Source organism: Corapipo altera, unplaced genomic scaffold (genome assembly GCF_003945725.1).
Source record: "Corapipo altera isolate COAL_440 unplaced genomic scaffold, ASM394572v1 0, whole genome shotgun sequence".
In the NCBI taxonomy this organism is placed as follows: domain Eukaryota; kingdom Metazoa; phylum Chordata; class Aves; order Passeriformes; family Pipridae; genus Corapipo; species Corapipo altera.
The window spans coordinates 50499048-50643226 of NW_020884872.1; the positions used below are offsets into that span (position 1 = coordinate 50499048).

The 144179-nt window shown below is 39.6% G+C and overlaps 1 protein-coding gene across 6 annotated transcripts; it reads left to right on the forward strand.

Moving 5' to 3' along the window:
* Nucleotides 1-824: 824 nt before the first annotated feature.
* Nucleotides 825-101367, forward strand: TBC1D4 (TBC1 domain family member 4). Of its 6 annotated transcripts, none has more exons than XM_027646697.1 (21): nt 825-1362; nt 55484-56086; nt 57434-57523; nt 61102-61206; nt 62974-63106; nt 65167-65258; nt 66064-66174; nt 67256-67375; nt 70912-70986; nt 71979-72205; nt 73977-74126; nt 80737-80897; nt 81795-82004; nt 84565-84567; nt 86242-86400; nt 87194-87352; nt 87784-88028; nt 90844-91003; nt 93160-93329; nt 95812-95988; nt 99125-101367. In XM_027646697.1, the coding sequence occupies exons 1-21, from the start codon at nt 886-888 to the stop codon at nt 99350-99352; spliced, it is 3855 nt and encodes a 1284-aa protein (XP_027502498.1). In that variant the 5' UTR covers nt 825-885; the 3' UTR covers nt 99353-101367. The 6 variants fall into 6 exon arrangements, with proteins under 6 accessions (XP_027502498.1, XP_027502505.1, XP_027502513.1 ...); XM_027646730.1 differs by lacking the exon at nt 825-1362 and adding an exon at nt 49184-49338; XM_027646738.1 differs by lacking the exon at nt 825-1362 and adding an exon at nt 49184-49320.
* The last annotated feature ends 42812 nt before the right edge of the window (nt 101368-144179 follow it).

Consider the following 144179-nt stretch of genomic DNA (forward strand, 5'->3'; position numbering starts at 1 on the left):
GTATGACTGGCAGAGCTTTGTCCAAGTACTTTCTCAGGTAGAGGAGGCTAGTTACTAACATCTGCAGTAGGTGGCGGATTTGTCGTTGACAAGAGATGTTATCGCGATAGCGATGGCGAAACCCCCCACAACTAAAACTCAAGCAGGAAAAACAAGCCTAGAAAAAAAAAATAAAATCAGTCTTAAACGAAATTCTGACTCGGCAGTGGCTCGGCAGGAGACGCTGCTGTAGCACGGCCGCGACAAGGCCGGTTCTCCCCGCGCAGGGGAGAAGCCAGAGGAGAAGCGGCGGTGGGAGCGGAGCGCCCCGGGCGGGGGCCTTCTCCCCAGCGACCCTCCGGCTCGCCGGAATCAAAACTAACTCGGAAAAGCGCTTGGGAGCTTTTGCAAGCGGGGCGGGGGACTGCCCCGCCGGCCTCCCCACCTCCTTTCCCCCGCCGCTTGGCGACCTTCCTCCTCTTGCGGACCTCCTCCTCTTCCTCCGCCTCCCTGCGCGGCCGGTCACACTGCAAGCCCCAGGGAGAGCCCAGCACCACCCGGCAGAACGGGGAGCAGAAGACATCCCACCTTCTGTTTTGCTTTGGGGCCCGGGTTGGCGAGCCTGGCCCTCCCCTCGGCCGGGGGTGGTCGGGGCGCGGAGCTCGCTCGGGGCGTGGCCCTTGCGCTCCTCCCCGGGGCGTTGAGGAGGAGGAGGCGGAGGTTCTTCGGCCGTCCTTCCCCGCCCCGCGGGCTGACCCCGCGCGGGCAGGAGGAGAAGGCGGCGCGGCCGTGCCCGGCGGGATGCGCGCTTAGCGGCGGCCCCGGCCGAGCGCAGGCCCCGCCAGCTGCACCTGGCGCCGGGGGAAGCGGCCGCGGAGCGCCGCGTCCTCCGCCCAGGCACCCGCCATGGAGAAGCGAGGGGAGGGCGAGCCGCTCTCCCACCCCTTGGAGCCCGAGCCGGCGCCTCCGGGGGAGAAGCGCTTCAGGCTGTGGTACGTGGGCTCGTCATGCCTGGACAGGCGGACCACGCTGCCCATGCTGCCCTGGCTGGTGGCCGAGATCCGCCGGCGCGGGCAGCGGCAGGAGCCCGGCGGCGCCCCGGGCAGCGCGGTGCCGGCCCGCGAGGTGCTGCTGCTGCTGGGCTCGCCCACGCTGCGCTGCGTGCCCGCCGGCCCCGCCAGCCCCGGCCCCGCCGCCGGCCCCGGCCGCCCCGCCAGCCCCGCGCCCGCCGTCTTCATCTTCGAGCACAAGGCGCAGCACATCGCCCGCTTCATCCACAACAGCCACGACCTCACCTACTTCGCCTACCTGATCAAGGCGCAGCCCGACAACCCCGACTCCCCCATGGCCTGCCACGTCTTCCGGGCCACTGACCCCAACCAGGCGAGTGGCGGCGGGCGTAGGGGAAGGGGGCACTGCCTGGGATCCCCCCTCTTGGCTTCTCTCCCCCTCGCCGGGTGGGACCTCGGTCGCTGCACTCCGCAGCCGCGGAGCGTGTCGGTGTGCTGGGGCGGGGCAGGGTGGCGCTTGCGGGGCGCTGCGGGACCGTAACGCCCCGCACACCCACCCGCGGCGTGGGGGGAGCCCGCCCGGGGCCGGCCGTGCCCGCTGGGCTCGTCCCGCGGCTGCCTCTGCAGCTCAGGCGGCTGCAGTGCCCTCGGGAAAAAGGGGTGTGCGTGGGGCGGGCGCACAGTCCCGCGTGGCCGCGGGGCGCTGTGCCACTTCTGCCCCGAGCGCATGGAGCACCCCCTGCTAGGCCGAGGATACCCACTCTGCGAAACACGGTGCGGCGGAAGATGGAGCCCCTTTCGTTCTCCTCCGTTCCCCCTCCATGGGGAGGCGTCGCATCTCAATGGCAAAAGCACAGTTTGCTCTGGGAGCAAAACGCAGAATTTGTGTTAAACCGTCCCTGTAGTGGCGTAAGCGTCGGACAGGAATTGAGTAGTGAAGATGGTGCTTTTCTGCACACCCTGGTGGTGTAGAAACCATCGTTCGTTACCAGTGGGTTCTGTTGTCCCGGGTCACACTAAGGACACCTGCCTGTGCTCAGGCACACGCAGTAATGCTACAAACAACTCTTGGTTTGGGTGGGGACATTGTTGATAACGTGCCAACTGGAAAAAAGTCCTAACAGTAAGAGTGTATTTTCCTGACTATCTGACAGGCATTGGCTCGCATGTCAAATGTGCAGCAGACTTCTTTCTGCTCCCTGTTTAGCATATGTGAGCAATGGCAGTTTGACAAGTAGGTTTGACAATTGATTTTGCAAAATGACAGTAAGAGAAAGGCCTTTCGATAACAGTTCTTTGGTTAAGTTAGGACACCTCAGTTTTCACAAACTGGAGGAAAGACACATGCAATTAGAAGTGCTGGGATTTACTGAAATCGCTTAGCTGACTTACTAGATCTACTGAACAGTTGCTCAGATTTCTTTTGTTTGTTTTTTTAAGTGAAGAGGGTAGAAAGCATTAAGAAAACTACGGAAGAGTTGTCGGTATATTAATTTTTATTTGAGCCCAGCGTACTTCCAGAGACTATAACGTGGGAGAGATTTCGGTTGCATGCATAGCTGTGGCCTAAGCCATCATTAATGATAGGACAGGCGGTATCCCAAGTGGAGGTAATTACGCTTAACTTGCTGGCAACTGCTACAGCTGTAGTGCTCTGCCAGGAGAGAGCACGCAGAAGAAGTGTGAAGTGGAGGGGGTCATATCTGGCAAGAGAGGAGCCAAAATGTCTTTTTAGGAGACTGACCATATGGGCTGAGATTCCTACTGTTAGCAGAAGATGCTGAATCAAATTTATTTTTGGGGTAGGTCTGTGCTGGTACCATGAGATTGTTTTACAAAGTTTAGTGGATCCCTAGTACTCTAGTGAACATGCAAATTAGTATGTATGTGTATATTTGGGAGGTTGTTTCTGACTAAAGCTTTTATCCATATATCTTCTCTTCTTTCCTCATGGAGGAAAATGTCCTTATTTGCATTGAATGAAATCAAACACATTCTGTATCATTTGATTCCAACTGATATGTAGGTAAAGTCTTCTACTGAAGGAAGTTACTAGTGTGAACAAGTTCCCCTTCCTGTCTTGTTCTGACAATATAGTCTAAGTTTTACCTAGTCTAAGATTTTTTTTTTAACCTTGTTATCATTAAAAAAGAACATGTCCATCACATGACTTACTCAGCACATGATTTCAAACTACAGTGAGGGTAGTAAATGCACAGCCAGTGATGGGATTCACAAATGTCTGACTAACAGGCAAGTTTTTTTAAGATATCAAAAAGAAAAGAATTTTTTTTCCCTCCTGAGTTTTGTTACCAGTCATTGAGACTTGGTTGGCTAAGCCTGTCCAGGTCTCTAGCTAGTGGTCTGTACTTAAGCTTAGTCCTGAGTGGATGAAGTCAGGCTGCGGGTTGCTAACTCTGAAAATCTTCTTCTGAAAGTCTTGCTTCTTATAAAATTGATGCTGCTCTTGCATGCTTTCAAGATCTTTAAGTACATGCTAGTGATTGTATGAGCCCTGTGTTGTCTACTAGATTAGAAAGTATTTTTCACAGGTGTTATTTTAAGACAACCTCATTTGCCATCTTAGGCAGTAGAGACTTTCAGCCAGTGTAAGTTGGCACTGCTACTGAGAGAAGTGATCCTGCCCCCTTGAAGCCTCGACCCCTTGTTCCTTCCTCTCGGCTTTGTCCTCATGGCAGCACAACTGTTTGTGCAGCTGCACAGCAAACAGGATCAGGGTGTTAAACTTGCTTTTCCCTCACCTTTTCTGGATTATTTCCAAACTGCTTTCCTCATTTGCTTTGCTATGCAACCATAATACCATTTACGTCAAGACAAGTGGGTTGGAGGCACGCGTTATCAGTGAGTAGCCAAGAAGGGGAAGGGTCACACAGCCTTTCCAGAAGTGCTAGAGAAGTTTCTTTTTGGAGAAGTTGTGAATACCCCATCCCTGGAATTGTTCAAGGCAAGGCTGAATGGGGCTTTGAGCAACCTGGTCTAATGGAAGGTGTCCCTGCCTGTGGCAGCACAGGTGGAATTAGCTGGTCTTCAAGGTCCCTTGCAAGCCAAACCATTCTATGATTCTGTAAAGTTATACTGACTTAAAATTAGCCAGAGATGACTGCAAAGCCATGGTGTTTACCCATTTTGGCAGTATTAAGTTTAGCAGCACGCTGAGTTGCTCTGTAGTGAAGCAAGAGTGCAGGAGATGTTACGTGGTCTTTGAGTTAGAAGACAGCCATAATTTTTAATGGTGGGTGTAAATTATGAAAGTGAGAGGTTAATGATTGACTTCCAAGAGATTAATGCTACCATGATAATTCTGAAAACACAATGTAGGTGAGAACGAAAGTTTTGGCTTCAAGCCTGTTTCTTTGTCCACCAGCTGTATTATGACCACAAAAAGGGTTGTTATTCTTTAGAAAAAAGCAATACTTCTTGCCATTCCCTGCAAATTTCTTTACCAGATGACCAATAAAAAGCCAATGCAATATGTGCTCTGATGACATCAGGTGGGAAGATGACATCTTTTAATGTTATTTACTGTGATTGAAGAAAAATGAGAGAGTGAGGTAATATGAAACACATTCTAATTTTATTTGAAAGCCTACAAATTTTAGGCAGAGCTGAAAAGTATGTGGGTCGACTCCTGTTCTGGAGTAGTACTTTGGCAGTGTTTCAAACCCAAAGCTCAGCTTTGGCAGCATGGGAGTGGATGCTAAGATGCTTTTACTGGGGGGGGTGTGTGGGTGTATGTGTGTGTGTGTGTCTTGCTGTTTAATAGCAAGGGGAGACATCTGAAGCCATCTGACTGGTGGAGATGGGAAAAGAAATTTTTCCCTTCTTTTTTGTCTCCGCAGAATTATTAGTGTTTGCTGCTTCTTGTAACTTTTCAAAGCAGTAGCCAGCTGAAGTGGGTAAGGGTAGTTGTCTGTTTAGTACTGCCTAGTAGCTTCTGAATAGCAGCCAGAGATTTGTTAATTTTGTATTGATGTCATTTGAGAATTATCTAGGATGCACAGAGTCTGTCTGCAGACATCAGATGACAGTATTGTCACATTTTATATTTGACAGATTTTCTTTTCAATCCTGGGAACAGATTTACTTTTTTTTTTTTAAAATGAAAAGTTAGAGTTTATAGATACGGCAAGCATACCTTTCTTGCAGCCACCAAGAAAGCCTGTTTGTTTAGTGTTTTCAAGCTCAACTTCAACACATTTTTATCATGGAATACTGATTTTGTGTTGTAAACCGGATTTTAATTGTGTGGAACAATTCAACGCAGTTTGACAATTGCCTTGATTCCCTGTTTCTGGAGGAAAGGCTTATGGTATCTCTTTCTGGACTTTTTTTTTTTTAATTATTATGCTTATCTAAGGTTGTGTGTTTTCTTGAAACATTAATAAACCTTCTTTGGAGGGAATTTTTTTTAACCTGAACTGGCATCCTAAATCAAGTTATACTTTAATTGATTCTTATTAGTGAAGATAGTTGTTTCCTCCAGTTAAGTAGAGAACTTACTGGTTGTATTTCGTTTTTCTTTCAGAAAACCTGTGAGCAGTGATCAAAGTATGTTGTTACAGGGTTTCAAAACTAATCCAAGCTAGCCTTGAAAGAAAAATGTTCAGGTGCGCAGACCTCAGTAAGGTCTATGGGTGTAATCTGTAGCTGTGTCTTTGTGCTACACCCATGTGTTAGGCTTTCTCAAGGTGAAGCAGAAATAATGAAGCCTTTTGCTGACAATATAAAGCTGTGATAAGAACTGGAGAGATAGAAGGACAGAGACAAGAGCCTGCTTGTCAAACACACTTGTTTATTCCAGGAGTGTGTCTCCTGCTTGTTTGAAAATGTGTTTCAGTAAAGCAAGGCCGTAAGACAGTTTGTTCTGAAAAACGAGGCATCAGTACAAAGTGTAGTAAAAGGAGGCTTTTATGCTATAATAATACCATGTTGCATAAAGTTTCTTATTGAAGAATGTAAGTTAGAAATGTTTGAAGAAGGAAGTTTGCCAAGTTTACGTTCATATTTCTGTTGTCCTTTGATTTTTATGGGACATAGGAGCACGAGCTGCATGACAATAAAGTCTTGGTTATAGGAAGTACATATGTACAGCATTGTTGCCATTCATATGAAAGTGTTGCACTGGTTGAGTTGTCTGACGAGATGTGCTTTGAATAGGTATAACAGACATGACAAAATAGATGAGCTCTAGGTTTTGAAGGATTCTGCAGGAAATGGGAGAGATGATGTTTGATTGCTAGATAGATGAGCACAAGCACAGTTTGATCGCAGAGGAGAGAAGCAACACTGTTTTCCATGAGCAAGATAGGTTGTCCCAGTTTTATCAAGAAAACAAGTCTTGGAGAGACAAAAAAAAAATGTTCTGTAAGTTCTTGTGGGTCAGGATTTCATTGATGGGGTGAGAAACTGAAAAGCAATTACTCAGAACGAAGCATGGATGGTAAAGGCTTGCAATGAATGCAGAATTGTTTGGTGAGCAGCCTTATTATCTCCAGCTTACGTGGGCTATACAGCCTCTGATGAAGTCTTGCACTCCCTTTTTTGGGAACTGAAAGTCGAGAGCTGCAGGTTTCATTTTTGTTTTCCTTAATGATAGATTTGGCACTTTTTTCCTTTTTTCTTTCTTTTTTTTTTTTTTTTTTTTTTTTTTGCATATGAGAGCACTTTTCATTTTAGGCTTGTGACGCTCTCTTTAAATTCCAGTTTTGAACATCTTGTCCATATTAATTTTCTCCCGTGTTCCAAACAGAAGAAATAATAAAAACAGTGGCATTGTTAGTTGTTTCTAAATGGTGAAACAGCCTTTTTATTCCTGATTAATGTTTAGGAGAGGAAAGGCAATGGTTTTAAATACTCTTAGCTGTTATGTTTGTAGAAATAACTGATGAATTTTTCCCTTTGCATTTCATGAAAACCATCCCATTATTTGAGGAGTAGAAGCAGTGTCTCAGAGGATTGTGTTTTCAGAAAGGCAAAATGAAGCCTAGAACAGTAAATATACGTAATGATGTAAGCTCACTGAGAGTGTCTGTAGGTAAGCAGTGTACCAGATAATAAGGCTGTCTTAGTTAAAGAAAGGAGCTTGTATGGATCTGAGAATACCAAATCAAGGCTTCTTCTGATTATCTGTTTCTACATTTCTTTTTTTCCTGTCTTTCAAATGTAGAGGCAGTTCCTTGAAAAATAATTAAATAGAAAACTGACTTCAAAAAGGTTTGGCTAGCTTATATATGTCTTGGCAACAGGGAGAGTCTGATTTTTAGGGATGATAAAAAACTCGGACCAAAGTGCTTGAAGGTGGTTATTTATAAAAGTGAACACTATAAAAGATTCAATTAATAAACAGCCATCACAAAATAGTGGTGTTTGTGACTCACTCCTCTCAATCTCTGCTGTTTGCTAGAGTCTGGTACAGCATTTGATGTGCATCTTTCCTTGCATCTCTTCCATCTATCTTCCCCATTTGCTGAGAACTCTGCGACTGTGATGAGTTTCTCTGAGGTAAAGTGGTGAATACTGTGATAAATTTTGGGGACAGATCTTGGAGATTACTGTCTAGTCTGTAGGTCATGCAGACTTTCATCAGCTTTGGCATGGTCCCCTCATGGTACCAGCTGTCCTCTGCCACCTGGTTCTGTTTTCTTTGTGGTTTCAGATACTATTTCAAGTACAGAGACAAGAATAAAAAGGAAGAGTTTATTTCCAATGTGGCTTTTGTAATTTGCCCCATATGTGAACTGTGGCATCTTCTACCTTTATGTTCTGTGCTGTTCTGAGGTACCTTCAGAGACCACAAGGAGATGACTGGATAAAAAGACCTACTTATATTGCTCATTAAATAACGTGTTGTTTCAGGGCTGCTGGAAAGCAAACTTAAGCCAACAAAGTGAAGTGACTTAATTTATAAACTTTCCTGTTCTGTATAGACTGTAATATATTATCTATCGCCTTATGTTCTGACACAAATAGTTACATCAAGACCATATGCAGTTACATGGGTTCCAAAATAAAGTAGAGCATTGCTAATGGAAGATAGCGTATGATCATTTTACACACAACCATATTGCCCCTGAAGAGGTCAAACTATAAGAAGACAGTACTGAATGTCACAGGGCAGGATGAAAATGTGGAAATGATGACCCCCTGGGATGTGTGAACTTCCTATTTTGTGGTTTGTTTTGGGTACCACAGAACATGCTTCAGTGTTGGATATGCATGTTTTCATCCATGAACATGTTGGGTTTTTTTTATTCCTATTCAGGTGTATTAATCAGGTGACAACTGGTACGTCAGTGAGGTGGGCAAATAAACTTTCTTGATGATCTTTTAGATCTGAAAGTACTCTGGTAATTCAGTGTTCAGAGATAAACCTGTTTGTCCTGTACAGGATTAGTTCTGGTAGTATATTTAAGACTGCAGAGAAAAGGACATGAGAACCCCACCAATCAAACAAAACTAGGTGCATTTGACTCAAAGGGCTTGTAGTAGCCCATATTAGAGTCTAAAGTTTTAGATATTTATAAAAGTTAACTATATATCTTGAAAAATTCAGCTAGTCTTCGTTCTGAACAGTCATGCTCTACCAGCACAAAACCTACCATCGTCTGAAGCTCTCTCCCTTCCTTGCCTCTGCCTCTGTAGCAGCCACCCTGCTTGAAATGAACAGCACTGTGCCCTGCTGTTTGAGGCAAAGCCTGCTTAAAGCCATCCCTCTTAAGTGAAATGGACTGCTTAGCCCCTCCTGCCCCCTCTTCCTGCTGCAGGGAATTAGGATTTAGAGTGAGAAGTTAATTAGTTAGTCCTCTTCTGAAGAGGATGATGCTGCCAGGATTTCTGCTGCTCCTCTACCAGAATCTCTCTGGGGAAAAAAAAAAAAAAGGAAAACCATGGCAGCAGCTAGAGCTCTAGGTATAATTTTACCTTTCCAAGCTGAAATTTTGTGTCTTGGCTACAGCTGCAGCACTTAAACGTGGCTTTTCTGTCCTTGTGCATGATTTTAGTTATTTAAGTCACTTAAACAAAAACCTGCAACATGTACTTGAAAGGCTGTTGTAACATGAAGGCTGTTCAGTCTTGTTAGATGGCATATGGTAAATCCATGTATTAAATTTTATTTTCTAAAAAAGATGTAATAAACTGATAAGTTACCTAGATGCATTATAACTCCTTTCAGTTTGGGTCATTTGTAAGAGAGGCAAAATATTTCAGTCAAACCAGTGCAAAAAAGAAAAAATTACTTTTAATGGATTCCTAATGCTAATCAAACTCTGCTTAGTGCTTAGAGGAATTGTATCTACTAAACCACATTTCCTGACTTTATAAATTGTAATAGGGAGTTGTCTTCATCTCTGCTCAAATCTGATTACTTTCTCAAGGAACTCATAACTTCCTTTTTTCTAAATCATTTTATCTCTTTGGAATTAAGTAGGCTTTTAAAAATAATCTTTTCTGGAAATTTGGAATGTGGTAAGGTTTTTCTTGTTCTGCATCTCTGGAACAACTGAAGAAAGGTAGGATTCTACAGTATTGGACATGTGGCACTTTTCTGAAGGATTAAATTCATTTGCAATGCAGACCATGAGAGAGAGCCTTGTTCAAAGCCAGTGTGAAAGACTTGTAGAAGCTGTTGGGTAAGATAAAACCAATACCATAGAAGTGTGGCTTTTTTCCAGTTCTACTATCCCTAGCTCTGTGGTTTTCCCCGTCCCATTACAGCTGACTTTAAAGTATATTTCAGTCATGAAGTTCATTTTTGTATGTTGATAAACCTTAACAAGCAGCTTGCTCTGTTAAAATGACTAGGGTTATGTTTTACTTCATTACTCTTCTTGGCAGGAACATGTAGATCTGCACAGTGCTGTTTAGAGATCCTTGATGCGTGGAAAAACATATTATGGGAAGTCAGAATATTATCCTCCAGGGCATAGTAAAGACAGCTTTCCAGAGTGTTCTCAATTTTGTTTTTCTTAGCAAGATTAATATTTATTTATTTATTAGAATGCTGATGTTAAATATATTTTGTGTACTGTGTGACGCAGATATGGGTTTCCTGTTATGTTAATTAAAAAAAAAAAGACTAAAAACAGCAATGTCCCAGAAACTTTGGGAATAGTCAGTGGTCTGTGGGTTCTTGAGTATTTCTGAAATAGAGTAAATATTCAGTCACAGAGCAATGAAAGACTAGGATGTGCAATGCCAACTTGCTGAAGTATATTTTTATGTGCCTTCTCATAGTTTGTTTCCTGCTTTGGCTTGATTATTCCTAACAACTTCAGCTCAAGTTACCGTAGGATTTCTAAATAAAAATAGAGTAGGGTAGTATATATTTAACAGTGCTGTATTTGCCAGCGAGGAACCAGTTGCTTTCTTTAGGGACTGCTTGGCTAGAAGGGCAGAAACAAAGCATCACACCTCCTTCAGCTAAACTCTGCTGAAAGCTGATGTATGACCTTCAGGTGCCATGCATATGCAAAGGTCTGCAATTCCTGCCTGCCTCAGCTCTGCCATAGCGTGCAAAATTATAGCTTTGGTAGTCTGATGTGAAAAAATTCATTCCTGTTTGTGTGCAGATTAGGAGGGATCGTGTTCATGACCTCCTTGGCAGTGAAAATAAGTAGTAGACTGCCCTCAGTGTCAAGGTATTTCTGTGGCAATCTAAGCAGTTGGGATACAACTTGCCAAACAAGCTACTGTAACTATACTTTGCAAAAACAACAAAACAAGAACATAATTTAAGATGCTGAAATGCTGCTCTGATGTGCAAATCACATAACAACTTTAGGAGAGCTTTTTATGGAAAATACTGCTCTTCCTGTAACATTTGGTTTAGGCAGCACACAAGACTTGTTTTTTATGGAGAAAGATTTCAAATAAGTATCCCTTTTGTAGAAAATACTTCTGGTCTGGCTTTGTGGTCATAATAAGAGTCCCTTAATTTTCTGTGCAGCAGGATTGCAAGCTTGAGCAGTACAAAAAGAAATTTGTGAAGAGAATACACTTTTTTTGTAAATCAGCGACATTATAAATAGAGGCAAGATGTTGGCTCTTCTTCAGCAGCACTTTTTTGGGCGAACCTTGCCAAAAGAGAAAATCAAGTGAGCCTTTCAGTAGGAGCAACACATCATACTTTTATCTAAATTATTCATGAAGGAACACACCCAGATTATCCATGGCATATGTGTACATATATTCAGATTTAGCCTTGAGGAAATTTGCTGACCTAAACATGGGAGCAGAGTTGGGAGCAAGGCAGCATGATTAAAGGCAGCTCAGAAGGAGTGGGTTTACATCTTGGCACTGTGCCTTGGATTCCCTGTCTGCTTCATGCTAGGGAGAACTAAAAATAATATCTGCAGTTTAGTGGAATAGTGTGAAGTTTATAAAATGAATACATTTCCTCCATAGCGATCTTCTGTCTGCAAAAATCACCACAGAGAAAAGTATATTAAAAAAAATTATATGGAGCTATTGATCCATCTGTATGAATGCTGTGAGTGTTTTGGGGGAATTTCTTTCTCTTTGTGCAGTAAGCATGTTGTCTTTAAAATATACAGTATCACAGTTGGGAGTAAGAAATGTGGAGATTGACCCAAACTGCTAAATTGATGAGTGCTGTGATTCTTTATGTAACCAAGTATTTTTTTTCTGTATGGTCACCCACTGTTCTGCACTTCCCCCGTTTTACTTAACGTCACAGTCTTACTAGTTGTTGTTATACGGGAGTTTAAAAGGGAACTTTCTGTGTTTAGTGAAAATTACAAGTTAAAACTCATTTTCAACAGTACCATCAGTAGTAAGCTGAACAAAAGCTTGGGTGTGGTGCCATTTTGTTTCTTATCCGAATCTAGATTTTTCAGATTTAACAACCTATTTGATATGCCTCTGCTCTGAGTTCTCACAAGACCACCATAAAAAGGTCAGATTTTGAGGAGGCAATTAATACTTGGATTTCTGCAGCACAATAAAGTGGGTGCTTCAGGATTTTAAAATTCTTACTGTACTTCTGTGGAGAGTTCAAAATACTCTGTGGAGTTCCCTGGGTTGCTACTGACCTTGTAGAAACACAGCACCCAGCTCTGCTTGCCCATAAGGCTGTATACATAACAGCTAACACCCCATGAGCGTTTTACCAGCGTGTTTTTATTTTAACTCTGCTATATATTCTAGCCTTTTTCTTAGCAGTTTGAAGCATGGTTGCATCTTTATTATGGTTTTGAATGGGTTTACTGATTTCAAGTGGTAATAGGTAGGGTGTAAGTTTTAAATTTAGGATCATCTGAGGTTATTTATAGACAGCTTAAGCTCTATTTTTGTGTTATATCAGATGGAATGAAGAATATAAAGTATTTAAGTCCGTTGCCTGTGTAAAATACAGAAAATACTCCCTTTCAGCCCTGTATTGGGCTAGTGTGTTAGGAATAAAGAGTAGCTTAATGGTGTCCTGTTACAGAGGTCAATTAATTCACTTGAGCATACTGCTGCCACGTGGGCTCCCCAGCCATATTACAAGGAACAGTGTACATGTATTGTAATGGATCACTGCTCCTGGAAGGGCTGTTGTTATGCACCCATAAGAACCCTGCATGAAACTGTGCAGGGTGTGCTTCATGCTTTCACTCTGGATTTAATTGCTTTGGGTTGGTTTCAGAGCACTATTCAGTGAACAACTTAAGACTGTCTAGAAAGCCCTGGTCTGAAATAAGATCCAAGGCACACAAGTCATTCTGCCTGAATTGCAGCGTTTTCCTATAGGATCACCAGCTGCTAGAAGATCATACTGCTTTACTGCTCTGTTACAGCTTTAAGTGTCTTCCTGCTATCAAAAATAGCCATCTCTTGGTATTACTATGTCATAAAAGTAATACTCCTGAAGTTTTTTGTTTCTACCTGTACTATTCCTATTAAAATGTCAAAATATCTTTCAGCACAGTTGAATAAGCAGGTGAATAAGGATGTGATAGGTTTCAGATTCAGTGCGGGGTGCTATTGTCATTTGGAACCTTGTAGAAACCTAAGAAAACAGCAAATCTACATTCCAAAAAAAAATTTGCGTAACTTTGTTGTATGCACCAGGTGTGTTTGCCACGGGAGCATGTTTCTTGAAGGAATATTCTCTCTAGTGGATGCCTGTGAATGGTTGCAATCTCAATCAGGGTTGAGAACTGCATGAAGAAGATAATGGGGAATCTGGTACAGAAATCAGAGCTGTACACAGAACAGTAAAGAAGACACATCCCTATAAGATCCCTTACTGCTTGACAGCATTAGTTATCAAATTTGTGGGCTTTTACAGTCTTTTTACTGTCTGTGTATAGAAGGGTACTGCTTATTGTTTTCTTGTGTCATGCCTCTTGCTCTTCTCTTGTTCTCGGCTCCTTGAAATTGTCCCAGTCAGGATTACAATCTTTGCATTTTGCAAGAGTTGTTGGTACTGCATGCAGTACTGTTAACCATGAAGTCATGATTCTGACCATAGCGAAAAAAGATAATAATCCCTTTACTCCTACTGCTTCCCACAAGCTGACTGGCCCCAAAATAAAACTTTAAAGAATAAAAAACAATCATTCATTCTTTTGAGTGCTTGCTGTCAGGAGCTGAGCTTTTCAGATATAGCTATAAGGATTATGAAAAATTTAACTTTATTCCTGTTCATATTGCTAGTTCCAAGTTTCACATTCTAGAAATATCATGAAGACTAGCTCCTCTTCTCCTTTTTTTATCACTTGCCATTAACCTTTTTCTTTTTTTTTCTTTTAAAGATATGATCTGATAACAGCTCTTTATTTAACAGAAACTCAAACAAAAAATTTTATGTAAAAATAAGCATGCATTTTAATAACACTATTCTAATGTTTTTACTTGCTCAAAGTTCCTTTGTGTTTAAAGTTTAGTTTCACCTTCACATACTTCTTTTTAAAACACATGACCTGGCACAAGTTTATTTTTAAGTCATACTGCCAGTGGCCGATGAGAAGTGAAAGTGGGTTTCCTTGGTGACCAAGGCAATTGTATTGTGTTTCAGAAGGAAGGTATGAATAACAAAAAACCCTAAAACAAACAAAAAAACCCAACTTCTACTCTTTATGGAAAGGATGCTGTGTTGTATGGTAAAAGGTTGTAATATTACCAATGTATCTCCTGGGGCATGATATGAACAGCTGACTTATTTGTAGCTGGTAGTGAAACAAATTGCTGCTGAAGGATGCTTGTTATTGCATGGCTGCTGCTACAGCTGGTAGATTGCCTGGTTAAGAGCAAAGTAAACTTGAACCCGGCAAGAACTGCTGTGAAAAGTACACTCCAGATAAGCATACTTTAATCTCTGGAACATTTAATTGGTTCAACAGCATTTTCGAGTGCCTCAGGTTTTCAAATGTGCAAACATATTCATGACATTGACATAATTACCAATTTTTAATTCGTTGTTCTCTGTGAATCCGCTAGTAATAGTAGCAGAGGACACATTCTTTTTTACTGTTAATACAGTTAGGGTTCATATATCAAATTATAAAGTTAATATTTGTCCTTGAAAGTCTCCTGACTTACTTCTCAGCTTCTTAATGTAGTATCTGGCTGCTATTGTATGTCACTATGCTCGTCTTGTATCTATCTAATGAGGTTTGAGTGTGTTTATTATGAGCCCTAAAGTATGGTTTCCATGCAACTAAGTAAAATTAATCTTTTCAAAAATTTATTCACTTTGTGGACTTTGAGCATCCATCTCCATTGGAAGATTGTTTTGACAGATGAGTTGTTGATAAATGGTTTTCGAAGCATGTTTAATTCCTTATGGTAGTCATTTTGGTAACTATCAGTCAACTATTTTCATATATAAGACACTGTCTGAAAATTAATTATAAGACAAAGAGGGCTTCTACCTTCTTTAATAATGCCTTTGCCTGCCAGCTCCCAAATGCTTTCCTCCAAACAAACAGACTCAAAACTGAGAATCAAGAATAACTTCAAGCTCCTCTCCCAGTGCACTGTGGCAAAGGGTGAGCAGGTAGAGTTTTTAACAATCCTTCTGTTCTCTCACTGGTGTTAAAGAAGCTGGCAAATTCATGGGACTTGAAGCTGTATATGATAAAATTTCAGAGTGGCATTTCAGAGATAACAGCAACGTAGGTTAAAGCTAGAAGGAGAAGCAAGAGCAATTCCACCTGCTCCATGAGGGAATTGTAATGCTTCCATTGGAGTGCTTGCAGTCTGGTGGAGGAATGATTAGTGGTAGCTCGGAGGAAAGGGAAGCTTCTAGTGTCCTTTGCAAAAATCTGACAAATATATTCCTTCTATTTCTTGAATCGTGTTATTTCTAACACCAAACAGAGTTAGTTGGCAGTTTTCCTACAGATGTAGCACTACAAGTTTACAATATAAATAACTGTCTAAATACCTTCCTGGATATCATACCTCCCATTATCTATGTTAGCGCTTGCCTGCATACTTTGAATTTGATAACATGAAGGAAAAAAACATACGTATTACATCTAGGCACTCACAGATTCAAGTCCCATGGAGAGCCCACCATGTCTTTTGACCAGGGAGCTCAGAGTGCCCTGAGAGTTCTTCATGACTTGTTTCATTCAGTCGCTTCTTTCTGTCAACCTGGATGGTCTCAGCCTGTAGCAGCGACATAGATGACAGTGTATATCAGTGCATACCTCTTGCTCCAGCCCACAGAGTATAAACTAACAGATGGTGTCAGCTAAAGAAAAAGAAGATATTAACTACATCAAAAATTATATATTTTAAAGGATGCAGTTGCATGAAAGTATGGAAATTCCATTCATAAAGATATTATTTCTACCTACCAGAGAAATAATTGGGAAATAGATTTATCTAATTAGACAAGATGTAATCTTTTAGAGATGAGTAAATTAAAAAAAAGTACTGATGGAGGTGGGTTGACTTTATGTACGGAATGCTTATTAGGACTATGAACAAGATCAGATATTTTCAAGAATAGATTGAGTCACTGGCAATGTTTTTAATAGTCCAGATTAACAAAAATGCCTGTTTTGAGTCTTTGGGAAGCTCTAATACTTGTATATTTCTCCAACTTTTCAGTGAGGAATGATAGTGTCTCAGTAAAATTTCCCTGCAGCTTCTAGCATAATTATATTTTCTCAAGCATAAGTGACTTTCACTTTGCTATTTCAGATTCTGAATATCTAATGTTTTTATGTTGCATCTTTCACTGTGTACCCCAAGAATTCCCACACACAATGGTACAAAGCAGAAACATCCATGCCTCACAAAACATTATACATGGAAACATTTAGACCTTGTAAAGTAATTTGGATGTGATCAAGCATAACTGAGTTTTTTGTAGCTGGTTCTGCAGTTTCACATAAAGGAACCTGCAAATATAGTACTGATGACTGCTTTCAACAACATGAGCCCTGTTTCAACAAATGTTGACCTCCTGTCTGTGGGACTCATCTTTAAATGTCCAGCTCTCTCTCTATTAGGTAGGTAAGCTCCTTTCCTATAAGCCTTTCTTTCTGGATCCCCTGCTAAGAACATGTATCAGGAATCACATCTATAATTTCTAATAAAGTATCTTACTTCGGGTTGTTTCCCAGCTTGTAAACAACCTTTGTCTATGACCTTGCAGTCATGCTGCTGACTTGTGAGTGGCAGTTCTTGATTGAACACAACCACCCAGTGTTACAGCTGGGCTGTCACGAAAGTGCCAGTTATTGCACAGAACTACATTATTCTGCTAATATCTACATGCTTAAAACCTTAAAAGTCATGATTCTTTCCAAGCTTATTTCTAAAGGCACAGACTTTTCAGGTGTTCTTGGACAAGTCTGGCTGACTTCAGGGAGTTGGCTCGCATGTATGAACTTTCCAGAAATTGGCTGCAAGCCCAAAATTTGACTGGAAAGGTGAATCTCAAGAGTACCATAGTTAGATCTTGTTTAAAGATGTAAGCTTTTCGTAACTTTTGATTTTTACAAAGAGCTTTACAAATGTTCTTTCACTTATTCATTAGCTGGTTTGAAATGTGTTTTAATATAATATAATGTAAGATGTTACCAATCCTTTTCCAGCAGGCATGTTTCACTTTACTAGGAAGTATCAACTTCAAATAATTGCTAAATATTCTAAAAATAAGCTGCTACTTGTTTTGCCACAAACTCAGGAACTGAACAACGTGCTACTAGATCTTTCTTCGAAATACTTTTTTCAGTAGATTGCAGTTTTATGTGACCTTCTAATAACTTTTGAGTTTGTTGGGAAAAGCAGTTTTTTTATAAGTATGCCACAGACATTGAGAGTGAAGGCATCTCTCTTTCATGAAGTCCCTTTTTGTGATTGCAGGAGCCCTCGAAGATGGCAGAAGGTACAAAAACGTCTGCAGAAAATAACTTGGTGACAGTTTCTTGTATCTTTATTATTTTTATCAAATATTTTGTAATAATATTAATAATATTTACAAATATTTTTATTACACATTGTTGTCCTTATTAACCACTTCAAAGGGTTTTCTGAGGTTCTTGTTACTATTGGACCTGAATGTTTTACAAAAACAGTATTAAATTTATTTTCACATGTATGAGAGAAGGGAAGATATGTCTTATTTTGGAAAAAAAAGTCTGAGGACAGTTCTTCTGACTGGTTACAAATAGAAAGTATCTCTTGAGTGCTCAGTTTAGAGTGTTTAGAAAATATCTTGTCAAAATACTTGATATATTCAGGCTTCATATCAACTTCTGGTCCAGCTGTAATTTCCCAGCCTTCTGGCTCATCAGGCTCCAGGACCCTATAAATGAGTCACTTGGACATGGAGAAGCACACAAAGCACTGGACACTTCGGTGAAGTTTAACCACTTTGTCTAGCACCACAGGAGATCGCAGTGGTAGAAGAAGGGTGATGGCCTTCTTTGCTGTCATTTATCTTCTCTAACTCCAAAGTCATCCTCATCTTCTTATTTCTGTTTCTCGGGCCGTCTATGATGTTCTTATAACTGGAGCAGCGGTCTGCCTTCTGCTGCAGTTCTAGTTCATGCTCAGAGGATGTCCTTTTGTCCTGCAAGTGACCCAGGGGTCTTGTGAAGAAAAAACCCATCAATCCTTAGCCACAAAAATTGACAAGAACCTCACTATATCGCCTGCAAAACTCATCCTCCCAGTGCTAAAAGAAAAAAAATTTAAAATATGTTGTTGATTTTTCTCAGACATTTACTAAAAACATTTCAGATACTGGAGTGAGATTGTAGTGGGTACTAGATTCTACATTCTGCTTTTAGCTCATCTTTGTCTAATCTAATTCCTTTGCCATCGCAACTCATTCCCAGTTTGCGGATTGCTGCCGCTATGCTCATTTGCATTCACTGTGACTCTGACTTTTGGGTCTTTTTCTCATCTCTGTTTCTCTTGTCAGTCTTTTTGTATTGGCAGTCCCTAGTCTGATACAGGTCCTCATCAATCTCTCTTACTTGCTTTTACCTCATTCCCTCTGCCATGTGTTTGATTGCAGCCCTTGTTTAGTCTTTCAGTTTCCTCTGCAGTCTTCTTTCTTCTCTCAATCATTTCTGGTCCCTGTCTTTTCTTCCTTCCTTTTTCTCCCTAGCTTGTTTCTTTCAACTCAGTCTTTCCTTCCCACTGCTGAATTTGTGGACTGGACCACATTGCAAATGTGCTGTATTTTCAGGCAGAAATTGCTGAAGCTTGGATGAAAGTATTTTCAGGGTCTGGTTGGCATCCAGGGAACCTGACCACTTTCGTTTATTACAGAACGCCTGTTTGCCAACATTTTGCAGAGATTTACCATTTGGGGAGATTTTGGTGGAGACAAGAATTGCAAATTATGCACAAACTGAAGAATTTGCCCAGATGCCTTGAAAGAATTACTTGCAGTGATGTTATTTTTTAACAGAAGCCAAAATCCAAGGAAAGGTGTATTTCTTTTTTAGCAGTGGCTGGACTGTTTTGAAAGTGTCAGTCCAGAAAGCTTGGCAAAGTTGTGATCTGAAAACAGATCTTTGTCACATGAACTGATGGCTCATTTGAGCAGCCTTTCATTGTAGGAGATGTATGTAATAAAGCTATTGGTTGGGGAGAAACCAGCATCCAAGGTGGTACTCTTCCATAGAAGAATTCACCTTATTTTACATTGTTGAGAGTGTCATCAAGTTTTTTCATTTTGATTTTCTGTGCTAGATTTACTTCAGATTTAACATAGTGTTTACATTTTGTGCTTGAGGTTATAATAGAAGAGACAACATTTTGAAAGGGATTAGGAAAAAGTAATGCCCTACTGGGCATTAGGCATTTGAACTTTAGGCAAAGATTTCAGTCTCTAACACCAAAATTATGCTAATACTTATTAGTAAAGGGACCCATCTTTCCCTAACTGATGCTTACAAGTCTATATTATAGAATGATAAATCAGTATTTGAAATTCTCCTGATCAGTAAAATTAGTTGAAAGGTTGACTGTGATGTAAGGGCATCCATCCCACATATCGTCAGCTCATTCGAAAATACAAATGCTAAATGTGAGGTGGATCTCGAGGAAGAGTTGAAGAGATGAGAAGATGAGTAACTTGCCTTTTTGGCATGTCATTGGAGACCATGTTTCTAAAGCTAATTCTCTGAGAGAGATGTAGAACAGCAGTTTACCCTAATCCAAACAAAGATGAAGTGTATTTTCTCAGACATGGCAAAGAGGCATGTACTCACACTTTACTGACTGTTGTTAGATATCATAGAATCATAGAGAGGTTTGAATTGGAAGAGGCCTTAAAGATTATCTAGTTCCAGCCCCCCTCCCATGGGTAGGGACACTTTCCTCTAAATGAAGCTCAGAGTGTCATCCAACCTGACCTTGAACAAATGCTTCCAGGGATGGAGCATCCACAACTTCTCTGGACAGCCAAGGCCGGTGTCTCACCACCCTCATAAGTGAAGTCCTAATATCCAAACTAAACCTGCCCTCTTTCAGTTTAGAGCCGTTCTTCCTATCACTACATACTCCTGTAAAAAGTCCCTCTCCAGCTTTCTTATAGGCACCCTTTAGATACCCCCTTTAGGGGGGCTGCTGGCACAGTTACTTCCCTGTGTGTGAAAACAAGAAAGGTGGGAAAGCCCCCCCACCCTGCTATTTTTTTTTTCACTTTAAAGACAATTTTTTAATCTGGAAATCCACAGATGCCTTTTGTATTTTGAAAACACAAAACATACAAATTATTCTGAAAGGCAGTGTAGAGAGGGCATTTTCCTATAAACTCAGCTGGTCACGGGACCTTCATGACCTAAGAGCCACAAATTTGGTGGGCAGCTGGTTTTGTTACAGGAGTGTTAATGCCTGACTTCTCAAACATTCAGTTTTCTGCAAGCAGCACAGTTCTACTGCTGTTGAAATTAACCAGTTCAGACGTGTTGCTTCCATTCATGTATTCAACAAAAGCGTTGTGTTTTCCGTTGTGTTTTAAGCACTGGAGCACTGTAGTCTCCCTCCAGATGGACTGACAGACCAGCAAGAGGAAATAGAGAAGAACCTTACCTAGGCTTTGGGAGTTGGAGGGGCTGTAGAGATTTCTTTTTAAAAGCATTTTCATGAAGGATGGAAGATATTGGTGCAGTTAGCTGATCCTTTGCCCATGGTCTCCTATTCTTGTTTGTGAAGAAACACTTGGGGACAGAGCATCTTGCTGGCACAGCAGCATTAGGGTTATGAAGAAGTGAACCTCAGCAGAGCTGTTGGTCCTCCCTTGTACCTTAAGAGTAGACAGTAAAGACAGAATAGTTGGACTGTATATTGTATGCAGTCTGAATAGCTGGTGAAACCCCAGCTATGTGTGTGAGGTCCAATGCTAAGCCTGCTTCTGCGAGAAGAAAACCCTAAAGAAACTCTTCTCAGGTCAGAGTAAAACTAGGAGGTAGTTGCATAACTTAGCCATAAGCATCTGGAGCCAGGAGTGCGATAGATGTTCTCCTGATGTTATAGAAAAGGTAGACAAAAATCTATTTCCATAATATTTCAAAACAGCAAAACTGGTAAATTAGAGATGTTAAGAAATGAATTCCTTGTGCGGTTCAATACAAGTAATTTCATTTTAAGGAGAATGACCTTCCAATAGCATTAGAAGTAATTTCACAGCTTAAATGAATTCAGTCACGCCTCTGTAGTAAAGAATGCACTACCCTTTTCATTACCATCTGTGAAAAATGTCTTGGCTGCCTTTGAATTCGAGACACAGTGGTTTGACTGGTATATGCATAGTTGAAAGTGACTTATCTCGTTTTTGAGAAGGTATTTCATGATAAATACATCTGTTTATCAAATAGAGTTTCAGAAGGGAAATGATTACTCATTTACTGAAGTCAAAGGAGAGGTTCTTATAGCCTAAATTTTAGTAATTGCTCTAAATATACAGTAACTCCTTTTTAGAATGATAACATGTATTAAGGGCAGATATGACTGTCTTTGAGAGAAAAAGTCTGTCACCTCTTGAAAGATCTCCGTTGAGATCTTGAAAGGTACCCGTTGAGACACACATGGAATATTTTGAAACAATTTTTTGTCATTTCTTCAGATTTCATCAAGTTTTCAGTGATTAACACCTAGATTACCTGTAAGGATGGGTAATCTGTCCACACACACTTCAGTTTCCTTTTTGAAGTTTCCAGCTCTATCTATTGATAGTGGCTGCTTGGTCTCTTTTCATCATAGAGTAGAGAAAGTGCAGCAGTTTTTAATCACTTTCAGATATTCCTGAAGTCCAAACAATCGGCTTGGAGAGACTGAATTTGAAACGAAGCAAATTTGGTGCCCTGTATCCATTCAGTATTACAAACTTATTAAACAGGTTTAAAATAAACAGATCTTACTTGCAAGTATGAGCTAAGATGTGAAGACCTAAATTCTTTGCCAACTATGGGCTGAAGCAAATGGGCCTAACAGGGACAGAGTCTGTTAAAATCCATAACTCTTTAAGAGACAGTATTTTTGACCATATACTTTATTTTAGAGAATTAGGCTTCACAGAAACAGCCGATTTTAGTTAATTTCAGTTGTTAACATACTGTTTTTATCAAGTGGAGTTTATCATGTGCTTTTACAGGTCCAGCTAAATTGCACTTAAAAAGAATTTTAAAAAAACCCCTAACTAGATGCAAACATTAAAAATTCAGAAATAAGCTGAAATATAACTGTCTTACAGAGAGAACATCGTAGAGTCTGGCTTCTTTTTGACATAATGCTGCAAAGAGTGGGCATTGTATAAAGAAACCCAAAACACCACAACAAAATACAAACTAGATGGAAAATAGTCCTTTAGTCTTCCTGAGTTTTGAAGAAGATTGAAATTGTGCTGTGGAGCATGTCTCTTTATGTCAAAATGGCATGGCAGATTAAATCTTACATCCAGCCAGCATCCAAATCACCATATCCTCACACTTTCAGTAAGAATCTTGCCATTGACTGGGAACAAAAATTGTCATGACTCTCGTTTTTAGATTTATATATATTTATATACACACATGCCCCAAATGTGATATATAAAGAGACATCTAATTCATTAAGACTCTTTCACAATTTTTTTTTTTAAGACCATTAATGATCTGATGAGGTTTAGAAACCTTTGGAACAAACTGTATAGTGAGAGCAGTTGAGTCTTCAACAGTTATTTACTAGCATATCATTTGAATTAGGATTGCAGCAGTAAGGAAATTTCCATGTGAGATTGCCTCATGTACCGATCAAAATACCAGTCTCTTTTAGTTGTTCAGTGCAAGCTTTATATAGCTTTAATGCAGGTTGAGCAAAATTCCTCTGTTTTGCACAAGTAAGCTGTACAAATTGCACTGTTATAGTTTTCAGATCAAAGGGAGGTGACAGATTTGTCTTTACAAGCAGAAATCTGTAGGGATTGTTTCTTAGTGTCAGAAAATAAGCTATGTCCTTAGTTGGTACTTGTAGTAGGGGAGAAGCCAGGAATGTTTTTCAGCTCATGATTCTGCTTTGCTCTGTCCATAGCGTATGGTCCAGGTTCACACCACCTCCTACAAGTTTTTTTTTTTTCATTAGACATAGAGCCCCCAGAGCCAGAAGAGCCCCTCTGCTGTGCTGCACCTCAGAAGACTCCTTAGTCTGAAGGGCAGCTCTGCCTCATTGTTCAGAGGGCATCGTGGAATGGCCCCACCTTGCAGTGGTGATATTGCCATATCAGAGCCATTTGGCATGAGTTGCAGAAGGGGGTCAGAATCTGCCTCTGGAAACCAGGCATACCAAAATAAATCCCTTTTCTTCGGAAATTGGAATTGCTTTCTTATCAGATTTTTTTCTTCTACTTTCTGCCTTTTTGAAAGCAGATGTTTGGCAGCTGACTGCTCCAATTCCCAGTGTGGAAAGATTCAAGCTACATCCTAGGTCTGTTGATTAGCTGGAACTGAGGCCAGTCCCCAGAGCACTGGTCCTGTTCTCTGAGCAGTGAGTCAGAACATGAGAATTCCTGACTTACATTTCCTTAGTCCATCACTCAGATTTTAAAATTATTTAAAAAAAAAAAAGTTACATACATTCTCACTTTACAGTGGTTCAAGGTCAACCATGTAGAACCTTTTGGTTTAGGGTTCCTAATCTGAACACAGTCCTTCAAACCTTTATTGGAAACACTGAAATACTTCCATGGAACATCATCTCCAGGCACCATGGGCAAATATTGTGTTATGCAAGAGCCATTTTTAATGTATTAAAGATTAACATCTATGTAGAAAGTTAATCAGGAATAAACATCCTGTACTGATAAGGTAAAAATCACTCTCCATTTGATAATCACTCCTATTTTTAAAAGTTCCCAAATTAGGTCTAAAGCTTGTTTTTTTATAGCCAGACATTGGTCCATGGAGTAGTCAGTGAGGAATATAATTTTTTAAAGAAATACATTGTTTACAGTGACTGGCCTTTTTTCCTTCGAATTTTCATATTCATTATTAAATAAAAAAGGTAAATCCGTTCCTTTACCACTGTTGTAGATTTAAGTACAGGTAAATTTGGGCCACTGAAAGTATGGATTAATCTCAGAAATGCGAAGTTGATCAAACTTAGAGATACTTATTAAAGAAAGCATAAATTTGCCTCAGATCTGTTTGTAAAAAACCCACTGTTAACTGATGCTTTTAGTTTTGAAGTCAATGCTTTTTAAGTAGGATCTGTGCACTCATGGGTTTTTTTTAGTGCATTTAACACACTTAAAATATTTTACGTTAAACATATATTTAAAGTTAAAGCATGGGTTTGAATAGTAAATTTCAGTACAGACACAGGTAATTCACTGTGATAGTAACTGTAACTGTAGTATTAAAGTTCTAGAATTAGAAAACCAACATAAAATTACTTATACAGAATAGCTTGTTCCACCAGCAACATGTCAAAAAAAGATCACGTTTACTGTGTGGACTGTGAACATTTGAAGGACATTTTTTCAAAAATTAAAAAAATATTAAATGTGGAAAATTTGGACTACAAAAAAAATGTGGTATATTCCTAGGGGTGAATTGAGACATGCAATTCTTGGGTAGAAAAGAACCTAAAATCTAAGGAAGCACTGACAGTAATAGATATTCTTTGACATCCAGCACGTGTATAGGCTGAGAAACAAAGTCATTAATTTTGGAATGTTAATTTGCATTTTGTGGTTCCCGTGAATTTGGCTTCCCAATCTAAATTTGACATAAAATACCATAAAAGCACATGAACCAATAAGGAAATGGTGAGCAGTAGAAGTGCATTCTGAATGGTTTTCTCTAAACACAACTTGAAAGCACAACCGTAACATTTCCAAATACTTTTCAGTAATTTTGCAAGTAGTAAAGCTCAGACTTCACATGGTTTGTAACTGAAAGAAAAAGATCCTATATGATTGGGGGAAGCATGGTGCAGGACTGCTGGATTCTGCTGAACCTCTTCTTGGCTTTGTCTGTCATCTGACGGTCAAGAAGTCATGGTTATGCTTATTTCTGGAGTTTACTCAAGATCTCAGCGTCTTTGCTTTATGACTAGATGCTACAAGTTCTCTTGTAGTCAAAATAAGATCTTAACTCTCAGAAATGGAATAGGAGATTGTAATTTGTACTCAAGAGATTTCTTGGAAGAGCTTAAATGTAATCGTGCTCCTTAGCGTACATTTGAGAGGCTTTAGCATTGGCCCAGAATGGTAGGACTCGCATTCTCTCATGTGCAGCCTCCCTTAAATACTGGAAAGTTTTTATTGCTTCTGTGATTTTTTTATCCTCCTGGACACACAATTCCAGGCCCTCCAAGGGTTTTCAGAAATCAAATATGCTATAATAGAGATGTTAATTGCACCAGCAAAACATTTGCATCTCAGCAAAAGCCATAGCTATCTGTTTTGGATATAGTTCTTAACTTTCATTTCACTTGTTCAAAGGATGTCACAAAAGTTACAAAACTGGTTGATATCACATCAGCTAGCTAAATTGGAAGGTGGCTTGAAATTTTTGAACGCAAAATGCTGTAAAATACAGATAAACAGTGAAGATGTTTCTGCTGCAGTCATTCAGATGAAGTTATTTATACTTCATCTGCTTTATATTTAATTATGTTGCAATTTAAGTTCCAGTTGGAAGATGACATGATGCTTTTAACCAATGACATTGTGGTGTTCTTTCGTGAAGAAATTAGTGTATCGGATAAAATATGCCAGGCAGGATTAATTTTGACAGTAAGCTTTGAAGTGATGTGGTTGGGAAAAAAATTTATCAGATGTGGATATTTGCTTAAAAATCTGGATTTGCAGATTATTACATGTGGTATGAATTGCAAATTAAGGCTACTTGAAAGCTTCTTCACCTTCTGTGCCTACAACTGTGTTCTTAGAATTCATGATTTGAAAAGGTTTTTTTTGTCCTAGATTAGAAAGTGCTAAAAGAGTACCTCTCACTTTTGTTAGCTAGTTTTTCCGTAATGCAGTTCAGTAGCCATAAAGCTACAAAAGCAAGCTACAAAAGCATGGATTTTTCTAGTTGCCATTAAAAAAAAAGGCAAAACCCCATTTCTTTGAGAAAAGAAGAAAATTGTGAGTTTTTAGGATTTCTATTACAATGCTTTTATTTTGAATATGTCTGTTATAATGTTTTTATTTTAAAATAAACCTGGATGTTTCTTAGGGGGAGACTGAACTGTAGGAAGGAAGCACGTCCTGCAGAAGAGCTGAGCAAGAAGCACCAGGAACTGCTAGAACCAACTTGGGAACAGCTAAAGAAGGGAAAACAGTTCAAGAGCTGTTCACATTTGAGTATCTAGTGGTCAAGTCACTGTGGCTTTCCACAAGAAAGCTACAGACTAAGAGAAATCCAGACTTTTATTTAAAAGAGATGCTGGTACTCCACAGCTTTAACCATAAGTTTTTAGGGTGGTTTGTTGTTTGCTGTATTTTAATGCATTATTTCACACGTTCTTGTATTTTGTAGGCTGTGTCCCATACTCCTTTTTAAAAAAAAAACTGCTGAATGGTTAAGCACCTTCCATCCAAGCTTATTTTTCTGAATGGGACATCATCTTATAACAGATCTGTAGTCTTACGTTTTTTGTTGTAACTGAAGAGTGCTTTGTCTCACCCTAAGTCGAAAAGCTCATATCAGACAGGTCTTGAAAGGCAGGTGCAAAACGAAGATAATCAGTGTAATTTAAATTAACTAAGAGCTTCAATTCACCAGTTGCTGAATATTTGAAAAGGCTGATTAGCATTTACTTTAGATAATGGAAACTTTGGCTAGGTTTTTCCTTGGGACCCAGTGACTGAGAAAATCAACACCTTCATTAGCTGCCCTGTTCCTCATGCACAGTAAAAGTCCTTGTATGTTTTATCTTTAGCCAGGAATGTTTACATGGTTCTAACTGAGTTGTCAGTGCATAGCAGGTGTCCCGTGGACCTGTTCTGCCTCCCAGTCCAGCAAGGTTAGCTGCATTCAATATGCAAGCTCTGCCTTCAGTTATCCTGATGAAACTCCAGGCAAAATTTGCAGCTGTAGAAAAATGTAGTGGAATTGAAGGCAGAAGTTTATTGTTACATTATATTTGTCACCAAAAAAATACAACACCCCCCACCTCCCAAAACAATACTGCTTGGTTTTTTAATTTTAGGCTGAATTAGCAGAACTACTAATAAACTAAAAACAATATTTGAATTATAAAAGACAGGTTGTCATTGAAGTACCAGAAAGTAAATTCTCTCTGCTATTTTTATGCATGCTTTATCTGTATTATCTGAGTGTTTTATTTCTACTTGAGAAGTCAGTACAGACACCTACTACTGTAAATATGGAACAGTTGTGGTATACAGATCCTACACATAGCTGATACTGTGACTGAAAAGCAGTGGAATCCTTGCAAAGTAAATATCTATAAGCTCAATGGTCATAGTTAAACATTAGAAGTCCAGAGAATATTTGGGATAGCTTTGGGGTTTTATAGAAACAGGTCCTGTGGAGTCATCATTTGTCAGTGCATACCTGTCAAATAAAAATACACTAGTTGTGTTTTAAAACTAATCATCTTTTCCAAGTTAGAGTTTTCTGTACACTGTATCTGTGAAATTATGAACAAGTATGTAGTAGCTCAGCGTGAAAGTGTTTTCCATGTCTGCTATACCTAAATGAGGATATTATAATATCTATCAAATAGTAGCACAGATCAGTGGTCACAAAGTTGAGAAATAAATAATGGGATGAGAAATAAAGAATGAGACAATCCTGTTGATACAAGATTGTATAGTGCTTAGTGGGAATCACCATGTAAGAGTGACTGATGACAGCATTGTCTTTCAGGTGTTTTTCAGTTCCTCCCAAAATAATCTTCTCCATAACTTTACCAGGCACTGAAGAGAGACTGATGGGCCTGTAGTTTCCAGAGTCCTCCTTCTTGCTGCTCTTGAAAACTGGGACAATGTTCACCAGCTTCCAGTCAGCTGGGACCTCTCCAGATTCTCAAGACCACTCAAAAATCATCAAGAGAGGTTTTGTGATGACATCAGCCAGCTCTTTGAGGATTCTGGGATGAATCCCATCAGCCCCTGTAGATTTGTAGGGATCCAGCTGGAGCAGCAGATCCTGCACAATTTCAGGGTGAACTGAGAATTGATCATTCTCACGATCATGGTCCTCCAGCTCAGGGTGCTGAGACCCCCTTGGTACGTCACCATGTTGAAGACAGAGGCAAAGAAAGCATTAAACACCTCTGCCTTGTCTCTGTCCCTGTTTGTGAGGTGACCATCCTCATCCTGTAATGGGCCAATGATGTTTGTACACTGTGTGTTGCCATTAATGTGTTTGAAAAAACTCTTTACTGCGTTCCACATTTCTGGCCAGCTTCAACTCAGTTGAGCTTTTTGGCCACAGTCATTCTCGGAGAAGAGGCTGCTCAAACTGTGAATGTTAAACATATTGATACTAAGAAGCATATGAAGGCATCACTAGTTGTAACCTTCTTGGAGGATAATGACATCATGAATAGCTTGTGCTGGATGTTGTAGTGGTTTTTGTGAAGTACAGTTTTGAGTGGCAGATTTAATCTAATTACCATGGAGCTGATAGCATTAACAGTCATGGTCTCTCTTGCTCAGCTGAACAGCTAGAGTCAGCTCTGCATTGCAGTGGGAACTGTGCAAGCATAAATAAAGACATGATCTTGTCCTTGAAGAGCTTTCTATTTGAGCTGACATATATCCTGCTAAAGGCCTCTGCTCTGGGAAGTGTTTTTTGACTCCAGCATCAAAGAGATAGGAATCTTGTGTTTGAACATGCCCAGCTAGCTCCCTCCAGAGCGTACTGGCTGTGTCCACACTGACCAGCATCTGCTTGCAGTTTTGTCCAGGTCTGTTGTGGTCACAGGACCTCTAAGGATAGATGGACTCTTTGCATAGTTCAAAGAGCTAAAAACATGAGGTTCAGGTTGGCAGTCACATGAGTGACACAATGGCATGGTGTTGAAGTGATTGTATCATGTCCTGGGAGTTGGCTGATGCACAGAATCACTGAATATCTGGAGTTGGAAGGGACCCAGAAGGATCATAAATTCCACTCCTGGCCAGAATCACACCGTGTGCCTGAGAGCATTGTCCCAATGCTTCTTGAACTCCAGGAGGCTTAATGCCATGACCAATTCCCTGGGGAGCCTGTTCCAGTGCTCAAACCACCCTGTGGGCGAAGAACCTTTTCCTTATACGAAGAGAGAGTACGGGATGAGTGAGGGTGGAAAGCAGCACTTGCATGAAATGTTGGAGGTACAAGGGGAGAAAGGGTCAAATCTGATGCAGTCTTGCTGTTTTCTGTTGTTGTAAGGGTGCCCTGCAATCAAGTACTACTTGGCTTAATGCTTAGAGCAAGCCTGCTGGGTGAGATGATGAGAACCAACAGGGTACTTGGGAGGAGTGAGTTTGTATGTGCAGTGTGGGTGAGCAGGGATGAGGCTTTGGACTGAAAATGGAAGTAAGTGGCAAGCTGAAAGGTATCAAGCAGTATTTTCAAGGGTTTTTATTTTGGTGGCCTTAAGAACACCAGTGAAAATATTTGGCCAGCTACTTATCCACAGTTAAAAGAGAAAGCTGCTAAATGACTTGATATGAAGAAGTAAACTGCTGAGGATGTGGGGTTTTTTTTAAAGGAACGCAGGTGTGAGGAGGTCTTTTTTAACTGACTGCTGCATTTGTCTAGAGGAGCTTACAGGCAGCTGTAGCCACTCAGACTGATAGTATAAGAAGCAAATGATTGAATTAATCACAGCAAAGTTTCTAGGTGTGTGGGGAGAGTTAGTTGTTGGGAAGCTGGTCACATCTGACAGCAACTGTGTCTACTTACCCATGTTAATGAACTAGTCTTAACTGATGGAGAGGCAATTTCCTTCTCTTTGAAGAAGGAGCTTCTGCAGAGAACAAGTGGGTGATGCTGGACTATCTTCCTCATTCTGATGAATGTATGAGTTCCAATATCTGTATTTATGGCTCATTTCCTTTTCGTTTACATGTTAAGTAGGACATTAGAAAATTGTTCTTTTTATGGAATGTTCTGAATTGTATATGTTTAGTAGAGTGCATCTTAAAGTAAATGAATTAGCTATTCCTAAAGAAAATTTGTCCTTTTATAAGGTTTTAACTTATTTCTGATATTATGCTGGAGTATGAAAAAAGTGCTTTAAATTACTTGGATTATTCTTTTTGTCAAATAAGGAGTTTGCCAATGCTTCTCGTAATTCATGATTGAATGCTTACATGACACTTGGATTTCACTGCCTTTGTATTTAATTAATGGGAAAAAACTAGACTCTGAATTGCAGTGCCAGAAGTATTTCCCTAATAGTATCAGGAAATGTTTCCACAAATTTCTTGCTGATTAGAAGTGTCATGACGAAAAAAACATGGTAATCTTTTCTGCTAGGATCCATGAAATTTCACATTGCAGTTTAATATCGCTAATGAAATCACTTCTGTGCCAAACTAAAAAGAAGTCTCAAACTATAGAGTCAGAACATATGCTTGGCTATTGATATGGTTTGAAGCTGGCTCCCTGCCAAGTCTCCAAACCTTACCACCAGAAGTGCCCCCCCCCTTCCCCCCCAAACCTCAGGGAGAAGAGGGAGATATACAACCAACTAAGAAAACCCGAAACGAGAGAGACAGCTAAAGTGATATATATAAATATATTTACACTTATGTTACAATTGAAATATATATACAATTTAAAATATATACAATTTCACAAGGGAAGGGGGAAGGGAAAGGGAACAAAAACAAAATAATATATATATATCTCTCCCAATCAGTAGCCCGAGATCTAATAACTAAAGAGTTAGCAAAGAAATATCCCACCACTCTCCTTGGGACAACCGAGAGTCGCTCCGGGACGATCGCCGGCAACCTCCGCCTCTCAAGGTCGACAAGGCCTCACCAGGCCTCGCTCCCCAACACGGCAGACTCAACAGCAGGGAACCTGCACCTCCAAGCCGCTGGAAGGAAAGAGAGCAAAGGCCTCTCCTCCTTTCTTCTTACAATCTGGCTTATGTAAAAATCGTAGAGAATGCTGGGTAAATCTGGACCCTTCCTTGGTTACAAACTGGTCACCAAGGAAGGCCTAGCCCAAACCACCACAGCTATGATTATGGAATTTGGCTGCTGACAGTGCTTGTGTTCTCTTGTTCTGTGTGGTTGCTGACTGAGTATGTAGCAAAGCTTTCTTTTTTTTTTTTTTTTTAATACTAGTATCAGACTAAAAAAAATGGTTGTCCAGCAGTAGCAAGCACAGCCATGTGCTGTGGTTCCGCCAGACATTTGTATCCTGGGTTCTCTGATGCATGTTTCTCGTAGCCTGCAAGAAGGAATGCATGCATCACTGATCATGAAATTACAGTAATTGCAAAGTACTGATTTAAGATCTTCAGATCTTTGGAACTAAATTGTTCCAATTGTAAACCTAAGTGGTACTTACTATGGTTTTAAGATATTTTTTGCTGTGTTGTGTTGATACTATGACTTCTATGACTTTTTAAAGCAGATAAGTAAGTGAGGCTCAAATATTTTGCAGGAATAACAGGGTTAGTTATTGAAACCAAGCTGTGACTAAAGAATCTGTTATGCAAATACTGGTGTAAACTGCACTTGGCTAGGAGCTACAGAGATAGATTAAGAAAATGGAGTAGTAATGGGAATGGGGGAAGAATCAGATAAAACTTGCATTATTTTTTACAAAATTTATGTTTATTTTTGTATCCTTTGCCTTGTTACGCTTACAAATTATGTATCTTGCCTTGCTGTTTATTCCTCCACTTCATTGCTCCCACCAGCAAAGGTGGTTCATGCTGTTTTGGTGGTGAAGAGTGCACGTAACATTTGCACAAACACGAATTTCCTGGACACATTCTTCTGCTGTCCATAATCTGGTACACTACAACTGCAGCCACCAGCTTTCTAAGGAGTGTGTATTTTAAACTAAGGTCTTTCTGTCTCATTTACCCGACTGATCAACTCTTTTCACTCTTCAAGCAATTTCCATTAAAGAAATGTAAATAGGAGTATTCCATTCATAAATTTAGAGTTTAAGAGGTCCAACAGTGAACTTCGTGATAAGGTGCTTGCACTACATGTACTAGAGCAATGCTAAAGGAGATAAGAGGGACAGAAGGATTGTTATCACAGGAAGAGTTAAAATAGTCTGAGGGGAAAAATGGTCTGTATCAATGTGTTAAAAGGATGATCTTGGCATTCTTTTACATAATTTCTATGGTCTTAAAGCTCTGTTATAAAACTTACCAAAAAACCCCCAAATTCCCTCCTTATAATCTTGTATCAATTCATTATGGTTTCCCATTAAGCTGGGAGGTTACATTTTTTAAAAAAAATTATGTCTGTTGCTTTGTAATTTTCGGAGTTCCTTAAGCTGTGTGCATATGAAATATGTGCCAAGCTTCCACATGTTCCCCTTTTTTAAACTTCAGCACTAAAAAACCGAAATTGTGTGAAGTCATATGCAAACAAATGACTTAGATCTAACTTGACTACTATAACACATTTTACAGAATGGTAAAAACTGATGGGTTTTGGCCCCCAGTTATGCTGTTTCATTTATCAAAAATTGTAAGAGCCTAACCGGAAGACATTTTACACTTGTGCACCTCATACTTTCTGTATCCACTTTTTAGAAGTTGCATGTATTTAGTATTTAACTACTCAAGTGCTTGCATTTATCATCAATGCAATAAACAATCACACAGCTGTATATCACTTACATAGAAAAATGTTAGCTCTTTCCTGCTTTCTGACCTCTCCAACCTTGCTCCTGAGCATGCTCTTCTAAATAGAGCTCTGATCCTGTGTCCACTCCTGCTGCAACATCCTTGTGCCACTGCTCCTTAACATGTATCCTCTCCTGTCTGTCCATGTCTAGATCTGGATGCATGAGGCCTGGCCTCACAAAGACATCTCTTTTGCTGGATGAAAGAGGTGCCTGAAGCCACTGCTCACAGGGGTGAGCTGTGGTTGAGCATGTGCTGCTTTCAAAAAGGGAAGCTTTGAAGTGCTTCAAAGAACCCAGTGGTATGTGTACCTTTTGATTAAAAGGATGTTCAGTACAAATAGGAAAATATACTGAAATATTAAGATAAGCAGATTTTGTGGTCATGAACAATAAATCCTAGGGGAGAGCTGATGCTGACCAAAGTGTACCCAAGGAAAACTGTACTTTTACAGTTCATAAGGGCTGAATAAACAAACAAACAACCTTGATTAAAGGGAAAGTGAACAGAAACACAGTAGTGACTGTTGGTGTTACTGCCCTGTACTAGAAGAGACAAGTTATGGGTAAAGCAAAGGTCTTCATGCTACTAAGTTTTTTCAACATCAGATCAAATGTGTTAGGGTTTAATTTTATATATTTTACTGCCAATACTTAACAAATAATGAGACTGACTATATCTTTTTAAGTGGGTAGCCTTAAATATTTTTATTTATGTTGAGTTGGGTTTTTTTTATCTCTAGAAAAATGAGGTTAGGGTTTTGGCAGAGGAGAGCTGTCTGTAGTGTAACAGAACTTTAGTTTGTCTCATGCCAAACACCAACACTTGATATCAATAATTGTTGACTCAAATATTGCTCTTGAGAATGAGAATAATCATTCTCATTGTTCCATAACACAGCAGGGAAAACAGCCTTTAACAATTGCTACCAGGAAAAATCGCACAGTGGGAGCTGAGGCAGTTCTTGCAGTTGTGTAACAAAACTCCAGAATGTTGGCAATGCTCTGGACCTGGAAGGCAATTCTTGTTGGTGAATGTTAGCAGGGGTTTCAAACTGGTGTGCAACATTCTTTTCACTCTGTGTGTGGTATTGACTTGCACTGCACATGCAAAAATGCAATTCTTAAAGGATGTGTCTTTTTCTGCTCACTGCTCCAAAGAAAGTAACTTGTAGGGAACATATGACTGGTAAATTGTGACAGTATGAATTTGAATTTCCCTGTCGAATGACTGTCAGTATACATTTGATTTGTAATACATTTGTACTGTGTAGTCAGATCAGGCTTTTCTAGCATTCAGTAGTGCTAGCCTCTGCTTTGGAGCATTTTAAGAGAAGAGAAGACACAGGTTATTTCTCTTCAGTTTTTTCCTAGTAGGAGTAACTAAAACACAGAATATTTTTTTCCTTCCTGTACCCCTCTTCACACCGTTTTAACCACAAACCATGCTTAGAAACAGTAACATCACTTCCTAAGACAATTAGTTTTAATTAAACTTCAGGTGAAGACCTTTCTGACTCAAAGAATATTTCTCAGGAAAGAACAGGATCATGACCCCGCTGCTCCCAGCTAAAGCAACGTAGTTCTTTACATTTGGGCAGGTAATTTGCAACTCTTGGAGGCTTAGGTACATTGTTGTCTTGATGCTTTATGAAGTAGAAGAGGATGAGACTTTCATATCCTAGGAAGATAGATTTCCACCCTTATTTCCTCAGGCCTCGTAAATTGGGTCAGTGTGCCTTTGAGTACATTTCTGCTGAACCCAAGCTCTCATCCTTTAGGCTGAGGCACTGGTGTGGAAAGCCTTCAGACCAGCCGTGAGACTGTTGGAGGAGCAGGTCAGAGCACGAGACACGTTCCAGCTCTTGTCAAAACCTGTCTGCTTTGCAACTAAGATGCAGGGAAAAGAGCTCAAGTGCTGACAGCTCCGTGGTAGCTTTGCCGTAGCTGTGCTTTACTGGTGATAGTAACAGAGCAGGAGAACAGCACCTCCCTCCCACCCTTAGCAAGGATAAGGTGTGTCAGCACTGACAACCGTGGGAGATGCTGTACAGAGTGTGTGAGCACATTGGGGAGCTTTGCTTGGGTAGGTTGCCCAAAGTTAACAATTTGGACATAGCAGGACCACCTTTCATACAGAAGATAGTCTGTATCTCAGAGTGATTTTAAAATGTGTAGTTGCTTTCTGTGGGAAGGGTCATCAGGAAAACATTGATTAACGTCTAAAGCTTGAGCAAGGATTTTTTTGGAAGCCAGAGAATTCCTGCTATAAGGGAAGGGCTGGAAGAGCTTTCTGCAGCTGCCAGAGCTGTCAAAGTGTGTGTGATAAATTGTTCAGTAAATGCACACCAGCTGATCCTGTAGCAACTCACTTGAGCTTTGTGATGGGACTCCCTGAGGATCCCAGGCTTGCTCACAAATCAGCACAAGCCTCCTTAGGATCTGTCCTGCTAACCATAAACTTTGCACAAAAAGGATCCAAAGCTGGTAGCAAGGTGATTGCTTCCTCTGAAATCAGTGGCTCTTTTCAGGCTTATGGGTTAAGAAGGGAAACAAATCTTAATGGCCTCATGAGAGTGTGGTAGAGGTGATAGGGCACAAAGTTGTTATAGTTACTGCAGTCCAGATGTGCAGCCTTTTTTTCTGTTAGAGGGTACTTCTTGCCAGAGACTGGAGTGGAAGCCTTTGAAATGCATCTCTCAGGTAACGCTGAATGTCGTAGGAAATGCCCTGCCTTCCTGGATACTTATGCTGTGGATGACAACAAGCAGTAGTCCTGGTCAATAAGCTCAACTGGCAGTTGGTCATTTAGCCAGGCTAGAGGGTTAAAGAACCCTTAGGATAACAGTGGAATATAGAAGGAAGATATGATGGATTTTCTTACCTTCTTTTTTCTTTTTTTTTTTTCCTTTTTTATCTTTAATGCAAATTACTGTCTTCTCTGGAAAAGAAGGATAAATCTGGGATAGAATTGAAGTACAAAAGTTCTCATAATTAAGTAGTTGGATATTAGGAAATACCCCTGTTGCCTCAATTCATTTTTAAATGGTGTCACTGAGGAGTTTATGAAGGATTTGCTTTAGGAGGAGTAAGTTTCTTAAGAGCAGGCATTAATTTTTGACTTTCACAAGGCAGCGAGAAAAGGTAATAGGAAATAACTAGGAAGAGAATGGTAAGTAAATGAAAAGTTTGAATCTGTTCAATATAATTTGAAATGTCAGATCAGGTTCGGTAAACTTTGTTCTGATGTGGTGCTCATAAAAAAAAAAAGTATTTCCAATTAGTTCAGTGGAAGCCAGACTGGATTTTTTTTTCCTTATTGTTCGATAGTTAAATTAACTGGAAAATGGAAGGCTGTGTTTATTTGTCTTCAAAAGTAACTCTTGCCAGTTTGGGTTACTTAGATAATATGGGGTTTGTATATGAAGATACGATAAAAAAATTGAGCTCCTTGTAAGTGGATTCTCATTTACTTGCTGTTTCATGGTCTTGCATTTATTCATCCATAGGCACCTGCACCTGGACTTAACAGAGATGTTCACATTGTCATTATAGTTGGTGATGGTCTACCAAATTCAGTCTGTGGAGTCTGGAGTGCTAGTACCTGGCCACATGTCAGCAAGATGCAAGGCACTCTGTGATCTAAGTGTGATTTCTGCTGTCCAAATTCAGAATCTTCACTCAAACTCATTTGAGGGGGGAAAAACAGAAAGCTGTTTGGGGATGGGACAGGGCAGGATGGGATTCAGCTGGAGGTTTAAATTCCATGTCATACATGAGATGGCTATTGTACCTCATTCATGTGTACTAATAAAATTCCTCTGCATTTTATTAAATAACCACTAAATATTAATCTGGTCTGTTCACTCATAATAAGTAGTCTTACCTAAAGCATGAGAAAGTTGTGTTTTAATTGACAGTAACAGAAATACTGTATGCATGAATTGCTGTAGCTCATTTCATAAAATACAATTCTCATAAGACCCAGCCTAAGTAGTTAAATATTGCATAGCTGCCTAGGATTTGAAGATTCCGGACTAGTCAAACATAATACTTCTACATCAGGATCTTATGTGCTATTTAGAGTCCATCTTTCTGTTGAAAACAAGTATACTAAAAAGTCAACTTTACAGATTTTTTTTTATTTATTTTTTTTTAATATTGAACTTGATTGTAGCTTAGGTAGCTGTGGCATTATCTTTCAAGATAGCAAAGTCCTTGCTGTTTCTATCAAGGTTAAAGAATTGCTGTGCATGAGGGTTGTGTAACACTCCTTGAATTCAAACACCTAATCATTTCAGTCGTTGAAGGCACACAACAGATATTCCAACTTGGTAATATAATACCTTTGAAAAGAGTTTGCGGAAGGAGGAGAGGGATAGTTCTTATGTATTTCGAAAATCTGAAGTGTTAACGTCTAGGAGTTGTGGACATGCACTGTGAGACAAGCTAATGGAGATGTGTTAGGTGTCCTGCTGGGGATACAGCTCCATCTTGTTGCTCTTGTAAAGTTCAGCTGTGAAGTCAGCAATTTGGCTTCAGAGGCAGTATCTAAGCTAGGGAAATGTTGTCTGGTGTTGTCAGTGTTCTTAAATAGCAGATGGTGTTCAATGACATGCTGCAAAGTGTAAATAGGAACAGGTTGAACTTAAACACAGTAAATTGGTATAGCATTGGTGATAATAATGTAGTATTAATGTGAAACATTTGGCTTAATGCTCTAGTGACTGTAACTGATGAAATGCTGCAGTGTGTGTATGGCTAAGAGGGAGCAGAAAGAAGGGATTGAACTTGTGAAGCAAAGTGCTCTTCACCATGTCTGAAATAATACTGTGTTAGCATTCACATAATACAGCTTCTCATTCAGAAATGGGAAAAGTCCAGATTGCTGCTGAACAAACAGTCCTGCTGCTTGTTTTGACCCATTTCCTTCTGTTTAAAAGAGATAAGAAAGATGTATTATAGTATGCTGGATAACTCAAAAGATTCGTCTAGGCCTTCAGCATTTCCTGAAAAATGAACATGAAATTGTCCAGTGAGATGGAGCAGAAGTAAGAGGGAATGGAAAAACACACAAATAAAATGCACAATAGGAATTTATTTAATACAATGCAGTTTATTGAGTTCTTTGTTTTAAACAGTCTTATAGTTTTCTGGCTTATTCTATGTCCTCAGGTGGTTGCTGAGCAAGAAACAGTGTGTTATGCCAGCTGTAGCTGTTTACACCTTCATGTGTGTATTGGCCAGCTGAGCAGAACAGATGCCCTCAGTACATGCTTGTCAGTTCTGCTCTGTGTGAGTGTCTGTGCTTTACACATCCACTTGCTCACTTTCTCTTCTCTACTCTCCACTTGTCTTTCCCCAAGAAAGGTTGGCCTTAAGGTAGATAGTAGTCAAATTTGGTGGAAGACATGGGCCTTAGGTGCTTATGAGAATGGAGAAGACAAGAAGGAACTGATGATATAATTTCAAAAGCCTTTTCTTTTAGCCAGGAGATGAGGCTCAGAAGGTTCCTTTAGCTGGTCCTTGGTATTTCACAAGGGACCTGTGATTATTCCGTCCAGTCTCATGGCCTGGGCATGCAACTCTTTCGTTGTGAGAAGCCTGCCAGCACACTGTGATCCCATACAAAGGCAGATTGGGCAGAACAGGGAAGTTCTGTTTTGCCCTGAGAGGTTTAAATATCTGAAGAGAGGAATGAAGTTTAAGTGCTGCACATTAGGTAGCTTCTAGCGAAAGAAGACCACTGAATGTGCGTTTGCTCTATCTGTGCTTGAGGGTGTAATTTCTCAGTATTATCCTCCCATTCCTCATGATGCTGGGGATGAAATACAACTGCCTGTGCATGGGCAGCGTTCTGTATATGCCTGACTGTCCCCCCAAAAATGACTTTAACTACCTGTTAGCAGTAACTGGGACAAACACTTACCTCTGTGATTGACTAGACTTGTCTAAGACCAAAACTAAGACAGGCAATGTGGAATTCCAATCTGAGTTCTGTTTCCAAAGATGAGTTTTGTGCAAAAAGGAAAAAAGTTGAGCATTGTTACATTCTGTTACACTGCACCTTTATTTTGATGGTTTCATTCTGTGAAATGATAAATTATAATGCTTTGTAAGCAGAAATCAGCCCTGCTTCCTATGCTGGAATTTAATAGTAATTGAAGGGTATATGGAAAGTATTACAGTTGAGAAAATTCAATTCTTCAGGAGAAAACATGAAGAATTTGCATTCATTCTGCAAATTTCATTCAGAAAAGGGGAAAACCAACCCCAAAGAAACATCAAGCAAGTACTGGATCCCTCATTTCTCCTTAGGCTGTCTCTGCCATTGTCATGTCTTTTTAGGCGTCCTTTGTCATCTTAGGCTTTCAAAGTAAATGCAAGGCTTAAATACAGGCTATAATTTGATTGATTTTGTATACACTATGCAAGCAGCAACCATCCAAAAATGTTTGACCCCTCAGCCAGTGCTCATTCAGACTTGTGGGTGTGCAGAGGCTTTACTGAGCAGCTGCTGATTAAATCCAAGCTGAGTACATAAAACCTGAAATAGTCTGTTTCTGTGCTGCTTGTAGTAGGGCTCAGGACACATGTTCATGTCCCAGTGGAAAGGTACAGCTACCTCAGCACACGGTGTTTTATCAGGAAAGTGCAGTATGTATTTTGTTAGATAGCACAGAGTATTGTTCAGATAAGCAGTGAAAGGATATAAATACAGCTTTGTTCTTTATGTGATGAAGGGACCTGTTGTATTATAAAGAGCATCTTCCCCACCTCTGTTCGGTTAATTAAATATTTTTAAATTATCTGGGAGCTTAAGAGTTCTGAAACTCCAGTTTAGCTAGTTTATGAGCAACATGTGCTGGGTAGAGTCTCATAGCCTCATAAAGTCTCATTTCCTCTTTGTATTCAAGGAAAGTGCTCATAAAGCCTGTGAAAGTGCTGGGTAAAGCTGGGGTGGCAAAATGTGATGGTTTTTATAAATGAGTGTTTGGAAATACATTCTTATCTTCTGTGGGTGTAAGTATCCAGCCAAGCCTTATAGAAATATAATGATGTCTGCAGACCTATTTGTGTGCAGCTATAAGGATAAATCATAGAATCATTAAGGTTGGAAAAGACCTCTAAGGTCATTGAGTCCAACTATTAACTTAACACTGCCAGGTTTTGGTGTGGTATCTTAAGAGAATACTGAGGAGGTGCTACCAGGGAAGCTTTTCAGCATCTCAATTCTGAGATGAATCTCTTCCTTCCCAGCTGCACGTATGAACCCTTCTAAGAACCAGCTGTTGAGGGAGGTTCCCCTTCCAGTAGAAGTTTCTTTTGTCCTCTTGTCACCTCTTAGGTAATTCTTATTGTAAATTTGAGGCTTTCTAACCATGCTGCATATAATAATGGATATCCATGAGAAGGGATATCCACTATAGTTTTGATAAATGCTTGGGATTTTCAGGGTTGACAACTAGTGTGTTTGTTTTTAGCAGCTTACTCTTTCATCTCTTCCCTCAACCAATTTCATGCCTTAAACTACTAGGCCTTGCTCTAAAGGGAAAAATCTGCTTGGTTTGAGAGGGCCAATACTATTTCAGCAAGTATGTGCTTTTTCTGCTTAGACTTGTGTTACTGAGCTGTTAACTGCATGAACCAGGATTTCAGCTTCCAGGTAGGTTTCTTCTGAGAACCACAGAATCCAAAGAGCTGTATTCTTACACATTTTTACATCATAAGTGATCTGTAAAAGTTTAATTGTCATATACTCCATTCTTACTGGAATATTAGGTCCCAGGGTTTGACACCTCCTATAGCAGCAGTCTATTTTTCTCACCCTAAAAGGCATGGTAAATGAAAACTGTGGAAAAAAAAACCACTCAAAAGAACATGAGTCAAAAACAGGGGACTATTGCTTCCTCCATCAAGGATCTACTTTTGTTGTTCACAGCTTTTTTTTCATGCAAAGAATCTCGGTAGTTCTGAAGTGGGTACTCTTTTTAAATCCTTCCAAGTACATAAATATTATTCCGAATACCTGCATGACTTTCTTGCAGGATGAAACTGTAGAGTATTCCATAAGCTGAGCAAAATGATGCAATTTTTTTTCCTTAGAAGAAGAAATGACAGCTATTGGACTGTAAATTTATAGACTGTAAAGTAAGATGTAATATAAAGTTTGGGGGGAATCATAATTTCTGAGTGGCAGGTGTGCATCCCCCAGGTTTTATTGAGGTGGGACTATTTGTGAAGCCCGTGCATCGTAAACGGTTCTTATCTGCTTGGGAATTCACAGCAAGCAGTCAGTGTAGCTGTATATTAACAATACAGGATTATTGACAAAAGTTGCCTGCAAAGATGACCCTGCCTTGTGTATTTCTGGTAAAATGCTTTTTATGGTCAAATATATCTTATAGACACGTGACCTCAGTTTGATCTTAATTTCCTGCATCTGTTCTTAGATACAGAAAAAAACTAATAAAATATTAACATTGCCAGTTATTCTTCACCAGCGTCCATATCTTACACTGTGTGGATACTTGCCATTGGAAATAAACCCTTTGTGTCTTAAACCTTGTATTTCACTTTCATGTCACTTAAGAACACAGTGTAATACCAGGATGTTACTACATGCCGTGTATCTGTTCTTACCTAACATGTCTCTTTGAAGTGCTGCCTTAAGATTATCCTCCTACTTACCAATTTATCCACTTAAACCAGTGACTGATTTCTAGAAGTGACAACTTTTTGACACTTCGGATATTTTTTTTTTCTCAAAAAACTATTACTCTTTGGTTGTACCTAAAATTTTCAGACTTGTCAATCCAGCAACTTATAACAGGCTTTGTTCTGTGTCCCCATAATGAACTGAATTTATATGTAAGTCTGTTTTGTTTTTTCTTTTTCTCCTTTGGTTAAGTCTTATTTTGTTACGTCCCTAACACTGATTGATTTCTAATTGGTGCTAGAAGTGCTTTCCTCTTGTATTCTTAATACAAAAAAAGGGCACAGATTTCAAATTTGCCGTTCGGTAGCAATTTTTTACCATATGCTATTGAGGCTTACAAATTCCTTGCAGCAACTCCACTTCATGTGTACTCCTAGAACCTCTGTCTGCTATGGTCAGCCTGAGAGCAGGCATCATCTAAATAAATTGGGCTAACAATGGTCATGAAGCTGCTACTAATGGAAACAAATACAGTTTCTCAAGTGTTACATGCTGGTAGCAGTTCCAGATTGTTTAATTGCAAGTGTGATGCATCTTTGAAGGAGTCAAACAGACTGAACTAGGATTGTGACGAGCCTAAGGACCTTGGCATAAAATGGGTCCTTTCATACTTTGTCTTACTGGGGAGAGGAGGCACGTTGAAAAACTAAGATCAAACTCACAAAAATGGAAATCTCTACTCCCCACAGCACGAAACAGAGGTAAACTCTCTTACATAGTAGAGGCAGTAGAAGCCCATATCTCCTCATAGACTTTTCAGAAGTGGAGTACTTTTTAGTATGATATTAAATTGAACATCTAAGTCTGAGATAGTCATTCCCAGTGTTCCAGTGAGGGAAAACAGGATGTAAAAAGCTTTTTACAGGATGTAGGTTCAAGCATCTCTGGAGGGCAGCCTCAGTTAGGCAAGTTGCAACACTGCAGAAGGCTGCTCTCAGTTACCACTTGGAAATTATGTACATGTCAAGTACGGATTTGGGAGCAAACATGACTGTTGTTACGTTTTTCTATTACTTAAAATTTTGTCATTGTTTGCTCCAGTGCTTAATAAGCCTGTCACAGAGGTCTCTCCTACTTAAAAAAATAAACAAAACCCCAAACAAAAAAAGATTTATACCCTGGTCGACATGGCTTCTGTTTATGAAAAAATACGGACATGTTAATATATTCAGTTTTATTTCTGTTTATGTAAATCACTATGAACTAAACTCCATTTTGGTCTATGAATTCCATTTGTTTTCTCAAATGGATTGTGTGTTTTTCAGATTGTGCTGATTTTAGCTGACTGTCCATATTAATTTCTGAATAAGTTTTAATAAAATTCACTTGATAAAGTATGAATCTGCTAAACCTGCTTCATTGTATCATAATTCTGTTTTGAAGTTACCTGATTTATACAAGATGTTTTTATAAGAGCAAAAACACAACAATGAACCAATTTGTGCCCTATGCTAGATTCAAGTCCCTGAGAGCTCTTGAACAAACAGAAACCACAGCATTTGGGACTATGCTAGATGGTTTAAAAATTCCTTAGAAGAATAATAAATCTAACTAGTGTTGTATATTTCTGTCACATTTGGGATAACCCTTGAATTTGAGATTTCTGTTGTTCCTCCTTGAAGTTTACCAGTATCTACCGTATAGAAACATATGGAATTGTTTTGGAAGCCCTTGTGGGTGTCACAGCTGAAAGGGGAAGGCATACTTGTAAATCCCACCACAGAAGGGTCTGAGGCTTGGTGAGTTAGACATAGCTTGCCTTCTAAGATATGATGCTGGAAAGCACAGAAGAGCTAGATTATCAAATATGCTTGCTTTTATGATACAACATTTCCTCACTGGCTTTGCAAAACAAGTTTCAGCCTTGACTTCAGTGAGAACAGGACATCCAGACATGACCAAGAATAAATTCCGAACATAGATAATTCCCAGATCAACTAAGCCACCCCAGGGGAGGGAGAGTTGATGGGCAGGAGGAATGAAGTCCACTCCTCAGGGGAGCTTATTTTCCTATTTCCTTTAATAGTTACATATTCACTGCTAACTCTCATCAGCAAACTAATCTTCAGTTGCAAGGAGAAGTATTTCGTAATCAGAGGTATTGGAAGTAAAGATAACTTCAGCTGTAGAATGACAAAATTATGGGTAAACTGAGTTTTAAGTTCCTTAGTCCAGAGAAGTCTGTCATATTTTATGAAGAAGAACAACTCACATACTTCTGGAACTTGAAGTTACTTGAAGCTGTCTCTTTCTTTGATTGCAGCTAAGCATGACTAGTAATACCTTAGGTGAAAGTATTTAGGAAACTCCTGTGGTAAGCTGAAGTGAATGAGATTTATATTATCCTTTCAAATAACTTATTTAACTGTGATGAGAACACTGTTGTGTTAGTGGCAAAATCACTCTTCCCTTCTCATCCCTAACCCTTACCCATCAGTCCATAAATGGGAATTTAATTTCCATGCCAGACAGGAGCCACATGATGGGATTTGCCATGTTATATCTAAGCATACTTTTGCCAAGCCCTAGACATTAGGACTCTGCTGCCCTTCTCCTTTATATACCCCTCTGCAGCTGGACAGGCGTGAGAAAATATAACAAAAGGTTCATGAACTGAGGTAAGGACAGGGAGAGGTCACTCGGCAATTATCATCATGGGGCAAAACAGACTTGACTTGGGAAAATCAGTTTAATTTATTACCAATCAAATCAAAATAGGATAATGAGAAATAACCCCAAATCTGAAAATACTTTCTCCTCCACTCCCCTTCTTCTTGGACTTAATTTACTCCCAATTTTCTCTACCTCCTTCCCCCTCAGCAGCGCAGGGGGACAGGGAGTGGGGGTTGTGGTCAGTTCATCGCACATTACGTATGCCACTCCTTCCACCTCAGGGGCAGGACTTCTCACACTCTTCTGGTCCAGTGTGAGGTCCCTTACACAGGACACAGCCCTCCATAAACATTTTCTACGTGAGCCCTTTCCACAGGCTGTGGTTCTTCACAAACTGCTCCAATGTGGGCCCCTGCCGCAGGGTGCAGTCCTTCAGGAGCTGACTGCTCCAGCATGGGTCCTTTGCCGAAGTCCTGCCAGCAAACCTGCTCCAGCATGGGCTCTGTTCTCCATGGGTCTATAGATCTTGCCAGGAACCTGCTCTACTGCGGGCTTCCCACAGGGTCACAGCCTCTTTTGGGCGTTCACCTGCTCCAAGTGCATACCTGATATATGAAAATGTTGCCTAAAAAAATGAGCAGAGCCTCCCCATGTACTCTCAGAAACAACTCCTTCCCATGCATCTTGACTCTGTATTCATCATCTATGTGTTTGCTTACTTACACAGTAATTAAGTGCTTATATGCTCCCTTTCCCCTACAGTTCTATAAGACCCGTATTCATAACCAAAACAAAATACTCTCACAGGCTTTTTGGGAATATGTGTAAATAGTCTCATGGGTCTTTATCAAGAACTCTTAGTTTACTCTTCATATATGGTGTCACTTCACTATTGGTGTCACTGTTGGTGTTGTCTTATGAAGCTGTATCTCTGAGAAGAACTTACTGTCTGTTTACTTCATTGACTCATTTATCTCAAAGCTTTCTGGGAAAGCATTTCTGTTTTTGTTGCCCCTAGGTCTTGTGGGTTGGGGTTTTTTTTGTTTTATTAGTAGTAGTAGTTACAGCAACTCTGTAGCTCTTTTGGAATTTCTCTGTGTGAAAAAGAGGACCATGCACTTAATTACTTTCAGCTATTAAATTTGAAATACTTGCCCATTCAGCTGTGTCTATGTGGATTTACTTTTGAACACCATAGCTATCTAATTATTAATTCTTTTCACAGCTACCATGAGCAGCCAATGAAATTGCAGCATTTTAAACAGTTAGAGATTCACAAGATTAGACTTATGTGACTCCCAGTGAGAGTAGTGCTTGGTGTTTTGAACTGTGCTAACTCTGCCTTCAGACATGATATTCATTATTCCTCTGACTCCCAGGCAAAGTGGTGATTCAAGACTTCGGTGCTGGTGGAAGTCTAGTTAAGTGGAAGTTCCCTGCTCTGCCCAGCACCTCATTTCAAAGCAGTTGGGAATTCAGCACATGAATGAGTATGGCTTTGAAATCCTCTCTTGCCATGTTTTTGCTAGGGTATTTTGCTGACTGGTAAAAGTTAATTGTATTACTAATTGTTTAGGCCTTTGATACAGTTGCAAGTTGCTCCTGTGAACTGTGAGATTACCAGACCAGCTGGAACATGTACAAGTGTGTATTTACGAAGTGCTAGAAAACTAGTGAACATTACTTGGCAGGTATGGAGAAGCTGTTAAAATGCTATTAGGTTGCAGTCCATTTTCTTTGTACTCCGTACACACTGTCTGATAAATCATGTGCATTTGTCTTTTGAGAGAAGGAGCCTTGAACTCAGTAGTAACATTTTTTCTGTCTCTGCTGCAGTATCACCTGCTGTTCAACACTGGTTTTGGTATCCACCTCTCTGTAAGCAGAGCCTTTTTTTAAGGACAGTTTGTAGTCTGAAACTTCTCAATACTGCAATTGAGAGTTTATGGGAACACATCAAATAGGAAAAGACCTAACTCAGTTGCATGTCATTGAGGAACTTCTAATCTCATTAAGGGGGTTAGAAGTTATTTCAGTGACTGACTTTTTTTGGACCAAGTATATAGTCACCTGCTAGATCTCTTAGACTGAACAGAGTCTGTAATTTTTCCCATCTCCTGGTGACAGTGCTGAATTACTAAACACTTACCGTCTTCTCCTTCAGTAATAGCAGAAGAAGGTGGTTATTGTTGCAAATGAGTTCTAAAAGTGGTGTCATCCATGGATATCATGGTGTATTTCAACCAAACCTGGGCTGATACTCACTTTAGGAGTTGTCATGATCTGCCATATAGGAGTCTTGAAACCTTGATCTCTTGACTGGGGAAAAACAGACTTTCCAAAGTGTGTTCATTTCATAGTAAATCAAAATGTTAGTTAATATTTTTAAATTAAAATCTTGAGAACTTCTACCTGAAACTACTGAATAAAAAATTGCCACTTTCTTAAATATGGTGCATAGAGCATTTATTTCAGTCTTAACATTTTAAATCTGTTAAAATGAAGTTCATGGTCTTCTGATCTGTATTTCAGAAGTGGATAGTGGCCATAAATGGGCAAAATACTTCAATGAGCTCTCCCAACTTTTTTTTTTCCCCCTAAAAGGAAATGAATGCAGAGAATGTATTAATTGTTTGGGACTGTCCACGTGACAGCCTTATCTTCTCAGGCAAGCCCTTTTAAAAATAGGGTATGTGTTAAATGTGATAGAGTTCTTAAAAACATCTTTAACAAACCTCTTACTAGAAAATTACTGCGAAATTAAGTTAAAATGCAGTTTTCAGGAGAAAATTCCTAGTTTAGATCTGAATTTGTGCTTTTATTGTTTGGAAAAACTGAGATTAAAGCAGTTTGAAAGAAGAAATGATGTTATAAGCAAGCTGTACTTTGCTAAATCTTTTAGTGAGAGTTGGAAACAAACTTGCATATGCTCTAAGTATAAAACTGGTAGGTGAATTGAGGTTTACTAATCTACATATTCAAAGAGCATAAGGATCTTCATGAGACCTCTGTACTGACACTTCTGTGGGTTGCAAAGTATTCAAGCAGAGTGAATAGGAGCTGTATCTGAAAGGTGGAAAAGCGTCAACCTGATGGCTGGCCTAAACATAGGAGCAAAATATTGAATGCAAGAACCTTCCTTACTTAAAGCAATTCTCCTCTTGGGCTGTGCTGTCACTCCATCATTGAAGTTTTTTGATACCCCACTGTAGAGTGCTTGCATAGAAGTATTAAAAAAGGGATCGATTGTCTGCTCAGGCATCTAAAACAGTCTTGTAACTCTTAGACATTCTTTCCTCTTAAGTAACTTGATCCACTTTCTATCATTATACTACTTATTTGAATTTGGATACTTGACAAAGCAGTATCTTGTGTGCATGTGTAGCACACGGAACGTGTTAGGTGATCCACAAACTTCCAGTAGCAAATTAGGTAATGTGATGGTTTGCTAAGCATAAGCCATGCAACTGTGGTACTTTTTGCTTGTTTGTTGACTATGAAAACTAAATAGTGTAAGTAAGTCTTACGGTGATCTTGAGTAAGAATTACTTTGAAAAGTGAATTTTATTGTACTTTAGCTTACCTATCTAAAAAATATATCTCTCTTTAGGGTGGTTTAGTGGTGGTCTTCAGCTTTGCCTTCAGCAGGAGTGTGTGATCTCACCAATCTATGGTCTGAGGTTGAATGTCAGAGTAAAATACATGCATTGCCCTGAAGCAGTTCTTCAGAAACAAACCTAACTGGGTCCTGACCAGTCACCTGGAAAAAAAATAGGCCAGGCAAATAGGAGGAAGACTCTGTCTCCCGAAAACTGAACTTCACTATATTCAGTCCTTTAATGGATGTTCCCCATGTGTTTTCTGATGCTGTAAGCTTTGGCTACACTCATGAACCTGTAGGGAACAGCAGAAATGTGAAAGCACTAGCTGCCAGGGGTGACAGTCAGCTTGAAGCTCCAAAATCTGCTTTCACTGAATCTTTCTTTACCAGCCCCTGTGTTCCAGCTTTTCTGCTACTGGGCTTGTGTTGTGTTAGCCCAGACACACAGCAGAATGAATTGGAGTTGGTGGCAGATGCTTATTACTGCCTGCTGATAACCTGACTTTGTGTTTTCTAAACTGTATTTTTAGACTCTACACTAAGTGCAGATGGATTATAGAAGTGCTTAGTAATTTGGCTGTTATTCTTTTCCTTTTGTGATAGCATTTCTCTTGGCTATGAATCCTCCTTATTGTTGTAAAACAGAAGATGGTATTCCTTCAGCAAAGTCAGCTGATGGAGACAAATTCTTCTGTTCTAGTTTCTAAATGTCTCTAGCATAAACAAAGTCAACAAATTTGTTGTGTGACTGCATAAGTTGAGTCATTCTGAGCTGGTCTTTTATCGCTTTATTGGAAAGATGCATTTTTAATGGTGAAAAGTATCCAGTGGACAGCTATCAGCAGAGTGGGAAGCAGCAGAATGCAGTAGTTTTAGCAGTATAAAAGGTATGAATTATCAGCACTGTACTAACTGCATGGCAGTAAAAACATTTATAGCAGTTAAAGAAAAACAATTTTTTCTCTCTCCCACCCTTCTTTCTAGTTGAGAATAGTTACTGGTATCTGTACTTTGGCTGACACTGGACTGTGTTTTTATGTAAGATAAGAACTTTGCCTTGATATCGAATACCTGGTACATAGCAGGATGTGATGTGTGGCTTATTTTGTTGGTGTTCATGTGTCTGCTGTGGCTGGGTTCTCCTATCTTGTGGATATACAAGTTAACACTAACTGAAAGGATACTCATGTCCAATTGCTCCTAATTTTTTCTCACATTGTGCTGGTTTCTAATTGATAGATGTCAGACTCTCAGTAATTACCCCCGGGGTGTTGATTTCTGGATGGTATCCTGTTTCGCTTTTGTTTGTTTTTAAGTATACATAGCTTGATCATGAGTGGGAAGCATTATTCAAATCCAAGGCATTGCGGGTGCTTCCAGCCCCAAGTCAGGAAATACTTGGCTTTTGAAAAATAACGGCTGCTCTGGCTGAGCTGTGATATCATGAAACGAGCCTGAGGAAATGCTGTTACAGCACTGCCAACCCTTTGTGAGAGGAGGGATCTTTCTGCGCTCACTTGTCCCAGGAATCTGTTCCTGAGTCCTTGTGTTCATGACGCTAACGTTCAGTGACAGTTCTGCTTGGACATGCCTCTGCTCCTGAACTGGATCTCACAGCAGAAGGTACTGACTACTGCTAAGGTGCGTGTGTGAAGTTCATTCATCTTGCGTCTCTCTGTACGATGGAACAGGTCTGACAATGCACCTTGTGTGGTGATGGAGTGAGAAAATAATTGCCTTGCTAGAACTGCTATCATTAAGTAGCCAGATTTGTTAGGCATGTTTGTTAGATTAGAACTTCACAGACATACTAATGTTTACAAGCCTTGTGGTATGAAGAGGGGCTTTGCTTTGTTAATAAATTCCAGACTGAAATTTTCCATGTGGAAGCTAGAAATAAATTAGGAAAAGCTGCAACTTCTCTGCACAGTGAAATTCAGTCCAGCTGTGGAAATAATGTTATACAGCTAGTGAATTTTGTTCTTCTTCTCAATATTCGTGGTATTCAAGTTCTAAGTTTGGATTAAAATTGAAAGTACTGATCAGTAATTACTGAAGGGTGCACTGGAAAGTTATCCCTCCAGAAAAAAGAGGATTTCCACCTTTGTTCATTGGAGGCTCTTGTAAATTGAAAGGGAATGTTTTTGTGGGTTTTTTTTGAATGCTTCAACTTCTGTCACTGCTATTCAAGAAAGCATGAAGTGTCACCATGGAGATGCTCTGCCTATTCTAGAGTTGTGACAAATTGTTCTAGTGTTATGCTGCAGCATGCATGAGTAGGTTCAATAGCCTCTTTGTTTTGCAACTTCAAGATATTGATGATAAACATCTTTTAACTGAAGATTTTTTTTGGATTTTAGAGGCTGAAGTTGGAATTAATTTTAACAAAATCCTATTAAAATGTCATGAGAAGAATTTGGTGTTATTTTTCCGTAGTCCTCTCTTTTGTTTTAATCCTCACTTTGGTCAGATGAAAGAGCTTGCATTAGTTACATCAGTTAAAATGATGTTTCCAGTGTGAAAATAATATTCTGCTTAGAACACAGTGAAGTGTCTTGACATGTAGTAGAATAGTTCTTGGCAGTACTAATCACATGCCCTTTGGGCAACGTACTACTAATGCACGAGGAAGGTGTTTGCACTCCTTTATGTAGTGACCCTGTTACAGGTCTGTCACAAGGGATAGAACAAGATGTAGCCCATGAACTGCAGAGCTGAAATTAGCATGTCTAGAGTACTAATATATCTGTCTTCTAACCAGGATTGGGTGCTGTGACCTTATTCTACACTAGCTGGCCAAATGGATGATGTGCTGCAGTAAGGTCTCAAACCAAAGTCTCAGGGGGAGGTGTGTGGTGCAAATAGAAGAGACTGGGGACTATCTGGCTAGAATTGATGCTCTCATTAGTTTCAGTTTACCAAAACTCTACTGCCTATAGTAAACAGAGTTTGTGACAGTGTAACACCAGTCATACTTTACTTTTTACATTGTTTATTCAGAGCTGTGATTATAATTGTAGGTGATGCAGAACTTGCCCAGTGCCATCTGTTCTTAGTACAGCTAACTTTTACTTGTTGAATTACCATGTATTGAATCAGATCTAATTGGATGAAGAGTGATTCATACAGTCTTAGGCTACTCAAATATGAATAACAAATTTAATTTGCATTCTTAAGTGTGGGGATTTTTTCTTTAATTAGTCTTATTAGATTGATTGTATTTCCCTGGAGTGAAATATTGCCTTTTAAGTGACATTATGGAGCTCTTATTACTTACCTCTTTTTTTTTTTTGGTAGAAGGGTTTTTTGTTTGTTTGTTTGTTTTTTCTCCTCAACCAAGTTTTAGAGTGTTCTTTACACTGAGGAGCTGAACTAGTATCACAGGTCTAGTTTTGTATTTATGGTACCCACTGTCTGTCCTTGTGTTTTTGACCTCTAGCATTTGGGGGAGTTATTTGGTACAGGCCCTGAAGAAGGATCTCGACTCCTCTGAGTTCTCTTGGCTCTATTCACAGATTGAGTTGTTACTTATGAGCACTGTTTCAAGGGTCTTAAAGTACACGTGCTGCTACTTTCTTCTGACAGGCATGTATGCTCTTGACAACATCCTGGAGGGGAAGAAAGCTCATCTGAAGCTCTAATCCATTTTGTTTGGTTTCAATTTATTAATACCTGAGAAGGTTTAGTGTGCCTGTTACTGTTTAAGCATGAGGTCGCTATTATATTAGAGAAAGCTTTGTGTGCTGTTCCAACATATTTGAGTAAGCATGTTGGGTGGGGGGTAAATACTTTGTTCTGCTTCTTATAATAGCCTGCTACTCCTCAGTAGCTTAGGGAAACTTCATTAATAAAACCTATAGTAATGACCTACATTATGTTTCTGCTTTTGAGAACTCCTGTCCCAGCACTGCCCTATCAGCTCCTACCTTTTGGGTCTGGGAAGCCCTCTGCAACTGCCTTTGGGACGTAGTCATTTTCTCTTCTGTCCAGCAACATTTGGAAAAAGGTGATAGGCCCCTAGACCATGGGATCTGGGAGAAGCAAAGCAGGGGAGAATTAAGTCTTCTTGCATTGTTCCAGCAGTAGCACCACTGGGTTTGTTCAGGCTGAAATTGTGCCTCTCTCACCCAGAAAATACACTACTTAACCCCCTCTAACCTAGTCTTCCTTCTTGATATAACAAAAAAATTCTGTGTGTTCAATAGATTAATTGCTAAAATATTTTAAGGATTTAATTTCTTTATGTTCAGGTGAATGCTGAAAACCTATGCAATGGCTCATTTAACCTTTTTATTTTGTTCTACTAAAAAAGGTGGTAGTAGGTGTCCAAAAAGATCTGCAATGGCCCTGTGTGTGTCAGGAGTAAGAGTCCCATTTCTCTTCTTTGGCTGCTTAATTTCATGAGACTGCTGCAGGGACATACTAGAATTTGGAAACACATTAATAAGTTTTGACTGTTTCAGGAGTCTGTCTTCTTAATATTCCTAAACTGATTTATAAACGTAGTTAAGCATTTTCATTAATTTAGTATTTTGAAAGCTCTGTTCTGCTTATGATGTTGTCTAACTTTGCCCTGCAATTTTACCATTAACAAATAAGCTAATATCTAAATCCAAAAAAGTTACAAAACTTCGATGGTGAAACTTTTCTGACTAGGGCTTCTTGATACACAGAGGAACAAAATGTCAAAACCCAAAGATACATGCCAAAGAAATATGTAAAAAGTCATATTGGGATGATTACTATGCTGATAGTAGTGTAACTTTTCCTGTATCTTGCATTTCAGGAAAATACAGGTGAAAACTCTTTGTTAGACTCCACTTGATTGCAGTTATGGGTTTTGCTCAAAGTCAAAATTTTAAATGAAAATATTGTCATGTGATCAGGTGTATCTCAGATAGCTGTAATTCTTTGTTCTTGATAAGGAAGTGTCACTCTGGAAGTGAAGAGAGTCAGGTCTAACAGTAGAAGCTGGCACATTGTCAGTCCTTGGGTACATCGTCATCAGTATACAGTTACTCCTGTACACTAAAGACCAGCAAAATCCATGTGTATGACTAATAGCCAGGCGGTGTTAGTATCTGTCTTGCATGTTATACTTGAAGCTGTTTTTCACACCATACTATCTAGAGTATCCATGAAAGAACCAACAAGCAACTGGAACTGGTTCTGGGCTGTCTGGCAGATATTAGTTATCCATTGTGAAATCCCTGTATTAGCTTATTTTCCTCTTCAGCTGTATATAGAAGTATTCATAACTACAGAGATTAAATGGGTCTCAAAATTTTCTCCTTGATTTTTCACTTTAGTTCTGTGTATAGGTCAAAAAATAGAAAAAAGTGAATACTGATGAGGGAGCACTCTAAATAGCCTGTAAAAAAATTCAGTTAAACAAAGCAGGGAATAAGGATTGTTTGGACTGTATGAGCTGAAACCCCTGCTCTAATGCTAGGATCCATATATGCATAAGTGAAAATACTATATGATGCAAAAGCTATACAAGGAGCAGGGATTCTGAAGAAATAATTGTGACTTAAATATGAATGTCTGAAGAGTGCACACAATCTGGAAAAGACAGAAGTAAAACCAAGTGATAAACAGCAGGACGAGTGGTGTCCTTTTCTGAATAGAAATGCAGTCACTTAAAACTGTGCATGTATTTGTGGTGGAGATCTCTGACAGAGGAGGAAATGGATGAGTATTTCTGTTGTGGTACAATTGGTAGTGTCTTATCCCCAGCTATTTGGAGATTTGCTGGAGGAGGAGAGAAAGGGAAGGATGTGTTAGGAGGCTAGTGGGTATTTTTAGAAAGACTTAAGAATTTCCAGTCTTTTTTCTTAGAAGTGATGAGCAAGAGGCTCAGTACACTTTTTAAAAAATTCAAATTACCAGTTAAACAGCTGACAATGTTTAGTTGATCGTATGTAGAATTTATGCATTTTTAATAGAATTATCATTTTTCACTGTACTTTGAATAGAAATATATGTGGAATGCCCTGTAACAGGTTCTGGATTCTTAAAAGGGAAATGTTAGACAGCTAGTTCACGAATGTCGTTGTAATAGAAAACTAAGGAATTTAAACTCTAGAGCTTCTCTGAGCACTGGCCACAGAAAGAATAAGAGACCCATCAGTGGAAAAAGAGCCGCATCTTGGAATACGAACAGGCATGTATAAAGTGAGAATTGTTCATGTCCAGCTGAGCTGGCCTGGCTGGGAGGAAGCACACCTTCCTCTGGTTAAGCAGCCTGTAGTGAGAATGAGTGAAGAATAGTTACCCTCTAGTGTCTGTGTCATATCAAGACTTAACTTTTAGGCTTACTGAAAACTGAGATGATGATGACATCTATAGGGATAAAAGCCAAACAGTCAGTAGACCTTAGGGTAATTGAACTTCATTTTGCAATAAATGAACTGGAAGCAGATTTGAGCTGAATGCCCAAGGGGTGAGGGGTGTGTAATAGGAGATGGGGATTAAGACGAGGTAATTTTCCACTGTGACTTGCAAAAGTGCTGGTATCAAGGCTTCAACTGGTATCATGTGACTGAAAGAAAGAGATACTGTTGGGAGCATGAATTATTTATTAAGGTGTGACTTCAACGTTATCTTTTTTTAATAGAAAAATTCTTTGAAAGATATCAAATATTATCGATATGGTAGGAAGCTGTATAGAATACAAAAGCTGTTGATTGATTATATTGGACTAGGTGAATGTTGAGAACCGATTTCTCTTGGAAAGAAAATGTATAGATATTCTCTCTTTATCTCATTGTCACTAGTAGTTTCCCCAGCGCATGTAACATGATGCCTTTCATTATCCTTCCAGAGAAAACGAGACATGGTGGAGAGAGGTTTGGGTAAGAGGAATAGGTACTGTCAAAAGTGCAACTAGTATCACTCTGATCTGCAGTCAGTAGAGTTAGATAAGTCCTAAGTCCTTGTTTTCTTTATTGAAGTTTAAACAAAAAAAAGAGCTTTTGTATTAAATATGTTGATATTGAAAGCAGACTCCTCCCAAGGTGATAGGGATAAAATGGAGGAAGAACCATGTGTCTTTGAGAGTGGGTGATACAGGGCTGAAATTGAGAGTTTCTACTGGACATGCACAATTTGTCTATACAGGATGTAGCAGGAATCTGTGGGTGAGAATGACAGAGGAGAAGGGAGATTTGGGTGTGCTGCTTAACTGCATGACTGAGACAGCAGGGAAGTATGACCTTAAAGTGAACTATGTCATAAGGTGGATGGGGTGAGGTTTTTGTAGTAGATAATAAATGATAACTAATGCAACTGTACATGGTATTTCAGTAAAATTTCCATATTCTTGTTACCTGTATTCCAAAGCTGTCAGTTGAAACTGATGGATATTGTTGGTCTCTTTTTCCCAAAACTGTTTCCACAACAGGAACAGTGATGACCCTATCCAAAATACATCAGTAAAACATGCCAATGTGGGCAGAGGACCACAGAAAAGAAAAGGCAATCTCAGTAAAAATAAACAAACAAAAAAAAAGATGTGAACATTTGTCAGTAGGCCTTCTGGTAATTTAAAACCTTATGTTCTGAAACAAGTTCCAGAAAAAAATTATTTGCTTTGCTTCCACTGCATAAATTATCTACACAGAATTTAAACTTTACTGATTTTATATTGTTAACCAAGAAGATAGGGGCACTCTGCTGAAGAAATAGCTAATGTAAATACTTACTGTAATAAATGTCTGACATATCACTGGCTGTGCTCTCTCATTTGCGGTTGCTAAACAGGCCTTTCACACTGTCCACTTAGGTTCCTGATGTCATCAGCAGCATAAGACAAGTCTCGAAAGCCGCACTAAAAGAAGATGCCAAACCGAGTAAGGATAGTGAAGATGCCTTCTATGACTCTCAAAAATTTGAGGTCCTTTACTGTGGAAAGGTGACAGTGGCTCACAAGAAAGCTCCTTCCACGCTAATTGATGAATGCATAGAGAAATTCAGCCTTCATGAGCGCCAGCGCCTGAAAGTATTAAACGAGCAACGCAATAATGAGTCAAGTTTGGACTTGCCTCTGTGTGAAGAAAGCATGCCAGCTTCTTCATTGGATAGCCCATTTGAGGAGCTGGACAGCCCAAATAACACTTCAGGGCATGCTCCAATGTTTACAGTCGGCAGCCAGACCAACTTGACCAACCTGGCCAGCACTCGTAGCTTCTTTCCAGAGAGTATTTTAGAGGACTCTGGCTTTGATGAGCAGCAAGAGTTTCGCTCCCGGTGCAGCAGCGTCACTGCAGTTACACAAAAAAGGGTTCATGACGCAAACCTGAAAATACAGTCGCGCAGAAGACACGCAAGTGCACCCAGTCATGTTCAGCCCTCTGATTCTGAGAAGAACAGGACAATGTTGTTCCAGGTGTGTACTAGGAGGAGCAATTTCTTGTTGGTTTTGTACCGTATCTTTTTCCCCTGTGCAGTTTGAAGCTGAGACAAGTTTTGCCTTATAAGTAATATAGGTCCAGTATGGTTTCATGATTTCTCATAAATATTTATATGTATCTGTTCATAAATGACTGCAACACAAGTAGCTGAACTTTCTTAAGGAAGTCACCTCAAGTCATGAGCTTGGGCAGATTTTAAAGAAAAGTAATTACTTATAGAGTAATCACTTAAAGGAGCAGCGTTTTTAGAGAAATAATTATTTTATATGCAGTTCTGGATTACCTGTATAGATGACATGTAGAACCTGGCTGGAGAAGTCAGTATTCTTTCGAAAAGAGAGTCAATGCAAACCAAACATCTTTTTTTGTGCACTTAAAAAGAAACTCACAACTTCACATAATATTTTTGCAGCCTTATGTTTTGCCCAGCCCCTTTGTGTTGATTTGTCTTATCTTTCCCAGATGAGTACTCAAACATCTCTGCACTGAAGGCTTCTTCCTTCAGACCTCAATGGTTATTTCTTCTCTTACCTGAAGTGTATTTCACATCTTTGGAGCTTATTTTGAGAAAACAAAAGGATGTGTAAAAGAGATGACCCATAAAAGGAAAAGTCCTTGGACCTTAAAGTAACAGGGGACTAAGTGCCTGGATTTTGTCTTTCCATTTGTTTTAAAGATCATTCTTGCCTTTTATTCTCTTGGGGGAATGATAACTGAAGTGAGAATTGCCCTTCAGAAAGCCACAGCTATCCCTTATAATGCATTTAGCTGAAAAATTTTCTGAAATCTGTGGAATAAGTTCCATAGGCTTGAGAAACAGTTTGGGAAAACTGAAAGATAGTTTGCTGCAGAACCTACTCTTTCTCATCTGGAATTAGTACAAACCAAGAAGTATCACCTTAGTTTCTCAGGTAACCTATGGTATAATTTGAAAAACAAACATCATTGTAGCTTTTAATTTAGCCACATTGTTTGCTAAAGGTTTTAGTATTGTCTGTCAATGTGATCTTTGGACCAAAATCTGATCTCGATCAATCCCAGCTTGAAGGGAAAAGGGGTGGGAGGGGGAGAAGAAAAGCTGTTTTCTTTCAAATTCAACTTCTTCTTTTCAATTCTTTCCTGTTCAACTGAGTGTATTGTGCTTGCTGAAATATTCTTAGTCAATATAGGCAGAATTATGGCACCCTTGTAAAAGCTGAGTAAGCTGATGTGCCAAAGAAAGGCTGTGTGAACAAGAAAGGGCTAGATTCTGACATTTTTGTTGCTGTCAGTGCTGTGCCTCCAAGATAGTCATAAACTAGACTTATTCTTCTCCCTCTCAGGTTGGACGGTTTGAAGTTAACCTCATCAGTCCAGACACCAAATCTGTTGTGTTTGAAAAGAATTTTAAAGATATCTCCTCATGCTCTCAGGTAAGCATTATTAAAAAGCAACATGTAGATCAGCAGAAGAAAAAGATTTTATTTGTTCTTTGGTTGGCTTGCCTTGCTAGTCTATAGGCATGAGAAAAAAAGAAATGTAGAATTCTTTATCAATGTTCTGTGCTATTTTCCCTTGTTGAGTCTCAAAGGCCATTTAAAAACAGTTTATCATATCTCACTTACCCTTAATAGGAGTAAATTGTTGTTTTATGCCATTGGCTCCTTAATTTAAAAAAAAGGGAGGGGTTATTGTGTCTAATGTATACCCAAATACTGCATGAAGTTTGATGCATCAGCTTATTTGGGGAGTATGACTAAAAAAAATAAATATTAAACTACCATTGCCTCACAAACAGTTGCAGCAGACTGGAATTACTATTTGCCTTTACAAGAGTGAGAGCTGTTATTCAAATTGTGGGTTTCACTCGTCTGGTAGCAGTTTCAACTAGAATGTAATGTCATTTCCAAAAAGCTTAAGTACAGAAACGATGAGTACAAAATAGCAGTAGTGGCAACTTTGATTATTGGTCAGCAAACAAAGTATAAAGTGTTCTACTTTGGGAGAGCATTGGATATGTTTTTGGAATTAGCTTAATCTCCATTTAGGATACTCTGAGTGTGCTGTTCCTGAGCAGGTAAGTTCCTGAAAGCCTTCAGAATGAAAGGAAGAGAGCATCAGATCAGCCCTCCAGAAAAACAGCAGTTTACCTGCATCACTTCTACTGGAGAATATGGCAATAGGTGTACCTAGCTATGTCCAGTAATAAAGAAATATTTCTTATAAAGTTAAATGCCAGGGCTGAGGGATTCACGTTTCCATCTTGCTGTTGTTCAGTACCTCTTACTTCAGACACTTTCTGTTTGATGTTTTACTTTATTACCTCCTTTCATTTGCCATGCCACATGCATCACTTCAGGCCTCCTTAAACATTATTATTCTAGTTTAAAGTACACGTCTGGCATTCTCTAAACCTATATTTCACTCCCAAGTGCTTTCATTTTAATGCTATTAACAAATCTGCTCTTGCATGACTGGTCTACCAATGCTAATACAAATTAAGAACTGGTCAATACTTGTAACTCAAGTGGAGTCTTGAGCTACTAACTAAAGGTTCAGATCCTTAAGCTGACTCTACTGTTAAACTACAGTTTGTATTGCTTTTCATAGAGAAAAAAGGCTAGCGCAAATATAGAATGAGACAGTATAATCAAACAATGATGTAGTAATAGCTTTATAATAAATGCAGATCAAAGAGATTCTTAAGGGGTAAGGAAAGCAGAATTTGCAGACAGCTTTGGTCTTCTGCTTTTTGGGTGTACTGAACTGAGTGAATATGACACTTCGGCTTTAGGTACTGGACTCCTAGGTTGTATATACATACTGATAATAGTCAAACAAAACAGTCCTAAGCAGGAACAACCTTTGTTCTACTGACTTTAAAGTGTGGTGACCAGCAAAACCATGGCAGACTTCCAAAGCACAGCTTTCCTTCAGGAAAATGGTTGTGTAGAGTAAATAGTGCAAAGTAATGCTGTGTGTTGGACTTTGGAGATGGAGTTTTTCACACTGCCTCTTCACTTTCATTTGGAGCAAAGCTTCTGTTATTTTGCATTCTTGAATATCTCAAAGAGGCACTAACAATACTCTAGGGGGATTTGTTTGATTTCTTTTTTTAATGCAAAACAGCTACTTTAGAGAAGTTGAGGGGGTTCTGTGTTCAATAGAAATGGAACATTAATTTGTTGAAGACTAAGTATTGGTTGCATAAACCTCTTCTTTTAAGAACTTGATGTTAGCCACAGGGCTTCTCTGTTATGAATTTACAGGGCAGTGATTTACTGTGTATTGTGGACTGAAGCTTAGGAGTATTTGTTCTTTAAAGCTTTACAAACAATGAAAAGGAGATGTTCTGGTCAGTTTGCCTTCTGGATTCTCTTAGTCTGGTCTAATAAAGGTACTTTTTATTAGATTAAGTGTGGTTGATCTGCTGCATTCAATTAATTATCCACACTCCATATACTTGTCAAAGCAGCAAATATAATTGATGATAAACCTCTGTGTGTGTGCTGTCTAAACTCAGGTATCAGGCAGCTGTAGAAGTTTTCTTGTTGCAGCCTTGCTGAGCTTGAGGGAACCCAGAACAACAAAAAACTTTGTTCATTTGTCATGACAGGTTCAGCCACACTCTTTGAGAAATGTGATGAAAGTAGTGTTGATTGAGGAACATACTGTGGTGTTTATGCCTCAGTAGTGCAAGTGTCACATCTGTCTCTCCTTTCAAATGTTCTCCTGTTGAGACTGAGAAGTCAGAGAGCAGTAGACCTGTTCAGGAACTGTCAGCAGTGAGGGAACTGGAATCTCCCCAAACCACCTTTAGTAAACATGTTTTCTTCACAAAACAGCCTGCAACACTTCACTGATCTATCTATAGATTAACATGTGTATACATCTGACCTTTTTTATTTTATGCTTTGGAAGACTTCGTGTGTCATGAGAAAATAAGTCTAGTTAAGTCAAGATTACTGTGGACCATCGTTAAACTAATGCCATTAGTGTCCTTTTAGACACCCTCTGCACCTCTGTTAAGTTTTAAGTGGCACAAATGTAACTTTTGCAATTTTGTTTTTAAAAACGACAGCATGTAGTAACGCTATGTTCAGTCTGTCACGTACTTCATTTCCAATTTTGTTGAGAGTGTTTTCTGTAGTGACAGGCAAGTTGCTTTGCCTCCTCCTCTCTTTTATGATATAGGTGTTTTCTTTGGAGATGGATCCAAGCAAACAAGTTCTGCTTTCTGTTGTATTTGAACTTGAGAGATTAGCCTTTCATTTGGAGAAAATCTACTATTACTATACTGAGATGATAAAAACATTGGCAAAAGCTTTAACAATAGCGAGTCATGTTCCATGAATTGAGACTGGAAATATAGTGTTTCTTAGGAAGCTGCTCTCTTTGATCTTCTTAGTGCTGTTTTTAGCAAGGCAATGTTCCCTGTCAAGTCGTTAGACTAAGATCTTAAAAGAAAACATCAGTAGTAATATATAGTAAGTCTTGAAACTTCTGGTATGTAAATCAGTCTCAAAGAATTTATTTCAGAATTTGGTTGGAATTCTGTATGTCACCACTCATTCTCTACCTTTTTTTCTTCTGGTATAATTGTAACATGTATTACAGAAAAGCAAAGGTCTGTTGCTACTCTGTTGCTTCTTCAAACCTGTGTTTTAGCGTGGGCTTATTACATCAAGTTTTCACTGTGGAGGCAATTCCAAATATAACCTAGAAATCTTTAGTTCACTTCCCTGAAAATCCAGTCAAGGTCAAGGTCTATCGCTTTATAACTTCTGTTTTGATTGTGTAAAGATCTTTATGTAACTTTTAAAAACAGAAAGCAATTTATAAGGTAACGATAGTAGTTGTAAAATAGATCATTAGGAGCATACATTTATAGTTTCTCAAATTTTTGCATGGGCAAGAAAGTGTTGGAGTCTGACAACTATTTTTAGGATCACTTTGGAAACTAAACCTCTTTATAAAATAGTCCACTAATGTTGTTTTTGAACTCTTGTAGGGTATAAAACACGTTGATCACTTTGGTTTCATTTGCCGGGAATCTGTGGAAGCTGGGTTAAGCCAGTATGTTTGCTATGTGTTCCAGTGTGCAAGTGAGTCTCTGGTGAGTATTTATTAATGATCCTGACCTTTTCATCAGAGGATTTCTAAGGTATTTCCTAAACTATGTGAGTCTCTGTTATTCTGCTGTGTCAGTTGAGCCTCAGTGGTCACATCTTCCCAGGTGCAAGACTGTGCATATGCAAATATGCAGTAGGAAGGGCTACATTCCATTCCTACATAACCATATCCTGCTATTTGGCTGATGCATATATCAGTAACAAATAGAAAAAAATCCATATGGGTGTGTTCATGTATGCAGAACATGAGCATATTTGGGCTCTGTATTTGATTGTAACTCTTCAGTTTCTAACTGTTGAGAGACGTGGTTCTGCATTAAACATGTAGAAACATGTATTGAATTAGTAACAAACCTGATGATAAAACCCAAACATACACTGGTGTGGTTTAAACTACTGGCTGATCCTGCATCCGTCTTTACCATGCGTATGTATGGCTTTAGGATTTTTCCTGTAGTCTGTTTTGTTCCTCAGTAGAAGAAAATAGCAGTATCTGATCACAGAAGAAAACCATAGTATGTATGGATGTATGTAATTATGAAAAAGTCCATTGGACATTTGATAAAGTATGTATCAATTAATTGAAGTTCCAGGTGCCACTGATTTTAACCGATAACAGGTAACTTAATAATGTGAGAGTACACAGGAAATAATTTTGACTACTTTTTTTTTTTAGAGTTCTGACACCTTAAAAGAATTTGTTTTCTGCTCTGAACTGTGTTTGTCCCTGATGGCTGTGGTAACAGCTGCTAACTCTTTTTCAACTAAACTTAAAAATCTCTTTTCCAGTTAGCTGAAAATGTAAGTTTTCCATTGACTAGCTTCAGAGTGAATAGATTTACATCAGTAAAACTACAAACAGATAACAGCCCTAGATGTACAATGGCAGCTGAGGCTGCACTTTTATCAAAATGGGAGCTTATTATGGAATCAACTCTATCATTGTACTAACAGAAAATGTTACATCTGACCTACTGATAAATCTGACCATACATAATTCAAAGGCTTAAGTGGTATATAAAACCTCCATGTATTTATGAACCTCTTTACGTATTCTGGTGCTTTGTATACAAGGTCTAGGAGCATATTTGAATGAATATGGAGAGGTGCTGTCCCCTCAACCTTTCTTAGATAAAAGTTTGAGCTTTTCCAGTGCTGTATTTGTGGTAGCAGCAGAGGAAATAGCAGGGCAGAATGCAAGGCAGGCCAGAAGTACTTAAAGATAAATTGTGATTGTAATGAAGCTGGTAGCTAGTCTAGTAGCCTAGAGAAAAGTGAAGTACTGTGGAGAAGCTCCTGTCTGGCAGCAGGGATGAGTCTGTAGGGGTTTATGCTAAAATGGTATAGTGGTGGGAGGAAAGTTGTTGAATGGAACACATGCAGTTTACAGGAAAAACTTGAAGCTAAAGAGATTAATGCTTTTTATTTAGGCAGCATATATTCAAGCCAAAAATTACCACTTGCAGCTTCTTAAAACAGTGAGTGCTTCCCAGTAAGCTTGAGTAGCTGCAGTCACATACTCAAAATTACAATGTCTGGCTGAACTTAAAGATGGTAAGTATCTACAGAACAGGTAGAAAGCTGGGAACACAACCTTGATCTCTTTAGAAGACAGTAAAAGGGTTTTGTCTGGTTTTGTGTTTGTTTTTTTAAATTCTGAAGTACCTGTCTATGACATGATTTATAAATCTAATTTCACGTATATGGCATGCATTTTTGTTTAAATACTCTTTTCTCTCCCTCCCATACAGGTTGATGAGATAATGCTGACCCTGAAACAAGCCTTTAGCACTGCTGCTGCACTGCAAAATGCCAAGACACAGATTAAACTGTGTGAGGCCTGCCCTATGCATTCATTGCACAAACTTTGTGAAAGAATTGAAGGTAGAAGCTGAATTTATTTTCTAATTGTGTTTTGCTGATTATTGTAGAAGAATAACTTCATGTAAGAACAGAGAGAAAAATATCCCAATAAGCAACTCTTACCATCACTTTGCACTCTCTGTGTTTAGGTGGAGGTGTTAGCAGTAATGATACTGCAACCGAATATAGTATAGCTTCTGTTATAAATACATACTCTTTCATCATCATACCTTTCTTGAACGTTAAGCAGAGCAGCAAAACCCACCAGTTCACCTTCCATTTGTTTGTTTTTTTGTCTCAAGTTGCATGCTTTCGAAATGAGTCATAAAAAGACAGTGGTGATCCAAAAGGATCTTGCTTTTCTGTGTGTTCCTTCTTTCCTGTGTGGGGTTATTTTTTTCCTTCTTTGTGTTTATTCTCTCATGCACTTCAAAACTTAGTTATCCTATGGGGAAATAAATGATTAAGTTAGGAAACTACAAAGAATCACAGAATATGATGAATCCAACCCTTAACCCTACACAGGACCATCCCCAAGAGTCAAACCATGTGCCTGAGGGAATCATCCAAATGCTTCTTGAACTCTGTCAGGCTTAGTGCTGTGACCACTTCCCTGGGAGCCTGTTCCAGCATGCAACCAGCATCTGGGTGAAGAACTTTTTTCTAATATCCAACCTAAACCTCCCTAACACAACTTCAGGCCATATCTAATAAATAAAGTTAAGGCAACTACCTGACTTCAAATATGAATAGACAAATCTTTGTAGTTTCTCTGAAAATGAAGAATACCAAAACACATGTAAAAACTCTTACAAGATAGAATTTAAAACAAAAAAGTTAGGATCCTGTTTTTATAGTCACTCTGCTATGTGTCCTTGCAAAGTATTGTATGCAAAAAAAAAGGCAAGTGTGTTATAAAAAGCAAATAGTCTTGTATCTTCTGGTCTGGTGATGATGGTGCTCGATATTACCTGTTCTCCCATTCACTGAAAGTCACTGTTGCAACTTGCTTCCCTCTGGTGGATGACAAGCGAAGTATAAAATCCTAGTGGAGTGAAATTTTGTTAGGTTGTGACTGGTATTTTCTGGGTTTAACAACACATATTTGGAAGTGATAAAGTTTAACTGGGAAAGCCTTCTGTAAATGAAAGACTGTAGAGGCTGCTGTATAAGGCAGTTAAGTATACTGAACACAGGTACTTACAGGATAAGTATCCAGTATTAAAATAAAATCTCTCCTAGGACAACAACTAGAGTACCATAATAGTAGTTTCATAAACTTCGTACTTACTGACTGAAAGGCTTTAGTGTCCCTTTGTTTTTATCCATCTGCTTTGTTTTGAGTCTGAAGTTTGTCAAAATCAAACCTAAAGCTTCATGACTTTGGAAAAGTCTTTTATCTGTTCTGGTTGCAGTTTTCTATGAACAGTTTGTGCCTTGGATGGAAAAAACATATCTTCATCTGGGATTTGTTTTCACCCACATTTTTTGTAGCTTCCTAGAATGAGCTCTGTGAGAAAATTTGCACTTTTTATTGAATATCAGAAATTCTTCCCTTTATTCCACAGCTTTTATGCAGCTCTTGCTTTTTAAAGTGTCTTCAGTTCTCTGTTATGACCTCTACCTTATCATTTCCTTGTGCAGAAATGCATCTAAGTCTTTCAGTTAGAAGCATCTGAAAACTTCCAAGTATCCTGTGCATGGATTATCTCTCAGTTATAACCCTGATCTGTTCCTCTCTTCCTCCTCTCCCATACAGTTGTCAGATTTCGAGCTGTCAGTGATCTTTTGGTACTAGGACAGAAACCATCAGTGGGGTAGGGAGCACAACCTTTTACATAGGAACCAGCCACTAAGCTGCTGCTACTTGTATTTTTACTGCTAAAGAAAGAAGACAAAACCATGTGGTTAGCAAAATCTGAATTAATTTTTATCATGTATACTGTGGATATACAACTGTCATACATTAAACTTGTAGGAACTCAAATGCAGGTTTATATTTTCTGCTGTCATTTTTCTCAAAAGTTTTTTGAGAGATCATTTGAGAATCTAGAAGCTTTAATGGTCCTTTCTTTTCCCAGGACTCTATCCACCAAGAGCCAAACTTGTAATTCAGAGACATCTGTCATCACTAACTGATAATGAGCAAGCAGACATTTTTGAACGTGTTCAGGTAATACCTTAGAAGCTGTTCTTCCAAATTTGAAAAAGACCATGATAAAATTAACTAGATTTTCTTGCTTTTGATTACATTTATTTACTACATTTGTTATGTAGTTGATTTAGAATTTACTGCTTTTCCACCAAACATTTCATACTGAAATATCATGCTCCAACTTAACCCATGTATGATACACTGCTATTGGAAAAGTTTTGTTTCCCAAGTTTGCTGAGATGCTCTGTGTTCTTACCCAGAGTGTATTTTTTTTTCTGAGCTTAGTTTTTCATCTGTAAACACATTTTCGCACCTGAAAATGATGTGGGAGTGGGTTGAAAGCAGGTGAGACATGCAGGTATCAGGAACATGTCTGGCATTTTTAGATTTTGTCTTTTTTTACTTATTTGTACACAACATTCTTGTGTAAGCAGATGTACTTAAGTGGATGAAGTATACAATGATTTAGGCTTCCAAAGGCTCTGCTCCTCTCTAGTTACCTGAAGAATAGAATGGCTGTTTGGTTTTCCTGGGTTCCTTATGCCACTTATGAGACTATACACTGGCAAACAATTTTAGAAAACAAAATGTATGGGCGTAAGGCTCCCTTTTCTCCACAACCTGTAAGGTGTTTCCATTTTAGTTCTGTTTTGCTCAGGAGAATGACAGCACACAGACAGTATTGCAATTTGACACAATAGTAGCGCACTCTGGGATTTGATGTAGTAGTATATTAATTTCAAAGAATATATACATATGGAAGAAAAAATAATCAAATCATGAATTGAAAGACAAATTTTCCTTTCTTTGCTGTTACTGACAGAAAATGAAGCCTGACAATGACCAGGAAGAAAATGAACTTGTGATCTTACATCTCCGTCAACTCTGTGAAACTAAGCAGAAAACGCACATTCACATTGGTGAAGCACCATCGGTAAAGCTTATTTTTGTATTATCCCTCTCCCTCTTCCCACTCTATTAAAATCAGTATTAATGTGTATGGTCCTAGCAGGACCACTACTTTACTTGGTCAGGAGTAACTGAAGCTGGATATTGCAATTAAGAGAGGATTGTGAGAGAAGAATTTGATTTAATTTATAGTGACATGTTTGGGTTTTATAAGCTGAGGGGGGAAGAAAAGAAGGGAAGAAAGATAACCAAATACTTTTAGATCTATATTTCTTTACAGTGTGAGTATACCTCTTCTTTTTCTTTCTTCCTTGATTCCCCCTCCCAAGCGGTTATATTCAGGGAGAATAGAAACGAAGAGAGCATTGGTTTCTGTCGCAGGGTATCTATCGTAGTAGTTAGGTTTGGCCAACAGAAAAGCACACACACATACACACGCTGCACAAGGAGTTGAGACAAGAGCTGTCTGCCACGTCAGCGCAGCAGCATCCTTTATTAGGACAGCTAGCCCACGTTTTCTCACACACTTTCTGTAAATAGCATAATTTCTACAAAACATCATCACTATGCGCCTGCACCAACATTCTTGTCCTTGTACATTTTATCCTCCCTAAACCTACTTATCACCTTTCCAATTAACTTCCAGCTTCTCGAGGCTGCTCTGTTCATGGGAATGGTTAATTAGCTTCTCTGCTCTCACGGGAACCGTCTTATGCCATCCAATATGTTATGTTTGTCTATGGGTTCAACTTCTAGGGGCTTAACAGGCCTGCCACTTCCCCGCACAGGTTTCATTTTAAACTATGAACTCCTCTTGCAAAGGAAACATGTAACAGTATTGTTAAATTGATATACTTTTACAATATAGCCTTTAGGGATGGAATGTGCATTTAACTATGGATTTGGTTTTTTGGGAGTGTGTTCTGGCTTTTTGTTTGGGTTTGTTTTTTTGGAGAGGGGTGATGGGTTTATGGTGTTCTTTTAATAAGAGCCAACAGTATATTCTTTATTATGTAACTTGGTTTCAGCTCTAGTCGTTGGAAATAGTCTTTGTGATTAAAAAAAGAATTGCCAAAGCTGAGTTGTGTCCTTGCTCATTTCAACAGGTCATTTCTAACAGTTCGATTCCAGAAAGCACCACCAGTGGTGGCAGGTTTAAACTTGACATTCTGAAAAACAAGGCCAAGAAATCCTTGACTAGCTCTCTGGAAAATATCTTCTCGAGGGTAAGATTAACAACTCATTGTCATCAGCTCTCCCAGATACCCTTGACAGTAAAGACCTATCAGATTTTTTTGTTGTTTTGGCCTCAGTCTGATAAATGCTTAATGAAGTAATAACCCTATTGTGAAATCTGAGAGTTACAGCTGGGTTGATTGTGACTTAACTGCACTAGAAAGTTTATGGTAAGGCCACATGTACAGGGTGGAAAAAGGACAAATTTCTGAATAATGAACATTCATTGTAGGTGGCCAGTTAGTTGAGCATTATCAGATGTGTTGCTTCAGAATAAAACTTAATTTTATCTCTTATGATCCCATAAAGAGACATCATTTTTTGAATGTGTGAATAAGTGTACCTGCATACAGTGGAAATCTTTCCTTTCTGAGAAGTAATGCTTTAGGTCTCATAGCTAAAAGTGCTTCTAGTAGGCACCAAGAATCTTCAGAAGGTAGTTACAAAGTTCCTTTTGCAGGGAATAAATAAGCAATAGTCTTAGAAAGCGAGTTGTTCTTCATTTTAATGTTCCTAGCCAGATAATTACTGAAACTCTCTTATATGAAATAGCCTTTTAATAAAGAAGTCTGAATTGCAAATTTTGCTTAGTGTCCCCTTGCTTAGTAGGTTGAGTCAGAGGAGAGGCATATAGAGGAGTAACTGAAGAAGGCTGGGTGCCTGGAATCCAAAGTGTCATTACAGAGAAAGTGTGATGAGCTGTGAGTACTGGATGGTGAGGTCTAAATATAACTTGGAGTAGTGAAATTAAGTTCCTTCTGCTAGTAATTTTAAAAGTACCATGCTAAATCAAGCACTAAGTTGCACTTGTCCTGCAGCTTCCTAGGCATGTCATAACGTAACCTACAAACGTAGAATGCCACAGATGTTCCCTATAAAGGAAACAAAATAGTGTTTGCCAGAGAGAACCCTTAGAACTTACAGTTAGGTGTCAATTTGGTCTTCTGCTGAAACTAGCATTAGTACTCTCCTGGTCAAATATGACCTCTGCTGTGTAGCAAGTTTAACAAGCTAGGAATTTGGTCTGAATATGGAGAAAGAGAAAGAGAGGGATAGAGCATGCACAAAAGAGAGTGATGACAGTCAGAAGACTGGGTAATTTTGGCAGTTTGGAATATCGTCAAATGGTCACAGCTACAGTTGGGCCTTTGCTGAGTCTGATTTCTTTTCCACATCCAAAGGACATGTGACTGGAAAGTAATCTAGCTCTGATGGTGGGTCACGAACCACAGTGGTTATGGAACAAGTGTACATCACTGAAATAACTCGGTAAAGCATATACAGGCATACTGGCACTCTGGTCATGTCAAGGAAAAATCATTTGGACAAAGTACACTGCTTAAATTGAAAAGTCTCTAAAGGGAAATTTCTTAAAAATAGTTGTTGAGGGTTTTTTATGTAGTATCTTTCTTCTCACCAGGGCCACTTTGACATGCTGCATATTATAATGTAAGGATGTACACAGTCCATGATTGAGTTCAAGAGAAGGGGACACCTGAATTTGGATTAAGGCAGTTTCAAGTTTGCTATTTATGAAGTGGACTTGCTGTTGTGAGGAATGTTGTTTCATCTTTAACCTCACAGTGCAATAGATCAGAAACAGCAGTATGTTGCAGGAAATATGGTACATGTAGGGGTTCATTCTTGCTGATCCACTTAAAGGTTACACAATGCAAGACCAAGAAAAATTATTTGCAGTGCAGCTCAACCACTAATTATTTGATTAAAGCAAGTATATACAAGTATCTCTCTGCATTTGGCACTGTGTTATGTGCATACATGTTATACACAATAACTGTTTCAATGGTTCATATTCTTCATCAGGCTATTACAACAAACTTAATGGGTAATGGTTAATTCCTAAAGGTATTTAAGCACTAAATACCTATTGCTGTGGTGAGTTTTTCCTCCTTAAGCCAGGTGCAAATGGTATTGATCTTGTAATGGATGCTAATTATGCATGTTACCATCTTTATGTAAACGTACATTTAGGAATGAAGAGACCAAGAAAAAACTTAAGTTGGTTTTGGGCTTTTTTTTTTTTTTTAAGTTGGCATTCAGCATCTTTTTGTAGATAAAAAGGTTTATATAAAAAGTAAAAGTCAGTATATGTTGGGGAGAGACTTAGACAGCCTCAGTCTTAGCAAAGTTAAAAAGAAGTATGTAGTAACCAGATATTTAGGAACACTTTAAGTGGATGGCTTCTTAACTAGGTAAATAGCATCAAGTGACATTTTAAGCTGCTTGAAGGAGTGGCTACTCACTACTTACCATAGGGAAACATGCTGGTTTCTGGCTTTGCTTAGTCCCAGAGGAATGTCACTTTTTCACTTCTTTGTATTTCTGGACTGATCTTATTTTTGTGAGGTTTGAACTGAAAACAGGCCATGACTTCCTAATGAGGTACCTCAGGAAAATAAGTATAACCTTTCTTTGATCTCATGAACAGATTTCTTCCAGCCCATGCTGCGCTAACCTCTTCTGTTGTTGTTCTTTCTTAACCAAAAAGCCCTTATTACAATGCCAAAAGCGTGTGCTTTCAAAGGTAGTGAGTTATTCTTTCCTCTTGTTTTATTGTGAGGGTCAGTGAAGAGATGCTTCAGGCAGAGTATTTATTGGTAATGTGCTTAAATGGAATAAGGTACTTAAAGGGCACTCTGAGTCTAGAAAATAACCCTTACTAGGGAAAAGTAGGCTAAATAAATACTGCTGATGTTAACAAAACTTCCTCTGGAGTTGCAAGCATACCAAGAGGAGTTCTGTCCACAGTTTTCCTAAAACCTAGGCTATTTTTCTCCTGATAAAGTACTGAAAGCAACTTACTTCAGCAGTCAGAAGTGTCCAACAGCATACATCACCAGGGAGTTAAAGTTAGGAGTGAAAGGTATTCAAAAGTATTGCTGATCTATCACCTCTTCTTGTGAAACCAAAGGACCATTACAAGTTCAGCAAAGGTCCTCTAACATTAATTTCTGGCAAATTCTTGTCAGGTTTATCTGAACTATAAATGAAAAGTCTTGTTTGTGTCTTGTGCTATTTGGATGGATTTGCAGCCAAAGAACGTTTTTTCCCAGTTTTAGTACTTTAACTACTTTTGCGCAGGTGGACTGAATTGGTCTGAAATGTCTAGATATGGAACAAATTGTGTTGATATTACAGTGTGTCACATGCATCCATTAGCAGCAGTGCGTGCACAGTACTGAAGTCTGGAGTTTTTTGAACTCAGCTTTTTAAGCCAACTCAGCTATTTTGCCTGAGATGTATCAGGAAATATTCAGTTGATTCAGACAATAGAGTTGCAGGTTTAAAGCTCCTGGTAGCAATATGGGAGAAGGTACAGTTTGACCAGCTAAAGATGTCACTGCTTGTAAAATCCTGTGCTTGCTCCATCAGCTGTGGTCTTATGTCAAACTTGTCTTGTGCCTGAACAGTCCTGTGTTTACTTGCACAGCTGTTGCCATCTTTGCTTAACCTTCAGAAAAAGAGGAAAAAGACCAGGTTAGGTTACTTGCCCTTTTTTTTGCAGGGAGCCAACAGAATGCGAGGCCGCCTGGGAAGTGTGGACAGCTTTGAGCGCTACAACAGCCTTGCTTCTGACAAAGTACGTAAGGAGCTTAGTTTAAATTGGCACGTTTTCATGTACGGGTGTTAATGAAGTGTGAATATGGCACTCTGGAAGGAAGTAGCACAAAGCACACCAATTTACAAAACTCAAAGAAGAATTTCCACTGGGAGTCAGGGGGTGTAAGAAAGCTGGGGTTTATGTTGACTTGAATCTTCAGCTTTAATCTGGTTGTCAGTCGGGTTTTTTTCTACATTTCTTTTGCTTTACAAAAACAAGGAGTTTCTGTTAAGTTTCTGCCTTGTTTTACTGAAGTAATTTAAAAAGGTCATGTCTCAACAGAAGGAAGTGCTCTGAAGGTGAAGAATCCTTTCTTTAGTAATAGTTGATTTAGGGAAGTAAGAATTTTTGACCTAAACCCAGCTGTTGGGCATGCTGTATGGTAGCAAGAGGGCGGAACTCTGTTCACGTTCTTTTTATTTCCTGTTTTTAATGTTTTACCTCACATGAGAGTTGGTTGCTGATTTTCCCAGGAGTGAAGATTCTGTTAAGGTTTTCCTGCTACAGTTACTCATAAACTGGCTGTGTAATAACAGTCTCTCTTCCAGGATGTTGCTGTGACGGTACAGGAAGTATGCTCGCGATATGTCGAGGAAACTAGCTAAAAGCAGTTTCCCTAGTCTTTTCCATTCCCCTGTTTTCCCGAAAGAGACAAAAGTCTGGTAACTGGAATGCCAATCCCTGTGAGAGTATGCCTGCTGTAATTAATACATTGTTTGCCTTGCATATACATTTTTATTCCTCCCTCTGCTTTCTCTTTTTTTTTTTTTTTTTTAAGAAGGATGCTGCTGGTTTCGAGTGAATTATCAAAGGATGTCTGGTTTGGGTGATAATTAGCATACAATAGGCCATGACCCAGAAGGGGGAGAGGCTTTGGTGCCCTGATGCTGCGGCGCATGGCCCGTGGGTTAGATGAGAGCTCTCGTAGGGCACAGAGCGTCAGGCCTTACTCCGCCAGCACTTCCTTTCAGGACACTTCGCCGGGCGATTCCCCGCCAGCTACTCCTCCAGCGTCCCCCGTGTCCTCGGCCTGGCAGACATTTCCTGAGGAAGACTCAGAATCCCCCCAGTTCAGGAGGCGTGCACACACCTTCAGCCACCCCCCCTCCAGCGCCAAGCGGAGGATAACCTTCCAGAACGGGAGGTCCCAGAGTGTCCGGTCCCCGCTGCTGCGGCAGAACTGTGTGGAGACAACAAGGTGAGTCAGAGAATGCTGTGCCAAGCTCCTGCTCTCCCCTGCGTTGCCATACGCAAGCCTCACTCCTTATGGACACTGTTTCTGCACTTCTCCAGAGCTGGTTTGCCCCTTCATATATTTTCAGCCTGTCTTCTCTGCCTCCAAGTAGTTTGGTGCTTTGCAGTAACTCATTAATCCCTGAAAGTCATTCAGAGGAGGCATCAATAGATCAAATTGATAATTTGGCTGGATGCTGGCACCAATCTGTTTATTTATTTATTTATTTGTCAACTCTGAGCTGAGCCTCTGGCAGTATGGGTAGTCATGCCCTTTGGAGAAGAGGTCCTCAGTGCTTTACATGGCAGAGATGGTAGCCTGATGCTTTTTGCCAGGTTGAAAAAGCTACAAGTGTCTGTCACTGTGTTCGTAAAAGCTCACAGAGAGTACATCCAATTTAAACTGGTTAGGAGTCTTCCATAAGATCGTAAGGATTAAACACCTCCACTGAACTCTGAGGCTTGTAATTTCCCTGTTTGCTTTTCTCCGAAGCTTCCTCTATGATTTCTTTCCCCTTTGGAGACTATCCAGCTATAAACATGTGGAGGAACACTGTTCCTTCAGGAGTTCCGTCACTCAGTAGAAGAGGTCTCCACAGTTCATTGTGGGTCTCTTTGGCGGTACTTACTTTCTTTGCCTCCATCCTGGATATCTGCAGTAAATGAGTGTACAAACTCCAAAACCTTTACAAAATTGAGGCCCAGATGAGCTGAGTTTTTTCCTGTTGGAGGATCACTTTCTCCAATCTACTTGTCTGTTTCAGTGCTTAGCTGCAATTATACTTTTTGTGGGCTTTTTCTAAAAATGGTTTAAATAATAATTTCTCACCTGTTTTATATATCAGTGTGAATGCTGCACCAGCTTGTAGAGGAAGGAAAAAAAATCTGTTTAAGAGAATGAAAGGGGATGAGGGGTAAGAAGCTAGCCTTGAGGTAGCTTTGTTACATTGTGTTTCTGAAGACATAAATAATGTGTTTTTTACTGAGATAAACTTCGGTTGTTTTTTTTTTCCCCACTCATCATGTTGTATGGAAACAGGAAACCCTGTGACAGTTCCAGCCGAAGGACTTGCTGACTACATTTCTTTGTAATAACTTTTAAGCAGTCTCTGATTAAGTGACATCATCATCAGATTTTCAGTCAAGAGTTTGTAACGGTGGTGGTTCTAGACTGAGATATTCTGCATTCTTTCTTATTGAGGATTAGTCATAAATGTTAAGTAAAAGAAAGTGAATTAATTCGTATGTCCCCCCAACACTTGTTACTACTATTAAGTAATGTTTAGCTGACTATCTTTCTTGATTTAAACACTTCACAAAAATTTATTCAAAAATACTGCCTTTAAATGATGTCTAATTTCTAATGTCTTATTTACAAAAGCAAGAGAAAAGTGAAGGGAAGAAACAAGGCGGTTCATATTATTGGAAGAAGGTTTCTAAGGATATTTTCTGAACGTTTAAGAGATTATTTTTTCTGAATTTGCTTTGAAAGTAAATAAAGCTAAAGAAATAAGGTGGTCTCCCTGTTCTGCAGTGTCACTGAAAAGTTTCTTAAAAGAAATCAGCTGTAACAAGAAAATGAGTATCACCAGGGAAACTGCCCTGTAGCGCACTTGGTACATTTTATCTTCTTGGAAACAAAGATAGAGTACTTGGCCAGTATCTTTAATCTGGATGTTTTGTTGTTTCCAAATCTGTGCTGACCCATTTGCTATGTTCTCTTGTTGCCTGCACAGTCCTAAGGTCGGGGTTCGGCGCGCTCTCAGTGAGAGTGAATCTGCGTCACCTGGTCTCCCCTCCTCTGTCTCTGCCCCTTCTTTCCTGAAAAGCTTTTACCAGGGCTCAGGAAGGTTGCTCCAGCGCTCAGAAAGTGACCTCTCCAAGAGGTGAGAGCGTTGTCTTCTGCCTAGTTCTTCAGTGCCACCAGCTTAACAAAAGGATTCCTAGTGAAATGCAGCACATAGCATCTCTCCCACTGCCTTGTGCTCCTGCATTTCTAACAGACTTCTGTGATGCAAATAGGTGAACAGGCTTTTGGATAAAAAAACCTGTTAAAAATAGAGGCTTCTATGCTGACATCTAGTAGCTATCACCTATTTCTGTTCTAGTGTTGCAAATCTACTGCATTGGTTTGTCATGTGAAATGCAGTGGATTTTAGGAGTGTCACACCAGTTTAATGCTTCCTCTGCTGAATGTAAACCAGCATGCTGTGATCATTGGCATGTTAAAATAAGAAAAGAGCAATGTGAAGAGTGCACAGTACTAGTGTGGGTTGCCTGTGCATGAGAAGGGGAAACACCAAGTTAACTGGGTGATACTAACTGTGAGATGCTTAGGGAGAATTAACAAATAATTTCCAGTTGAAGAGATATGGGGAAGAAGAAAAGATATGAGAAGTGGCAAAAAAAATAACCTGTCTCTTATAGACTGCCTCTAATTTGTGTTCCAGTGCAGCTTTCTTTCTGTGTTCCCTTTAGTTAGCAGTCTTGATCCAAACTGAACCTATGCCCAAGTCAGTTTGTACCAGCAGCTGGATCCCATCAAACCTAGCTTTCTAGATTTGGGGAATGTAGGGATTGACTATTTTATGAAAACTGTACTTTAATCCCAGGTAATTCCAGACTGTCCTAAGATATTACTCTTTTTTAAAATTGGTTATGCAGACAGGTCAAGATACTGTGTTTCATTGTAATGGAGTTTTGAACTCTAAGTGGGGAGATCTTCAAATCAGGAACCATTCCCAGAAGACCATCATGTTTCTATGTAGGTTTTACAGTTTACACGTCTGATATCATTTCATCTTGAATTTGTATGAAAAGACACATTCTCTTGAGAAAATGGGTTCTCATTAGCTGCAGGTCTTGCTGGGAGCAACTGGGCCTGAACTGTCATGGTAACAAAATTGCAGAAGCAAGAATGAACTGTTAGCATCTAGCTGAGTTTGTGAAGTAAAGACAAGAAATATAGTCAAAAAGAAGTACCGAATTAATAATGCTGATGTGATAAGTCACTGAACACTGAAGTAATCCATTGCTTGAGCTTGAAATATATTGTCCAACTGACGGTGGCCAAAATTTGCAAATGTGTGTTGTGCCATCAGGTTATTAGTGAGAGGAAGTTCTAATTTTTACAGTGTATTTTTTCTTGTGCATTTGTTCGTTTGGCTGTTTTTCCAGAGAAGGACCATCGTCTATCCAGTAGGCTTAATGTGAGGTATTCTTAGCATTCTTGTGTAAATGAGTGTATGATAGGTTGGAATTGAGCTTAGTATGCCAGTCCTTTACAGTCTGCAGACTTTAAGCAGTTTAACTGTTAGGGGCCCTAATTAAAACTTCAGTGCATTTTCCAGAATAATCATGGTTACTACACATTCATGAAGTGTTTCCTAGTCCTATTACACTGGAGAACAATTCTGTATAGTCTGACTTCCATATTATGTAACTTTGAGATTACACATGATGAAGCAGACAGCTTTTCTTGGTGTCCTGGTGAACTTTGATGTGCAGGAGCAGAGACAGTTTCACTTGGAGTTCAGTTTGGAAAGATTTTTGATTTGTAGCAGTCAGATGGGCCTATACAAATATAAACAAATGGTGGTTGGTGGAGACTGGGAATGTTGTTGGTTTGGGTTTGGGTTTTGGGGTTTTTTTTATAGAATCACAGAATGGTTTGAGTTGGAAGGGGACTTTAAAGATCATTTAGTTCCAATCCTCCTACACCTATAAGTTTTCTACTTTAAGGAATGAGCAGTATAGTAAAGTTGTGCAACAACACAATATTTATAGGTGCCTTCAGAATGTTTTTACAGCATTGTCAATACATTTGTCTGGAGACAGGTCTGGCGTGGAAGTGGTCTCCACATAATCTTGATTTTTGACAAGTGTGTTGTGCAGCATTCAGTATTGAGCAGAAGCACACATAAGCGTTAAAAAAAAAGTCTGGTTAATACAGAGGTAAAAAAGTTTGTTTAATATAAAAATAAAAGCAGCACTTTTAAAAATGGAACAACCTTAAGTGTAGATTTGACTAGCTCAGACTCTCTATTCATTGCATCATTGTGCAAGGATAATTTAAGATGAATTATCACCACCTGAATTTGAATGGATTGCTTTTTTTAAAACAGCTTCACATGTCATGAACAAAGTAAAATACTTGGGAATATTCTTTAAACAAAATAGCAGAAAGTAATTATTCAGAATAAAAATATATGACAGGAGTGAAAACCAATAGAGGGGTGTAAACTGATAGAAACTAGTTTTTCTTCCACCCAGAGGAGAGGAATACTTAATGTATTAGTCTTACATATAGATTTCTGCAGCTTAAGCACTGGGAAGTTGAATTCTGTACTTGATCTGGGGGATTTTGTACCATCAGCTTCCAAACTGCGAAGTAGGTTGCATTGATTCAATTGCTAGTTACAGCAATCAAGAAAAGTTTAAATGAAGGTGAAATGGGGAAAAATGCAAATCTTGGCACGAGCTGCAACAGTATTTGTTCAAAAGTCAGTTGGCTTTCATGAACTCAAGCGCAAAATAATTCAGGTAAGTATTATGTAAAGAGTTTACAAGAAATGAGGTAGCTTTGTGGTTTTTTGAATATCAGTCTTAGGGAGCGTTTTAAAGAACAGTTCTGGGAAGATATTTGGATAATTAAAACCAAGCAGTAAGCATGTTTGTAATCTGACCAAGTTTCTGAGATTTCTTCTTTCCTTATTTTTTTTCCTTCCCCTGAAGTAGTTGTCTCATCTTCATACTATGCATTATCTGATAGAATAGTGAATTAGATGATGCTTCAGGGAAACTGAGTTGCAATTACCTGAGATAAAAAACTGAGATAATCAGTACACTATACTCTTGACTTACTTGGGTTTTTGCTTGTAACAGCTTAAGGATAAAAGTAGAGACTGAAATATTTGAGGCATTACATTGAAATTGTAGCTTTTCACTTTTTATTGCATATAAGCTGATAAATGCATTTTGGTTTCTGTATTAATTCAGAAGCAGAGACTTAGTAGCCTTACAGAGAACCATTATTCTCCAAAATGAGTTGTGATGCGTTTATCTTAAATATAGAGTATTACACTGTTTTATTTTTCCAGAGCTACATGGGAGGTATATTAAGTGATTAAAACAGAAACAGTTAAGTTAAACCCCAAACAAATGGAAATCCTCCATTTTGTGGAATTTCTCTGTTGAAGTATTTGACTCTTTCGTATGTCTGTTCTACCAAACAGGAACTTGTAGAAAGTAGTTATGATTTTTTTGTTCTTGGTGACTATGTTACTGTATAACCCAGGAAGTACTCATCCTCTGCCTTGCCCCAGTGCCTAGGGTCTATAATTCATAGTCTACAGAGAGTTATAAATTTCTTTAGTTTGACATAGAAACATTTTTTTAAAAGTGGAAAACATTATTAAAAACTGGAATTAGTGATTGGACTACTTCTGCTAGGTGACCGTGCAGCATGTTTCCCATGTGGATGTTTCACCTGTGGTGTTGTCAGAACAGGGTCTTTTCTTAAGAATTCTTAAGAATTTTTTTCTGTGAGTGAGGTTCAGTATTGGTGCCCTGACAGGAAAGTTGTGAAAGTCTTTTTCCCCAAGTTGGGAGGTAGCGAAAGCTCTTCTCTGCTTCTCAGTAGCAATGACTGAACTCTATTTAAGAAGTTTTGGAGTTGCTTTGGCTCTTAGTCTCTCCACTCACATTAATAAACCTCATCATTTTGTAGGGAGCTGATATCTAGTGGTCACATACACTTTTTTTGTTACCCTCACCCTGTTTAGGAAACTGTCTTTTGCACCAATCTCCTGAACCTTTTCATTAGGATAGGAGACACTACCATTTTACTCTGACTTCTTCGTACTTTTGCTCTGTAGGATATTGTTTCACCCCTTCAGATCTGATACTAAGCTAGGACTTGTTTTTCTTGAAATGAGAAAACTTTCTTTGCTCCCTTTCTAGCCTCCTTTTCCTAAATCTTGGTGTTTTCCTGGGTGAATATGGTAAAGTGTGTTCCTGAGACTTTCAAAAGGTTTCCTCTAATCACTCATCAGACAGCACTTTGAAAGAGGAGGTGATTAATGTTAGTCATTTAAAATAGCAGGGGATTTTTGGAGGGAGGTTTTAACAACAGAAGTACAGGTCCTCAGAACTGTATGATTTGCATACTTCATGAGGTAGCATATGTAATTAGTTCATCCCAATGTCAACTCCATGACTCAAATGGTATAAACAGCTTAGTTTCTTATCCTGTAATAGCTATCTTCTTATTTTGACTTTCCTGCTAATTTTACTACTGTAAATTGAACACTAACCCTGAGATTAGCTTAGTTGGTCGGAGAATGGTGCACCAGGGTCCAGGTTCAATCCCTATATGTGCCATTCACTTGAGAGTTGGACCTGGTGATCCTTGTGAATTCCTTCCAGCTCAAAATAGGACTGTCTGCACGTTTAGAGGCATAGTAGCTGAACACAGATTTTTGTACACAGCAGTAGAAAGAATGTTTTCATTCCCTTGTTGTGTGGCTTCTATTTAGTAAGCCCTGGAATGACTCAGTTTTTGTGTTCTAACATGAGATATGTAAGACTTGAAATAGTGAGAAGTAGTTCCATTACAGATATTTACAGAACAGATTATATATTCATTAGAATGATTATATATCCAAACTCAATATCTCATTTCCAAGAGTTGTTGGACTGAAATACCTTTGGAAAACAATACCTGTGGATTCAGAATTAGTGTTGTAGTCTGTGCTTAGCTACCACGAGCAGTGGTTAGCCCATCACTAAAGACTCTTACAGAGTTAGACAAAGAAGATTGTCACAGTTGCTGTCTTGGTTAATGCAACATGGGGATCTACCGAAACCACCTACTACTAGTATGATGCATAGGGAACTGAGACACAATGGAAACTAAATCAGGAGTAGAGAATAATGCAGACTGTCTGATATTCAGGGCTTCCAGCCTGTAGTGCTGTTCTTAGAGGAGGGCAAGGGTGGTGCCTACTGCTGGGTAGTTGAATTTGAAGACATAGTTATTTCTCTGCCAGGGTATGGAAGCAAGGTCTGATACCTTGGTACGATGGTGAGTCCACTTCGCTCGCTGAGACTTACAAATGTCAGGGAGCTATTGTAGATCATTAGCATAATGACAGCTTTGGTCACCAAAAAGGCTGGTTCTAACTTGGTGAATTCAGCACGTTCATTTAGCACAGAGTATGAGATATGAAGTGCTGATTGAGATGGTGTAGTCCTTCCTTGCAGATGTCTCCTTTTCTGCAAGCCAGATGTGGGGGACAGACTGCAACTGACAAACTGCAATCACCTGCAACTGCCTTGCCACTAAAAACATAGTGAATATGCTGGGCTTTCCTTTCATCTGTCTTTTTAGGATTCTTGCACTGTAGTATGGAAATTCGTCGCAGGATGGAGGTTTAAGTGTAGCTACTGTGTTGATATAGCAGTTTTCCCTGTGATGAAAGTGAAACTGTGGACATAGCCCCCTGGGTTTGATGCTCTCTTCCTAAAAGCCTGTAGTTGTGTCTCATGCTGTTGACATTACATGGAAGGATTTGTGGCAGATAATCAGCGTACCCATTGCTATATGAGATTTGTGCACCTACTTTACTACCAGAAATACAAAACGCTGAAATATTTCTGAAAGTGGCTCAAGTACTTATGAAAGCTGAAGGTCTTCTGGCAGAAGTCAGTAGAAAGGTATGCTTGGTGTGTCCTCTTAGAATAACCTCCCAGCAAAGCTTTCCTGTATCCTCTCCTTGCTTCTTCCAGCAACATAAGCTACTGTTAAAATTACTGTGTAAATATATTTTTACATGGTAACTGGGGAGATCAGCCCCTTTCAGGTCATTGTGTAGGAGCTGAGTGTACCCTCTGTTTGCAGAGGCTCTGTTCCTTCAGCTGGAGATGTTGATGAAACATGAAGACATTTGGCATCATTTCTGCAAGTAAAACATCCACTTCTTGAAGCATAAGAAAGAGACTATATGAGAAGACAGAATGTTACCTCCAATAAAATATTCACCTGTGAGCTCATCATGACATTTAAAATGGCACTAAATGGAGTGTTGTGCTCCACTAGAGCAGCATCTAGTGTTACGTCAGTTTGCTCCCATAAGACTAATGTATGGCAAAATAAAACCCATTGCTGTCTATTTTAGAGACTAAGTATTACCGTGTTTCTCTCTTAGCTGCTCCAAAAGTTTAGCTTTTATTCTGAGCTTCCAACTGAGCCCTGTGTGAATGCTTCCTGATGGTATATAGTGCCAACTTCACAGCAGTGTGTTACAAGAAAACAATTGGGCACTTCTGTATTCAAGGTGAAGCTCACACACAGCACGCTTTGCCCTTCTTAAGCTTCCCAGCAAAGGCTCCTGCAGATTTGGTTGTACATTAGACAGACTTAATAAAGATTTATTTTTTTTTCCCCTCCAAAGATGACTGACTTTAAACACCCCATATGCTTTTTCTTTCCTTCAGTGATGGGGAGGGAAAGAAAAGAACATCAACTTTCTGCAGCAGTGAGTCTCTAAATGCTGTGGGGGCCACGCTCACACCTCGCCGCATCTCCTGGCGGCGGAGAATATTCCTGCAGGTAGCTTCACCTATGAATAAATCTCCTTCCAAGATGCAGCATCCAGGTCTGTGTGTGCTTTTAAAGAAAATAAACAAGCAGTTGTTATTTAATACTATAGTGAACCGCGACATGTGCAAATACAAAAGGGAGAAGGGAGTCAGCTTGATACAATATTAATGCTAGAACCTTGCTAGAGATCAGTTGTGTTCAACTGGCTTTAGACTACTTAGGTCTTTGTTGCTTTGAACAGAGGATTCTGTCATCAAAATAAAATGAATTGCAACCTCTAGCCTCGTGCTGACAAAGATACCCTCTTTAAGAGTTAGGAAATTTTTACCCTAGCCTGTGTACATAATAGGAGTGTTTGCAGAAAATGGTAAATTTTCTGCCTTGTCCTTGTAGTGCACATAGCACCTGTTGAGTGTGTTAATAATTCTTACAGCTTTAAGTCATTTAAGGTAGAAGCCTCTGACATATCTAAAATTGTGCTATATTGATGAAGTCCCATTTGGCGGAATTCAAAACCATAGGTAAATGACAAACTCTGTATTTAGTGACCATAAAGTGCTACATCACTGCCTGTAGTGCAGCTTAGGAGATGAAAAAAGTTGCTTTTAGTATAGAGCCTGTGGTAAATCACAGCAGTAAACAAGCTCAGCTGTAAAGGAGACTTCATGGATAAATGCCTCATTGTAACTCTGTAAAGAGCTAGCAGGGGACAGAGTTGAAATACTGGGTGACCTCTTATTTAGCTGCATTTAATTTAAATATAATTTTAATGTAAACAAAACACTGTGTTTAAAAATAATTCTCTACTGTTGAACTTCATTTTCTCTGTCTTTGGAATAAGCACATCTCTGCTGAATGTGGAAGACAGCTATTTTTGTTCTGTTGTGACATAGTTTTTCATGATATGTTAAACAATCTGATTTTCCTGTAATAGCTTTATGATTCTTTGCAGATGGTCATGATGGAAGTGAATTGTTACCCTTATCCCCTCTTGCTCCACCCCTGGAGGAGGACCCTCTTGTTCTAGTATTGCAAAATGAGGATGGTCCAGATAAAACTGGAGAGAGGAAAAATTCAGAAGAACTACAAAGCCTGTGGAGAAAAGCCATCCATCAACAAATTCTGTTACTTCGGATGGAAAAAGAAAACCAGAAGCTGGAAGGTTAGCTATTTAGAAAATACCCCTAAAAGCTGTTGCAGATTCTGCTGCCTTAAAATTAAAACTCTTGTGGTGCTGGGCACCTCAGAGATGTGGTTCTGTAACTTTTTGGTTAACAGTGCTAGAAAAAAAATATGTTCGCTTAGTCCTATCTCACACTCTACCAGGTTCTCTATCTGCCTGACTTTAAGTGAGTCACCTTAGTTACAGAAGAACGTAATAACTTTTCCTTTTTTAATGCATTTTAGGCAAAAGTTGCTACAGTCTGTGTTCTAAGTGTAGGAGTTCTATGTGAAGTGAAAACAGGTGCTCTGTGAACACTTAGGTATAGTAAACCTTACCCTCTCTATCTCGTTTCAGTCCTTTGCAACTCATGGTATTTCTCTCCAGGCTTTTTGTCCTTCATTAACCATATCACAGTGGTAATTTATTAATACTTGAATCCAAATATGATTTTTGAGCAACTGGCTCTTGATGTATGTCAGAAAGTTCTGTTTTTTGGAACATGAGCACCTGTAGACTGGAAATTGAGTGCTGTTAGCGAGGGATCTGAAATTAACCATTCTGATCGTCAGCTACCTGAGCAACAGTTAAGATATTTTATTATGAATGATCAAGACTCACGCAAATAAAAGATAAGGTGCAATGTCTGTCCTAGCATATAGAAATTCTTCAGTATAATAGACGTAACAAGCTTTCAGTGCAAGCTGAAAATTTCAAGTGTCCTCTCTGGAATTGCTGCCCTCATCTTTTTCTGTATGCTGTTGTAACATCCCAGTCTTGGTTCATGAGCTCATTGGAGGGGTTTTATGTTAAAAAAGGTACAAGGCTCCCAAAACCCACATGAGGTAGTTATTAAAGGAGGCCTTCTCGGTTCTTTTAGACCTCAAGACCACCCACAAGAGAAACACTATGACACTTCTCAGGGGGTGAAAATAACACATAAACTTTGGAAAATAAGCTAACTTGGCAAAAGTTTAAAACAAGCATTCAATCAACATATTGCATTTCACAAAGCTTGACTTAGCAAATTCCAGCCTATCTATGGTTAAATTACCCAAATATCAAGGAAAGGAATTAGGAGAAGAGGAAGAAGTGAGAGAGAGAGAGGGGCACATGGGAGCTCTGTCAGCCATGTGGAGCTGGGTTAGGGGCTTCAGGCAGTGTGGTGTAGGGTTTCAGGTGTGCCAATGTCTAATAGTCATTCTGGGCTGGACTAAAGGGACAGGATGGTGGTGGGGATGGGGCAGTGCTCCTTATGTGCCAGTGACTGACAGCTGCACCAGTGGCTCTCAAGGAGGCAGGTTATGGGGGAGCAAAGCACCATTCCCCCTGGGCAGAACCCAATCAGTCCTCTTACCCCCACCCCCCCCAAGTTGTTTCAAACCAGTAATAACTTTTTAATAACTTTTTTCAGTCCCTCACAGCTATATAATGTTATTGTATGGTAATATGATTCTTCTGACAAAACATAATTATCTTTTTAAGGTCAGTTAACTCTTTTTCCTTGTTTAGTCTTGCTTACTGAGAAGGCAAGGAGAGGAAAAAAAAATAGGACAGAAGTCTTTCCATGTCCCAACAAGAGTGCATCCTTGAATGTATTTCCCACATGTGTAGTGTATTTCTCTGTGCAGTTTCTCCATACAGTTTTTCTCCCTGTTGACACACACTTCTGTGGAAACTCCTAGGTTCAGAGGGAACATTAGAGAGAAGTCTGTTTTAACTTCAGCCAAAATCTTCATTTCATAAACCGTTTTAACACACAGTCAGTTGTGGGGTGAGGAATCTGAACATCTGCTGTAGTTACTGATTTCATGTTATTCCCTCTGTTATTTTGAGCTGCTGAGGGACAAACTCTCTGCCGTACTTGCCCTGTATGGAGATACTGAAAACTGTTGAATCAATCCAGTTCCTTAAGACTCAGTGACAAGTTATTTTCATTCTGTAATGGATGTGTAGAAAGCAAGTTCTTCCTACCTGATCGTTTGTGGTGCAAACAGGAGTGTTGGCAGTAGGGCCTCCAAACTGGTGCTCATTTGCCAGCCCCATTCTTGATTTGTGCTGCAAGGAGCTTGTCTCATGCCTGTAATTCAGGTTCGTAAATACTGCTGGTGAAACCGGTGCTCTGGCCAGCTAAAATTCAACATCTTATTTTCAAAGGGTGAAAAGTAAACTGTCTGAACTCCTAGCTGTAGGTTTCCTTCCTGTGAGTTGTTAGAACATGGGCCATTTTATGGACAGGACATGCACAGAACTGATACATTCCAAACAAGTGTTGGTTTGGGTAGTTCTTGGCATCCTAGCATATAATTAAATGCAGATCTCAGGAAAGGGAGATGTAGTAACAGAAATGCAGAAATTTCTTTACTTGAAGCCAGGTTCCTAGCTGTGAATTTATTACCTCTGTACAACTGGCTTAAGACCAAAATTGCTATGGAATTGTTTCTACTGGTTTTCTGTTAGTCTTTTATTGGCTTTAATTTACAAAATATTAATAGAACCTCTTTTCCTATTCCTTTTGCTGTCGAGGAGACTCGAATACTATTAGCTCTTTGTTTTACAGAAGGTAAGTTCTGTCAATTGCACAAACTTGCTTTTTTTTTTCCCTAAGAATCTAGAAGCTGCTTCTTCCTGTAGATCACCTAGAAATATAAGAGCTGCAAAAAATGCTGGACCACTTAGCAATGATTTGGAAGAATGTTAACAAGGATGGTTGAAAGCAACCAAGGGTAGAATAGTAGGTAGAACAAGTATGACCAACAGTCAAGCTTGCTGACTTTCACTAGGGTTAACTGCATAGTTAATCTTGGAGTTCATTGTCACACTGAAATATGTTAGTGCTGTCTTGAATCTGTTGCATACTGCTTACAAGAGTGAGCATTCTTGAGTGAAATGGTACAACAATAGACTTGCATTTAAAATCACCCCAACTGAACTGCAAAATCCTGTGGTAAGATCACATTCCCATTTTTATGGCAGTGTACCACACCTTGTATAATGCTTGCTTCTACAAGGCCTCCTGTATTATTGAACAGGTAAGTTCTCAGAGGTGTAACATAAAGCTTCTGGAAATAATTTGTCATTTTTGAAGAGGGCTAGGCAATGATTCTATGGATTCATCCAATATTGACTCTCTTTCAAGTGAGATCAGTAGGCAAAGGAACAGATTGTCTTGTTTTGCAGGTTGAGCAAGAGTTTGCTTTTACCTAGAGGTGATGATGGGAAAAGGGTGTATGTTTGTAAGAGGAAGGAGGCTCCTGCAAGGGGCAAGTACTGCACACAGATCAAGGCAAATTTGGGATAAACTGGACTGCAGCTTTCTGAGGTCATACTGTGGAATGTACAATTCAGTCCAATGATGATTAAATATACCTCTCTAAATTAAGACACATTCAAGTCTAGATTGCAGTTTTTTACACTAGTAGTAAGAGGAATTGGAGTGCTTTCCTGCACATGTATTATGTATGATAAAATACCCACACTTAATTTCTCGGTAATGGAAATGAAAGCTCTTCCTCCATGAAATACCAATGCCACTTTATTTCAGAAATAGTGAGTCCTCTGGAATAAAGTTTTTGCACCACAGGTAGTCCTATGCAGCAAACCTTTTATGTTTATAGCAACAGGAGTTCTGTGCTTCAGCACAAATGTACTTTTCTGAATATGGTTTACATTGGTTTCATTCTGTTTACTCTAGTCAGCCTGATGATGCCAGTTAGTGCTGCCAAGAGCTCTTATCACTCTCTTAAGGGACACGTAAGAACTGGAACCAGTGTGACTGACTTCATTCAGAAGATTTGCCTAGCTTGCTTGCCTAAACCTCTAATACGTTCATATGTTTGGGACTTTCCATACTAAAACAATTGTAATGTTTAATATAAATAAGAGTAAAATGATCAAAGGTGTTTTTGCTGTTGAAAGAAGCAGCAGGTGTTGTGAAGTTGTGTTGAGTGGGTTTTTCTTCCCGCCCCAGGCCTAAAAAAGTGGGTTTTGTTTGCTCCATGAATTACTCATGTTCATGACCCAATAACAGAAGTTACACTGTTACCTGCAGGATCTTATTACAAAACGCTGGCCCCATCTGAGCTATAAACTAGTGAATTGTAGAAGGAGCATTTATCCCTAGTCAGATTATCAAAGAACTATTCTAAATTGAATGGGGTTTGTGTATTTGTTGTGTCTTGTAATTTTCTGATATTCTGGTTTTCCATGTGCTCTTCTTTTGTATTCTGTGCTCTAGCAAGCAGAGATGAGCTTCAATCAAGAAAAGTAAAACTGGACTATGATGAAGTTGGTACATGTCAGAAAGATGCCATAAATGTTTGGGATAAGAAGTTACTAAACTGCAGAGCCAAAATCCGATGTGACATGGAAGATATTCATTCCACTTTAAAAGAAGGTATTTATGTAGGAGGGCTTTTAGCTATGAAGTCTGAAGATTGTATTTTTTTGTTCCTTTTTGATACCAGAAGAAATCTACCATCAATACACGTTTTACAGTAGCAAAAAATTACCTTCACAGGTGCACTTTCTGCTGCCAAACAGAAAATTAGTTCCACTGTGTTTGCAGCTTACAACGTCAGCAATGTAGAAGCATGTATAGTCATACTCCTGGAAGTAGCTTCTTGTTCCTACATATTGCTACATTCAAGATTGAACTTGGAGCCTCTGTGTCTAACACTGTAACCTTCTGGTTTCTGATCAGTGGATCCAATGGACTCTGAGTTTCAGATGATCTAATTTTACTTACTTACCCAGAAGGCTGGACCACAATGTCTCCTGTGGACTGTGCCCAAAACCTAGGGGAATCACAGCCAAGCTTTGGAGAGTCAGAACGACCACATCTTGTAGATTTGGAATATGGTTATTTAGTATTCCATTTTCTGGAGTGAAAGACTGGGGATTTTGGCTTGAAGTATGTGGATAGCCATAGGCCAAGAGGGTATCCTAAGGGCCTTGTTAGTATAATGCAGATATTGGGTCTGACTATACTGCTTTTTCCTCTTCCATAGAGTCTTATATCTGTGTTACAGATGCTGAAAATAATTCAGTGTAATCTGGCTGTGGTACAGAAGGGAAGTTTAAATTGCTACCAGAGTGGTTCAGCCAAGATTATGACAAAGCAAATTCTTGTGTTGTAGCACTAAAAATATCCCCTCACTTGGGCCTCTTGCTTTTTGACTTACCTGCAGGTGTACCAAAAAGTCGTCGGGGAGAAATATGGCAGTTTTTGGCTGTGCAACATCGAGTCAGACACAGGCTACCAAACAAGCAACAGCCTCCTGACATCTCTTACAAAGAACTTCTGAAACAACTGACCGCTCAACAGCACGCCATCCTTGTAGATCTAGGTATGTCTGTTTTTTCTGACTTGTTCTGTGGGTCTTTGAGTGAAAACACACCAGTCTTAACAGAAGATGTTGCTGTAGATAGATGCTATATGAGCACCACCACAGGATACATTCTGTGTATGCCACTTAGTGTCCTCTAAGCAGATGATTTCTGAGTTTATGCCATTTGTATTTATGCTCTTCTACATCTGTTTGAAAAGAGAACTCAGTCACTTCTGCAAGTTCTATGCAGAGGAGAGTAGTAAATGAGCTCAATGGATAAAGTTGAAAATCAGTGACAAAATACAGATTGGCCTGACTAAAGGGAACCTGCATATGAAAAACAAAGAGAAATGATCTGTGGGAGGAAAAGTGCTGGTTGTCAGATGAATTGGATTGGGGTTTTTTTTCAAAAGAATTGAATATCAACAACTCTTCTCTTTTTGCATCAGGACGCACATTCCCTACACATCCTTACTTTTCTGCCCACCTGGGAGCAGGACAGCTATCACTCTTTAATCTCCTGAAAGCATACTCTTTGCTGGACAAAGAAGTGGGTTATTGTCAAGGAATAAGCTTTGTAGCTGGAGTGCTGCTTTTACATATGAGTGAAGAACAGGCCTTTGAAATGCTGAAATTCCTCATGTATGACCTTGGATTCCGTAAACAGTACAGGCCAGACATGATGTCACTACAGGTAAGTCAGTCCTTCCAGAGCAAACTAGAGTTTTAAATTACTTTTGAGCTCTAAGGGGTTGCTTATGTTCTTCAGGGCCTTATGAAGTTCTTATGCTGTTTGGGATATTGTGAAGTGCATGTGTATTCTATTGTCGACCCCCCTCTCTGCCTCTCAATTTGAAAACAGAGAAGTTCAGGAGTTGCAGACTTTTACTGTCACACATCCCCATCATGTCCTGTTTGGAAATTCTGCTTTCTCTGCTAATTTGCTCTTCCTTTCATTTTTCTTACTTCTCTCCTATCCTTATGCCAAAAAAAATCCCAAACCCGATATGCTTGCATCTGTATGGATGGAGTTTAGAAATTAATTAGATTTTTTTAAATTTTTTTTAATTTATCAGTCCATGAGCACTTGGATGTAGATTTTTCTCTTGTAGCCCCAAGTCAAGCCAATAGTGACACACAGTGGCCAATCAGTGTACTTCACAGGCATTTGTACTTTGGGCAGCTCTGCCTTGACGCATAGTTTCATCTTTTTCTCTCATTGTTCTCTAGTCCACCACACCCCTCAGTTCAGAGAGAAAACAGAAGAATTTTTAATCATTTGATTTTCCTATGCAATGGTGCATGCTTTGCAATATTATTTAACAGCTAGCTACTCAAGACTGTTTAGAGGTCTTTCAGATCTATATAAACTCCAGGTTTAAGGTTTGAGAAATCTTTCACCTTGACATGCGGCTATCCACTGACTAGAATAACTTACATGCTATAAACCCCTAATATTATAAATGGGTATACCACTGCTGAGTTAAAGCTTGTAGTCCACAGTGGAGAAAACTAAGAGGCAGATACAAAAGTCTACTGGTGTTTTTCACGTTACCTGCTTAGCAAACGCTTAAAATTAAGTAGGAATTTAAAGGAGAGTTTGAATCCACTTTTCATGACCAACCACTTCAGGTGCTTATTTGACAAATGTCCAGAGCAATGGAATAGATTGTAATTAAAGAAATTGTATGTGCTTATTATAGAGGAGTGTTTTTCTGTGGATGTAAGTATGCTATAACAAGTTTTTTATTGATGAATTAAGGGTGAACAGCCATAAGTAGCATCATTTTACCTCCTCCATGTTCCATTCCACCCCACAAATGTGTTTTAAACCTGTGGGGATCAAAGTGTGATAAATACATGTTTGTGGGTTTTCCCCTAGATGATACTCTCTTAGTGTTTGTGTGTTATACTGCATTTGTAGATTTCCAATAACATCTGATGATTTGAGAGTATTCATATGTCCAGGATTTCACATTTTGGTTTAAATGAGTATTACTCTTTCATTGCCAGAAGCTTTTAGTAAGAACACTTTTAAATTTGAGAAAGTTTACCACTTGTAGTACTGTTTGCCCTTTAAATTAAATGACCTTACTTTCCCCACAGTTTGCTTCTAGGCCAGTCTTCTGTAATACACAAAAGTAGAGTTTTGTCTGCTCAAGACAAACTAGACAAGACTTAGAGCATCTTACTAAATTTGGTTTGTTTTCTAATAGGACTAGAACATTTGCATTTCCAGTATTGAAACACAAGTAAGCTTATAGGCAGAATTAGCTTCAGTCCTGTAGAAGAAAAATGTTGTATGGTTCTTTAGGATAATGAAAACTTATTTGACCTAATTTTTTTAATTGTTGTCTGGAAAAAGTAGTAATCTAGATCCTTAGTTCATAGTTAACTAACTCGGTTAGTGGTACAATTCTAACTTCACATGTAAATGTGTTTTGTATTGATACTGTACAAACTGTACTTAATTGGTATCTTTGGCAATTAAAGCAAGGGCTCAAATGCATGCACAAATTTAGCTGATTTGCCTAAATGAGATGTGATCTCTCTGCCTGTGGACACTGCTGACTAACCAGGTAGTTAGTGCAATCAGCTTTTGGTAGAGAAGGATCATGAACTCTAGAAGTAGGAAAGTAGCTGGATGAGTCATTTTCTTATTAAGGAATGGATTCACCTTAAGCAAAAGCACTGTTGACAACAAAATTGTACCTGACAACTAATCAATGTCTGCTTCTCATCTTCTGCTTTCTGAAAGAAGCATTGCTCTGTGCTGTGACTTACCATGTCATATAAACTATCAAAATTGCAAGGAAATAGTTTGCCACAGGTGGTATTTTTAGCAATGAAAAGCACCTTTTAATTGTTTTGCCTTGCAACCTTTTATGGGTTGTATAGCAACACTTTTTGCATCAGTATCTTAAATTCCTCAGGACCATTGGAAGATGTGCTGAGAAACATGTATATTGGACACTTCTGTACATAATGTATTCTGTGGGTACAAAAGCTATCTAAAGTGATATCCTCAGTAGCATAGGAGTTTTAAATGCAGCAAAAATATGGCAAAAATTCAAAGTCCGAAAGCTGCAATATGTAAATTTACTCATAAATAGTTCAACTCTGTAATGGAGAGTTTTGACATCTTGGAAGAGGTGCCTTTACTTTCATTGCTGCAAGACTGAAAGTTCTGGTTTGTTGATAAAGTTAGAGCAATATTTTCTTTTGTTACATTAAGCCTGTGAATCTGAAATGATACTTTGTTAATAATTAGGTTCAAACTGTTCTTTGTTATTGGATGCTGTGTTAGTTTTAATTCATTAGAGGCGGGTTGTTTATCTGTGAGTAGATATCACTCAAAGCCCCAGGCAACAATTAAGCTTCATTTTACAGTGCTATGTGTACTGGAGGTAATTTCCCTCAAATTAAATGTGAATGATTTGGAAAGCTGAGTAAAGCTGAACTTTTCTTTCTTTATTTCCCTCCCCCCCCAATCCCCTCATGCACTGTAGATTCAGATGTATCAGCTTTCAAGGCTTCTACATGATTATCACAGAGACCTGTATAATCATCTTGAAGAAAATGAAATCAGTCCCAGTCTTTATGCTGCACCGTGGTTTCTTACACTGTTCGCATCTCAGTTTCCATTAGGATTTGTAGCCAGAGTATTTGGTAAGAAAGTTTATTCTATTGCAGTAATAAAAAGAACAATGTCCATTGTGTTTTGAAACTCTCGGGAAGTAGTTTTCTACATACTGGGGACATTTGGGGTGACCATTGTGGGTGGCAAGTAGCAGTGCTTTTCATGGTGGGATGTCAGCTCCTTTTTAAAGAGGAAAACTGAAAGGTATTATTTGAAACATCAGACTTGAGCAGTTAATTTTGTCTTTTCATATTAGCCAAGAGACTTCTGAAGTGTAAACAGCAGAAAGTTTATTGTTGCATTTTATGCATCAAGCATGCAGTTTATGTCCACAGAAAAGTTTAATTTGCAAATTGAAAAAAGAGAATGCATTTGTTTTGGAATTCTGATTCTAAAGTGCTTCCTAAAAATTTCCAGCAAATTTGAACTTAAAGGCTGTTTCAGGTGTTCATGTATGTATTGAACAGTTTCTAAGTCTTTGTATTACTCTTACTCCATTTAGATAGTCTTTTAATGATACATTCCTCTTCAGGTAACATGTACTACAGAAGCTTTAATATTTTTTGTGCCTTGTAGTGTTTACTGTATCAGGATGTCAAGTAATTAGTTTTGTCTTCTTTTCTTATCAGTAAGAACTGCCACCTTAACCAAATCTTTAGTAATGCAGCTTTTTTTTTTCAAATTTATTTATTAATATAAAACTCACTGTGCTCAAATATACCCCAAGAATCTAGGAGCATATGTTATGTACTTCCTCTTAAATCAGATTTTTTTTCCTTCAATTTTTCTCTTTTCACGTGGTACCCTTTGTCTTTTCTTAAGAAATTCTACATGACTTTGTTTCATGTTTTATTACTGGAGTGTGTCAGGTTCTCAATTTGTTGGGTGTGGTGATTTTGGGGGGAAAGGGGTTTGGCTGGATGGTTGGTTTTGATTTTAATTTTTAAATTTTTTTTTTTTACCTAATCATTTTTCCATTACAGAGGTTTTTTTCCTTTTACAACGAACTTTTTTTGGCTGCTGTTATTGTGATCAAATGACTGGTCTAACTCTTTTTCAATAGTGTACCAATTGCATGAATATCTCTTTCCCAGTGAGATTATTGGATTCCAGGACACTCAAGTGTGGTGAAAGGGATCCAGACTCAAGCATTTTTTGTTTTTATTTTTTGTTGGGTTTTGAGTTTTTTTGGAAATGAATTTTTTAGGGGTGGAGAGGGAGGGAGGAAAAGAGAGTCATTGTTGTTTCTCTGTAAATGAGTTGAAAAGGGCATGTTCCTGGTGCTTTGGATTCTCCGCATTTTCAGTGTCATTTGGGCTATTGTCCTATACCAGGGACAAATGTCTCTACCATTCACAAATTATGTTTATGCTGTTTGAATGTGCATCATAGACTTGAGAAGGGAGACTTTTACGAACTGCATTTGAGGGAGATGGCAGCCTCACTGGTGTCCTGGTTTCATCCTGTGATACTGGATTAGGCCAGGGATGACCTCTCAGCATCAGGATCAGAAGTTGGGTTTGTTCAGTTGCATAGCCCCAGACAAACTCTTTGTGGTGTGACAGAGCCAGCAGCTCAGGAGGTTTATTTGAACTACTCATGTTCTATGTTCATCTCAGTAATGCTTCTGAGGCAGAATTTCTATGTACTGTCACCAGGACTCTCATTTCTGTAGTCTTTGTCTACTGACCTGCAGAGCCCAGGCTTTCCCTTCAACATCCATATAATTACACCTCAAAGTAAGGGTTTGGGGCTTAGGTTATGACTAGTAAGATCACTACATGTTATTGAAAGTAATGTGATTGGTTATGGAATCTACATGATTGTTTAAGGACTAGCTTCTGTCAGTATGTTGTGTTATGATCTGCTTCCCAGTTGCTTTTCAGTCACAGATGCACTTAAAACCAACCAGCTAGCAGTTCATTACTAGTCTGTAGCAGACAGTGATGAAGTGCTTATTGCAGGTAACTGTTACAGACATAAAAGGTGCAATATTTTCTCTCACATCTGTAAGATGAAAGAAGATTTTTATATGCTTTAGCCTCATGTTGAAATAAGACAGATTGCTCTTCTGAACTGAATACATCTTCAATATGAGTCATTATGAAGAAAAACATCCCATCAGATATATGTGTTTGTCCAATGACTCTCCCATTGTCATGATACTCTAATTATTTTTTTTTAGACATTATTTTTCTTCAAGGAACAGAAGTCATATTTAAAGTAGCACTGAGCCTACTTAGCAGTCAAGAAACAGCTATAATGGGATGTGAGAATTTTGAGAACATTGTTGATTTTCTTAAAACCACTATTCCAGATATGACTCAGCCTCAAATGGAAAAAATTATTACTCAGGTAAGGATGTTTTTCTCTTTACTTTTTTCCCTCCATTTAGTTTACTTTAAAAGAATCATGCCTAAACTATATGTAAAAGTCTTCTCAGTATGTTCCTTTTGGTTTGAAATGCAAAGGAGTTGTTTTCTCAGTAACTTGTATACAAATAGGATGTGATTGGATTTCAATGGGTTTTTAACTGCAATTTTAGCAGGTCTTTAGTTGCTACCTCGAGGTTCAGTAGAAAGTTCTTTTGTGTCCCAGCTACTGAAAAAACATGACTTTGCTATAAATTTCCCCTCACCATCAGAAGGGTAGAAGTAGCCTGTTTTCCAAACCTAAACCCAGCTGTTGCTTCCTGTTGGTGATTGAGCAGTCTAACAGTTTGTGATGGGAAGCACAACTTGCCATGGTGGGAAGAGGCAGCATCACAGCAACTTCCCCTGCTTGTCCTTCAAACTTCCAGCTGTACAGTGCCAAGTACCCATAAGAACTTTTCTGACACCTCCAACTTAAAACCCTATAACTTAGGAGGCTGATGAGGCACTGCTTTCATGGTCTGTATTAAAATCAAGGTCATGCAAACTTTCTGTTGTTCTGTGGATGTCTCTTCTGTCCTCCTGGGGATCACTTTTAGGATGTCCCCATGCAACTTCTCACCTCAGTCCTCTCCTTGGAGGAATCAGATTTGGCAGGTGCCAGAGGTAAAAGTCCCTCAGGACTGATCTCTGCCTTTCCTGGGTATGGGCAAGGAGGACTTGGAGTAGTGTTATTTCATCAGAATTATTTCAGCTTCATGGCAAAGGGCTAGAATAGGAAAGAAACAAAGAATTACTGCTGCTTATATATGAAAAGCTTCTTGAGAAATACTGTCAGTGGCTGGAATCTTCATTTCTGCATCATCTTCCTCTGCACTGAAGCTGAAAATTGAGAATGAGCCTCACTCTAGTACCTTAACTATGAACCTGTGAACAGTTTCCCCCCTTCAGATGGTAGCTCGGAGATAACAGAAGGGCTCTAAAAAACTATGTCCATATGCAGGAGTGCAGTTAACACTGATGCATTCCTGTGGCTTGTTAATGTTTGAATGTTTCAGATGCTGTTAGTTAAGAATTCATTTTTACACAACGTGTAGATCTTCATTTCCTCTTTGCATTGACTGTGATTGCCATGCTAAACCTGTGTCACACACTTTCGTGTCTCTTCAGAAGTCATTGATTCTAGCAATGATAGAGGTGGTAGTTTGATATTTTTAATACTATTAGAAATCAAATCTCTACTCTGTGCTCTGCATGGGTTGCAGAGCAATCATGCTGTGATGAGCATGGTAGAAATCTGTGGCTTTGTGCAAAGCCAGGTCTGATTGAGTAAAGAATGGGTTATGTTGCCTGAGCAGAAGTGAATGTGGTTATAAGCAGGTCAGCTCAGCTCTGAGAGTAAGGTCGCCTGCTTGCCTGTGCTGTGGTCTGATGTTGAGCAGCCTTCCGGATCTGCATTCGTGTGTAGACTGCCTATATCCTATTGTTCCCACCTAGGCTGGCTGCAGGGGGAGTTATTTGGCTGTCTCAGTGTTGTAATTCCCAGAATCATCCTCTTAAAATGGATAATGAAAGAAAAATATAGACATTATGCAGATCTGTAATACAGATTAAGAATTGACCAGGTAGCTACGTAGAGGAAAATGGCACTGGAACACTATATATAATTTTAAGTTTTACCTCATTTGAATTACCTGAAGAACAGCGAAAGTAATGCAGAATTTGTCTTTTTAAGTGATCCATGTGTGTCTTCTGTTGATGGAATATTTGTGATCTCTGGGACAAGGAACAATCCTAGTCTAAAATATCTGGTAGTTTTCAAAAGCTGAGAGGCTATGACTAGATAAGGGTCATGTGGTCCCATCAATATTAGAGGCTCAGTTCCATAGTCTTAACAATACTTTATCACCAAAGTATCCCAATAAGAAAATAGTGTGTCTTCATGCAGAGAAAGAACACAGGGAAACTGTAATCATGAAGAATGCTTTTATAGAAGTCTGTAAATGAGCACTTAGAAATCCAGTTTTGAAGGTAGAGTTGTAATAAATCCTGGATTATTCTTCCTCATATGATGCTGCTCCAATCACAATCTGGTGAGACTTAAATTTAAAAATTTTGTCTTGAACTTCTTCATATTCCTGAGCAAGAGTGGATAAAACTTTGTCATATTATAGAATTCTTAGACTAAATTAGACTTTTCTGCTGATACATCTTGCTATAAGAGATGGTATTTGGTAATAGTAAAAGGCATGATCCAATTTATTCTAAAGACTGTGATTTATTATGGCTGCAATCAGAACTCTAGATGTTAAAATGCTCCTACTGTAGACTTCCCCTTAAAATACTTTCTTGAAGGGAGCAGGAAAAGCATTAATTTAATCAAGGAGAGTTGACTCTTAGTCAAGCATTCATGTGGAATAAGTGCTCCCTATTGTAGTTAAAAATTGTCTTTTCTCTCATGGCAGGTGTTTGAGATGGATATTTCAAAACAGCTCCATGCCTACGAAGTAGAGTACCACGTTCTTCAGGATGAACTGCAGGAAAATGTGAGTCCCTGTGAGGAAGGTGAACCCCTGGAGAAACTGGAAAGGGCAAACAATCACCTGAAGAGACAAAACATGGATTTGTTGGAGAAGCTACAGGTAAATGATTTAAGACTACAAAATCATAGAGTAGTCATTTCTATGATTTGACCATTAGAGTTGAAAGTGGTTTTTTAAATGTATTTGGGAAGTCTTCTAACTGCAAGACCTTATTCAGTTAACCAGTTCTCTCAACAGTGATTTACTTCTGTTAGACATACTTTAAACTCCATTGTTATTCCTGGGAACTTTCTTTCTTGATATAGATTTCTCTTTTCCCAAAATCTCTCTACTCTTATCTCCCATAAAATCCATTGGCAAAACTTGTGTATCTTACAAAAATAAGTTCTCTGTCCCTTCATCTGTTTGCTTTCCTATTGGAAAGTTTTAAGAAATAATCCATAGTGCAGTAGACTTGCTCTCTCCAGGCCTTTCTAGGCAGTATCATTTTGTTTCCTTCTGCTGAAACTCATAGTCCTACTTTTGGTAGGTGGTCTCTCCTAACAAGACTTGCCTTCATCTGAATGCCCACCAGATAAAGTTATGTTTTAAAAAATTCCTGCTTCCCTTCACTATTCACCCTTTGTCCCCTAGCCTGGCTAAGACTTGTTTCAGATTTCGGTATGTATTGTCTTGCATTTTCTTGAAAGACAAGTTCTTGTTTTTTCATTACCAGGCTATTTCTTGATATATTGGTTAATTTGAACAAGCACTTGAAAGAGCTCAAAGAGCACTTTCAGCTTCTGAGACCTGAAAATAGAAGAAAGCAAAAAAGGAAAAATCAGGTCCTCATTATTTTTGTGTTTATGGGCTAAGGTTGCTGTGCTGTGCTCTTTTGATATTGAAAACAGGAATCGCTTTTTCCCTTTTGTTGGTTTTACTTAGTTATTTCTCTTTACTTATTTACTGCAGCCTAGGCTTTTACCTCTGTTATAAAATTGCACCAACAACATAGAATAATTGAGAGTGACTGATTTGAAAGGCTCTATTGAAGCTCTTCTGTTCTTCCAGAGTGCCATATTATAGTGCATCTTTCTCAGTTCCTTAACTTCCTCACCTTTTTGTTTGTATAGTGTCTTCATTCCTCTGCTTGGGCCCTTTCCTAGGAACAATCAGAATTTCCCCACTTCTGCAGAGGGACATTTGCTATTGCTGAGATCCAGGGTTTCTGTCGACTAGCCAGAGGAAGCTGTAGGTCTTTTATTGGAGACTAGGGAACACTATCTGCTTCTAGACTTAATGTTGAGGTTCTCTTTCCCTCTAACCTCTCTATCCTGCTAATTTACTTTATTACGAAGGTTTCCCATTGATTCATCACTATCAGGCAGGTCATCTCTTCCAGTGCTACTCCAGCTGCTGATTTCCTTTTTATCCCTGCACCTCCAGTTCCTTGTTACTCTCATCTGTTTCTTGCTTGCTGCAACTTGTTTGTCTCCTTCCTTCTGTAAAGCTTTCAGAAATTCTTCAGGTTGATCTAGTGACTGTGTGATACACAGTAGGCAATCCTTGTATTGTCTACCTACTCAGATGTCTTTTAGAAATAGCTATGTTATTCTTTCTTTAACAAATACTATCATCATCATCCTGGCTAGGCTTCGCGAACAAAGATTTGGGAAGGACATTTGCTACAATCACACTGGTGGCTAAAAAGGCCAATGCGAGATAGACAAGTCCGGTTGCAAAAGGCACAGCAGAAAGACTCCTTAGGTGGTATCAACAAGACACGGTTCTTTCTGCATTGTCTTTTCTCCTCGAGAGTGATCCTGCGTGCATTCTCAAAAGAAGCAGCAGCGTTATAGATGGTGTGTCTCCAGACCTCCTGATTGGAGGCCAGAGTAGACCAGTTATGTTGATCAATAAGGCCAAGGCTGAGATGTTGTTTCAGGGAGTCCTTGTATCTTCTCTTTGGGGCTCCTGTCTTGGTGCAGCGAGTGGCAAGTTCACCATAGAGCACGATCTTGGGGAGGCGGTGGTCCTTCATCCTGGAGACGTGCCTTGCCCATCGCAGCTGTGTTCTCAGTAACATGGCCTCAATACTCGTACCTGCTGCCTGTTCTAGAACAGACGTATTAGTCACGTAATCTGACCAGTGGATGTTTAGGATTGTACGGAGACAGTGTTGCATAAAGCACCTCCCGGACAAGATGGTTTAGGGTCTTGGTGTGGGCCTTCAGTCGCCTTAGATTGAGTAGGCTTCCATCAGTACGGTATCAGATGTAGATACCGTCCTGATCCTTGAGGTCTGCCGTGGCCCTTTGGAGCATCATGCTGAAAAAGACTGTGAATAGGGTTGGTGGGAGAACACAACCTTGTTTCACACCATTCGTTATTAGAAAGGGCTCAGAAAGTGCATCACCATATCTGACTTCGCCGTGCTGATCCTCATGGAGTGAGATTATCATTTTAAGGAACTTGGGGGGACATCCTAAACGTTCCAAAATCTGCCACAGACCTTTTCTGCTCACAGTATTGAAAGCCTTGGTGAGATCAACAAAGGTTACATAGAGACCTTTGTTCTGTTCCCTACACTTCTCTTGCAGTTGTCTGAGAACAAATACCATGTCTGTGGTGCTCCTGTTGGCTCTGAAACCACACTGGCTCTCAGGTAGAATTCCTTCTGCTATAGCGGGTATTAGTCTGTTCAAAAGTATTCTTGCCAGGATTTTACCAGTAATGGAGAGCAGAGTGATACCTCGGTAATTTGAACAGTCTGATTTAACTCCTTTCTTCTTATACAAAGTGATGATGACTGCATCACGAAGGTCTGATGGTAGTTCGCCTAGTTCCTAACAGCGCACTGCAAACTCGTGAAATTTAGCATGGAGTGCAAGGCCCCCATGTTTCCAGATTTCAGGTGGAATTTCATCAACCCCAGCTGCCTTCCCAGTTTTCACCTGCTGTATGGCCTTAAGGGTTTCTCCCATAGCAGGGGCAATATCCAATTAATTCTTCACTGGTTGTTGTGTGATGGACTGAATTGCTGAGTCTTGAACTACACGGTTGGTACTGAAAAGAGTCTGAAAGTGTTCAGACCATCGATTCAGAATGGAGGTTTTATCTGTCAGAAACATTTGACCATCTGCACTAAGTAGAGGGCTTTGGACCTGGTATGTAGGCTCGTATGCTGTTTTCAATACCGTATCATAATACTAAAAAAAAAGCTATTCAGAATGTATCAATTTATTATTGTTTACAGGTTGCTCATGCTAAAATTCAGAGTCTGGAAGCCAGCCTGGAGACTATTTTGACTCGAGAGAACAGAATGAAGACTGCAATTCAGTCATTGGAACAGGAGAAGATAATGTATCAAAAGACTCTTGAGCAGATAGTGAAGTATTTGCCAGCAGAAGCATTGTCTGACTGTGAACTGCTCCTGAAGGAAGTAAACTACAACCCAAATAATAAAATAAGGAGTAAGCCATAAACCAGGGCTCTCTAGGCAGCACCACTTCAGAAAAGGGAATGAAAAGATGAGTATGCTGCTTTCAATAGCTACTTAGCAATAGGCAATGGTATTATCCAAAACTAGTGCTGGGACACTCATAGCTACAAATGGGCCTTCAAATGTCTATATGCAAATTCAGGCTATTAATTTTTTTATGATTATGTAAATAAATCACAAGGGAGAAATAAAGGATTCTCATATGTAATATTGCTGAGTAGATGTATATTTAGACTTCACCTAAAGGAAAAGAGAAATTTCAGTAGACAAAACCAAGATAATGGTGATCAACAAATTCAGTCTGGATGTGCTTCTTCTGTAGTGAAGTGAGGATAGCGTGTCTTTATATATATGTATATTGAATATGTTGAATAATACTTGAAGAAAAAAAAAGGAGAATGTAATTTTCCCTCCAAAGGGCAGCATGTTTCACATATTCTGTGGAAAATCTGTGTGAACTCATGCGTGCCTCTCTTTTAATTCTACTGACATTGTGAGCACAGACCAATAAGCAGAACAAGTATCATGACTTGATTCATACAGAAAAAGCTCTAGTGCCATCAGCTGCCTGGGCTGCACCAGTCAGCAATGTAATTCCACATGCATGTTAGAACTGGAAACAAGAAGCATTGCATCATAGCTCCACCTCCGTAACTCCGAGCTAAGAAATAGGTATCTGTTCGCACTCGCAGAACTTGCAAAGCCAAGAGCTAACGGTGACTACTCCTTTCTTTCTGGCCTGTTTGCTTCCACCTGTCCTGGGGTTGGTCATGACGACAGGAGGAAGGAAGCACAGCTGTGGGCTCTATTTATTCTGATGTTAATTTTCCACTGGAGACTTGCTGTCATAAGAGTTAAGCATGTAAGGGATTCTCATTTAACCAAAGAAATACTGCAAGAAGCCTTGTCTTATTGTAGTGGGAGGCAGAAAGTGGTTCTTAAATTCTATTTGAGCAGAAAATTGAGGTAGGTTGCAGGAAGTTGAGCGTAAGTGCATAAGAAAGGACCAAGCAAGTTTCAAATATTATATACCTTTCAGTTTTCACATATACAGTGGATATACATGTCAAAGGGGATTCTGGAGTACAGGCACAGTTTTAATAACTCTTTCCAGACTATTTCTGTTTAGTACTGCTTTGTGGTCTTCTTTTTAAAACAATAGTCATGTATTTCTGCGTTCTGGGCAGGTTAGATAAACTCTGATTGTTTCAAGGGAGAAAATATGTTTATAAAGGTATGAAAAGTTACATATAGATTTGAAAATGTTTTTGAGAGGAATTTTTGAGAAGGCTTAGACAAATGTGTAATAGACAAGTATTTTGGAGTGCATGTCTGAACTGTTAATTGAGTGTTACGGTAGCTCATGTTTGTCACTGTATTTCAGAAAACACTTATTCTTTTTAGTAAGAAAAACAATTAAGCAAAGTGCCAAATCCAGCAGTGTCTTTTTGCGTAAGATTGTCCAATTTAGAAAGCAAGGACTGAATATCACTGCTTTCTAAGTTATATGCTTTACGTTAACATAAAAGTGAGAAGCAACAATGCTGATTGGCTGCACGCTGCTGTGGAATTTAGAGGCTTGGGCTTTCCTGGGTTTTTTTGTTGGTTTTTTTACTTCCATGATGTTTTATTTGATTAAAGATAATTGATTTATGTAACAGACTTTCTTTTTACATTTGGGGTGAAAGGTCTCAACACTGTGTATGAAATTATGTGGAATCTGTCTAGATATTTCAAGAATGTTGTATTGTACTAAGTGGGAAAATGCCAATTGAAAAGGCAGTTTTTTGCAGTTTTGTTCAGAGTAAGTTTTAGCTGATGTGTACATAAAAAAACAATCCCAGGAACTGCAGCAGCGTTTATTACAAGGAATCAAGGTTATTCAGATACATCTTTTTTTTAAAGATGCACTGAATGTGCTTTATCCTTTGTTTCACTTATAAAATTTTTCATGTAATGCCTGGAGAAATTCTAATAAATGTCATTGCTGCATTTCCCATGGCCTCTGGCTAGTTTTATTTTTCTACACTTCAGGTGCCAATCTCATTTTCAATATTACTGTTCACATGAAATATGAAAAGGATCTGGTTTAAGTTTCTAGTTGTGGGGAAAAAAAACCTGCAGGATTTGTCAAAAAACCCAGAGTACAAGGACAGAAATTGTCAGGGAAAATAGTTTTTTCCATTCTTCTTAACTGAAGATGAAATTGTTAAAAGGTATTTTTGTTCTGTAGCAGTTCAGTTAGTACATATGCCATGCTGTGCATCTAGCTTGGGAGGAGGAAGAGGACAGCATAGCAACACAGAGGAATAAACTACAGAAGTAAAGTTGCAATGAGGTAAGTGCCTCATGGTTTTAGGACATTTATGATAACATTTGTATGCTGAATCTCGGTGTGCCTGGCCACTGGGTTTAGGATGTGTATCTTTAAGTCTGCACTCAAGCAAGCATCCTCCAGATTATCTTCAGAAGAATAATCATCAAGATTATCTAGAAGACTGAGCTCTTGAGGAAAGAGTATCTGCTGTTTTCAGAAACGGGTAACTTAGACTGCTTTCTGCTGGCAGAGGGCTTTTTTAAAAGTCTGGGAAGACGTATGTCCTTGTAGCTAGCAAACTAGCTGGGAAGTCAGGAGTACCGCTTGCCAGGAGTAGAGCTGAAGTTAATCAGTCTGGTAAGAAGGGCTAATGTAGGAAACTCTGGTATTCGCATCTGTTACAGATGGAAAACCCGTCCATAGAGTTAGTTGTTTATTGGGTTTTTTTCTTTTCCTAAAACAGAGAGCATTTCTCTCCACAAAATTTATTTATTTAAGGTTCCTTAGAGTTGCTTTTTTTTTCACTTTTCTCTAAAAAAACCATTAGATTTTACTGAAAATAGACCAGACTTTAAATCACAAATCTAGATAATTTCAAGCGGTTTGATTGTGCCCTCTTCACATTTCTTTGCTTAATATCAATACAAGAAAGCTGAACAATTTGTAACATACAAAAGAATTTCAGCAGTTTGATCCAAGAATTTGATATTAGTAGTGTGATCCAGAGAGTCTACCTTTGGACGCTTATTCTAAACCTCAAACTGTATAGGTATTAATTGGAGTAGCCTTTTGTGTATTGAGGTGAATAACCCCAGGTACTGTTAATAGTGATTATCCACTCAGTCTTTGTAGTCAAAGATGAGTTTTGACAGGCACGTGCAGGCTGTAGCATGTCAAGCTTTATACCAGGCTATACCATCCTTTAGAAGAATTGTAATTGATTCTGTATTTCTATGGTTCAGTTTTTACTGTCAGTGTTAGCTATTGAATGCATTTGATGTATGCTTTTTCTTCCTCAGTCTTTCCAGGGACTAGAAAGAACAAAATTTAACTTTCTTTTCCAAAAAAACATATAAAATGTTTAGCTATATCCTTCCTCCAGACATCTAGTGTGAAAGGGATAGAATTTATATGCTTAAAGTTTAACATGTTAACTCTCTCTATCTGAAAGCATATGAAACTCTGCAGTGACAGTAAAAAGCTGGGCAGTGAAGCAAAGATGACTGTACCTTCAGCACCTAATGGGTTGTATGCTGACTGGCTTGCAGTGAAGTAGAACCTGCATGGATTGGCAGTTGGTGTTCTGCTTGGGTTTATTTTAATGTTGACCTTAGTTGTGGACCAAAGGAAGGGGGCTGCTGGCAGTGCTTCTTTACTGAAATGTTCTATTGGCATTTGCTTTGAGTTGAGACGTTTTCCAGTCCATTACTGTTCTCTTTAGAAGTCTTGCTCAGCAGCCACTTTTTAAGAAGGGATTTGAGAATTTTGCTTGTAGGTTTACCATTAAAAACCTTCTGGAGCTTATCCAAACTATTTCTGTACTCAGATTGCAACTTACACAAGTCTTCATTGTTATAAAAGAAGTAAGAAGGTTTTAATATATAGGTTTTATTTTTGATGAGAGCGTGTGCTGAGAGATGACATAAATGCCATACATCTTGTCGTGCTGGAACTTACATGGGAACAAGTATGCTGTGTCTGATGCATCCCTGGGCACAGTTGTCCCTTTTGCTGCCACGGCCACCGTTGGCTCGTATATTGGCTCATACTCAACTTGCCATCAACCCAGACCCCTAGATCACTTTCTGCAGGGCTCCTCTCCAGCCTCTCATCCCCCAATTTGTACGTATGACCAAGATTATCACATCCCAGGTAGAGAATACAGCACTTGCACCTGTTAAATGTCATACAGTTGGTGATTGCCCAGCTCTGTAGTCTATCTAGATCTCCTCATAAGGCCTCTCTACCCATGAGGGAGTCCACAACTCCTCCTAATTTGTTATCATCAGCAGACATGGGGACTAGAGATACTCTGGGGCACACTGTGAGGTGCAGATCCAAGTTAGCTGAAGCCTGGGAGCAGCCATAATGTCACTGTGCAAAGCTGGCTTGCTGAACACCCAGGAACCAGTTTATATTTGTCTCTGGGAGTGCTGGCCATCACCTCCATGCTGCATTTTGGGGTTCCTTGCTGCAGATGAGGTCAAGCCTGGCCTGTGGACTGAGCGCCCATTTGTCCTGTGCAGTTTGTGCTCCTGCAAGTTGTCTTCCAATTTAGTGCTACATGCTGGGACAGCATTATGATGCAAACCAAATCAGAGAAAGTAGGGATGAGTGGGAGGTTTCCTTCAAAGTGCACACTCAATTCTAACCAAAAGGGCCCAGTGCCAGTCAGCATCCCATTGGTACTTCTGAAGGATACAAGACTAGTTTTGTAAGAATCTGCCAGGCTGTCTGCACTGTCCTCTCCATCACTCAGTAAAGCATGATACTTTTTTTCCAGAGCTACAAAAGAACATTTGCCTTCATTTTTTAGTGATCAATCTGATAAAATTGATGCTTCAGAAGAAATTGTAATTACTAAATCTGTGCTTGAATACTGCCCACAAGGTGTCAGTGTTTGTTTTGAACATGCAGCTCGTGTGTATGGTGGTTGCTGTGGCTCTTACTTTAAAGAAGAGAATTGACTTAGTGTCCTGCTTGATGAACCACGATTCTTTATTTGCATGCTATTTGTAATGTGATGTTTGTGGTCTAAGACTTTATTATAATTGAGAGGACTTACTAAGTGGCGTATAGGGCCTACTCAGAAAAAGATGCCTTAGTTGCAGTATTTTATGTCTGGTCTTGTGTGAAAGAATTATGGAAGCACTTCTACACCCTACAACAGCGATATTGTCCCCAGGAATTGGATCCTAGGTGTCTCCTTTTGTACTGTTCTGATTGAGCAGAATTTATGTTTCTTGAAAGCAGCATTGTTGATCTGGTCTCACTGTAGTCTGATTCCACACTTGCTCTTTTAATTTTTTTTAAATAAGGCTTCCTTGCAATAATCTTCCCCATACCCACTGAGTCTCAAATAACCAGTTCTTCTTCCCTGGTTTTCTTTTAATTAATCTTACTGGGTTTCAGTGATAGAAGAAAAATTAAGGATTTGCTCCTAATTTTCCCAGAGCTACAGAGAATGATTTGCTACTTCCATTTTCCAGTTAACACATATTCCTCCTACAGCATTGCTTCCAGAATGAGCATTGCACTCACTCTGAAACGTGGGGAACACATTCAAGTTAACATGTTGTTCCAGCCACCCAGACACAGCTGTTCTCAAATACGTCTGAACAACAAGCGCAAAGCTCCCAACCAGAGCCTAATGTTCAAACCATACTCAGGTAATTATGGCATCAGCAACTCCCTGGGGACCTTTGGGTATAAGCAAAGAGACCACAGCTCTTTCACAATGCGTTTGCATTTGTAAAAGCACCAAATTATAGATGGGCCTAATGGGTTGAAGGTGCTTAAAGCAGGGCCAATGCACTTCATGTGCAATACACCATCATTTGAAAAGCTATCACGTTGTGGAAACATCATTCAAGTGCTAATTTAAATAATACTAACATCTGAAATGAAGGCATGTTCTGACATTTATAGGTTTAATGTCTATTTCTGCACTCTACCAAAATAGATGGGCTGTGGGTGGATCTATGATTATTGCTATGCATAGCAAGACCAAATCTGTGTAGGCAGCTGTTATTGTGCCTGGGTAAATATAGATGAGGGAGAATCTAGAGTAATTTTTTGATGTCACATGTTTATTTAAGAAATAATTAGAAACAATGTTAACTTCAGCAGTGCTTAAGGCTTTGGAGAAGGAGGGAGTGTCTTAAAAATTCAGTGACCAAATATGCCTCCATACTGCATAGCCTGCAGTCCCAGTAGCAGGGATGGAGTTGTGTGGTCCTGGGAGCAGTGATTCCCTGCAGCCCTTTGTCTGCTGAGCAATCACAGCTGTTGAGGCTGGATGCACTGTCAAGCCATCATCCTAACCAAAATTTGTGATGTTTGTCTCCTCTCCCCTTGTGATGATCCTGAAAAATTCAGACAGTTTTATAGGCTGAAATGGGCATTTTTTTTTCCTAACTCCTGGCATTGCATGTTGTGGAAGGAGCAAAGCAGCCCTTTTGGAAGAACATAATTTGTCACTTTTTGCCTTAGACAAGTAAAAGATACATGATGCTTCCTACTCTTAAGGGACCAGTGAAGGCAAAGGAGGTATACTGAACCACTAAATGGTTCACAGTGGCATAACTGCCTTTAATACATGTACTTTAATACATGTGCATAACTACAATAATATGTCCATTGGAGGCCAACTTCTAGCAGTTTTCTGATGGAGACCAATAGATAAAATTCTCCATTAAGATTTTTTTTCTTCTTTCTGTGTATGAATAAACTTGACATAGTGCTGCAGCAAACTTCGGCTTTGTAGGAGAGGGATCAGTGTTTTGGTGGGTGGGAGGAGGAGGGATAGGAATGCAGTGGAGGGTAGCCCAGGTCTGACACTTGACACCATCTCTTTCTGCAGCCTGACCTGCACAGGTGCCCACTGACTTTCTCCTCAAAATGTGCAAACTAGTGTTAAACTCTGTGTGTTTCTTTTTCTCATATTTTTCCAACTTTGTATTCTCTGCAGGAGGACAGGATCCTGCTGCATATCTTTTTTCCCTTCATGCCAGCTGGGTCTCACATGTGCAGTCATTTCCCTCCTGTTTGCATTCTTCACAAAGATCTTCACTGACCATTTCCTTGGCTTGTGGGTGATGACCAAGCCTGCTGGAGAGACATAGCATCAAAGCTCTTGTGTTTTTCTAAGAAATGCATTTCCATCAGCCCGATGGGCAGCAGCGTTGCTTCCCAACTCTCGTGGAAAGGCAGAGAGTCTTGTGTGACATTTCCTTGGGGTTAGTTCACATGCTCCTGCAGAGGTTATGCACAAGCAATGCCAGAGGATGCTTCATGTGCCTGCTACAGCTGGCTCCTCATTAAAGGTCCAGGTTTTGGATATCTGTAACACCCATGTCTGTACATAAAGATGTTGAGACTTTTTTTATCTGTCTCTCAGTGGAAGTGAACCTGATGCAGCTAAACAGTGCTGGAGGAAACATCAGTTGAGGGGACTGGAGATGTGTAAAGTGGTTGTAATGTGGGAGGGCAGGAAAAAGTGGAATAAAGGTAGGAAATTGTAAAGTAGATGTGACAAACACTTCTGCTCTTACAGCAGCTTATTTATACCAGAGCACATGATAGCATGCCAGTTTTTGAGGATTTCTGATTTCTTGACATTTGTCCTACTTACCTCTTACAAAAAGTATGTATTTTTCTTAGCACCACCTGAAGTGCTCATAGCATTCTAGAGAGCCAAAGCACTGAAATGACACAAAGTTGCTAAGTGGAGAGTCCTGCATTTGGAAATGATATTTATTTTGTGATGTAACAGAGCCTAGAGAGATGCCACAACATAAATCTGCTAAGACAGCAAAATACGTACACTGTCCCAAGAAATTTACCATTAAATCAAACAGGTGGGCAGAAGGACAGGAGTGAGTTGATAAGAAGAACAGCTTAGGCCCAGGACAATTATGATCAGTTTAGGCAGATGTACAACTATATTGTAGATGCCTGTTTTTAGAAGTGGGAAGACTTAATTTAGCCTTGATCAAGCTTTTTGGTTCAACACTGACTTTGTAGAGACATCTCCAAACAGTAAATCTTATTAATCTAATTTTGACACCTACCTTTTTCTGGCTGTGGTGGGTCCTAAAACATTTGCTCAGTCCTTTCTTCTCTCCCATCTACCCCATAATATCAGCAAGAAAATTTCCTCTATATAATAACTTAATGCTTAGCACAATTGTTAAGGAAGTGAAAAACCTGATTTCTAGTCAAAAATGCATCCTGGAAAAAAAATGCCAGGGAAAATATGTAACATGGACAGCCTCCACAGCCTGTTTATTCTTATACTTAGAGATTCAAATAATGAGCATGACTGAACTCTCTTCCCCATTTATGGCATGCTTTGAGGGAAATTATAATGAACATGCTATTAAACAAAACATGAATCCTCAGGCTATCTGGGCTATGGCAGATCCTCTGCTCCTTCAAGTGTGCATAAGTTTCTCTTCCTGCTCCCCTGTGTGAACTGCAATCCTGATAGGACTTTCCAGCCCATCCTTGCTCCTAGACACCAGTCAGGATCTCCAGCCGCCATGTTAGGGAGGGCAGGAAAAGAAGAGGGGAGTGTGGTGCTCTCACTGTCCCTCCACACATGCCAAGACCTGAGGCACTGCTGTTCTGCAACTGCAGTGTCATCTGAGCTAGTAGTTTTGGGGTTTTTTATTATTGTTTTTATTTCTTCCTTTTATTTCCCCTCATCCCAGGGGAATCCAAGACGAGAGTCTCAGTGTAAACCTCTGAACACAGAATAAACTGTAGTCTGTCCTGTGTTTGATTAGGAAAATGAATAGCAGTAAAACTTTGCCTGGAGCTGCAGGGAAAAGTGAAAGGGAAGGATTTGCTGCTGCCTGGAGCTGCACAGAAAGGTGAAGGAGAAGGATTTGTTGCTGCAGATGCCTTAAGTAGATTGAGCATGCTGGAGTTTGGGGCCTAGTTTAATATACCTGTCGTAAAATAAATGTGTGGTCTATCACCCTCTGTAGTATGTGCACAGCAGCAAACCACTTCAGACACAGCTAAAAGTGTAATGGGCCAGAGGCAGGGAAGAAAAGAAGAAACAGAAGGGAAGGAGGGAACATGGACTGCAGGAGAGAACAAAGACTGAGGTTGCATTAGGTATGTGGGGAAAAACATGTGCCACTTTTCTTTGCATGCTAGATGTGCCTCTCACCATGAGGTCTGAAGCCACAAATCAGGTTCACAATCTCTCTCTTGGGCTCTTCCAGCAACTCTCTCCAGGCTGTAAACATTTCAATGGGTACTGCCCTTTCACAATAGAGCAGAAAGCAGGGAGCAGAAAGCACCTACCAACAAAATCTTTGATAGACGTAAAACACACCGATGGCACCCACAATCACTGCTCCCCACAAACAGGGTTCCTTTTCCCACAGGAAACAAGTCTTATGTTAAGTTTTGCCACAGACCCAAAGTCACTTTAGCACTGAAGTGGGTAAAACCTTTCCGCCTTCCCAAAGAGCAAGTTCAGCACCATTTAAACTTCAAAATAACAAAAAAGAAGAGGTGAGCTTTTGAGTGAAGATCCAGTGCACAAAATCCCTGGATCTGTTTGGCTTGGCCTCTGAACTGCAGTGAAGAGGAACTCTTGTTTTCAGAACAATCCAAATGCCAGGCCAGGCAGTTAGAGCATGTGACCTCTTTGGTGTTAGCTTTTTTGTAACCCTCCAAATGCAAGAGCATCCATCTGGTCCAATTTATGCTTTTTTTTTTTCTTCTTTAATGTCAAAATATACATTACTCTGTGCATGTAAATGATAAATATAATTTCAGTACAGAGAGCTCAAGGATGTCTAGCATATTTCTTTGATTTTGCAGGGCCAATTAAACTTGTATACTGAGGCTTCCTTTAGTCATCCTTTTACAAAAGCTTTTAATATTTCCTTTCTCTCCACATGAAAAGCCACATATAGTCATGGCTATTATACCATGTAGGATTAACTTAAAGTACAGCTGTGAGCTTGCAAAAGGTTTGGAGTGTTGAGCTTTCTGCAAAGTCAGCTACCTAAGTATTTAAGCACTCTTCTCATTTACATAATCTATTTGTTACATTTGTTAACAGATATTCTCTCTTCCAAATCCTACATCTGATCTCCACTAGGCAAATGTCAGGGCATTTAGATAGAAATGCATTAGATGTAGAGGAGAGGAAGAAGATCACCAATTTCTCAGTAGGGATCACACTTCTTTAACTGCAGTGCAGAGCTGATGTGTCACCAATACTATCCCCTTATTCAGTTTTGCCCCTAACAGCCATGGAAATAAAGAAATCTCAGCAAAAGTAACTGTTTCACTCAATTCCTTTCTGATCGTAGCCTGCACTAAAAGCTTTGTTATTTTCTCTGCACTCTCAATGCTGGAGGCAGAGGTAGCTCACAGAGGGCAATGTTTACCGCAGCTGTGGCAGGGAAAGATAGAGGAGCAGGGTACCAGGCTCAGATGGTTGTGACACAGGCAATTCAGAAGTGATGTAATCTCCAGGCCAAACAAGACCATCTCGATGTGCCCTCCCTGTTTGCCTCCTAACCCCTGCTCCTTATGCTGCAGCCCAAAATCCTGAAGTGTAGGGGCAGGTGTAGGTGCAGGTGGTGGAGCAGCAGCAGAGATGTGGGCAGCAAAGGCAAGGTGGATTCTTTAGAGGTTGAGGAGCAGTCCTCAACTTTTCTCTGCTTTCACCAACCTCTTTGCAACCTTCTGATGAAAGCTGAGATAGGGCTGTGAAGCAGGAGCAAGTGGCCTTAAGCAAGAAGAGCTTAGGGACTGTGGGGGTGGAGGGAAAACAGGCAGGAGGCAGTTGGGGACATTAAGCTTTGAGAAAGGAGAACAACTTTTCTTTAAGAAAATGGGTGGAGAAGGCAAAAACCAGAATTGAAGTGTACATGTGGGTTGTAGAAGAGATATTAAACGGGATATTAGTGTTTCCCAGGTGATGGCTGTGCAATTCCCTGACTGGAGTGTGAGGTTCAACAGGCTGTACTACTAATAAAAATAAATAAATAGGAAAAAAAGTGATATCTGACTTGAAGGTGGTTATAAAGGGTTCTACTCTTTTTGCAGAACTTTGAGGGAATTTGGTAAGAAACAGTCAAAACTGTTAGTGGTTCCTTATTTTGTTTCTATCACCCAAATAGAAAAATAGCACTGACAAAAAAAAATTAAATCTCCAGAATTTTATTCATTCCTCTAACAGAGTTCTGGGTACTTGCTGTTAGGTTTTGGGAGGCTGAAAAGACTACTGAATCTGAAACTCAGGCTTTGTGTAAATTTTCAAAATATACACAATGATAAACTTTTACAGAATGTTTTGATTAATCTATGAAGGTTAATTTAACCACAGCACTGTTTGCTTTAGTGTCTAATCATTATTGTCTTGATTTCCGGATTCTTTACAGAGATTCCCACTGAATGGAGTTACACACACAAACCTGGGTTTGCCCTGCATAGTCATGAGCTGTCATCTCTATAGTGGCTCTGAGGTTGTTCCTTAGAAACTGAAGACTGGGAGCTAAGATTAATGAGAATCATTTTAGGCTATTGAGCCATGACTCAACTTTTTTAAATCCAAAGGAGATTGAGCGTATGTGGAGAATGACAGCTGCTCGCAGTAGGATTGAAAAGGAAGTACTATATTAAATATATACTTAAATGCTTCATAAAATACTTAATAGAATATATACTTATTAAAGTATATAGTGGAAGAGGATAGTCTCACCAGGAAGAGTTAGGTAGGGCTAGAAATTTTGGCTGTGTCCTTCAAACCACTGCAAAACAGAAAGTCTCATCTCAAAGGAGGTGGGCTAGAGGAGAGCTATTGTCCAGATTTAGCCCACATTGTGAAGCACTTGAGTGTTTCTATGCACTCTCTGCAAGAGGGGAAGTGTGGGAGTAATTCCAGTCTTAGACTATACTACTTGAAAGTTAACATAAGGTCTGGATTATCCTCTGGAGGACCTCTCTTGTTTCACTGACTTTTGAAGAAGTGTTAAATTAATTGGATGTGCCTAACTTAGTTGGGTAAATCTAGGCCTAAATGATGGGATTTCTCTTTTGTTGAAATAGTGCAATCAATGCATGGTATGTTGTGGCTACTGAACAGTTTCTGGTTTTACAAGTCCCTCTCAGAACCTTGACTCTGCATGATGCCTCTTTGTCGGAAGCCTTCTAGAATCATAGAATCATAGAATCAACTGGGTTGGAAGATCATCAAGTCCAACCCTTGATCCACTACCACTGCGGTTAGTAGACCATGGCACTAAGTGCCACATCCAGTCTCATCTTGGCTTCCCTCAGTTTTCCTTGCTGATGAGTGGTTTTACCCCAGGGGAAATCAACAATTCTCACCAAAATTCTTCTTACCTTTTTAAATGAAAGGATATTAGTGTGAGAAGTGTTAGCAAAATCCCACTCACCAGGGTTAAATCTCTGCTGCTGTCACAGAATTCCTCTGAATAGGAGCACTTGTGCTGTTCAACACAGCTGGAAACAACAGGGTAAATATTGCATAAGGATGAATGCCAATATGTTATAGAGGCATTTTTAAGGATATCTGTGTATAAGTGATTTTAAAAAATGCTCTTCCTCTGCAGCCTGAAAACACCATAACAAAATGTTAATTATTTTAATTTTTGTTTACTTTTTTTTTTTTTTTGGTATGTGTGTAACTCCAGTCATGTTTCTGGTTTCTAGGGCTGGAATGTAATCATAAAAGTTAACACAGCTCTTCAGATTGTTCTTCTTTCTGTAAGCATGGCTTCATAATGGAGATTTAGTGGGCTGTAAACAGGATGTCGTATGGTGCTCTCTGTCAAAAATTAATGATGGCAATGAAGATTAAATTATTCTTCCGTGAAAATACAGCACATACGCAGAGAGATGTTTGCAAGCAGGCTTAAAATAGTCCATTCCCTGAGGACAGCCTGGGAGTTTACTGGCTGCTCCCTGTTCCTGGTGAGAGTCTGGGTCTGCCACAAAGGGGAGCTGTGTTTAATTCCTGCAAAACCCTGGGACACAAAGGGAGGCTTTTGTTTCCCTGCCTTCCAGGTGAAAGCTGTAGGCTGTGGTGCCTGGATAAGCTGATATTTGGCTACCTGCGGCGTGCTCCCATCGCTCCAATTTGCACTGCTGGCCTCCATTCACTGCCCTTTGTTGTCGGAGCTCAGAGCGTTTCGGTCTGTGAGGATTCATTGTGAATCTGACTGTGCATGTTGAGGGGGGTGGAGGGAGAGGGAGAAGGGATTTTCCACAAACGGAAACCAAAAACCTCCAACATGTCTGTATGGAAAAGGCTTTCACTCCATCATCTGCTCCTGATTTTTTCCCCCCAGATGCAGCACGAACATGTCAGTGGGAGAAGAAAATATTATGTTTCCTGAGACAGGTTTGTCTTGATGCTGGCTAGTATGGATAGCCTGATGTGCCAAGCAAAGCTGTTTCCTGTGAGGCATGGTTTTCTGCAATACAGCTCTCAGGAATCATGTGGGGCTGCTTTCTGTTTCATTTTTTGGCAGTAGATGGCTGTCTGCCTCTGCAGAGCCTCAACCCAGGCCAGAAAATTCCCCAGGCTGCCTGCTTCTACACTACCCAAACCTGTTTTCCATATTACCGCTCAGTAAAGATGTAAATATTAAGCAGAAGATTTCACACCTTCCACAAGGGCACAGCTTTCTCAGTGAATTCATTCCTGGTGCTGGGGAGAAAATTGGAAACTACATCTTGGAGAGAAGATGTCATTGTGATCTTTCATTCCCTTGTGGAAGAACTACTAATAATATTTCAACTCAATGATCTTTGTATTCTCACAGCTTCAGCAGTTACGGGTTAGGATCCTGAAAAACATCAGGTTTGGGGATTTTTACATTTTTGAATGTCTTCTTTTTTTCTTAGTCTTGTGAACTGCCTTGATTTTATTGTTTTTATTCCCCCCATCATATCCTGTATGTCTTCTCATGTGAATCTCTTGTGAGTAGATCTTTGTAGCCGTATAATCCTTTGAGCTGCCTAGTCCTGGGAAAACACATCTTCCCCCCTTGTTTTTAAAGCCTGTTGTCTAAGAAGACAATGTGTTTGTGTATGCTGTATTAGGGAGGGTTCGGACCATACTGAATCTTGAAACCATGACACCATTGAAAGCTCAACAAAACCCAATATTTATTAACAAGAGGTGGCCAACAAAACGAACAAACCCAAAAGGGAGGAAGGAGGAGAGAAACGAGCCCCCAGCACGACCTCCCCAGTCACCCAGCTGCCCATAAAGTTATCACACTGACCTAGCATGCCTATAATTACCCATAGCAGAAGCTGCATCCTTGGAGAGTCAGTAAGTTCACGAACTGGCAGGCGTCCCGCCAAAGGCAACGTTGTCCTTGGTGTGAAGCTTGCTCCCCTCCAAGAAAGCACTATCTGCTTTTAGACAATTAACTGAGTGACCTCAACCTAGGCAGGAGTGGTCATCACTGCCCAGCCAGAGGCTCTTCATCCCACCCCTTAGTCGTGTAAGTGCATCTCTTCTGCGCACGCGTGGCTTTCCCTGCACCTTGCACTCGGGGGGTCTTTTCCAAATGAGTCTGGGGGTGCTACTTCATCATTATAGTCTTTACTTTCTCCTTCAAGTGACCTTGGAGGACAATTAGCCAATCACAGAACACTAATTAAAACAGTTTATACAAGAAACTCTCTTTCCAAGGACAAGGTACCCGTTTATCAGTGCTTGTTGTCTTATAACTTGGCAGGGAAAGAATAAAACTTTTACAGATGTCTGGGCCAAACACAGACCAAAAGTATCAGCATAAATTCACCCTGATACAGTATGCCTAGAATGTATGAGCTGATAGAAGTGAAAGGGGGAAAAATAAGGTGACTACAGTACTGACTCCATGCCCCCACACAGGGATCACAGTCCTTTGTGACAGAAAGCAGCTCATTTCAAACAGGTACTGTGCTGGACCCTTGACACACATGGATATGTAAACTGAGTCACACCCGATATTTTAACTCTCCTTTGAAGCTTCCTCACAATAGCAAAGTGAAAATGTATCTGCTATGTAAAAATCGACTATTCCTGTTTCTTCGCAAAGATCTCTGCTCCTTCAATTGCTTGCGTATTTCATGGGGAAACCCTGATAGAATTAGTCTTTTAGTGAGCAATGAATATTGTTGCTGCTGCTCAGGAATTAGCTGAAGAATATAAATTACTCTGTGAACTTTAACTCAACCAGTGTGCAAACACATGCTTTCTGTTTTGGCCTATCAGTTAGAGATTGTCAGCCCTGGCTCCTGTTTTGGGGGCAGAGATGACTTTTTCTTCTGTAGGCGAGGGAACTTGACAGGGCTTCTCAGGTTTGTCCTTCAAATATGCACTCTATACCTGGGTAGATATGTGGCATTTTTTGTGTTGCTTTTCTTTGATATAGGGAATGGTGTCTTTAATGAGATCTTTTATTCTTGGAAAAGTAGCAGATTTTACCTTATATGCTAACACATGATCTTTGGGTTTTCCAGCTGTACTGGGGAAAAAGGGTAACTGGAGCATGGATCGTCTAGAAGACAGAGTGAGAACAGAATAACACCCTGTGCCTCTGTGACCATTGGCCAATACACTGTGTACTCCCGTGCTGTGTGATTAGCAGCTGCCTGCACCCATTTTCATCCTCCACCACATATACACTTCCACATTTTTCTATTCTGGACACTCTACTGAGATCTCTGCCAGGGTTCCAAAATATGCATTTTGTATCTCTGGATTCAGCATGGCAGGTTTGATTATATCCTGTAAGCTGTGTAACCATTTCTGTCTCTGTGAATGCAGGTAAGGTCTAAACCACCTTTACAATGAAATCCTCTCAGCCCTGGCATGGATCAGGGATTTGCCACCTGCTCTGTATATCCAAGCAATTTGCAGCTGCTTTCATAGCCCAGGGATGAGTATCTGTGGGCCTGGAACAGAGATGAGACTTGTGGGCAGCCTGTGGAGAGAGAATGGCAACGTGCTCCAAATGGGTAGAGCGAGGTGGAGAAGTCTGCTGTGGTTTTCTGCAAGGCTGCCTCTGAATGTTGCTTTGATCTGGTGTGGGAAAAGAAAAGAGGTGATCAAAGCTGTCATTTGTGGATCACACCTACTATCCAGGCCCTCTGTTTACATCTGTGGCATATCTTACTTAAAAAAAAAGCTTCTATAGAGTGATGCCTGTGTGACTGTGGGAGGTCCTTCTGCTTTAAATTCCATTCAATGTTAAGTGCTTGTCCAAGCATCCCTTTACCATAGCTGCCTACTTCCCAGTAGGATGAACTGTTTGGCACTTCTTGTAATGTCTGTCACTATCTACACTTAATACAAGTGGCCTCAGATTTTCAAATAAACTGTATTTTTCTTGGACATGGTTATCAGTGAAATAGAATCTTAACTGCTGCTTCAAACCTGACCTGAAATTAGTTGCTCGTAACATAACAACTGTGATTGCAACAGAAGCAGCTCTGGAGAGACCACTGTCCTTCACCTACATGAGGTAAAACAGAGCTAAGAACAGTCAAGAGTGAAAGGCCTTCATTAAATTTCTGTTAAACTAACTAGCCAACCAACCAACTAAACAGAGTGCTCTGTAGTGGTAGCAATGAACATAAATAAGGAATAAGGTTGTCTCACTGTAAAGAGTCTGCCCACATATAACAAGCATGAGTCTTGAAACTACTGAGGGGAGTTGTGCATATTTTGGGAATTTTTCAGCTACTATCCTGTGTATTTCAAACATGGAAGAAAAAATACGGATGGTTATCTGAATAAAGCATTCGACTTTTGTCTTCTATTTGATCCTTCTAGCCATATGAGTAAGCTAGTCAACATCAGAAGCCATGTCAAGCCTAGGAGAAAGTAGCTGAGAGGAGATATTATCTTTCTCCACTGACTTAGCAGAAAAGACCATGAATAATTTCACAAGTTTCTAATATACTGGACTGCAAAGTCATGTACAGTGGAAAATATCTTGTTGCTGTTATATATTTTCAAATATTTTTTTTTCCCAAGTTGTTACTTGAATAAAAATCAAAATATCTTTTGCCTTAGCCCACTCTCTTTTCCCACATTCACTGAAGGAATCTTTTTCTGGATTCCCGTGTTCAGTGATGTAAATCTAGTCAATAAATTCAACTCCATATATTCAGCTGCAGTGTTGAAAGGCTAATACAGCTGGGACATCAGACTTAATAACCTCTGCTCTTTGTATCTGTGGTGGTCTCAGAGAAGTACAAAGGGAGATAAATATATCTCTTCTCATCAGTACAAGCTATATTTGGAAGATTTCATGTGATGTAAATTTCCATTGTTAAATCATTCCAGAAAAAAACAACTGAACAAAACCAACAAAAACCCTTACAAGTTCTCAATCCCTGGAACGCTGATGGAAAATCATGGTGTCTCACAGTGGTCTGGGGGTCAATGTGTCCTTCAGGAAATTAGAGATACATTTGTGCAGCATTTGCAAGACTACTGTGAAACTAAATGAGGGCTCTCTTTTACATTTGAGTTGCTCTTGAACCTCAACAAACCTGATATAATAAGCAGGTCTATGTATAGGGCAGCACAGGCTGTCAAACGAACTAGCAGTATGTGCTGTTGTAACAGAAAGTGGGTAGCAGAAAATGTCAAAGGGAAATGGACCATAAGAATGGTGTCTTGAACATAACCAGCTAGTCTTGCTTGGTTCATTTCTCAGATTTTATGGAAGAAATGAAAGCTGTGAATTTTTTATTTTTTTTAATAAAGCTTACTCATAAAAGGGGCATCTCTCTGTAATGGACACTGTCTAAAATCTTCTCTTTATTCTGGAGCTGGCAGGCGGCATGGCTGGTGTATCTGTGTCCTTTTTCTTTTCAATGCTGCAGTTTCATTCACCAGCTCTTCCCCTGGAAAGACGTAGATAAAATGTGACTGATTACCTGCTTGGATCTACAGCAATTTATCTCATTCAAAATGTTAATTTGGACCTATTCATGCTCAGGTGAGAGAGTACAATCTAAATGGCTTATTTAAAAGCCTCTATTGGTTCTTAAGTTCTTTATTAACACTGAGGGACTTCATTAAACTTGAGTTTTTTCCCCAAGCATCATAGTGTCACACCATGTCAGGTGCATAAGACACATCATGGGTGTTGTGACAAGGATAGTCATACTTGTATAAGGTCCAGTGAGGACATAGTGCTGTAGTTCACCATAGACCTTGTCCAAGTCCGCAGACTTCTATGTCACTGTTAGTCCTGAATCTGAATTTTTTGTTGAAGTTCAACTCAGAGAAGAAAAACAAAGTGACAAAAAATATCTCCCTAGAGAAACAGGCATCACCCTAACAGCTATATGCTTTTTATTTATTTAGGAATATGACTTCTCTATATTACTAAGTCATTGGTATACAGAAAATAAGCCTGGAAAATCTAGTTCCATTATATATTTCTTTGAGGAACCAGAGTGTTTAACACCATAGGTTAGGATTTCAATTCCTGAGTGTTCAGAATTTCCTTCAAAAGGTGAGTCAAATTGTAGTTTATATTCAGGACTGCATTTATGTTTGGTGATTGGATTGAGTTGCATAAATATTATGCACAAACACTAAAGAGAATGTTAACTTCTAAACTGACTGTAAGAATGATCTTATGGGTTGGTATGAAAGAGTTAAAAATACTTTAAACATTTGAATTTGAACAAATTAATCCCACTCTCATGATGTGATTGCCAATCATTATAATAACATCCAGATTTTTGTGGACTGGGAAGCTCTTTATAGAGAAGGTCGGTATTGTTAGCCCTGATTAAGCTGAGGAACCCGGGGTAGAGCAAAGGAACACTCAACCAGTGATGGAAGTGACAAGAACAAAGTCCAGATCCCCTTCATCTCAACCCAATGAACTTTACATAGGCCATTAAATATCATCATCCTCATTTTGTGAAGGGTAAAAATTGACCCTAGGCAGAATGGAAAGGCATGTGACCTATGTCCTAGCTGTCATTCCAAACCTGGGTCTCTCACCTGGGGCATCACCTTCCCAGCTCAGAAACTCTGGGCATTCTTCCGTTCCTCCTATTGCTATTCCTCCTGATTTCTACATTGTCTGTTCTGGCATCTGTGGGGGGGAAAAAACAAAAGGGAAAAAACCACAACCCTTGGTTTTCTTTTCTGAATTCCAACCAGACCATTATGCTGAGCTGAACATTTCTGAATTGAAGCAAATCCAACTGCAGCGGCCTTGCCATAGGCACACCCTAATTAGAAGCAAAAATTTCCATATGTTCCACCCTTCACACAGGCATGACTGTTCTGTGACCCAAATGCTCTCATTTGTCTTGTGTAGGAGAGTTTTCACACTGGAGGCAACTTTGACTTGTGTCATTGCCTACATCTGTTTACCTTTCAGGTGCTTTATCTTCTCTTTCTGTCAAGCCTCTCTGGCTACTTTAAAAGGCATTTGCTTTCTTCACAAAGTATTTTTAACTCCACCACGTGTCTTCTCTTTCTTTATCTCACAGTTAAGTTATGATGCAGAATTGTGATGACTTCACTTAATAATGAAGCAGCAGCAGCCAGGTTCTGGGTAGAGAAAGTTCTCTTTTAAGAAAACATGAATATCTTCAAAACAATAGGAGTAAAATTGTTAAAGTCAAATTGCTAGTTGCATAAACAAGCCTTATTATCTTTGTTCTAGTGAGCAAAGCCTGCCAGTGATGCACAGTAGATCTTGAGAAACATTCAAATCCCAAAAGCTCCTATAGTGCTGATTTGTAGTTTACTCTTATGTGTTTGGATTTATTTTTTTTTTTAACTGGGTAGGAATGGGTCTTGAAGTCTCATGTGAGCTTTCCATTGCTACCATTATAAATATTAGTGTTCTACTGTATATATATGTGGCAAGAGGTGTGCATGGGACTTTCTAAAACAGCAGGAGAAATGAACCCAACTCAGGAGAGATTACAAGTCAGAGTTACAGTTTACTTTAAAAAAATTACAATAAATGCAGTGACATCATATTACAATGATACAGAGAAAAAACTGGTTTTAACCCAGCATCCTGGGACCAGAACAGAACAGTGTTCATTAGCCCCTGTGCTGGGAATCACGTGGTCTTCCCGGGGGCAAAGTAAAAGGAAAAGAAAACCCATTGGTCCTGATGATGGTCGCAGTTCTGTCAAAGTAATGATCACAGCCTTACTGAGAGCGGCAGTTGCAGTCCTGTTGAAGTTCTGGTCCTCCCCTCGGTCTGACGAGTGATAGTAGAAGCCCAGAGTGGTAGAAGTCCTGTGGAGTGAGGGAAGAAGACCTTTGATCTGCCAAATGAAGTCCTAGTGTGGTCTTTTATTGGGCTCAGGGTAGGTGCCTCCCCTGAGGCAGGCAGTTCTTCACTGGATGATTAATACTGGATCGCAGGACATTTCAAGAGTCTTTGACACCTTCTAAGCATAGGTAGATCCATTATGGCTGTGTGTGTGAATTGTCCTGATGTCTGCACAAGGGGACTTATCAGCCATGAGTCATTTCTGTAAGGACAAAGAAACAATATCCAGCCCACAGCCTGAGGTGGGAGGTGTGCATGCACTCTGAGTCATCAGCATTCCAGTCTTTTCACACTGGTGGATACATTCTTCTCCCAGGATAATAGAGTACCACCCTTATCTTGAGTCCCTCCGCACAGTCTAAATTAGTAGGCATATTTGGAGAAAACAGAAAAGGTGGATGCTAGAGTCATTGTGTAACCCAGGACACCATGATTTTTGAATCCTACTCTTACCAGAACTGATTACTTCATTTTTTCTGCATTTCTTCCCAGAAGTCATCTCTAGGCAGTTATTATGGCTTCATCAGGGCAATCAGTGTATGCAGATGGGTCAAGACGTGTGCTCCAGAGCACTGGAGATAAGACCGCAAGCACAGGCAGGAGCAAGCAGTGGAACCAATGCAGGTGATGGAGACCCAAAACAGAACAAAGCAATCAGGCTAAATAAGGGAAGTTTTGAAAGTTTGTAAGGTAATTAATTCAGCAGAAACCTTCTTTTGACCAAAGCATCACATACCTCACCTTTAGGGTGGGAACAGGCTGGGACACGTGTGGTAGGAGCTTGGCAAAAGTCCTTCTGCCCCTTTTTTTCATGCAGGCATTGTACACTGGGACAGCCTCTGAGGTAACCGGACTTATGTCAAGATATGGCCTCTATGATATCATAAAGATATAACCAACAGGAAAGAATAAGATATGATAATACTGTTTTTGTAAACGTACGAACAAGCAGTAAACAAATCACACCAAAGCAGGGGATTCTTGTAAGCGGACTTCTACTGTAGAAATTCATCACTTCTACAGCCCTTGTACTCCAGACCAATCATAGCTGTTCCTGCCTTGGAGAAAATTGCTATGATATATTTGTCTCCCCTTCCAAGTTCTAGTGATAGCTGTGTCTTGTGTATTTTGAGGGGTGGTATTTGTTGACACTGCATTGTGTCTTTTTGGAGTCAGTTAGAAATGCTGCAGACATCCAAGCCAGACTGCTCTTTTTTAATAGGGGTATTTTGTCTGTATGAAGGATCTACCTTAGCGGTGGAGCCATCAGGATTTAATGGGGTGTTTCATGGGACTCAAGCCAGCCCTCTGCAACAGGGATGAATTTCACTTTGATGCTGTTTTTGTTAAACCCTATGCAAATACGACATTCAACATTTCTCTCCACCTGGCTCTGTACCACCTATCTTTATTTTTCATTAACTCCCCAAAGCCCTAATTTGCAGTGCTAGTATGAAAAATCTGACAGGAACATATGACAAGTCTGGCCAATCTCTCCCCTTAGATGCAAGAAAGATAGTTAATAACCTTTTTAGAGGGATGAGACAGAAAACCTGTATATATCATCTCTCTGTATTAATAGGCTACATATGTGGCCTGTCCACTGCATCTGTCTATAGAGAACACAGGTTTCTGATGTAGCTATGGGTTGCTATTTTCATGGTGCAGCTGAAGAAGATGTTGAGGCCATCTTAGCCAGTTAGGTCAGTCAGTCACCTGAAATATATCTGTGCCCCAAGCCATTCAGGCATCCCAGCTAACAGGAACACACCTTCTAAAATAATTAGAATTTGTATTTTAGAAAGGGGGTATAAAGAGGTTTTTCATATTGCAGTTGCTCTTACTTTTCTGTGTGTTTGGGGGGAAAATCAATTTTTAGTATTTAAAATAGTTATGGATTACAGGTTTTTTTCTTAAAAGTTATATTTACCACAGGTGTTTCATAGGTATATCCTAAGGCATTTTAATGGACTATGTATTCAGTGACTCATCCTGAAAGACCTTTGTAAGGCTGCAGAGCTGTACAGGGGTTTGTGTGCATTGGCCAAAGAAAAGGCAGATTCTTGCTAATGTAGATCCAGAGACATCTGGCACTGGTCTCTCCATGATAAAAATAAGGTAAGATGTCTGTCTCTCAGCCTCCCTTTAGGGTAATTCAGCAGTCAGAGACAACTTGGACACAGCACAGAGGTTTAGTATCAGATTCTGAACTAGTGCAGCTGAGGTGGGACAGGACTATGTGCTATGTTCCCATCGAATTCCTCTGTCTTTTTTCCTTCCAAGGATCTGGCAAGAAGTTCCACAGAGTGAAAAAAAAAAAATGTTTCATTTGAAGAACAGAAAGCCAAACTTCAAGTCAAATTTATCTGGATATCCAAAAATACTACTTCACAGATGAGGATGGAAACACTCCCCAAACAGAGTTCAAAATTCTTTGGCAGCCTGGCTTGGTCCAGGGCTGTCGATACCTCTGATCAACAGAAATTGGTGCTAAGGATTCTATCTGCATGTGCTTGCCGTCTGCGGACTGAACAGTCCAAAGCCGACAGGTTTGCTGCAAATTTACAGAGGGCTCAGCTGTCATGCCAGGGGGCCACGGCATGCAAATCAGTTCCTGGGTCTCCACTGCAAGGAGAAAGAAAACGATGTGCAGTCTGTTATCCTGTCTAAATATCTGTGGCATCAACAAATGCTTTAAAACAATAACAGTTACTTGGTCCCCCAATTTAATTGTGTTAAAAGAATCTGTTTATTATGCGGCTGCCTGGTTTCTGAGGGCAGCACAACAAAAGCCTTGGCATGGCCAGAGGCTCTGTGTTTGTCAGTAATTTGCGGGGCTCGCCTACTGAGTGCTAATTTTGGTAGGGTGTGAGAGAACCGCCAGCCGACAGCATCTTTATTAAGTGAGCAGTGTCAGCGATGCGAGGGTGTCCATGGTGAGTGTGCCATTGATGGCTGGAAAGAAGGAAACAAAGGGAGGCAGAAATGCACACCCTAATCTGAGGGAGCAGGGAAACTGCTAGCCTGCCCATTCGTTGCACGCAACGGAGGCAGGCACAGAAGGGAGATTTTCAATCCAACTCAGCTGTCTCCTCCTGGTGCTGGAGACCGGTTGCCATGGATATCTGCTGATTGGAGGGCACCAGCAGTGCCATGGCCAGGGGGACTGTCTGGGGTGAAGGATGAAGTAGAGGATGCCCATGGGTGGTGTGGGCAGGAACAGGGATGTTAACAGTGGCAGAGAAGCCACAGTAATTTTGGAATGGGATGAGGCCTTTCCAAGAGTGTGGCATTCCCCCCACGGCAGCACCAATGGGGTGACTCTCAGTGTACTGAGCCTTGGGATGAATTAGGTGTGCCTCAAGAGGTCAGAGGATTATTCCTGAGCCATACCTTTATAATTTATCTGTGTATGTGTGTGTGTGTGTGTGTGTGTGTGCGCGCGCGCAAAATTTGGCTTTGAAGTCCCTGGGTCTGTTCTCTAGCCATGAGGCAGGTGCAGAGCTGGCATTGTCAATAAAATTGGCATTGCGGGACTGTGTGTCTGCATGTGTGTGTATGTGCAGTGCCATACTGGAGGTTATGGTGTGTGTGATTTTTCTGTTGTTCATTCTGTTAGCTTTTTTCTCTCTTAAATAAAGAACCCAGTCATACAACTTTATTTTTGTGACCCCAGCTGCTGATTTCAACAGCATATTTGGGTAGACAGAAGTATTTCTTGTACAAGTGAAAATGCTGTGATTGTCTGAACCTGTGTATTTCTTGCTCTGCTGCTCACGTGCTGCAGTCCCAATCCTCTTCTGTTTTACTGTTGCTCAGAAATAGTAAATGCCTGTGCGAAAAATAACAAACTGCAGTTATTCTTCTGTTTTGCTGAATTAGCAAGAATGAACTCTAGGTATGCACTTCTGCAACACTCTTTAATAATGAAATGTGACTGATATTTTTTTTACAGCCTTGGTCCTTTCAAGCCTTGTACTCGTTGGGTCAGCCACTGCCACAGTAGTTAATTCAAACCTCTCTGATGGAGATCCATGCCATCATGAACCTATAAAAATAGGAAGAAATTTGTCTGAAATATATAAAACACATAGATTTGAACTTGTAATCATGTCCTCCACTAAATAAGTTCTGATTAAGTGGTGTTAAAGGCTGTATTTTCTTTGGGTAGAAACCAGCATGGGATGCAGAGGTGAGGTCTAAGGAGGCAGAACTGGCCTTAGCTGACTTGTGACTCATTTGGCTGTGATGTACTGGTGATAAACTAATCTCGCTGAGGACACAGGATGGATTTATTTTCATTAAATTAAAAGAAATACATACATCATTGATTCTTTATACACTCTGCATGGAAGCACATCAATGAAAATTTATTCCCAGGGGTATGCTCATCTCTAGGCAATGTTCGTGCTTCAAGATGCTTAGGAGCTAAGGAGTGATCCAGTGGACATGAATATGCTTAACCTTAGAAACATGAGTAATAGCCACATTCAAGTGTCATCGAAGTCAAGCATTTGCAGGATCAAGGCTTTAAAGGATGCAGTCTTTTAGAAACACTCCACACATTCTGCTTTGATGAATAAAAGTATTTGAAAATAGCAATATTTTATTCCTAAGGACACTTTATGATATAAAACACTATGGCAGCTATTATGTAAAATACCGAAGGCATCAACTTCCCAGAGAATATTTTTATGATTGTTTTCTGCACAGATGATTACGAGTACTAATGGATTTTCACTGAAAGACTTTGAGCTAATCACAGAATGATTATCAAGTTACATTAAGGTGTACCTGCAACTTGGTAAGTGCAACATGTGTCCTAAATGTCACAAGACAAATTAATCCCTGGTGGAATATTGTTAGTTGGTAGGGTTGTGTGAATGATTAGTCTGTTATGAATCATTATAAATCTGTTCTAGCCACTGGACAGATTTTCTTGTTTATAGGAAAAAAAAAGGAGGCAGCAATCGTGTTTCCAATCTGCTTTCATGGTCTAAGTAATAAGGTTAGTATGAATCCTGATTTCCTGTATTTAATAGGAAAGGATTCTATACAAAGGCCAAAAAAGGGGAAGATAACCTATCTTATATTCTAATTTTCTAAAACTAAGGACAACAAAGCTATCAAAAATTCAAACCCAGAAGTAACTAAAAACAGATTCAAGGAATGTTGAGTGGGAAACTACATATTTTGAAAGAACGACATATTTATATTGATGTAACTGAACTTACTTCAGGTTATTAAATTCTGTCAAAAGGGGAATGAATACACAGCTAGTCTAATTGCTAAAAAAAAAATACATTGCAGCTATTAGAAGCAAGGAGTTCTGGGTGACAGATAAAATTAAGGGAATGTAAAAGTAAAACATGACTCCTTGGTAGGCATCATCCAAATATAACTCCATAGGATGGAAGGGGGCCTGGCTTTGAGAAGAAAAGGAGGTCCACAACTAGGACTTGCTGAACACTGGAACTTACCTTATATGTGGAATTTCTTTCATGTGTTATTATTCTATCTTTCATTGTGCATGGAAAAGCAGATAATAGATGCAAGAAAACTGACTCACACCATAATTTACTAAAATAAGCTTATCACTGTTTCGGAAAGTGTCCTTAATGTGGTTCTCAGACACTTGTCTGCAGGAAAATGACATATTCATCAAGACTTTTTACTTCCCTTTATTTTACTTTCCAAATTGATCCACAGCCTCTTGTCCTGCTGCTTTGCTCATCACTCTGTCATTATCCTGCCTATCTTTGCCATGTTTTAGCTCTTTGTTTGCAGTATTACTTCTTACCATCCACAGGCCAGGACACACAAAACAGTTCTGCAGTGATTTAAGCATTTTACATGATTCTTAATCTGCAATCAAATTTATTATGAAGTGTGGACAAAATGGAGATAAAGCCATGCTAATCTCTTTGGCATTCATCATCAGCCAAAATGGATGTTTAACTCATAAGCAGTACTGCCCTTTCTCAAGTGCAAGGACAAGCTAATGAGCCAAAAAGCAAGTCATTTAGGTCTTCTTTGCAGAAACATAGTTTAAGAAGCATAAAATTCCTTGTCCGACAGAATAGACTTATCTAATACAGAAATCAAAGGAGACAGTGCTAGCTAACAAATAATCCTTCAATCTACAAAAGTCATAGGACAATCAAAACTCTGAAATCATATAACTCTTTCTTTATCTCTTGACTAGATAATGTTGAAAACTGTAGAGAGCAATTGAACAGAAAGACTCAGTCTCTCCTCACAGTATCTAGAGAACAGACTCTGGCAGTGCACTGTCCTGCCACATCCATAGAGCCAACTTTTGGAGTAAAGGGAGTATTCAATCATTAGCTGCCTGCTGAAACAACCAAGAGCGTCATCTGGGGTGATTTTTGGTATGAAGGTCAGTCAACATCAGTCTGGACTCAGAGTGCTGGGTCATTGCACTGGAGAAGTAACTCTTCTTGACCTCGATGAAGGGGAAAATTTTCCCTCTATCCCAGTGCCATTGCATAGGTGTCACATTGAAGGCAGCAAAGGAGCCGTCAAACAACGATAGTTGTCTAATGGTTGGAAATGTCCACAAGGGCTCTTTCTTCAATTCTGGTCTCCACGGTGAGACTAGTTTTGAGAGGGTAAGTCCTGTGCTTTGTTGAGGAACTGCTAACAAATTTTACAGTAGACAATGTCAGCTTGACGTAATAGCAGTATTCTCCTATTTTCTCATTGCATTTCATGGTGGCATGCTGTTGCATTCTATGATGTGAATGATGTGACACTATGGTGCGGGCATCTGCAAAATCATGCAGGGATGTATCTCACAAAACAACTACATAGAAGTCATTGCCTTACTAGAGACTCGCACACGAAAGCTGTGGTTTTGACAAAATGAACATTCACATGCATAATTAAGCAGCTACATGGTGTTGTGTGTCACACCAGTTTGATGACCAAGATGAAGTGCAACAATTTTCAAAAGTACTAAGGAAAACATAAGCAGCAATAATATAACAATGGACCAAGACAGAACTGGCATTAATCTTTGTCAGAATAAGGGAATGTCTTTGTAGATCCACAAACAATATAATCTCAATAATTTCTGAACTTGGAAACAGATGTACAGTATATTCTCTCCAGCAGTAAGATTTTGATTTTCAGCTCATCTGCCAGAGAAATTACAAACAATGAGAAAGCGTGTAGGAGGGGAAAGAAACAAGGAAAATGTCCTATCTGCAAGTGTCTTGCTGTGGCGTTATGTTTTCAAAAGCCACATTACTAGCCACTCAGAATGCTGAGACATTCTCAATTAAAATGAAACAAACTAAAAATCATTCCTTGTAGCATAACAGCTTTAATACCACAGGCTGCATAGAATATATAAGAAATTTAAGCAGAAAGAGGAATTTGGAACTTATTATATGTCCAGCTTTAGAGAATCCTTTATCATAAGCAATAAGCCAGGGCTCTACTTGCCAAGGCAAACTTGCACCTCGTTATGGGGTAGCTTTTCAGGACTTACTATCACTACTGAGTACATTAAATGCCTGACCCATGGTAGGCTTTAAACTGGTGAAGAACATCATGCCAAGTGCACGGGTGGTGTAGAGCAGTGTATTATTTGTGTCACTGAAGTGACAGAAGAGATGGAGAAAGAGAAAGAAAGACATGACAGTAGACTGGGCTCCAGCATATCTGTGGTAGTACAACCACACACCCTCTCCACCCTCCTTGGGCCACACTGCAATCTCAGAAAACCTGAAGGATGGAAAGTTGGGAGGCGTTTGTTTGGAAATATCTTGCATACATAGAGACACAGATGGCGCAGTTTGAACTGACCAACAGTGCTCAGGAGAAGGAGTGAATATAATGAGGACATTTTACCTAAGAACAAATCCTAATTTTTACTTGCTCAGAAGCTTGTGAGGAGAAGTAGGCAAAGGTGTGCTTTAGTTTGTAAAGAGGATGTTAACAAACAGCACAGGCATTCACCCTTCTGAGTCTGAGAATTAATTTCCCATGGGTTAGCATCAACTTCCTTGTGGATCAAGATATTGCTGGATTCCTGATTCTCTTCTCTTTGCCTGCCAATGCAGCACACCAAGTAATGACAGTGAGCTATATCAATGCTGATATTCAGTGGATAAGCCCTGAAAGCTGGCCAGAAGTGTTTCGGCCATGTGTGCCTCCCTTTCCATAGCTTCTTTCTCAATATTGTTTTAAAGCAGCTCTGTGTCTGATTGAGAGAGATGTCCATCCACATGCTCACATGACTTAGACTATTAGCATTTATTAGCACACTCTAACACAGGTCTAGCCTATCAAACATCATAATTCAACACTTGATGGGCTAGTCTAAGGCTACATTTCATGTCTAGCAACCTTTTCTTTTTTTTCTCTGTCTCATTTCAGTTTTGTTTATTTTGTTTTTATATCAGTTTGGTTTTAATATCAGTCAGGGAACATGAGGCAATGGAAAAGCACTTGGAGCTTTACGATTTTGTCCAGCATTTTTCTTTAAATAATGCTGTCCTGTGTCCAAGGAATGGATAGATGTGTAGGGCTGTAAAAATGAAAAACTTGATTACCTAGTATTTATAGCCTTTCGCTTCTCTATATAATAGTGTGTTAAGCTTTCCTCCTCTGTGTGTCTGTGCCCCTGACAGGCACTTTGGCAAAACTTTTATTTGCCTCAACTTCCCAGTCTTCAGCTATTACAAAGAGGAACATTCTCCTTCACTCCATCACCCTGAAGGTGACATCCATGTAAGGAATTGTAAAGTAATTTATATCAGAGTTAAAAGAATACCTCTTACCTTATCTGGTCTGTCATGTTAGCTAAGTATTTTTCCAAAGAATTTCCTGTTCGATTTTAAACAGTAGGAACTTCAAGTATAATTTCTGGAACAACTAGCCCTAACTATACAGAAATAATTATTTACCTGCTTTTGATGGTGACCAGCTTTAATATAAATAGCCTCATTGTCATCAGCATAAGGAATAGCAAGTATTGCTGTCTTACCAGGAGACCCGTACCTGTGAAGTTCTCAGCTGTGTTTAAGACATATGGAGAGTGCTAATAACAATGAAGGATTTTCTTCTATGAATGCCAAGCCAGCATAAGGGATTTTACTTCAGAATCATATTATTACAGTGGTAGATGATCTATTGCCAACTACCTAACTACAAAGAAAACTTGCCGCAGCTCAGAAGTGCCCACTAGAGACCGACACTTCCCTGCAGCACTTCATCTCTTTTAAACAAGGGATAAATACGTTTCTTTAAGTTCTCGCTTATGGATCCTTTTCTTTTCTTAATTCTCCCAGTGGGGAGTGGCTCCTGCTAGAAATATTGTCTGGGGATTCAGGTCCCAGAATACTTGTATTCTCAGAGATGTGGTGAAGGTTGTAGACAGCCCTGCAGGGGCTCTGGTACGTCCAAACTGTAGCTCATGCTCCTTCTGCTCTCTTCACTGGCAGTTGCTTCCAGCATAGCTCACCCTGGCTCCAGGGGAAACAGAACACAGAGACACTACCTACTGCTAATTCAGAGCCAGAGATGCATAGGAAAAAATTTCTCTGAAAGAGAACCTGTGAGGCTTTTCCAAGCCTTAATCAGGATGAAAAGGTGAAAACCTGTGGAGAAGAAGGATGAACTTAAAAGAAAAAGAAATTAAAAATTGGATTTGGACATTTGAAAATTTTTGTTAAGATTTTTAGGCTTTGTTACCATAAATGAACTACTTTAAAGAACAGTTATTTGATCTTTAAAAGCAGCTATATCTCCTGTAAAAAATCAGAACAAACCTGCATATATTAATAATTAAAACCTCATAATTTCAAATCATAGAGAACAGTTCAGTACTCAGCAACATAACACTTTCCAAGAAAAAAAAGAAAATCAGAGAAAATTTCTGGATTAGGAAAACTCAGTAGAGCTGCACAAAAATTTCATACCCCACTGTTTCACAAACACATCTACAGGTGCAACCAGAAGAGCTTTTCAGAGACTCAGTCCCTCCCTCCTTTCCATCCCCACCTGCTCACTTCTGCACTGCACACGTCCTTTCCACAGGGGCCATGTAGCAAAGACAAGAAGGAGGATATGCTCCAGAGTAGGGTAAAGGAGTGTGTGTGATGGCTGGACACAGGGTGCAGTTACGAGTGTGCTGATGATCTGTACTGTCAGCTGCTGCCACAGGGAGACATCCTGCTTTTCCCCACCTATTCATCCCACTCAGACAGAACCAATGCTCTTGTGGCATTCCAGTTCAGGGAGTTCATCGGGCAGCAAAGTAACTACTACAGTAACAAGATGAATATTTTCCTGATAGTTTAGGTCCCTTCGCCTAGAGACATGCCAGGCCAGTGAAGGAGGATAGACTGTGTGCCTTGGATGGGAAGAATCAAGACTAGCTGTGCAGCAGCCACTTGGGTCAGCTCAGCAGTATCCCAAAATGACACTGTGAATTTGCTCTGGATCAGTTTCCCTGTCTGATTCATTGCTAGGCCACACAGATGTTTGTACTGGGCTAAGGGGAGCCAGTGTGGCTGTGGGAATTAGGGACTCAGGGCATGAAGAGGACAGAAAGGAGATGGTGATTGTCCTAGCAATGCTGGTGGTCACAGCTTGTGAAAATGCAGCCAGCTCAGCTGCTGGAGAAACACTGAGCTCACAGGTGCACCAGAGCTTTAACTTGCTTATTTAAATCATCATTAGGGCTTAAATGAGGTGAAAATAGCTCCCACGGCTTTGGCTGCACCCAAATCTTGCCCCTGCCAGCACATCCCCCCTCTCAGAACCAGCAGTGTCTCTGCTGAGCACTTCCATCTAGGGACACAAAGGCAGCACTGTGGTGGGAATAGGTAGAGGATATAATCCTTGGATGGATGTGGGCAGGGAGCTGAGGAAATTGCTTGAAGAGCATAAATATGAGGAGGTGGGGCTGATGGTCAAGTGTTTCGGCTCATTGTGAATGAGTTTTCTAGGGGCAGTAGAAATAAAGGGACAGAGGCATTTCTCCTGGAAAAGAGAGAAATGGGAAGACCTCTCTATTATGCCAGCTTACCACTTTTCCTCCCACTGCTAGAACCTGCCAGCTCTCAGGTCCCCAGGTGCTGGGGTGTGCATCCCTGCTGGGAGCCCTGCACCCTCCTGCAGAAGTCCAGCCTGGCTGGGTCCTGGTCCAGCACCAGCACTGACCCACGAGCTCTGTCCTGGCCAGATGCAAGTTTGTACCTCAAATGCTCCAATACATGAGCAAACCCTTGAAGGGCCATTTGTGAGATGATGGAGAGGAAGGGGAACCCTGAAGTTGAGCAGCTGTGTCAGCTGGATGGAGTCTGGAAGATGAAAGTGCAGAGGTTTTCTTAAAGTCTTCATGGCCTAAGGTCCAGCTAGAAATGTGTTTTCACTCACCTCCACTGAAGTGAGAAATCAGAGCTGATGATAAATATAGGCAAAACAAAGGACACAGCAGAGAACAACAGTACATTTTTTCAGTTTCCTGAACGAAGGTGTGTGATAGCATCTTGTACTGCTCTGTGTATTCATATAATATTTGGGGGTTTCCTGCCTATCGTAACATGTATAATATACTGTGTCCTATGGCCCAATATATGTTTTTGCTGTGAGAACCAATAGTATGAATAGCACTAGAGTGATCCAGGGTTTGGTCTCATTAATTTTCAAGTTTCATTTCAAAACAAATGTGTTTGCTTGGGTTTCCCAGCTGCCAAACTCTCAGCTGAGATTCAAAAGATAGACTGTACTTTTTTATTTGTGTATCAGCACTCATCTTTTTTCTTCAAATGTATGACAGGCAAATTTTTCAAGCAGTGACAGTTATTCAACCTGATTTTCTTAAGGGAATTCTCACAGTAAAGACGAAATGGAGGAATTTCATCGATGGATTTTCAAACATTTTACAAATTAGGCTACTGAGGAAACTAAGGAATGAAGAGATAATATGACTTGTTTCATAGGAAGACAGCAGATGAGTAGAAGAGGTCTTTCTTGTGTCCTAACTTGGTACTGTCTCAGCTAGACAATACTACCAAAAGTTATTTTTTGAAAAAAAAAAAAAAAAAAAAAGATTTTTTTGATAGAAAATAAAAACCAGGTTTTTATCTTTTGCCTTCTGATAAATTCACTACAGAATAAAAAAAATGCAGTTTTCACTAGAAGAAAAAAACTGTTTCTACAGTCAGCAGATTTACTAACACCTTTTTTTTACTATGACACCTTTGTAAAATGGAGCCCAAATTCATCAAAGCAAAAATAAAAGAAAAAATGAAACACCAGAAGATACATTTAGCAGTTTCTTGCTTACTTCATGTTCTAGTTGGTTTTGTATCTGTCTGCCTTGTTTCATCTAATTAAAAAAAAAAATCTAACAGTGTGCACATAAGAGTTGACCCTAGTTTATATTGGTTTAGAAACAGTTTAGTTTAAGTGATACAATCCTGAACTGCTGAACAACCTGAGAAATAATCACTTTCACTGTTTCTTGAAAGGAAAAAATGACCCATTTTCTTGTATTTTTTCATGTCCTCTTTGTTCCCCTCCCTTCTGTTAAATGTGTATCCCCAAGCATGAAAAAAACTATCTTTGGCAAGAATTGTAATAGCTGTCGGTACCAGTTCTGGCATTAACTTACAATTTCAAAGGCTTCTCTGTTTCCCTGTCAGTGTCTGAATAAGGAATCGAAGCAGCTGCCTCCTTCTTCAGCACCACTGGAGAAAGACCATGCAGCATTCCTGGACTGAGTCTACATGGACCAGAACAGAAATATATTGGCTTATTCTATCCAAATTTAGGCACAGCCCCACCTCCAGTCCAGGAGCTGTATGTCCCATGGTGTAAAACACTACCCTGTATCCTCCCATATGCAGTACTAAGCCATCTGCAGTGCTTTGGGATCACAGCCAGTACTTTCTGTGTGTTGATGTTGCATTGCAACAGAATAGCTATACCATTAAATTTATTAATGCAGTGAGGAAAAAGGAGATACTGAGACTAGCTGTACCTATGCTGCTTCTCCAAAAGCCAGGGCCGGGCAGTGAGCTAAAGCCTGGGTTTTTTTCCCCTTTTCCATTCCCTGACTTTTTCATGTCTACACGCTTTGCCACTCACCAGGTTCTGGTGTTCCTGTTTGAGCTAGTGCAAAGATGTAGCCCAAGTCTTCATTTTCTCATGTGAACGCAGGATTTGATGGGAAATCTGAACTGGCCTTGGACCTTTGTTTTAAATACACTGCAAATGTAGCTACTGAGACAAAAAATGTCAGTCACTGTGACCTAAACCCAACTGCCCAGTGGAAAATTGAGAAAAATGGTTGCTAGAAAGTTGTGCTAAAGAGTGTAAGCTTATAACTTATGCTAAACACACTGGGTATCTTCTAATGTATAGATTTTTTGTCTGTCAAAAGGCATAACTTACTAGGAAGAATTTGATGAATGAAAAATGCAATGCAATGTTCTGCCTTAGTATGGATTCAGTCTTAAACCAGGAGCACTATCCCTCTGGTATATATTTCATGGAGACATATTTTAGGTTTGACACATTTGGCAAAACCATTTTGCTCTGTAGGATCCTGTGATCAACTGTTTGTGGCTTTAACATTACTCATGACAACAGGAGGAAAATGATACTGTAGCCTTTTATTCTGAGGCCTTAGGAAACAAAACCTTAGCAAAGTACAGTGATTATAACGGTGATGCTAAGAATTAATTTATTTCAACTGAAAATCTATTATACAAATAATATTTGAGTCAAATTCAATTGGCCTTCTTTTCCTTCCCTATTCCTACAGTTTTTCCAACATTAGGCTTTCTGTTATCTTATTACACCATGCTTAAAACTTAGTCAACCTCCTGTGTAAGCTAAAAAGGTAACCATTCATATAGAATGATATGAAAACAGTTTTCTGTATAAAACATTTAAAATACAGTGCTTTTTATTATTTTAAGCTAGTTTGGATCAAAGAAGTCCTAATCCAATATTTTAATGTGCCTGTATATATGATAGATTTTAATTTATTAAATGAGACGTAAATTGCCTCTTTTCTGTGTTCTCTGTTATCTCTGAACTTTTGTGTAATAATATTAAACGTAGTGTCCCAAAACTGAAACAAGAGATGTACATATTTAGGCACACATACTTATATACAACTTGAGAACCTACAGATACATATACTATACCACTCTTCACTACTTTACCTCACTTTAGACAATGTCAATACATTTGTCTTCAGTATTTGTAGACTGACTAGTCCTATGTCTCACTCAGGTAGAGGAAATAGATACTTCCAGGTTTACCAGTCTCAGCTATACATCACTCATGAAATCCTCACCACTGGCACTTCCTCTAAACTTCTGAGTAGCTTCAGCCTGTAATCTGCCATTACAACTAAAACAAAATTAATGGATCTACTGCAAGTATGTTTTGTTCATCCATCTAAATATAGACATACATTGACTCAGACTGGACAAAATTCAGCTTTTGATCAGTAGTCTATTTCTCTTTGCACTCTCTCAGTAAAGCTAAAATAAGAGGTTTATCCCACTGGAAAGGGTAATTACCCAGCCCTCCTGTGGATTTTAGGAGCTACAGCAATGTTACATAAAATAAAGCTCTGCAAATATAAAACTGTTTTTGTGCAGAAAACTAAAGAGTAAAATTTCACTAAAGTTATTTAAATTACTAAAATCAAGAACCTGAAATTTAGGAAAAAACAATTATCTTGCTCATATTTGATTACTCTCCATTACAAAGTTTTCTGCAGGACAAGTAGAGGCTATCCATGTAATGTGTGTTTTGTACTTAGTTGTACTTCAGTATTTATGGTTTCTCTCAGCTCACTCCAGACTTGGGGCAGAGGGTGATCAAATGGACAGGAATTATGAGTGTGACTTGGGGTTGTATCAGCTCAAGTCAATGAGACAAGTGAGGTGTGGTATAACAAGTTATTTGTCTGAGATGGTTGCTGAACCAATGATTCATCAATCTTCATCACATGATCTAGCCACTGAATTAGCCATTAGATTAACCATTAATCTATTAATCCAATATTTCATTAGACCTACAAGTGCAAATACCAACACGCTTAACAGAAAGGTAAATTTTAAGTACTTTGATATAAAGGAAAATTCTTCTAAGCCATAAGGTAGAGACATGAACTTTTGACTGAGTACCGACACTTTAGCCCTTCGTCATTATGATTCAACTTGTTACATATTGATATAAATTGAGAGAAACTTTGCTAGTGCTAAAAAACCTGTGTTACGATAAACTTCTCTAAGATTAGACCTGAACCTTGCGGGACTGTGATGGTTGGTGAGTGCTTATGACAGACAATTCAGTAGGTTGCCCAGGTCATCTGAGATATATATGGACAATTGGTTGAATCTGGATGTGAGAAGTAAACTTCACAGATTTCAGCTCCGTTTGCGTAGGTTGAAAGCAATTCTCTAGGGTGAATGCACTACTTATAACTGCTCAGCTGTAAGTCTGAATGAAGGCTGGAGGAACAAAAAGCTGCCTATGTAGACTAACCACTTGGCTGCATGCCCTCTTCAGTGTTTACCCAGGCTGCAGTCTGTTTTAGCAAAAGAAATCAAAGAATAAATATGTTCCAAGGTTTAAAGATTCTCTTAACTATGTAAAATCCAAAACAGGGGCTGAGAAGGGCAGCTGCTCATTTGCATTCCTGGCATCCATTGCTAAGGACTGGAATAAACTGCAAGAAATGCTGATTTTGAGATGCATTAATGTTTAAAGGAAAACCACAGCTAACAGAACAGCACTCCTTTTTTTCTTCATTTTTGCACTTTCTGTGCTCTTCAGACACATAGTTGAGATGCCCTCATACCTGAAATTCTTTATACAGCATGTCTGTTTGTTTTTGTTACTATGCTGAGCTCTCCAGGGACTCTTTTCTAGGTAGAGCTCTGGTTCCCCACTTGGCCCACCCCAGCTTCCTTGAGATGTTTTTCCTGCAAGGGTGGATCTTCCTTTGGCCCAGGTTTTTCCTCTCTCAAACACAGGTGACTTGCCCTGGATGTTGCTTTCTCATTTTATTTCCCCATTTATGATGACAATTCCTCTCTCCTTCCTTCAAATTGGATAAAGAAATGTAAATGACGAATGTTTCCCTGCGGTAAAATATACCTGTTGAGCCTTATACCACAGCAATTTTCCTTTTCAGATTTGCAACACCTCCAAACAAATCTGGGCTGTAAGCAGCACTTGGAGACTATTTGTTTTTACTATACGAAGTTTGGTCTGAGGAACTAAGTACAGAACTGGAAGCATGAGTTGCTAAGATTTCCCCATCTCTGCCTGTGATGATTTCTAGGCATATTTTCCCTAACATAACTTTCTAATGTTTATAGTACCTTGCTAATATTTATCATAACTTCCAGCATTCAGATGGCTAGAAGAAAATGACACACAGCTCATTTTTTAGACTGGTCCCCTGTTAGATCACTGAAAAAAATGGAAAGATGAACAGTGTTTTTTCTGTGTTGGCAAAAGAGAGCCCATGCCACACTTATACCAGTATTTTTTCTCTAACAACTGGTCCACGTGACAAAGCACAAAGCTGCCTGTATGTCTCAGTAGGCCAATAAAACGGAAATTCCTATTCCCTGCTACTTCAGCAGAAAGTGGGAGCCTCTGGTCTTGTATTAAGAAAATTTTAGTCCTGTTTCCTATACTGAGGTGTTATTGAGACCTAATGAAAATTTCAGAGCAAAACTGTGCTTTTATTTTCCCTGACATTTGTGCACTTGTTGTCAGCACCTAAACCTATGTAGACTAGGTGTTTGAGTTATTACCTGATGCAATTCTGCTTATGTATCACTCTCCTGTATTGTTCTTTTGGTGGCATTTTTTGGCCCTATTTTTTCCAGCAAACTTCTGTCTCCAGTAGGAAGGCCAAGAAGATGAAATCTCAGCTCACTTGAAGTTAATGGCAAAACAATCATTGACTTTAACATGGTCATAATTTCAGCACCTAACACCATAAAGCAGCTTTTGGTACAATTGATTTTCTGAATTGCATTTGCTGAATATATGGTTTAGTCTAAGGTTTCCCACTGTTTTTTGTTCAGAAATTACCCACAGTGGCTTCTGAGTTCTTTTTTCTTTCCTCTACAAGAAAAGAATTTACTGTTGTAATTTAACAAATTAATTTAAAGGTTCAACCGAATAAATGATGTGATGATGATCTGTCTAAACTCACAATGTCACAAATTCACCAGTACTAAGATTCTATAGGATTCTTCCTACAATAGCAGCTGCAATTTCACAATCATAAAACCCCACCCCATATCCCAAAAGGGCACAGAACTGTCTTCTTTAGTAAAAATATGTTTGACTCAGAGAGTCGAGTCAAAACAAAGCTAAAAATCCTTACCAACTGCTCCAGGCTTCAGGACCAATCCTGAACCTGAAACTTTATTTTGAAGCTTCATTGAACTGGAATTGAATCCGGACAAGCTTAGTCTCAGCTGGCCCCAAATCGGAGTTATCACAGCTGAGTCATCTAATAGTACCCCACCTCGCAGGATTTGCCTCTTTCCTTATCTTGTTCGACACCCATCTTGAAGCCTGAGGTGTTGGGTGTGCACACCCACACTCTGGGTGGCCACTCTGCACGTTGTTAGCAAAGCACGCTGTTGATTGAGCCAGGGGCACCAACAGTCCTGTTTCTTAGAGCACCTGGGCTGTCACTGCAGGTGGTCGAATGTTTGCATCATTAATCACTAGCAGTTCAGCCTCTTCAAAGAAGGTAAACCACCAAAAAGCCAAAAAGGCATGTTTGGAGAAAAGACAAAAGAACAGATACCAGAATTTTTGTGTAACCCAGGACAACACTGCAATATATAATACTGCATATTACAAGAGTGTAGTTATCCTCTGTAGTGTATAATTCATCTAAGTATCGAGAACACTTGGTTAAGCACCTATAGTTTCTATGTGGAATAAAAGCTCATCTAATACAAATCAGTAGTAAAATCAGCATGACATAATCAGAGGAAGATAGGTTTGACAAACAAAGTCAATAAAATTTTTACCTGTATATCACCCAGTGTGGAACAAAAATTGCTGTTTAGCTCTGTACAGTCAAAGAAAGAATCAGAAAATGAACAGAGTAACCACTGGAAATTAATTAGCATCTTGGCTGAAAGCACTAATAAACACAAATTTTTTCAGAATCAAAAAACATCTGAAGAAGAAACATGTCACCTGATGTCCACAAAGCTGTCTAGACAGGAGACACAATGTTGCTGCTAGTAAAATAGATATACCCCTTAATCAAACTACTGCAGGTACTAACCTACAAATTTATTAAAAAAGCATCAAATAAAGATGAAATAAGATCTTTGATTATATTTATTGGCATATTCTGATGAGCTGAATCCCACTAATAGTATTAGGGGAAATAATCTATTTGCTTGATTTGTGATAGCAGTCGTTTTTATTTGGGTTCCAGCTTCTTGATTGCAGTTGACACTTTATTCAGTGACACCTACTAAAAGCATAGGAAGAGACCTCCTCCTTGCCTGACGCCACATTCTAGCTTTGTCTCACCCACAGGGTGATATATAGCACAGGTATGTACAGACAGGGTGATTCATGCCGATTGATTTGGTGGCTTAGATGTATTAGAGACAAGGTTTTATAATCTTTATAACCTCATGCTTTCAATTGCAGACCAGCTTTCTAGAAAGCACGCTGGAAGTAAACTGTGCTCTAAGCCAAGCTACACAAGGTTTTGTATAAACAGGTTAGAAGCTTGTGCCAGCTCTAGAGTTGCTCGTTGGTTTATCTGTCTTATTGGTAGGCTATTAGAAGAGGACATATGTTTATTAGACCCTGGCTGAGCTACATACAGTACTCTTTGTAAGATATGATGCAGTTATTCTTGAAAGAACTGAATAAGTTGAAACTAACTGAACTCCAATTTATTTGGTTTCTTCTGGTCTTACTTCCGTAGCACATAAAAAAAGGTAAAAAAAGAGGCAGTTGCAGAGAGCTCACGGCCCACCCTCAGCTTTGGCAATCAGCCAAGCATTTCCATGGGATTAATGGGTAGGGTAGAAATTGTGTTTCCCGGTGCCTTAATGAAGCACTCCTGTGGCTAAGGCGACATTTGCATGGAGGGTTGGTGTGGCCCTTAAAACTATCCCTGGACCTGTACTTCTGCAAGCCCAGCCTCGGCAGCAGCCCACTTGAGGGTATGGGCCTGCCCTTAGCAGAGGTGTCACGTCCAGCTCTTGAAACAGCCCTGGTGCAGGCTGCTAAAGTGCAAGATGTTTGCAGTCTGAGGGAGATTTATGATGATGTGCTTGTAATTTATGAGAGGGGGTTTTTTTTGTGTGTTTTTTTGTTTGTTTGTTTGTTTGTTTGTTTTCTCTCCACCTTCCCCCTCCCCCCCACTGGCTACATTTTAAATCATTGATGTGATTCTCAGTCATTCTTGTGCCAGGATATAAATCACTCACTTCCCAACAGCTATTCACGTGTCTGTAGCCAAGTGCTTTCTGTGTGGTAATTTGAAAGGCAATGAGGGAAAACTAGTACAGATCAATAATGCAGGATTTTTTGGGGTGTTCAGAGCAGAAAATGGAATGAAGAATATTCTTTGAGGATAAAACATCTGTTACAGCCCATTACAAATAGAAGAACTGGGATTTAATGGTGAGTCTGTCACATGGCACTGTCATTGTCCTTACCAAATAAAAAATATGTGTTTACAAGGAATACATTAATGCTTAATGAAGCATGGATAGCACCATAACATATCAGTTGCTTCAGGTATTTATAAGGTGAACAGTGACTTTTCTACGTTTTGTAGAAAAGTCTATCTTGCATTAAAAACCTTGTGAAGAGGAATTTGCTAGTCACAAACACCAATGACATTAAAGAAGACAGAGCTAGAGGCTGCCCATAAGAAAATATGTTGTCTGAAAAAAAATTCTTATTCCTATGCTATGCTTCAAATTTTTTATTTCCCTCCTGTGGAGCTGAGGTGAGCAAACATAAATTTTACCTTCCCAGGAGAACCAAGCAGAGCAGCAGCACTCTCACCTACACTGCAGTCGTAATTCTTTCTGTCTTTCACCCCTGCAATTTGTCCCCTCGCAACCCAAGCATGGTACCCCTACTGCCACCACCACTGCCCCGATTAAAACCAACCAAAATCTTCCTGGTTCCCTTCCACAAGAGATGGCCCCTGAGATCCTTGGCATACTGCAGGAAAAGGTATTGTGGTTTATAGGACTCTTTAGAAGAAATAACCCACATTCAGAACATCTGTGTTAAGGTTGATTCTGCTTTTAGAGTGTAATGTTATTTAGTCCTTAAAAAGAGCTAAGGAGAAAGCTTTCTCACTTGTGACTACGTTTCTTAAACGGTCTATAAGGGAACATCAGATTACATCTCCACCTGACCTGCAAAGAGGAGCCATTTTTGAAATAGCTTCTATTTTTTTTTCCAGGGTTTTGGAGGTGCAGGACTGTGGAAGTGTTAGCACTAGAAAATAGATTTTGAAAAGAATAATTTTGGCAGCTTTGTGCTGTGCAACCTCTCATCTTTGTGCTTCCACAACAGACTAGCAGTGTATCGCCCTGCGTTTGCTTTTTTTTCCGGGTGGAAGTAAAGTATATTATCATAACCCTTTTCCCGCTCAAAGAAACTGGTCTCCTAAGCTGGCATGGCATGTAGTTTCTAGAATACTGTTGAAAAAGGGATATAAAATATTTAACTTGACACTTCATATTGCCCCTGATTGCCAGCTTGAAAATTGCAACAACAGTGACAAAAGCTGAAAGACCCGTTCTGCTGGCCTGATTCATAGGAAAACAATATATTTTTGTTCAAGCTGTCACAGCAAAATCCCCTTGAAATGTTACTCAACATGACTGGATTGCAGAGTCAGGTCCTCTTTGAATAAAAGTCTTTAACTTTTAGAAGAACTCAAGGAGTATGGTTTTATCATTATAGCAAAAATAGATGCCAATGGAGAAAAGATTAATTTTCCTGTCTCTTGAATCCTTGAACACTTTTATATGATTCAGTACACTTTATGAGCTGCACTTCCAGGGATGCTGGCAGAAAACAGGGTAATCGCTCTTTCACCATCATGTCAGTCTTGTTTTGATTGGCCTCCACTGACTTTTGGGAGAACGAGGAGCAAGAGAAGCCATCAGCCAACTCAGTTTGTATATACCTCTGCCTGCTTACCCAACCTCACCAGCCCACCTGCTTTATCAACTTTACAGCACACACGGGCCCCATCATATTATTCTGGGAGGGAGGAGCAGGGTAAAGCATGGAATAACTTTGTCCCCTGAGTGGAGGAGGTGGGAGTCCTCCTGACAACTCAGCCAGCAGAACTAGCCATTTTCAAATCTGCAGATTGCTGTGTTTTCTGCTGATGGCTGTCTGGATTGTAAGGTGGGAGTAAAACCCTGCCTCTTTCTCTCCCTCCTCTCCTGCACCTGCTCCATTTTATATGTTTTTATAGGATGGTGAGATAATTTTTTTAGGTTATCCAAGCTGGAATCTACTCTCCAGCTCATCCCAATGGAATGCTGCATATGTATACTCTGCATATGTGTATCCCGTGTTCTCTGGAAGCAATGCAGGTGCACAAATATAAATCTCCAGTGCCCTCTTAAGTGCCTTATACGGTCAAGCTGTCCCCAGGGAATTTGGCAGAAAAGAACTTAAAAGCTCTCCTTTCCCTTTCCATTCCTTTCCAGAATGGTTGCAGGGTTATCCTTCCATCTGTGTTCAGACACTTTACAGCAAAATAATTTTATCATCATCCAAGCAAATATACATTCTGAGTGTTAAATGCTGCTGTTTGGGTAAGTCTAGAAATCTCTCCTCCTGTCTCTAATCATGACCTGTGATGGATGCTGAGGAAAAGGGTGACAGGATAAGGATGTGAACAGAGTGACCTTGAATTTGCTATACTCTTCAGCTCACAGAAATCAGCTGCTTTGAGGCTTTGGAGATGAGAGTTGCATGCAAATGATCATATAGAGGTGCCACCTATCCGATGTACCTTCAGTCACTTTCTAAACCCTTTTTCCTATGCTAAGGATACCCTAGGTTGTCAGTGAATGCTACAGTGAACCATGATGCTACTCTGTGCTGTATAAAGAAGGGTTTCCTTCTACTTGCTTTTAAAATTGCTCTGGAAAAATTTACTGGTAACTCTTTTGTTCTTATATTATGAGAAATAATAAGTCTCATGACCTATTTAATCTGTTCCATCGTACGTAGGATTTTGCAGACCTTTGTCATATGCTTCTCTCCAGGATAAAGGGTCATTAGTCTACTGGGGTGACCCTTAATATGGGAGCTACTTCATCCTCTGATGATCTCTATTGCCCCTCTCCATACCTTTCATAGCTTTGTTAGACTGATTTGGAACTGGGGTGAAAAGAGTGATTACACTATAAGTTACACAGTGACATAATGATGTTTTTCTGTTCTCCTCTCTTTTTGACCACTGCAGAATGTTGCAGTGAAGACTATGAATCACAGCAGACTTGCTTAGTACCAGGAAAACTACAACTCCCATGATTCCTTGCTACACCCAGCCAAAAAGGTTTCAATTACTGTAATTTTCTAGTAACTGTTTAAATGATGCTAGCTTTTCCATAAAGAATAGAACCTGATTTTTTAATGTTCTTTAGCTTATATCTAAAATATAGCCCTGAGAAAATAAAGAAATAAGAAGGCTTAGGTCTGTTCTAATTGTGGTTCTTAGTTTTTTTGTGCAATGGAGCTTGAATTTGCAGGCTGAATGAATTGTACTGTGTGGAATTTTATATCTTCAACTGTTCCAGAACTAAATATTACTCATTCTGGACCTCAAGAAAGTAAAATTATATGGAATAAAGCCTACATTTGAAGAGGGAGCTGGAAGACTTTTTCCTAAACCATTCGTTGAAAACTGAGTAGAGTTTGAAACATTAAGAAATAATCCCAGGGAATATGGATTAGTGACCAGAATTCAATAAAAGCAGTCAGATGTGAATAGTAAAGTATGTTTGTTTAAGGCTCTGTGGTTTCTTACATGGGCATTTATATGGTACATATAAAACTATACATGTAAAGTATAGTTTCCAGACCTTTTTTACTTTACTTTTTGTAACTATTTTATAAGCAGAATTGATGTCATGTTTTGTCCACTTGAGTACATCTATATATCACAGCACAGCTCCAAGTGTCATGGACAATTTATATTGTAGTATTTACAGCCAATATGCAAAACATTAATACAATGGCCATTGACCCTGACTGGGCCCATGAGCACCAATGCTGAGCCAGTAACCACACTGTTGGTGACATCACACTTTGCTCTGCCTGTCAGTCTGGGCAGCAGCACAGCAGATCAATGTTTTACTTTTTGAATTGTTCATTGTCAGCAGCAATGTCACATGGCAGTGCTCCCTGCAGGCTGGCGTGGGGACCAGGAGTCAGGGAGCTATGACTCATGTGCCTATGAATAATGAGGTGTGTGCCTACACACTGGCAAGATCACATTCACAAAATGTGTTTTTCCTTCCTTTTCCATGCCACCAAGGACTAGAGGGAAGTCTTGCTGACTGTATATGATCCAGCTGTTTCAGGTGGCTGAATTTTGGGCTCTTGCTGCTTAGAAAGTATATTAGGCAGCAGATCTGCATCTGGGATGTCTACTTTTGGGATTCAGAGATAAGACACCAGTCCCAAATCTAGAGAGTGTGAAAATATACAGGATTTGAAAATTGGATGCAATGTAACAGCAATTCAAACAAATCCACTTGCTTGGGGTTTTTTGGTGAAAATTATTAGCACTTTCAATAAAGAGTTTAGATTGTTTACTTTGATGATTTTAATAATTTTATATTAAAGTGTATGCTTCCCCATGGAAAACATGATAATGTATTTTAAAGAACCATCTGTGCCTGAAGTTCCTGAAGGTTTTGGGTAAGAGAAAGGTATTTTTAAAGGGTTTTTCAAAGAAAGTCGAAAGTGATGCACAGCTGCTCCAGTTTTCTGACCAGCACTAATCCCTGTATTTGGAGGGCACTGGTGGGCCCTTTGAGAACACTCCACATATTTTCTCCTGTTTGCTTCCATGTAGGATTAGGACTATTTTGTTTAATACTATGTGAACTCTTCCCTTGTAGCAGGTGCTGTTTCTTTATGTATCCCTGAAGTCAATTCAGGCAAACAGAGACTGTTTTTAGTGAAAATATGCTTGCAAATATAGGTCTGGCTAGAAAACACTAACTATTTAGTAGGTTTTGTGCACATTGGATCAACATACTAAAACCTACTTTCCTCAAACTCTACGTCCCCAGTTTAGGAAATGAAGAATTGCTTCAGAGTTTCCATCACCATCCCATATATGAAAGGACATATCACAGAC

Coding starts and splice junctions, on each gene's coding strand:
- TBC1D4 (XM_027646697.1), top strand. CDS start 886: ATGGAGAAGCGAGGGGAGGGCGAGCCGCTCTCCCACCCCTTGGAGCCC. Junction 63,107..65,166: donor ACTTTGTGAAAGAATTGAAG/GTAGAAGCTGAA, acceptor TTCTTTTCCCAG/GACTCTATCCACCAAGAGCC. Junction 87,353..87,783: donor CGCCATCCTTGTAGATCTAG/GTATGTCTGTTT, acceptor TTTTTGCATCAG/GACGCACATTCCCTACACAT.